This window comes from Rattus norvegicus, chromosome 1 (genome assembly GCF_021556685.1).
Source record: "Rattus norvegicus strain SHRSP/BbbUtx chromosome 1, alternate assembly SHRSP_T2T, whole genome shotgun sequence".
NCBI classification, from domain to species: domain Eukaryota; kingdom Metazoa; phylum Chordata; class Mammalia; order Rodentia; family Muridae; genus Rattus; species Rattus norvegicus.
Window position 1 is genome coordinate 249,625,412 of NC_141534.1, and position 143,640 is coordinate 249,769,051.

A 143,640-nucleotide genomic window follows, 5' to 3' on the forward strand; every position below is an offset into this window, starting at 1 on the left:
CACCAAACCCTGTATTCGCTCAAGCAGTTAAGTGTTGTATTCTAAACTTCTGACATACACTTTAATCCACAGGAAATGTAATTATTAACTAAATTCATGTTTATTTGAAAGTAACAGCCTGAGTCATGAAATGATGAATCAGAGAGCATAGTTGATGTTAGTGAACCCAGTTGAACTGAAGCCTGGAGAGAAGGGTGCATGTTACAGGGGACTTGGGTTCCAGCCTTTCTTTAGTACTCTCAGTCTGTGTGACTCTGTCAGGTCTGGTTTTCTCAGCTCTGAAAAAGAAAGGGTTTTGCCTTAAGCAAAGATAGATGAGGGACCTCAGAGGGATATGTTTGGTGTGAAATTTCAGGAAACTAATCTGTCAAAATTTCTTCAAAGATAATGAGTAGAATATTTCCTAACTCTTCTTCTTCATCTCTGCAGAGATGACACTTGTTCAATTTTTTCCCCTGACCGCATCAGAGTCAAATAAAGACTCTGGGAAGTTGATGTTGAATAAAATCAGGGTGCTATATATTTGGAGTAATTACAGATGGGGGTGGGTCTTGTTTGCCCTCTGGATAGCTTTAGTGAAACAGATCTTATCTCAAAGCTAAATAATTCCTGTATGAGATATAATATATAACATGTATGATGTGTTCCCGGATTTCCTTTACCTATAAAAAATTAGAAACAAAACTTTAAGTGTTTTTAGAGGACATTTAATGGTTAAAATATACATATTTACTTAGCTAATTACTTGATGTACATTGGGTCAGCTAAAATGGGCATATTTTCTAAGTGTAGTCTACATATGAGGCAGAGGCTGTAGGACCCTGAATTTGTGAACAGCCTAAGATACACAAGGGGGAATCATAGATGTATGAGTTGTGGCACCTGTTTTCTCTTTAGGCAACTCTCAGGTTGGTACAGAATTCTGAAATTTGTATGTGATTTTCGGTCTTAAGGAGAGTATCCTAGTTTTTAAGAAGGACCACTGGCTAAATAGTATTTTATAGACAGACATAAAGTAAATGGTTTGGCTTCAACATCCTGAATTCCCAACTAGTCACCAGTATAGAAACCTGAATAATTTTTGCATAAATAATTTACTTCAGCTTCTGGGAAAATAGCTCAGTTGGTAAAATATACACCATGCAAGCATGAAGACCTGAGTTCAGTTTCCCCAATAATCATGTAGTTATGTAAATGCTGGGCTGTGTAGTACACGTCTACAACCTCAGTGATGGGTGGGGTGGGGACAGAAAGAAGAGGATTCCTAATATATTTTGGTTCACTGAGGTATCCTGTCTCAATAAGAGAGAGAGAGAGAGAGAGAGAGAGAGAGAGAGAGAGAGAGAGAGAGACAGACAGAGAGAGACAGACAGAGACAGAGACAGAGAGAGACAGAGACAGAGACAGAGACAGAGAGAGAGAGAGACAGACAGAGACAGAGAGAGAGAGAGAGAGAGGGAGGGAGGGAGGGAGGGAGGGAGGGAGAAAGAGAGAGAGAGAGAGAGGTGGAATTGAGGAAGACACCAGAAGTCAATCTCTAGCCTCCACATACACATGCATATTCACTCACATGCATGCACACCAAGATGCACACACAAACATACATTTATTTCATTGAAACTTAATTCAGTGTTCAAAATGCTGATGGAACTATAAGGGTATTGAAATTTGCTCTATTCCCAATTATAAAAAGCACAACACCACCACCACCACCACCACCAACAACAACAGCAACAAGAAGACTCACAACAACACCTAGGTTAAGTCTAACTCCAGTCTAGCTAATTGTGGTTGGTAAAATCTTCTCTCAGGAGAGCAATTGTAAAGAACAGCTTCCTATCGTGTTTGCCAGCAGGCCAGAGTCCATTCAGAACATTGGTAAAACTGCACATATCTGATTGGTCACTTAGGCCTCAGAAGCTCATGTTGAATTGGCAGCTAGCATTATAAAAGTCCTGAACAGCAAGCTCACAGGAATCTTCTTGAGAAGAGAAGGCTGTCATGGATCCAGTCCTGGTCCTGGTGCTCACTCTCTCCTGTCTGCTTCTTCTCTCACTGTGGAGACAGAGCTCTGGGAGAGGGAAGCTCCCTCCTGGCCCAACTCCTCTCCCAATCATTGGAAACATCCTTCAGATAGATGTGAAGGACATCAGCAAATCCTTCACCAATGTAAGTATCCTTCTTGCTGCATAGTAGCTAGAAAGCAATAATTAATCTCTGCCATTAAATAAATACATTTCTGGGGTTAAAGTAGTATGTTATCATAGGGCAAGTGTGCACCATGGATTTTCATATTTTCTCTTTGTCAGAAATGCTGAAATGAGACAACATATTTGTCCAAGATAAACTATTTTTTTGAATTGTAGGATAAAATCATAGCAGAAAGGACAGCTAACTTTTCATTGTTTCATGATTCTTTTTTTTCACCTTTAATATAAATACTTTATTGTCAATTCTGAAAACTTCCAATATCTCTGAATGAATATATGTGTACATACAGGGATAATTAATAATACTATCCATACATTCCAAGAATCTAGTTTTTTTTACAGTACATCAGAATATATTATTTTTATACTAAGTGGCATCTCCTGGTTTTAGAGTAAAATCTATATTTTACTATTTACCTTCATATTTATAGTTTCAAATTTATATTTTAAATGCCGAAAGTTACTTTAGGTACATGTTACTTTAGGCATATTCTTTAGTGAAATATAGCTGTGTTTCATTAAATAAAATCAACTCATATTCTATACATATTTAATGAGAAGTTTAAACTTTCCTTTACCCTATTCTGTCCAATTAACTAGGCCAAGGGTCACATGCTTTTCATATTTCCAATAATTTTGAGGTATATATGTTAAACAATGAAACTTATAATATTAATTTCTCTGTGGACCAAAATATTTCAAATTCAAGAAAAATGCCTCTTTAATCTCTATCCTAGAGTCTCTCTTTTTTTTTTTATTAACTTGAGTATTTCTTATATACATTTCAAGTGTTATTCCCTTTCCCGGTTTCTGGGCAAACATGCCCCTCCCCCCTCCCCTTCCCTATGGGTGTTCCCCTCCCAACCCTGCCCCCATTGCCGCCCTCCCCCCATAGTCTAGTTCACTGGGAGTTCAGTCTTAGCAGGACCCAGGGCTTCCCCTTCCACTGGTGCTCTTACTAGGATATTCATTGCTACCTATGAGGTCAGAGTCCAGGGTCAGTCCATGTATAGTCTTTAGGTAGTGGCTTAGTCCCTGGAAGCTCTGGTTGCTGGACATTGTTGTACTTTTGGGGTCTCGAGCCCCTTCAAGCTCTTCCAGTTCTTTCTCTGATTCCTTCAACGGGGGTCCTTTTCTCAGTTCAGTGGTTTGCTGCTGGCATTCGCCTCTGTATTTGCTGTATTCTGGCTGTGTCTCTCAGGAGCGATCTACATCCGGCTCCTGTCGGTCTGCACTTCTTTGCTTCATCCATCTTGTCTAATTGGGTGGCTGTATATGTATGGGCCACATGTGGGGCAGGCTCTGAATGGGTGTTCCCCCAGTCTCTGTTTTAATCTTTGCCTCTCCCTTCCCTGCCAAGGGTATTCTTTTTCCTCATTTAAAGAAGGAGTGAAGCATTCACATTTTGATCATCCGTCTTGAGTTTCGTTTGTTCTAGGGATCTAGGGTAATTCAAGCATTTGGGCTAATAGCCACTTAACAATGAGTGCATACCATGTAAGTCTTTCTGTGATTGGGTTAGCTCACTCAGGATGATATTTTCCAGTTCCAACCATTTGCCTACGAATTTCATAAACTCGTTGTTTTTGATAGCTGAGTAATATTCCATTGTGTAGATGTACCCAACAATGGAGGAGTGTTCCTTTTTCTCCACATCCTCGCCAGCATCTGCTGTCACATGAGTTTTTGATCTTAGCCATTCTCACTGGTGTGAGGTGAAATCTCAGGGTTGTTTTGATTTGAATTTCCCTTATGACTAAAGATGTTGAACATTTCTTTAGGTGTTTCTCAGCCATTCGGCATTCCTCAGCTGTGAATTCTTTGTTTTGCTCTGAACCCCATTTTAATAGGGTTATTTGTTTCCCTGCGGTCTAACTTCTTGAGTTCTTTGTATATTTTGGATATAAGGCCTCTATCTGTTGTAGGATTGGTAAAGATCTTTTCCCAATCTGTTGGTTGCCGTTTTGTCCTAACCACAGTGTCCTTTGCCTTACAGAAGCTTTGTAGTTTTATGAGATCCCATTTGTCGATTCTTGATCTTAGAGCATAAGCCATTGGTGTTTTGTTCAGGAATTTTTTTCCAGTGCTCATGTGTCCCAGATGCTGCCCTAGTTTTTCTTCTATTAGTTTGAGTGTGTCTGGTTTGATGTGGAGGTCCTTGATCCACTTGGACTTAAGCTTTGTACAGGGTGATAAGCATGGATCAATCTGCATTCTTCTACATGTTGCCCTCCAGTTGAACCAGCACCATTTGCTGAAAATGCTATCTTTTTTCCATTGGATGGTTTTGGCTCCTTTGTCAAAAATCAAGTGACCATAGGTGTGTGGGTTCATTTCTGGGTCTTCAATTCTATTCCATCGGTCTATCTGTCTGTCTCTGAACCAATACCATGCAGTTTTTATCACTATTGCTCTGTAATACTGCTTGAGTTCAGGGATAGTGATTCCCCCTGAAGTCCTTTTATTGTTGAGGATAGCTTTAGCTATCCTGGGTTTTTTGTTATTGCAGATGAATTTGCAAATTGTTCTGTCTAACTCTTTGAAGAATTGGATTGGTATTTTGATGGGGATTGCATTGAATCTGTAGATTGCTTTTGGTAAAATGGCCATTTTTACTATATTAATCCTGCCAATCCATGAGCATGGGAGATCTTTCCATCTTCTGAGGTCTTCAATTTCTTTCCTCAGTGTCTTGAAGTTCTTATTGTACAGATCTTTTACTTGCTTGGTTAAAGTCACAGCGAGGTACTTTATATTATTTGGGTCTATTATGAAGGGTGTCATTTCCCTAATTTCTTTCTCGGCTTGTTTCTCTTTTGTATAGAGGAAGGCAACTGATTTATTTGAGTTAATTTTATACCCAGCCACTTTGCTGAAGTTGTTTATCAGCTTTAGTAGTTCTCTGGTGGAACTTTTGGGATCACTTAAATATACTATCATAACATCTGCAAATAGTGATATTTTGACCTCTTCTTTTCTGATCTGTATCCCCTTGATCTCCTTTTGTTGTCTGATTGCTCTGGCTAGAACTTCAAGAACTATATTGAATAAGTAGGGAGAGAGTGGGCAGCATTGTCTAGTCCCTGATTTTAGTGGGATTGCTTCAAGTTTCTCTCCATTTAGTTTAATGTTAGCAACTGGTTTGCTGTATATGGCTTTTACTATGTTTAGGTATGGGCCTTGAATTCCTATTCTTTCCAGGACTTTTATCATGAGGGGCTGTTGAATTTTGTCAAATGCTTTCTCAGCATCTAATGAAATGATCATGTGGTTCTGTTCTTTCAGTTTGTTTATATAATGGATCACGTTGATGGTTTTCCGTATACTAAACCATCCCTGCATGCCTGGGATGAAGCCTACTTGATCATGGTGGATGATTGTTTTGATGTGCTCTTGAATTCGGTTTGCCAGAATTTCATTGAGTATTTTTGCGTCGATATTCATAAGGGAAATTGGTCTGAAGTTCTCTTTCTTTGTTGTGTCTTTGTGTGGTTTAGGTATAAGAGTAATTGTGGCTTCGTAGAAGGAATTCGGTAGGGCTCCATCTGTTTCAATTTTGTGGAATAGTTTGGATAATATTGGTATGAGGTCTTCTATGAAGGTTTGGTAGAATTCTGCACTAAACCCGTCTGGACCTGGGCTCTTTTTGGTTGGGAGACCTTTAATGACTGCTTCTATTTCCTTAGGAGTTATGGGGTTGTTTAACTGGTTTATCTGTTCCTGATTTAACTTCGATACCTGGTATCTGTCTAGGAAATTGTCCATTTCCTGAAGATTTTCAAGTTTTGTTGAATATAGGTTTTTATAGTAAGATCTGATGATTTTTTGAATTCCCTCTGAATCTGTAGTTATGGCTCCCTTTTCATTTCTGATTTTGTTAATTTGGACGCACTCTCTGTGTCCTCTCGTTAGTCTGGCTAAGGGTATATCTATCTTGTTGATTTTCTCAAAGAAGCAACTTTTGGTTCTGTTGATTCTTTCTATGGTCTTTTTGTTTCTACTTGGTTGATTTCAGCTCTGAGTTTGATTATTTCCTGCCTTCTACTCCTCCTGGGTGTATTTGCTTCTTTTTGTTCTAGAGCTTTTAGGTGTGCTGTCAAGCTGCTGACATATGCTCTTTCCTGTTTCTTTCTGCAGGCACTCAGTGCTATGAGTTTTCCTCTTAGCACAGCTTTCATTGTGTCCCATAAGTTTGGGTATGTTGTACCTTCATTTTCATTAAATTCTAATAAGTTTTTAATTTCTTTCTTTATTTCTTCCTTGACCAGGTTATCATTGAGTAGAGCATTGTTCAATTTCCACGTATATGTGGGCATTCTTCCCTTATTGTTATTGAAGACCAGTTTTAGGCCGTGGTGGTCCGATAGCACGCATGGGATTATTTCTATCTTTCTGTACCTGTTGAGGCCCGTTTTTTGACCAATTATATGGTCAATTTTGGAGAAAATACCATGAGGAACTGAGAAGAAGGTATATCCTTTTGCTTTAGGATAGACTGTTCTATAAATATCCGTTAAGTCCATTTGGCTCATGACTTCTCTTAGTCTGTCGACATCACTGTTTAATTTCTGTTTCCATGATCTGTCCATTGATGAGAGTGGTGTGTTGAAATCTCCCACTATTATTGTGTGAGATGCAATGTGTGTTTTGAGCTTTAGTAAGGTTTCTTTTACGTATGTAGGTGCCCTTGTATTTGGGGCATAGATATTTAGGATTGAGAGTTCATCTTGGTGGATTTTTCCTTTGATGAATATGAAGTGTCCTTCCTTATCTTTTTTGATGACTTCTAGTTGGAAATTGATTTTATTTGATATTAGAATGGCTACTCCAGCTTGCTTCTTCTGACCATTTGCTTGGAAATTTGTTTTCCAGCCTTTCACTCTGAGGTAGTGTCTGTCTTTGTCTCTGAGGTGTGTTTCCTGTAGGCAGCAGAATGCAGGGCCCTCGTCGCGTATCTAGTTTGTTAATCTACGTCTTTTTATTGGGGAGTTGAGGCCATTGATATTGAGAGATATTAAGGAATAGTGATTATTGCTTCCCGTTATATTCATATTTGGATGTGAGGTTATGTTTGTGTGCTTTCATTCTCTTTGTTTTGTTGCCAAGACGATTAGTTTCTTGCTTCTTCTAGGGTATAGCTTGCCTCCTTATGTTGGGCTTTACCATTTATTATCCTTTGTAGTGCTGGATTTGTAGAAAGATATTGTGTAAATTTGGTTTTGTCATGGAATATCTTGGTTTCTCCATCAATGTTAATTGAGAGTTTTGCTGGATACAGTAACCTGGGCTGGCATTTGTGTTCTCTTAGTGTCTGTATGACATCAGTCCAGGATCTTCTGGCCTTCATAGTTTCTGGCGAGAAGTCTGGTGTGATTCTGATAGGTCTGCCTTTATATGTTACTTGACCTGTTTCCCTTACTGCTTTTAATATTCTTTCTTTATTTTGTGCGTTTGGTGTTTTGACAATTATGTGACGGGAGTTGTTTCTTTTCTGGTCCAATCTATTTGGAGTTCTGTAGGCTTCTTGTATGTCTATGGGTATCTCTCTTTTTTTTTTTATTTTTATTTTTTATTAACTTGAGTATTTCTTATATACATTTCGAGTGTTATTCCCTTTCCCGGTTTCCGGGCAAACATCCCCCTCCCCCCTCCCCTTCCTTATGGGTGTTCCCCTCCCAACCCTCCCCCCATTGCCGCCCTCCCCCCATAGACTAGTTCACTGGGGGTTCAGTCTTAGCAGGACCCAGGGCTTCCCCTTCCACTGGTGCTCTTAATAGGATATTCATTGCTACCTATGGGGTCAGAGTCCAGGGTCAGTCCATGTATAGTCTTTAGGTAGTGGCTTAGTCCCTGGAAGCTCTGGTTGCTTGGCATTGTTGTACATATGGGGTCTCGAGCCCCTTCAAGATCTTCCAGTTCTTTCTCTGATTCCTTCAACGGGGGTCCTTTTCTCAGTTCAGTGGTTTGCTGCTGGCATTCGCCTCTGTATTTGCTGTATTCTGGCTGTGTCCCTCAGGAGCGATCTACATCCGGCTCCTGTCGGTCTGCACTTCTTTGCTTCATCCATCTTGTCTAATTGGGTGGCTGTATATGTATGGGCCACATGTGGGGCAGGCTCTGAATGGGTGTTCCCCCAGTCTCTGTTTTAATCTTTGCCTCTCCCTTCCCTGCCAAGGGTATTCTTTTTCCTCATTTAAAGAAGGAGTGAAGCATTCACATTTTGATCATCCGTCTTGAGTTTCGTTTGTTCTAGGGATCTAGGGTAATTCAAGCATTTGGGCTAATAGCCACTTATCAATGAGTGCATACCATGTATGTCTTTCTGTGATTGGGTTAGCTCACTCAGGATGATATTTTCCAGTTCCAACCATTTGCCTACGAATTTCATAAACTCGTTGTTTTTGATAGCTGAGTAATATTCCATTGTGTAGATGTACCACATTTTCTGTATCCATTCCTCTGTTGAAGGGCATCTGGGTTCTTTCCATTTTCTGGCTATTATAAATAAGGCTGCGATGAACATAGTGGAGCACGTGTCTCTTTTATATGTTGAGGCATCTTTTGGGTATATGCCCAAGAGAGGTATAGCTGGATCCTCAGGCAGTTCAATGTCCAATTTTCTGAGGAACCTCCAGACTGATTTCCAGAATGGTTTTACCAGTCTGCAATCCCACCAACAATGGAGGAGTGTTCCTCTTTCTCCACATCCTCGCCAGCATCTGCTGTCACCTGAGTTTTTGATCTTAGCCAATCGCACTGGTGTGAGGTGAAATCTCAGGGTTGTTTTGATTTGCATTTCCCTTATGACTAAAGATGTTGAACATTTCTTTAGGTGTTTCTCAGCCATTCGGCATTCCTCAGCTGTGAATTCTTTGTTTAGCTCTGAACCCCATTTTTTAATAGGGTTATTTGTTTCCCTGCGGTCTAACTTCTTGAGTTCTTTGTATATTTTGGATATAAGGCCTCTATCTGTTGTAGGATTGGTAAAGATCTTTTCCCAATCTGTTGGTTGCCGTTTTGTCCTAACCACAGTGTCCTTTGCCTTACAGAAGCTTTGCAGTTTTATGAGATCCCATTTGTCGATTTTTGATCTTAGAGCATAAGCCATTGGTGTTTTGTTCAGGAAATTTTTTCCAGTGCCCATGTGTTCCAGATGCTTCCCTAGTTTTTCTTCTATTTGTTTGAGTGTGTCTGGTTTGATGTGGAGGTCCTTGATCCACTTGGACTTAAGCTTTGTACAGGGTGATAAGCATGGATCGATCTGCATTCTTCTACATGTTGCCCTCCAGTTGAACCAGCACCATTTGCTGAAAATGTTATCTTTTTTCCATTGGATGGTTTTGGATCCTTTGTCAAAAATCAAGTGACCAAATGTGTGTGGGTTCATTTCTGGGTCTTCAATTCTATTCCATTGGTCTATCTGTCTGTCTCTGTACCAATACCATGCAGTTTTTATCACTATTGCTCTGTAATACTGCTTGAGTTCAGGGATAGTGATACCCCCTGAAGTCCTTTTATTATTGAGGATAGCTTTAGCTATCCTGGGTTTTTTGTTATTGCAGATGAATTTGCAAATTGTTCTGTCTAACTCTTTGAAGAATTGGATTGGTATTTTGATGGGGATTGCATTGAATCTGTAGATTGCTTTTGGTAAAATGGCCATTTTTACTATATTAATCCTGCCAATCCATGAGCATGGGAGATCTTTACATCTTCTGAGGTCTTCTTCAATTTCTTTCCTCAGTGTCTTGAAGTTCTTATTGTACAGATCTTTTACTTGCTTGGTTAAAGTCACACCGAGGTACTTTATATTATTTGGGTCTATTATGAAGGGTGTCGTTTCACTAATTTCTTTCTCGGCTTGTTTCTTTTTTGTATAGAGGAAGGCAACTGATTTATTTGAGTTAATTTTATACCCAGCCACTTTGCTGAAGTTGTTTATCAGCTTTAGTAGTTCTCTGGTGGAACTTTTGGGATCACTTAAATATACTATCATGTCATCTGCAAATAGTGATATTTTGACCTCTTCTTTTCCGATCTGTATCCCTTTGATCTCCTTTTGTTGTCTGATTGCTCTGGCTAGAACTTCAAGAACTATATTGAATAAGTAGGGAGAGAGTGGGCAGCCTTGTCTAGTCCCTGATTTTAGTGGGATTGCTTCAAGTTTCTCTCCATTTAGTTTAATGTTAGCAACTGGTTTGCTGTATATGGCTTTTACTATGTTTAGGTATGGGCCTTGAATTCCTATTCTTTCCAGGACTTTTATCATGAAGGGGTGTTGAATTTTGTCAAATGCTTTCTCAGCATCTAATGAAATGATCATGTGGTTCTGTTCTTTCAGTTTGTTTATATAATGGATCACGTTGATGGTTTTCTGTATATTAAACCATCCCTGCATGCCTGGGATGAAGCCTACTTGATCATGATGGATGATTGTTTTGATGTGCTCTTGAATTCGGTTTGCCAGAATTTTATTGAGTATTTTTGCGTCGATATTCATAAGGGAAATTGGTCTGAAGTTCTCTTTCTTTGTTGTGTCTTTGTGTGGTTTAGGTATAAGAGTAATTGTGGCTTCATAGAAGGAATTCGGTAGGGCTCCATCTGTTTCAATTTTGTGGAATAGTTTGGATAATATTGGTATGAGGTCTTCTATGAAGGTTTGATAGAATTCTGCACTAAACCCGTCTGGACCTGGGCTCTTTTTGGTTGGGAGACCTTTAATGACTGCTTCTATTTCCTTAGGAGTTATGGGGTTGTTTAACTGGTTTATCTGTTCCTGATTTAACTTCCATACCTGGTATCTGTCTAGGAAATTGTCCATTTCCTGAAGATTTTCAAATTTTGTTGAATATAGGTTTTTATAGTAAGATCTGATGATTTTTTGAATTTCCTCTGAATCTGTAGTTATGTCTCCCTTTTCATTTCTGATTTTGTTAATTTGGACACACTCTCTGTGTCCTCTCGTTAGTCTGGCTAAGGGTTTATCTATCTTGTTGATTTTCTCAAAGAACCAACTTTTGGTTCTGTTGATTCTTTCTATGGTCCTTTTTGTTTCTACTTGGTTGATTTCAGCTCTGAGTTTGATTATTTCCTGCCTTCTACTCCTCCTGGGTGTATTTGCTTCTTTTTGTTCTAGAGCTTTTAGGTGTGCTGTCAAGCTGCTGACATATGCTCTTTCCTGTTTCTTTCTGCAGGCACTCAGCGCTATGAGTTTTCCTCTTAGCACAGCTTTCATTGTGTCCCATAAGTTTGAGTATGTTGTATCTTCATTTTCATTAAATTCTAAAAAGTTTTTAATTTCTTTCTTTATTTCTTCCTTGACCAGGTTATCATTGAGTAGAGCATTGTTCAATTTCCACGTATATGTGGGCATTCTTCCCTTATTGTTATTGAAGACCAGTTTTAGGCCGTGGTGGTCCGATAGCACGCATGGGATTATTTCTATCTTTCTGTACCTGTTGAGGCCCGTTTTTTGACCAATTATATGGTCAATTTTGGAGAAAGTACCATGAGGAGCTGAGAAGAAGGTATATCCTTTTGCTTTAGGATAGAATGTTCTATAAATATCCGTTAAGTCCATTTGGCTCATGACTTCTCTTAGTCTGTCTACATCACTGTTTAATTTCTGTTTCCATGATCTGTCCATTGATGAGAGTGGGGTGTTGAAATCTCCCACTATTATTGTGTGAGGTGCAATGTGTGTTTTGAGCTTTAGTAAGGTTTCTTTTACGTATGTAGGTGCCCTTGTATTTGGGGCATAGATATTTAGGATTGAGAGTTCATCTTGGTTGATTTTTCCTTTGATGAATATGAAGTGTCCTTCCTTATCTTTTTTGATGACTTTTAGTTGGAAATTGATTTTATTTGATATTAGAATGGCTACTCCAGCTTGCTTCTTCTGACCATTTGCTTGGAAAGTTGTTTTCCAGCCTTTCACTCTGAGGTAGTGTCTGTCTTTGTCTCTGCGGTGTGTTTCCTGTAGGCAGCAGAATGCAGGGTCCTCGTTGCGTATCCAGTTTGTTAATCTATGTCTTTTTATTGGGGAGTTGAGGCCATTGATATTGAGAGATATTAAGGAATAGTGATTATTGCTTCCCGTTATATTCATATTTGGATGTGAGGTTATGTTTGTGTGCTTTCATTCTCTTTGTTTTGTTGCCAAGACGATTAGTTTCTTGCTTCTTCTAGGGTATAGCTTGCCTCCTTATGTTGGGCTTTACCATTTATTATCCTTTGTAGTGCTGGATTTGTAGAAAGATATTGTGTAAATTTGGTTTTGTCATGGAATATCTTGGTTTCTCCATCAATGTTAATTGAGAGTTTTGCTGGATACAGTAACCTGGGCTGGCATTTGTGTTCTCTTAGTGTCTGTATGACATCAGTCCAGGATCTTCTGGCCTTCATAGTTTCTGGCGAGAAGTCTGGTGTGATTCTGATAGGTCTCCCTTTATATGTTACTTGACCTTTTTCCCTTACTGCTTTTAATATTCTTTCTTTATTTTGTGCGTTTGGTGTTTTGACAATTATGTGACGGGAGGTGTTTCTTTTCTGGTCCAATCTATTTGGATGTCTGTAGGCTTCTTGTATGTCTATGGGTATCTCTTTTTTTAGGTTAGGGAAGTTTTCTTCTATGATTTTGTTGAAGATATTTACTGGTCCTTTGAGCTGGGAGTCTTCACTCTCTTCTATACCTATTATCCTTAGGTTTGATCTTCTCATTGAGTCCTGGATTTCCTGTATGTTTTGGACCAGTAGCTTTTTCCGCTTTACATTATCTTTGACAGTTGAGTCAATGATTTCTATGGAATCTTCTGCTCCTGAGATTCTCTCTTCCATCTCTTGTATTCTGTTGGTGAAGCTTGTATCTACAGCTCCTTGTCTCTTCTTTTGGTTTTCTATATCCAGGGTTGTTTCCATGTGTTCTTTCTTGATTGCTTCTATTTCCATTTTTAATTCCTTCAACTGTTTGATTGTGTTTTCCTGGAATTCTTTCAGGGATTTTTGCGATTCCTCTCTGTAGGCTTTTACTTGTTTATTAATGTTTTCCTGTGCTTCCCTAAGTGTGTTCATGTCTTTCTTGAAGTCCTCCAGCATCATGATCAAATATGATTTTGAAACTAGATCTTGCTTTTCTGGTGTGTTTGGATATTCCATGTTTGTTTTGGTGGGAGAATTGGGCTCCGATGATGGCATGTAGTCTTGGTTTCTGTTGCTTGGGTTCCTGCGCTTGCCTCTCGCCATCAGATTATCTCTAGTGTTACTTTGTTCTGCTGTTTCTGACAGTGGCTAGACTGTCCTATAAGCCTGTGTGTCAGGAGTGCTGTAGACCTGTTTTCCTCTCTTTCAGTCAGTTATGGGGACAGAGTGTTCTGCTTTCGGGCGTGTAGTTTTTCCTCTCTACAGGTCTTCAGCTGTTCCTGTGGGCCTGTGTCTTGAGGTCACCCGGCAGCTTTCTTGCAGCAGAAAATTTGGTCTTACCTGTGGTCCCGAGGCTCAGGTTTGCTCGTGGGGTGCTGCCCAGGGGCTCTCTGCAGCGGCAGCAACCAGGAAGACCTGTGCCGCCCCTTCCGGGAGCTTCAGTGCACCAGGGTTCCAGATGGTCTTTGGCTTTTTCCTCTGGCGTCCGAGATGTGTGTGCAGGGAGCAGTCTCTTCTGGTTTCCCAGGCTTGTCTGCCTGTCTGAAGGTTTAGCTCTCCCTCCCACGGGATTTGGGTGCAGAGAACTGTTTATCCGGTCTGTTTCCTTCAGGGTCCGGCGGGGTCCTGCCGCTCCTGGGCCCTCCCCCACGGGAGCCCAGAGGCCTTATACAGTTTCCTCTTGGGCCAGGGATGTGGGCAGGGGTGAGCAGTGTTGGTGGTCTCTTCCGCTCTGCAGCCTCAGGAGTGCCCACCTGACCAGGCGGTTGGGTTTCTCTCTCACCGGGTCTGGGAGCAGAGAGCTGTTGCGGGCCGGGATCCGCGGGTGGGGGCGGTATCGCTTTTTTTAGATTAGGGAAGTTTTCTTCTATGATTTTGTTGAAGATATTTACTGGTCCTTTGAGCTGGGAGTCTTCACTCTCTTCTATACCTATTATCCTTAGGTTTGATCTTCTCATTGAGTCCTGGATTTCCTGTATGTTTTGGACCAGTAGCTTTTTCTGCTTTACATTATCTTTGACAGTTGAGTCAATGATTTCTATGGAATCTTCTGCTCCTGAGATTCTCTCTTCCATCTCTTGTATTCTGTTGGTGAAGCTTGTATCTACAGCTCCTTGTCTCTTCTTTTGGTTTTCTATATCCAGGGTTGTTTCCATGTGTTCTTTCTTGATTGCTTCTATTTCCATTTTTAATTCCTTCAACTGTTTGATTGTGTTTTCGTGGAATTCTTTCAGGGATTTTTGCGTCTCCTCTCTATGGGCTTCTACTTGTTTATTTATGTTTTCCTGGAATTCTTTCAGGGATTTTTGTGTCTCCTCTCTATGGGCTCCTACTTGTTTATTTATGTTTTCCTGGAATTCTTTCAGGGATTTTTGTGTTTCCTCTCTATGGGCTTCTACTTGTTTATTTATGTTTTCCTGGAATTCTTTCAGGCATTTTTGCGATTCCTCTCTGTAGGCTTCTACTTGTTCTCTAAGGGAGTTCTTCACGTCTTTCTTGAAGTCCTCCAGCATCATGATCAAAAATGATTTTGAAACTAGATCTTGCTTTTCTGGTGTGTTTGGATATTCCATGTTTGTTTTGATGGGAGAATTGGGCTCCTATGGTGCCATGTAGTCTTGGTTTCTGTTGCTTGGGTTCCTGCGCTTGCCTCTCGCCATCAGATTATCTCTAGTGTTACTTTGTTCTGCTATTTCTGACAGTGTCTAGACTGTCCTATAAGCCTGTGTGTCAGGAGTGCTGTAGACCTGTTTTCCTCTCTTTCAGTCAGTTATGGGGATAGAGTGTTCTGCTTTCAGGCGTGTAGTTTTTCCTCTCTACAGGTCTTCAGCTGTTCCTGTGGGCCTGTGTCTTGAGTTCACCAGGCACGTCACTTGCAGCAGAAAATTTGGTCTTACCTGTTGTCCCGAGGCTCAAGTTTGCTCGTGGGGTGGTGCCCACGGGCTCTCTGCAGTGGCAGCAACCAGGAAGACCTGTGCCGCCCCTTCTGAGAGCTTCCGTGCACCAGGGTTCCAGATGGTCTTTGGCTTTTTCCTCTGGCGTCCGAGATGTGTGTGCAGAGAGCAGTCTCTTCTGGTTTCCCAGGCTTGTCTGCCTCTCTGAAGGTTTAGCTCTCCCTCCCACGGGATTTGGGTGCAGAGAACTTTTTATCCAGTCTGTTTCCTTCAGGTTCCGGCGGTGTCTCAGGCAGGGGTCCTGCCGCTCCTGGGCCCTCCCCCACGGGAGCCTAGAGGCCTTATACAGTTTCCTCTTGGGCCAGGGATGTGGGCAGGGGTGAGCAGTGTTGGTGGTCTCTTCCGCTCTGCAGCCTCAGGAGTGCCCACCTGACCAGGCGGTTGGGTTTCTCTGTCACGGGGCCTGTTTCATGATTCTTAGCTACAACATTTGGCATAAGATAAAAGGTAATGTAATTATTTGAGTATTTACTGGAGGCATCATCTATATTCATGGACATCATCTATATACATGTTGTGTATTATCTTTAGGTTAGCTAACCAAAATAATTAAATTTCTTCAAAGAAACAAGTTGTGTCTGATATTGAGGAGTCTGAGTCAACATTAAACTTATGTGAAGGACATAAAACAATTAAAGTCCATTGGGCCTCAGTGCTTCTGTGCAAAACTGCTGCCAGACTTATAGATTAGCAGCGTGGAAGAGATTGTCCTGTAGGATGCTGTCTGTTTCTTAGTCAGTTGTATCAGGACTGCAGACAGCTGGCATCATACTCATCTAGAGAGATTTATGCCATTTTAGTTATATGAAAACTTTTAATTAATTAACTCCCCAAATGTTGCACTCCTTCTGGTTCCTACTAGCAGGGTTCTGCACCCATTCTCCCTCCCCTTCACCTCTGAAAGCACTCTCTCCTCTGGGTATCCCCTCACTCTGATATATCAAATCTCTGCAGGATTCGATGCATCCTCTCCTATTGAGGCCAGACAAGGCAACTCTCTGCTATATATCTGTGACAGGGCCACAGATTGGTGTATGTTCTTTGATTGATGTCTCAGTTTCTGGGAGCTTTCTGGGGTTCAGGTTAGTTGACACTGTTGGTCTTCCTGTGGTATTGCCATACCCTTCAGGGCCTTCAATTCTTTCCCTAACTCTTCCATAGGGGTTCCTGATCTCAATCCAGTGCTTGGCTGTGAATATCTGCATCTGTCTTAGTCAGTTGCTTGTAGAGCCTCTCAGAGGGCAGTTATGCTAGGCTCCTGTCTGTAAGCACAGCATAGTATTACTAATAGTGTCAGAGATTGATGTCTGCCCATGTGTTGGGTCTCAAGTTGGACTGGTCACTGTTTGGCCATTTCTTCCATCTCTGCTCCATTTTTGTTCCTGCATTTTTTAAAGATAGGACCAATTCTGGGTCAAAATTTTTGAAGGTGGGTTGGTGAATCCATCCCTCCACTGGGTTTCCTGTTTGTCTCCTGGAGGTGGTCACTTCAGGTTCCATATCCCCACTGTTAGGCATTTCAGGTAAGGCCACCCACACTGACTCCTGGGAGCTTTTTAAGGAGAGTTTTCAAATGGTAGATTTCTAGTATTTATCATAGAGTGACTGAGTTACCTTGTGAGAAGAGCTCAGCAGAATCCTGAAGCAGAGTCCTTCATAGTTGAGTATTTGTTTCAGTGTGGACACAGGGCATTAGTTTGTGCTGGTCTACTGACATGAAATCAGACAGCCTCTGAGGGGCTAGTGAGCAAGATTATAGGAAAGGCAGAAAAAAAGATGCAAAGTCAATTTAGAATTGGGATTGCTGCAGTTCAATACCATGATAGCCTTGAGTCGAGTTTATTCATTTTTAGCCTTTTCATAGTTCACAATACCATGGGAAACATAGCCACAAGCTAACAGAAACAATTGCTGAAATCTACACATAAGACATTTATTCCCATCCAAAAGCTTCCCTGTTCCTTCGACTGAGGTCAATAAAACAGAATCTTCAGCACCTCAACTTGAGCCTCAACTATACCTCTTGTTATCGTTCCATGCCTCATCAGACCAGGAAATCGGCCAATAGACCCCCAACCCACCTTGACTCTGCCTGTCAGGCAGAATTTTCTTTCCTTCTTTCTTTTTTTCCCTCTCTGCTTTAGTAAAGCAGCAAAAGGCTCCTGACACTGGATTGTTGCCCAAGCATCAGAAATCCACTGAGAAGGATTTCAGATCTGAGTGTTGGATTTTTACTCGTGGGAAACTAAAATGAATTTGAGATTCTTTTTAACATCAGTCTCTTTATCTGTAAGTTCACAGATAAACTTACTGCAAAGTGCCACAGTTCTGTCAGTTTGCACATTGATTTGCCTGGAAATCTTCTGGTAAGCTGGACACATGCTGTATGTGAAAGCTACAAGAAATAGCTTTTTATGTATTGAATCTGGATTTGAAGTTGTGGTTGGCAAACTACAGATGTGGAGAGTAAGATGCTCACATTATCCTAAATCCTTCTTCTGCTACTCATTTTCTTTCTTATTTCCAGTTCTCAAAAATTTATGGCCCTGTGTTCACTCTGTACTTTGGTCCGAAGCCTACTGTGGTGGTACATGGATATGAAGCAGTAAAGGAAGCCCTGGATGATCTTGGAGAGGAGTTTTCTGGGAGGGGTAGTTTCCCAATTGTTGAAAGAATGAATAATGGCCTTGGTAAGTGTACATATGCACATTTGTGCATGTATGCCCATGCATGTGTATGCATATGCATGCATGTGTATACATGTGTATGCTGAGCAGGGATCATAGGGACTAGAAAGGAAAAGCTCCTTAGGTAGTGTCTTAGGGTTTTACTGCTGTGAACAGACACTATAACCAAGGTTAACTCATAAGAACAACACTTAATTGGGGCTGGTTTACAGGTTCTGAGGTTCAGTCCATTATCAAGGTGGGAGGAGGGCAATGTCCAGGCAGGCATGATACAGGGGCAGCTGAGAATTCTACCTCTTTGTTTAAAGGCCATTAGGAAAAACTGACTTCCAGGCAGCTAGGATGAGGGTCTTAAAGCCCACACCCACAATGACATACTTCCTTCAACAAGGCCACACCTACTCCAACAATGCCATACCTCCAAAGAGTGCCACTCCTGGGCCCAGCATATTCAAACCACCACAGGCAGGGAGTCAAGTGACATTCAGGGTCTTGGTTTCTTCCTTGTGTGGGGTCTCCCTCCTAGCTTCCATTTCCTGTTCTGGTAGGGGTCATTTTCAGCAATGGAACAAAATGGAAGGAGCTTCGGCATTTCTCACTTATGACCTTGAGAAATTTTGGGATGGGGAAGAGGAGCATCGAGGATCGCATTCAAGAGGAAGCCTCCTGTCTTGTGGAAGAGCTAAGAAAAACAAATGGTGGGTACCTGTTTGCCTGGCTCTTCCTCTACATACCCCTTTCAACACTGCAGTGGTAGCCAGCTACTTCTGGGCAGTGGTTGTTAGCTTTCATGCTAGTGCCTGAGGACACAGCTTTGCTTGTCTGTCCTCATGTATGTATATGCTGATTGTGCACACAATGTGGATGTAATAGTCACATAATCCCATTCTGACCCAGGTGATTTCAAAACAGAACATTGTGAAGATTAAAAGTGTTAAGCCTCATTAAAGTTCATACAGGGTAACATTTTCCTGAAGTGTCATTGTGACTTTATCATTTAGAATGTTTCCTTGGACGGTATTTTTCAAGTGTACACAGTATGACTGAGCTCATCACATTTTCATGGAAGATGAGAAAGTGAAGTGTTTTGCCATTGAGGTGTTCTCTATCTGCTTGGTCAGCTTTAGGGACACGGCGACACATATTTGCTTCAAGAAGCATGCCTGCAACTTCTGTCAGTAATGGTTCTTACCATATTTCTATTTTCTTCTGCTTAGGCTTTTGCTACTTCTATCTGTTGTGTTTATCCTGTGAACAAAGGGCTGTTTAAAACATTGTCAGATGGTTACTTGTTGTTCATAATTATTTGCTATGGTTTTTCTTATCTAGAGTAAATATGCACTGTGATGGATTCTGATAACATAGAACATGTATGACATTACTTATTTAACTGTACTTTGACTACTATTAGCTCTACCTTATCTTCTGCTAATTGTGTATTACCTTTCAGTCTATCCTTTGTGATTTGCTTATTAACCATGTTTTAGTTTTCTCCATCTTACTCTTTTTGATTCATAGATGTTTTCCAGATCAGGAAGGGACCTCTACACCCAGGTTTAGCTGTTTCCTAGACATAGAAAGCATGCCTTTGATTTTCAACCAGTCCATTCTCTCAAAGGTTTTCTTTATCAAAGTCACAGATGGCACTCTGGTGTTTTCTTTGATCCAGGTCACATGACAAGCAAGGCCTGGGATCCTTAAGAGCATCCAGATTCCACTGAGGTTACTCTCAATAAAGTTCATTTAGTGTTTCTGCCTTTGTTTCATGACTTCCTCCTGTGCAAGACCTAATGTGGTTTCCTGACCTCTTTTTACTCTTATCTGCAAGCCAGCCCTGATGTTCTCCCTGAATGACCCAATGTGGAATTATGGGTCTTCTCTTGGGTTCTGTAACTGCCAGTCTTTCCCATGATTCTCATCTGATTTGCTGCCCTTTACATATCTAGATAAAAAGGAAGTTCTGGGTGCAACTCAAAACATTAAATTCTTGGCTTGGAACGTTTATTATAATTATTGTCAAAGTGAATTTGATTTTTCAGCTTGGGTTCCAAGTTACCCCAAGATAGATTAGAAATCTAATCAAACCTTTTTTATTTTCAGTTTCACTTTATGTGAATGGGTGTCTTGCCTGCATGCAAGTCTATGTCCTGTAAGCTCCCACTTGCTAGTGTGTGTATATATATACAATTCATATATATATATATATATATATATATATATATGAATTGGTGGTTGTGTTTTGTTACCATTTTTTATTGGAATGTTTTTTTTTTAATTTTATTTTTCTTGGATATTTTATGTATTTATATTTCAAATGTTATCCCCTTTCTCCCCTCTTCCATACCCCTCAAACTGCTTCTATGAGGATGCTTCCTGGCATTCCCCTACACTGGGGAAATGAGCCTTCACAGGACCAAGGACTTTTCCTCCTATTGACGCTGGACAATGCCATCCTCTGCTACATATATGGCTGGAGTCATGGGTCCCTCCATGTGTACTCTTTGGATGGTGGTTTAGTCCCTGGGAGCTCTGGTTGGGTCTGGTTGGTTGATACTGTTGTTGTTCCTGTGGGGTTGTAAACCCCTTCAGCTCCTTCAGTCCTTTCTATAATTCCTCCATTGTGTTCTTTCAAATTTGTTTTGATGAATGCTAATAATGTATAATGTTTAATGCTGGCAGTAATGGCAAACACCTTTAGTCCCAACACTCAGGAGGTAGAGTGAGGTGGATTTCTGTGAGTTCCATATTAGCCAAGTCTACACTGAGCAAACCTGTCTTGAAAAACCAAAACAAAAAGTGATGATGTATTTTCTTAGAACTTAGAACTATGTATATAAAGAGTCATGTTTATACAGGGAGCAGCTGTTAAAGATTTAGCCAATGATTATTAAGCAAGCTAGGACTAAAGAAACAGTGCTGTGCTAATTGGAAGAGTGAGGAAGTTCTTGCCCATATGTTAATTTCTTTGCCAATACTTCCTTTGGGATTCCAAAATAATTAATAAAAATGCATTTTTAGTCTAAAGATAAAGACTTTTACATGCATGTTTGAATGGTACTTTAAACTGCTTTCAATCCTTCAGGCTCACTCTGTGATCCCACATTCATCCTGAGCTGTGCTCCCTCCAACGTGATCTGCTCAGTTGTTTTCCATAATCGTTTTGATTATAAAGATGAGAATTTCCTTAACTTGATGGAGAAACTCAATGAAAACTTTAAAATCTTGAACTCCCCATGGATGCAGGTGAGTCAAAGATATTCTCTTCATAAAAAGTCATTATGATTATTTCTCTAACAGATTAAAGGTTTTAATGTATATTTTTATTTATTAATAATTAAGTAATCTCTGCTACATATGTAGTGGGAGCCATGGAATGGCTCATGTATACTCTTTGGTTGGTGTTTAACCCCTGGGAGCCCTGAGGGGTCAGGTTAATTGATGTTGTTGCTCTTCCTATGGGGTTGCAATCCCCTTCAGCTCCTTTAGCCCTCCCCCTAACTCTTCCATTGGGGTCCCTAGGCTCTGTCCAATGGTTCGCTGTATCTGCATCTGTCTTAGTCACATGCTGGCAGAGCCTCTCAGAGGACAGTCATGCTAAGCTCCTGTCTGTAAGCACATCTTGGCATCAGCAATAGATTTGGGGTTTGGTGTCTGTGGATGGAATGGATCTCAAGGTAGGGCAGTCCCTGGATGGCCTTTCCTTCAGCATCTGCTCCAGTTTTGTCTCTGCATTTCCTTTAGACCGGGCAACTCTGGACCAGGTGTGGGAAGAGACAGAAGAGAAGCCCAGAGGGTCAGGAGAGCGAATAGAAATAAGCTGGGGTTGGGGACTTGGAGAACCACTAGAAAGTCCCAGAAGCCAGAGGCTCCCAGGACCCAGTGGGGATAACATTAGCTGAAATACACAAGAGCAGGGAGGTAAAACCTAGAGAGACCACCTCCAGTAAATAAACATGGCCCCCAGTGGAGGGATGGGGCAACCCACCAGTCTAAAAACTTTTAACACAAGTTAACAATTTTACTTCAGTACAATATGTCTATTTTCTAGACATTTACTTTGAAGCTTGGAATAAAGAACTTTGTTGGAATGCAGAATCAGTCTCTCTTATTCTCCCTCCTTCTCTCCTTCCCATTCCTCCCTCCTTCCTGTACCACTTCCCTCCCCCACTCAGTTACTAAGGAGGGAGTAGGTGAAGGAAAAACGATGGGTCTGGTTGAATATAAATCTTAGTGTGGAGAGTTTGGGTAGTTTACACATGGACCAGGGTTTGATCCCAATTCAACAACAACAAAAGGAACCCACATACTAGTTATAAGGTGTCATTGTCAAGGCCACTGTCAAGCCAAGGAGACAGATGGAATGAGGACAGACTACTACAAAGTCTTTCTATTTTTTCTTTTTACATAGATGTTGCCCTTGCATACTTTTATGTGAACTACATGCTTGCTTTGTGCCCACAGATGCCAAAAGAAGGCATCTAATCCCCTCAAGCTGGTATTATAAACAGTTGTGAGTCACCTTGTGGTGCTAGGAATCCGTGATCATCTGGAAGAGCAACACATCTTCTTCACCTCGGAGCCACCTGTCCACCCCCTTTCCTATCATTTTCAACTCAATTCCTCTGTTTTCTGGACTCTGCTTCCACATGGACAAATGGTGATTATTTTCTGGAGTTGTGACAAGGATAAATCTGATGGTTTTCTTCTCTGTCTCTCCTTTCTCTTTGATTTTTAAATTTTTCATGGCTGAATAAAGAGACAACCAACGAAATGAGTGTTTCCACATCATGGTCCTGTCTAGATCTTGACATGGTGGCATGGATACCTCAAAAACTTTATTGGAGATTTCGGTTTCAGACCATATGGCAGTATTTGAATGCAGCTCAAGCCCACTCATTAGGAGTTTTCTCACTGACTCCCTTTTCTGAATGATATTTTGGTGACAGTCTCTAAGCATGTTCAAGCTCTCAGAGGACATCCACATTTCCATTGAAAAGATTCTGTCATTCAAAGGCTTGTCTGTCAATAAACTCAGAGACACTGTTATCACTTTATATGGCTGAAATTTCTACTTTGAAAATATTAAGTATGGGAACTTAGGAACACCAATGGGAAGATGGACTGGTCTTTGGAAGGTGTCAAAGAATCCTACTCTGCTGGGCTGGCAAGTCCAGAACTCTGCATGGAAGATAACTGTGTGGGTGCATAGACATTTTTATAAATTACTCTTAGGTATAAAATTTATCTAAAATATTACATTGGATTTCATGATATATTTTTTAAAGCACAATGCCCTATTTTCTTATAAAATAGCCTATTTTTTATATTGGATATTTTTATTTATATTTCAAATGTCATTCCTTTTAATGGTTTACCAGCCATGAGCCTCCATCCCTTACCCTCCGCTTCTTCTATACGGGTGTTCCCCTTCTTCAACCACCTTCCATTACTGACTCCCCAGCCTGACATTCCCCTATACTGAGGGGTCCAACCTTTGCAGGACCAAGGGCTTCTCCTCTCATTGGTGCCCAACAAGGCCATCCTCTGCTACATACGCAGATAGAGCCATGGGTCTATCCATGTGTAGTCTTGGTTAGTGGTTTAGTCCCTGGGAGCTCTGGTTGGCCATTTTGATAATATTAATATTGCCAATATATGAGCATGAGAGGTTAGAGTCACACCGAGGTATTTTTGTTATTTGTGACTGTTGTGAATGGTGTCATTTCCCTAATTTCTTTCTCAGCCTGTTTATCCTTTGAGTAGAGAAAGACTAGTGATTTATTTGAGTTAATTTTATACCTAGCTACTTCACTAGTGATTTATTTGAGTTAATTTTATACCTAGCTACTTTGCTGAAGTTGTTTATCAGGCTTAGTAGTTCTCTGGTGGAACTTTTGGGGTCACTTATGTGTTCAACCATATCATCTGCAAATCGTGATATTTTGACTTCTTTTTTTTAAAGGATTTTTATACTATATTAAAAAAACACAAAATAAAAAAGGGATCCATCAACATATATCTTAGAAGTCCATCCAAGAGTTTCAGTGTCCGACTTCTTTCTTTCCAATTTGTATCCCTTTGACCTTTTGTTGTTTGAATGCTCTGGCTAGGACTTCAAGAACTATATTGAATAAGTAGGGAGGGAGTGGGCAGCCTTGTCTAGTCCCTGATGTTAGTAGGATTGCTTCAAGTTTCTCTCCATTTACTTTAATGTTGGCTACTGGTTTGCTGTATATTACTTTTACTATGTTTAGGTATGGGCCTTGAATTCCTGATCTTTCCAGGACTTTTATTATAAAGGGGTGTTGAATTTTGTCAAATGCTTTCTTGGCATCTAATGAAATGATCATGTGTTTTTTTTCCTTTGAGTTTGTTTACATAGTGGATTATGTTGATGGATTTCTGTATATTGAACCAACCCCTAATCCCTGAGATGAAGCCTACTTGATCATGATGGATGATCGTTTTTGATATGTTCTTGGATTTGGTTCGCAAGAATTTTATTGAGTATTTTTGTGTCGATTTTCATAAGAGAAATTGGTCTGAAGTTCTCTTTCTTTGTTGGGTCTTTGTGTGGTTTAAGTATAAGAGTAATTGTGGCTTCATTAGAGGAATTTGGTAGTGCTCCATCTGTTTCTATTTTGTGGAATAGTTTGTAAACTATTGGTATGAGGTTTTCTATGAAGGTTTGAAAGAATTCTGTACTAAACCCATCTGGTCCTGGGCTCTTTTTGGTTGGGAGACTTACAATAACTGCTTCTATTTCTTTAGGAATTATGGGATTGTTCAGAGAGTTTATCTGTTCCTGATTTAACTTTGGTACCTGTTATTAGTCCATTTCTTTCAGATTTTCCAGTTTTGTTGAATATAGGCTTTTGTAGTAGGATCTGATGATTTTTTGAATTCCCTCATATTCTGTTGTTATGTGTACCTTTTCATTTCTGATTTTGTTAATTTTGTTAATGTCTGTGACCTCTGGTTAGTCTGACTAAGGGTTTATCTATTTTGTTGATTTTCTCAAAGAACCAGCTCCTGGTTTTGTTGATTCTTTGCATAGTCCCTTTTGTTTCTACTTGGTTGATTTCATCCCTGAGTTTGATTATTTTCTGTCTTCTATTTCTCTTGGGTATATTTATTACTTTTTGTTCTAGAGCTTTTAGGTGTGCTGTCAAGCTGCTGACATATGCTCTCTCCTGTTTCTTTTTGGAGGCATTCAGAGATATGAGTTTTTTCTCTTAACACTGCTTTCTTTGTGTCCCATAAATTTGGGTATGTTGTGCCTTCATTTTCATTAAATTCTAAAACGTCTTTAATTTCTTTTTCTATTTCTTCCTCAAGCATGTTATCATTGATTTGAGCATTGATTAACTTCCATGTATATGTGGGCTTTCTCTTGTTATCATTGTTCTTGAAGACCAGCCTTAGTTCATTTTGATCTGATAGGATGCATGGGATTATTTCAATCTGCTTGTATCTGTTGAGGCCTGTTTTGTGAACAATTATATGGTCAATTTTGAAGAAGGTACCATGAGGTGCTGAGAAGAAGGTATATTCTTTTGTTTTAGGATGAAATGTTCTGTAAATATCTGTTATGTCTATTTGGTTCATAACTTCTGTTTGTTTCTTTATGTCTCTGTTTAGTGTTTGTTTCCATGATCTGTCCATTAATGAGAGTGGGGTGTTGATATCTCCTACTAGTATGTGTGAGGTGCAATGTGTGCTTTGAGCTTTAGTAAGGTTTCTTTTATGAACATAGGTGCCCTTGCATTTGGAGCATAGATATTTAGAATTGAGAGTTCATCTTGGTAGATTTTTCTTTTTTTCTTTTTTTATTGACTTGAGTATTTCTTATTTACATTTCAAATGTTATTCCCTTTCCTGGTTTATGGGCCAATGTCCCCCTAACCCTTCTCCCTCCCCTTCTATATGGGTGTTCCCGTCCCCATCCTCCCCCCATTACCGCCCTCCCCCCCACAATCACATTCACTGGGGGTTCAACCTTAGCAGGACCCAGGGCTTCCCCTTACACTGGTGCTCTTACTAGGCTGTTCATTGCTACCTATGAGGTTAGAGACCAGGGTCAGTCCATGTATAGTCTTTGGGTAGTGGCTTAGTCTCTGGAAGCTCTGGTTGGTTGGCATTGTTGTTCATATGGGGTCTCGAGCCCCTTCAAGCTCTTCCAGTCCTTTCTCTGATTTCTTCAATGGGGGTCCTATTCTCAGTTCAGTGGTTTGCTGCTGGCATTCGCCTATGTATTTGCTGTATTCTGGCTGTGTCTCTCAGGAGAGATCTACATCCGGTTCCTGTCGGCCTGCATTTCTTTGCTTCATCCATCTTGTCTAATTGGGTGGCTGTATATGTATGGGCCACATGTGGGGCAGGCTCTGAATGGGTGTCCCTTCTGCCTCTGTTTTAATCTTTGCCTCCCTGCCAAGGGTATTCTTGTTCCCCTTTTAAAGAAGGAGTGAAGCATTCACATTTTGATCATCCGTCTTGAGTTTCATGTGTTCTATGCATCCAGGGTAACTCAAGCATTTGGGCTAATAGCCACTTATCAATGAGTGCATACCATGTGTGTTTTTCTGTGATTGGGTTACCTCACTCAGGATGATATTTTCCAGTTCCATTCATTTGCCTATGAATTTCATAAAGTCATTGTTTTTGATAGCTGAGTAATATCCCATTGTGTAGATGTACCACATTTTCTGTATCCATTCCTCTGTTGAAGGGCATCTGGGTTCTTTCCAGCTTCTGGCTATTATAAATAAGGCTGCTATGAACATAGTGGAGCATGTGTCTTTTTATATGTTGGGGCATCTTTTGGGTATATGCCCAAGAAAGGTATAGCTCAGTCCTCAGGTAGTTCAATGTCCAATTTTCTGAGGAACCTCCAGACTGATTTCCAATTGGTGGATTTTTCTTTTGATGAATATGAAGTGTCCTTCCTTATCTTTTTTGATATCTTTTGGTTGAAAGTCAATTTTATTCGTTATTATACCAGCTACTCAAGCTTGGTTTTTTTTGGACCATTTGCTTGGAAAGTTGTTTTCCAGCCTTTCCCTCTGAGGAACTGTCTGTCTTTGTCTCTGAGGTATGTTTCCTGTATGCAACAAAATGCTGGGTCCTGTTTATGTATCCAGTCTGTTAGTCTGTCTTTTTATTGGGAATTGAGTCCATTGATGCTAAGAGATATTAAGGAATAATGTTGTTGTTTCCTGTTATTTTTGTTGTTAGAGGTGGAATTATATTTGTGAGTCTCTCTTCTTTTGGTTTCATTGCAAGGAGATTACTTTCTTGCTTTTTCTAGAGTGTAGTTTCCTTCCTTGTTTTGGAGTTTTCCATTTATTATCCTGTGTAGGGCTGGATTTGTAGGAAGATATTGTGTAAATTTGGTTTTCTCATGGAATATCTTTGTTTCTCCATCTATGTTAATTTAGAGTTTTCCTGGATATAGTAGTCTGGGCTGGCATTTGTGTTCTCTTAGGGTCTGTATGACATCTTCCCAGGATCTTCTGGCTTTCACAGTCTTTGGTGAGAAATGTGGTATAATTCTGATAGCTCTACCTTCATATGTTACTTGACCTTTTTCCCTTACTGCTTTTAATATTCTTTCTTTGTTTTGTGCATTTTGCCTATCATGTGATGGGAGGAATTTGTTTTCTGTTTCCATCTATTTGGAGCTCTGTAGGATTTTTGTATGTTTTTGGGCATCTCTTTCTTTAGTTTAGGGAAGTTTTCTTCTACAATTTTGTTGAAGATATTTATAGGTCCTTTAAGTTGTGAGTGTTTGTTCTCTTCTATACCTATTATTCTTAGGTTTGATCCTCTCATTGTGTCATGGATTTCCTGTATGTTTTGGGCTATGAGTTTATTTCATTTTACATTATGTTTGACAGTTATGTTGATGTTTTCTATGGTATCTTCTGCCCCTGAGATTCTCTCTTCTATCTCTTGTATTCTGTTGGTGATGCTTGTATCTATGACTCCCGATCTCTTCCCTAGGCTTTCTATCTCCAGGGTTGTCTTCCTTTGTGATTTGTTTATTGTTTATCTTTCCAGTTTTAGATCCTGGATGACTTTCTTCAATTTCTTTACCTGTCTGGTTAATTTTTGTGTTTCCTCTTTTTATCCACCCTGTTTCTCTGTATTTGTTTTAGCGAGTTATTTATGTATTGTAACATCATCATGAGTTGTGATTTTAAATCAAAGTCTTACTTTTTTGGTGTGTTTGGGTATCCTGGGCTTGTTGTGTTTGGGAAACTAGGTTCTGATTATGATAAGTGTCCTTGCCTTCTGTTGCTTAGGTTCTTCTCCTTGCCTCTTGCCATCTGCTTATCTCTGGTGTTAGCTGGTCTTGCTGTCTTTGACAGTGGCTTGACCCTTTTATAAGCCTCTTTATCAGCACTACTGAGATCTGGGTACAGAGAGCTGTGGCACACAGTCAGCTCAGCATGCAGACAGAAACCAGAAGGATCTTGCTCCAGACTGCTCCTTGGTTCCTGTGTCCCGAGGGCTCCTGACAGGTTCCTTTTGGGCCAGGAGTGTAAGCAGAAATGGTGGTTTCACATGTGATCTCAGGTGTGTCAGCACTTCTGAGAGACCAGCTCTCTTGGTGTGATTTAGGTATAGAGAACTCTGGCACTGGGTCAGCTTTCAATGTAGACAGAAACTGGGAGGATCCTGCTCAGACTTCTCCTTGGTTGCTTTGTCCTGTTTGCTCTGGGTAGGTCCCTCTGAGCAGAACTAGTAGTCTTACTTCTGCTCTCAAGTGTGTCAACACCTTTAGGAGACTAGCTCTCTCCCAGCAGGATCTGGGTACAGAGAGTTGTGGCACAGGTTCAGCACCAGGTACAGATTGTTCTTTTTAAATCATTCTATTTGTTTACATCTCAAATGATATCCCATTTCCGGATTACCCTTCTACCAACCTGTCCTATGATATCCTACTTCGGGGCAACCCCTCTACTAGCCTCCAATCCCATATCTGTCCTCTCCCCTCCCCTTTGCCTATATGAGAGTTCTCCCCCACATCCCCTCCCTACTCTCTATCCTCACTGCTCTTTTGTATCCCTATTCTGGAGTATCAAACCTCCCTAGGACCAAGGGCCTCAACTTTCATTGCTGTCAGGCAAGGCCATCTTCTGCTACATATGTATCTGGAGCCATCGGTCCCTCCAGGTACACTCCTTGGCTGGTGTTCTAGACTATGGGAGAACTGGGTGGTCAGGCCAATCTATGTTGTACTTCCCATGGGGTTGCAATTTCACTCAGCTCCTCCAATTCTTCTACCAGTCCCCTACCAGGTTCCATGAGTTCCATCTGATGGTTGGCTCCAAGCATCCACATCTGCATTGGTCAGCTGCTGGTTGGACTTTCTCATGAACCTCCAAACTAGGTTCCTCTCAGCAAGCACCTCTTGACCATGGCCATAGTTTTGGGTTTGGTGTTTGCAGACAGGATAGATCCCCAGTAGGTCAGTCCATGTGTGGCTTTTCCTTCAGTCTCTGTTCCATCTTTCTTGAGGAATCCTGTGTCCGTTCTTCTCTTGAGGGGGATCTGTTTTTTTTTTTCCAGCTTCTGGCTATTATAAATAAGGCTGCTGTGAACATAGTGGAGCATGTGTCCTTGTTATATGTTGGAGCATCTTTTGGGTATATGCCCAAGAGTGTGTATAGCTATGTCCTCAGTACTATGTCCAATTTTCTGAGGAACCTTCAGACTGACATCCAGTTTTTAGTCCCAGCAACAATGGAGGAGTATTCTTCTTTCTTCACATTCCCAGCAACATCTACTGTCACCTCATTTTTGTTCTTAGCTATTCTAACTTGTGTGAGGTGGACTCTCAGGGTCATTTTGATTTGCTTTTCTCTGATGACTAAGGATGTTGAACATTTAACGCTTCTCAGCCATTTGAGATTCCTCTGTTTTGAATTCTCTATTTAGCTTTATGCCCCATTTTTTGACTTTTGACCTCTTTTTTTGAGATTTTTTTATTGGATATTTTATGTATTTGCATTTTAAATGTTATCCTCTTTCCTGGTTCCCCCCTCTCCCATCCCTGCTTCTGTGAGAATGCTCCCCCTCCCACCCACCCACTCCCACCTCACCACTCTGGCATTCCCCTACGTTGGGGAAAGGAACCTTTCCTGGACCAAGGACTTCTGATGCCAGACAATGCAGTCGTCTGCTACATATGCATCTGGAGCCATGAGTCCCTCCATGTGTATTCTTTGGTTGGTAGTTTAGTCCCTGGGAGCTCTGGGGTATATGGTTTTTGATATTGTTGTTCTTCCTATGGTGTTATAACCCCCTTTAGCTCCTACAGTCCTTACTCTAACTCCTCTATTGTGTTCCCTGTGCTCAGTCTGTATCAGTATCTTGCAGTGCTTCTCAGGAGACATCCAAATCAGGCTCATTTCAGCTAGCATTTACTAGCATTGGCAATGGTGACTGGGTTTGGTGACTGCATATGGATGGCTGCCCAGGTAGGGCAGTCTTTGAATGGCCTTGCCTTCATTCAGTCTCTTTGTCCCTGTGTTTCGTCCCATATTTTTGTCCCCCCTTTTAAGAAGGACTGAAGTATCCACAATTTGGTCTTCCTTTTTCTTGAGCTTCATATGGTCTGTGAACTTTCTTATCATTTTACTTTGAGGTTATGCTTTTCTTTGACTCTGAGCTATGTTTCCTGTATGTGGCAGAATGCTGCATCTTGTTTATGTATCCAGTTTAGTATACTATGTCTTTTTATTGGAGAATTAAGTCCATTGATGTTGAGAGATATTAGGGACCAAGGATTATTGCTTCCTGTTATTTTTGTTGTTAGAGGTGGAATTATTTTGTGTGTTTCTCTTCTTTTGGGTTTATTGTGAAAAGATCAATTTCTTGCTTTTTCTTGAGTGTAGTTTCCCTCCTTGTATTGGGATTTTCCACATATTATCCTCTGTAGGGCTGGGTTTGTGGAAAGATATTGTTTAAATTTCTTTTTTTCTTGGAATACCTTTGTTTCTCCACCTATGGTAATTGAGAATTTTGCTGGGTATTGTAGCCTAGGCTGGCATTTGTGTTCTTTTAGGGTCTGTATGACAGCTGTCCAAGATCTGGCTTTTAAAGTCTCTATTGAGAAGTCTGGTGTAATTCTGATAGGTCTGTCTTTATATGTTACTTGACTTTTCCCCTTACTACTTTCAGTATTCTTTTTTCTGTGCATTTGCTGTTTTAATTATTATGTACTTAGAGGAATTTTTTTTCTGGTTCTATCTATTTGGTTTTCTATAGGCTTTTTGTATGTTTATGGACATTTCTTTCTCTAAGTTAGGAACATTTTCTTCTATAATTTTGTTGAAGATATTTTCTGGCCATTTGAGTTGGGAATCTTCAATCTCTTCTAAACCTATTAGTCTCAGGTTCAGCCTTTTCATTGTGTCCTGGATTTCTTAAATATTTTGAAATAGCTTTTTGCTTTTTGCATTTTCTTTGACTATTGTGTCCATGTCGTCTATTCTATGTTCTGCCACTGAGATTCTCTCTTGTATCTCTTGTATTTTGTTGGTGATGCTTGCATCTGTGATGCCTGTTCCCTTTCCTTGGTTTTCCATCTCCAGGACTGTCTCCCTTTGTGTTTTCTTTAATGATACTATTTCCATTTTTAATGATTCTATTTCCTAGATGGTTTTGTTCAATTACTTCACCTGTTTGATTGTGTTCTCCTGTATTTCTTTAAGGTGTGTTGGGGGTATCCAGGACATGCTGTGTTGGGAGAACTGGTTTCTGATGTTGGCAAGTCAAATTTGTTTCTCTTCCTTATGTTCTTGCATTTGCCTTTCTCATCTAGTTATCCCTGGTATTATCTGACCTCCCTGTCTTTGACTGGAGCCTGTCCTATGTGTGAGCCTGTTATCCCATGATCCTCTGATTCTGAGGAATGGAGCTACAACTGGGGTGTAGATTATGTGTGTTTGGTTTCTGGTCATGGTTCTGCTCCTGACTGGCAGAGGTGGGAACTGGAAGGCACATGGATCTCTGGCTGGGCAGGGAATTTACTTCCCTGGGTCACAGCCATCCTGCTATGCCAGGTCTTGGGGTGGGGTTTAAGATATTACCTATGAAGCTAGGTGTATCAGAACACCTGGGGAGTGGAGCAGCAACTGGGATGTGGGCTGCATGGAATCCGGTTCAGCATTACGGCTCTTGTCCCAGACACAGGTGGGAACTGGAAGGCGCGCTGGTCCCTTGCATTTAGCATTTTAATTATTATGTGAAAAGAGGAATTTCTTTTCTAGCCCCATCTGTTTGGCGTTTCGTAGGCTTCTTGTATATGGGCATCTCTTTCTTTAGGTTAGGGAAGTTTTCTTCTATATTTTTGTTGAAGATCTATGCTGGCTCTTTGAGTTGGGCATCTCTACTGTCTTCTATACCTATTTTCATTTTTCTACATACAGACTGCCAGGTAGACCACCACTGTTTATTGAAGATGCTTTCTTTTTCCATTGTATATTGTTTGGTGTGTCAAAGATCAAGTGCCCATAAGTGTGGGGTTTTATTTCTTCAATTCTATGGATTAACCTGTCTATGTCTGTACCAATACCATGTAGGTTTTACGGTTTTACCACTATTGCTCTATAGTACAGTTTGAGGTCAGGAATAGTGATTCCCCAAGAAGTTCTTTTATTGCTATACTGTTTGCTTTTGTATTTCCATATAAAATTGAGAATTGCTCTTTTCATGTTTTTGAAGAATTGTGTTGGGATTTTGATGGGGATAGCATTGAATCTGTAGATTGTTTTTGGTAAGGATGGCCATTTGTACTACGTTAATCCTACCAATACATGGGAGATCTCTCCATTTTCTGAGGTCTTCATTTTTTTTTTTAAACTGAAGTTCTTGTCATACAGATCTTTCATTTTTTGTTAGAGTTACCCCAAATATTTTATATTATTTGTGAATATTGTGAAGGTTGCTATTTTCCTATTTTCTGTTTCAGACTATCATTTATATAAAGGAAGGCTACTGATTTGTTTGAGTTAATTTTATATCCAGCCACTTTGCTGAAGTTGTTTATCAGCTGTAGAAGTTCTGTGGTAGAATTTTTGGGGTTGATTATATGTACTATTATATCATCTGCAAATAGTGATACCCTGGCTTCTTTGTCAATTTGTATTACCTTGATCTCCTTTTGTTGTCTTATTCATTTGGCTATAACTTTGAGTATTATATTGAATAGATTCAGGGAGAGTGGACAATCTTATCTTCTCCCTGATTTTATTGGAATTGTTTCATGTATCTCTCCATTTAATTTGGTATTCACTGTTGCTTTGATGTATATTGCTTTTGTTATGTTTATGTATGCGACTTCAATTCCTGATCTCTCTAATACTTTTAACATTAAGGGGTATTATATTCTATCAAATGCTTTTACAGAATCTATTGAGGTGGCCATGTAATTTTTTTCTTTGAGATTTTTTTTTATACTGGTGTATGTTAATGGACTTTCATGTACTGAACCAACCTTACATCCTTAGGATGAAGCCTATTTGAGTGTAGTGAATGATGTTTTTGATGTGTTCTTGGGTTCAGTTTGCTAGTATTTTATTGAGTATTTTTGCATAGATATTCATAAATGAAATTGGTCTGAAGTCCCTTTTTTGTTGGGTCTTTTTTGTGATTTAGGTATCAGTATAGTTGTGGCTTCATAGAGTGAATTAGGTAGTGTTCCTTCTGTTTCTATTTTATGGAGTAGTTTGAGAAGGGTTGGTATTAGCTATTCTTTGAAGGTGTGGTAGAAATCTACACTAAAGCTGTCTGGCCTGGGCTGTTTTTGGTTGAGAGGTTTTTACATTTCAATTGTTATTCCCTTTCCTGGTTTCCCCTTTAAAAGCCACCTATCCCATCTCCCTTCTCCTTCTTGTAAAAGGGTGTTCCCCCTCCCAAACCACGCTTCTTCCTACCTCCCCCCCTAACATTACCCTACACTCAGGCGGGTCCAGCCTTGGCAGTACCAAGGGTTTCTCCTCCCATTGGCCCAACAAGGCCATCCTCTGCTTCATATGCAGCTGGAGCCATGGGTCTATCCATGTGTACTCTTTGGATGGTGGTTTAGTCAGTTGGGAGGCTTTTTTTATTTTTATTTATTTATTTATTTATTTTTATTAACTTGAGTATTTCTTATATACATTTCGAGTGTTATTCCCTTTCCCGGTTTCCGGGCAAACATCCCCCTCCCTCCCTCCCCTTCCTTATGGGTGTTCCCCTCCCAACCCTCCCCCCATTGCCGCCCTACCCCCAACAGTCTAGTTCACTGGGGGTTCAGTCTTAGCAGGACCCAGGGCTTCCCCTTCCACTGGTGCTCTTACTAGGATATTCATTGCTACCTATGAGGTCAGAGTCCAGGGTCAGTCCATGTATAGTCTTTAGGTAGTGGCTTAGTCCCTGGAAGCTCTGGTTGCTTGGCATTGTTGTACATATGGGGTCTCGAGCCCCTTCAAGCTCTTCCAGTTCTTTCTCTGATTCCTTCAACGGGGGTCCTATTCTCAGTTCAGTGGTTTGCTGCTGGCATTCGCCTCTGTATTTGCTGTATTCTGGCTGTGTCTCTCAGGAGAGATCTACATCCGGCTCCTGTCGGTCTGCACTTCTTTGCTTCATCCATCTTGTCTAATTGGGTGGCTGTATATGTATGGGCCACATGTGGGGCAGGCTCTGAATGGGTGTTCCTTCAGTCTCTGTTTTAATCTTTGCCTCTCTCTTCTCTGCCAAGGGTATTCTTGTTCCCCTTTTAAAGAAGGCGTGAAGCATTCACATTTTGATCATCCGTCTTGAGTTTCATTTGTTCTAGGCATCTAGGGTAATTCAAGCATTTGGGCTAATAGCCACTTATCAATGAGTACATACCATGTATGTCTTTCTGTGATTGGGTTAGCTCACTCAGGATGATATTTTCCAGTTATTGGGAGGCTTTTAATGACTTCTATTTCCTTAGGGAATGTGGGCCTGTTTAAATAGTTTACCTGCTCTTGATTTAACTTTGGTATGTGGTATCTGTCTAGAAAAATATCCATTTCATCTAGATTTTCCCATTTTGTTGACTATAGGCTTTTGTAGTAGGATCTGATGATTTTTTAAAAAAATTTCCTCAGTTTTGGTTGTTGTATCTCCTCTTTCCTTTCTAATTTTGTTAATTTGGAAAATGTCTCTGGGACCTTAAGTCAGTTTGTGTAGGGTTTATCTGTCTTGTTGATTTTCTCAAAGAACCAGTTTTTTATTTGTTGATTCTTTGTAGACTTCTCTTTGTTTCTATTTGTTTGATTTTGACCCTGAGTTTGAGTGTTTCCTGCCATCTTGGGTGCTTTCATTTCTTTTTGTTCTAGGACTTTCAGGTGTGCTGTTAAGTTGCTAGTAAAGGGTCTCTCCAATTTCTTTACCAGGGCACTTAGTGTTATGAGTTTTCCTCTTAGCACTGCTTTTATTGTATCCCATAAGTTTGGTTATACTGTGCCTTCATTTTCATAGAATTCCAGGATGTCTTTAATTTCTTTATTTCTTCCCTGACCAAATTATCATTGAGTAGAGAGTTTTTGAGTTTCCATCAGTACATGGTGTGGTTTTTTTTTAATGTTATTGAAGTCTAGCCTTAGCCCTTGGTGATCCGATAGGTTGCATGTGATTATTTCAATCTTCTTGTATCAGTTGAGGCCTGTTTTGTGACTAATTATATGGTCAGTTTGGAGAAGGTACCACGAGGTGCTGAGAAGTTATATTCTTTTTTTTTAGGGTAAAATGTTCTGTAGTTTTCTGTTAAATCCATTTGGTTTATTATTTCTGTTAGTTTTATTGTGTCTCTGTTTAGTTTCTGTTTCCATGATCTGTCCATTGGTGAGAGTGGGATGTTGAAGTCTCCCACTATTACTGCTTGAAGACCAATGTGTGCTTTGAGCTTTAGTAACTTTTGTTTTAATAAAGTGGGTGCCCTGTTCATCTTGTTGGATATCTCCTTTGATGTATATTAAGTGTTTTTCCCCATATAGCTTGATAACTTTGGTTGAAAGTCTATTTTATCAGATATTAGAATGGCAACTCTCACTTGTTTCTTAGGACCATTTGCTTGGAAGACTTTTTCCAAGCTTTTTATTCTGAGGTAGTATATGTCTTTGTCTTTGAGGTGTGTATGTTTTATGCAGCAAAATGCTGTATCCTACTTACGTATCCTGTCTGGTAGCTTTTGTCTTTTTATTGGGGAATTGAAACATATGGTATTGAGAGGTATTAAAGACAGATGACAGTTAGTTCTAGTTCCTGTTATGTTTGTTGTAGGTGACATTGTCTATGTGTGATTCTCTTCTTATGGTTTTGTCATGAGATTATTAATTTCTTGTTTTTTCTTTGGTATAGGTTCCCTCATTTTGTTGGAGTTTTCCTTCTAGAATCCTTTGTAGGGCTGTGTTGGTAGATAGATATTGTTTAAATTTGGTTTTGTCATGGAATATTTTGGTTTCTCCATCTATGATAATTGAACAGGTATAATATTCTGGGCTGGCATTTGTGTTCTCTTATGGTCTGCATGACCTGTGTCATGCTCTTCTGGCTTTTAGGGTTAGGGCTTTTTCCCTTACTGCTTTTAATATTCTTTCTTTGTTCTGTGCTTTTAGTGTTTTTATTATTGTGGGATGAGAGAATTTTCTTTTCTGGTCTAATATATTTGGAGTTCTATAGGCTTCTTGTACATTTTTTCCTATTTCTTTTCTTAGGTTGGGGAAGTTTTATCCTATGATTTTGTTGAAAACATTTTCTGGTCCTGGTTGAGGTAGGAATTTTTGCTCTTGTATATTCCTATTATTCTTAGGTTTGACATTTTTTTTTCCTAATTTTCATGATCATTTTTTATATTTGTTGTGACTTTTTTTTAAATATTTTTTTTATTAACTTGAGTATTTCTTATATACATTTCGAGTGTTATTCCCTTTCCCGGTATCCGGGCAAACATCCCCCTCCCCCCTCCCCTTCCTTATGGGTGTTCCCCTCCCAACCCTCCCCCCATTGCCGCCCTCCCCCCACCAGTCTAGTTCATTGGGGGTTCAGTCTTAGCAGGACCCAGGGCTTCCCCTTCCACTGGTGCTCTTACTAGGATATTCATTGCTACCTATGAGGTCAGAGTCCAGGGTCAGTCCATGTATAGTCTTTAGTTAGTGGCTTAGTCCCTGGAAGCTCTGGTTGCTTGGCATTGTTGTACATATGGGGTCTCGAGCCCCTTCAAGCTCTTCCAGTTCTTTCTCTGATTCCTTCAACGGGGGTTCTATTCTCAATTCAGTGGTATGCTGCTGGTATTCGCCTCTGTATTTGCTGTATTCTGGCTGTGTCCCTCAGGAGCGATCTACATCCGGCTCCTGTCGGTCTGCACTTCTTTGCTTCATCCATCTTGTCTAATTGGGTGGCTGTATATGTATGGGCCACATGTGGGGCAGGCTCTGAATGGGTGGTCCTTCAGTCTCTGTTTTAATCTTTCCCTATCTCTTCTCTGCCAAGGGTATTCTTGTTCCCCTTTTAAAGAAGGAGTGAAGCATTCACGTTTTGATCATCCGTCTTGAGTTTCATTTGTTCTAGGCATCTAGGGTAATTCAAGCATTTGGGCTAATAGCCACTTATCAATGAGTGCATACCATGTATGTCTTTCTGTGATTGGGTTAGCTCACTCAGGATGATGTTTTCCAGTTCCAACCATTTGCCTACGAATTTCATAAACTCGTTGTTTTTGATAGCTGAGTAATATTCCATTGTGTAGATGTACCACATTTTCTGTATCCATTCCTCTGTTGAAGGGCATCTGGGTTCTTTCCAGCTTCTGGCTATTATATAAGGCTGCAATGAACATAGTGGAGCACGTGTCTTTTTTATATGTTGGGGCATCTTTTGGGTATATGCCCAAGAGAGGTATAGCTGGATCCTCAGGCAGTTCAATGTCCAATTTTCTGAGGATCCTCCAGACTGATTTCCAGAATGGTTGTACCAGTTTGCAATCCCACCAACAATGGAGGAGTGTTCCTCTATCTCCACATCCTCGCCAGCATCTGCTGTCCCCTGAGTTTTTGATCTTAGCCATTCTCACTGGTGTGAGGTGAAATCTCAGGGTTGTTTTGACTTGCATTTCCCTTATGACTAAAGATGTTGAACATTTCTTTAGGTGTTTCTCAGCCATTCGGCATTCCTCAGCTGTGAATTCTTTGTTTAGCTCTGAGCCCATTTTTTAATAGGGTTATTTGTTTCCCTGCGGTCTAACTTCTTGAGTTCTTTGTATATTTTGGATATAAGGCCTCTATCTGTTGTAGGATTGGTAAAGATCTTTTCCCAATCTGTTGGTTGCCGTTTTGTCCTAACCACAGTGTCCTTTGCCTTACAGAAGCTTTGCAGTTTTATGAGATCCCATTTGTCGATTCTTTTTTTATTTTTTTTATTTTTATTTTTTTATTAACTTGAGTATTTCTTATATACATTTCAAGTGTTATTCCCTTTCCCGGTTTCCGGGCAAACATCCCCCTCCCCCCTCCCCTTCCTTATGGGTGTCCCCCTCCCAACCCTCCCCCCATTGCCGCCCACCCCCATAGTCTAGTTCACTGGGGGTTCAGTCTTAGCAGGACCAAGGGCTTCCCCTTCCACTGGTGCTCTTACTAGGATATTCATTGCTACCTATGGGGTCAGAGTCCAGGGTCAGTCCATGTATAGTCTTTAGGTAGTGGCTTAGTCCCTGGAAGCTCTGGTTGCTTGACATTGTTGTACTTTTGGGGTCTTGAGCCCCTTCAAGCTCTTCCAGTTCTTTCTCTGATTCCTTCAACAGGGGACCTATTCTCAGTTCAGTGGTTTGCTGCTGGCATTCGCCTCTGTATTTGCTGTATTCTGGCTGTGTCTCTCAGGAGCGATCTACATCCGGCTCCTGTCGGTCTGCACTTCTTTGCTTCATCCATCTTGTCCAATTGGGTGGCTGTATATATATGGGCCACCTGTGGGGCAGGCTCTGAATGGGTGGTCCTTCAGTCTCTGTTTTAATCTTTCCCTCTCTCTTCTCTGCCAAGGGTATTCTTGTTCCCCTTTTAAAGAAGGAGTGAAGCATTCACGTTTTGATCATCCGTCTTGAGTTTCATTTGTTCTAGGCATCTAGGGTAATTCAAGCATTTGGGCTAATAGCCACTTATCAATGAGTGCATACCATGTATGTCTTTCTGTGATTGGGTTAGCTCACTCAGGATGATGTTTTCCAGTTCCAACCATTTGCCTACGAATTTCATAAACTCGTTGTTTTTGATAGCTGAGTAATATTCCATTGTGTAGATGTACCACATTTTCTGTATCCATTCCTCTGTTGAAGGGCATCTGGGTTCTTTCCAGCTTCTGGCTATTATATAAGGCTGCAATGAACATAGTGGAGCACGTGTCTTTTTTATATGTTGGGGCATCTTTTGGGTATATGCCCAAGAGAGGTATAGCTGGATCCTCAGGCAGTTCAATGTCCAATTTTCTGAGGATCCTCCAGACTGATTTCCAGAATGGTTGTACCAGTTTGCAATCCCACCAACAATGGAGGAGTGTTCCTCTATCTCCACATCCTCGCCAGCATCTGCTGTCCCCTGAGTTTTTGATCTTAGCCATTCTCACTGGTGTGAGGTGAAATCTCAGGGTTGTTTTGACTTGCATTTCCCTTATGACTAAAGATGTTGAACATTTCTTTAGGTGTTTCTCAGCCATTCGGCATTCCTCAGCTGTGAATTCTTTGTTTAGCTCTGAGCCCATTTTTTAATAGGGTTATTTGTTTCCCTGCGGTCTAACTTCTTGAGTTCTTTGTATATTTTGGATATAAGGCCTCTATCTGTTGTAGGATTGGTAAAGATCTTTTCCCAATCTGTTGGTTGCCGTTTTGTCCTAACCACAGTGTCCTTTGCCTTACAGAAGCTTTGCAGTTTTATGAGATCCCATTTGTCGATTCTTTTTTTATTTTTTTTATTTTTATTTTTTTATTAACTTGAGTATTTCTTATATACATTTCAAGTGTTATTCCCTTTCCCGGTTTCCGGGCAAACATCCCCCTCCCCCCTCCCCTTCCTTATGGGTGTCCCCCTCCCAACCCTCCCCCCATTGCCGCCCACCCCCATAGTCTAGTTCACTGGGGGTTCAGTCTTAGCAGGACCCAGGGCTTCCCCTTCCACTGGTGCTCTTACTAGGATATTCATTGCTACCTATGGGGTCAGAGTCCAGGGTCAGTCCATGTATAGTCTTTAGGTAGTGGCTTAGTCCCTGGAAGCTCTGGTTGCTTGACATTGTTGTACTTTTGGGGTCTTGAGCCCCTTCAAGCTCTTCCAGTTCTTTCTCTGATTCCTTCAACAGGGGACCTATTCTCAGTTCAGTGGTTTGCTGCTGGCATTCGCCTCTGTATTTGCTGTATTCTGGCTGTGTCTCTCAGGAGCGATCTACATCCGGCTCCTGTCGGTCTGCACTTCTTTGCTTCATCCATCTTGTCCAATTGGGTGGCTGTATATATATGGGCCACCTGTGGGGCAGGCTCTGAATGGGTGTTCCTTCAGTCTCTGTTTTAATCTTTGCCTCTCCCTTCCCAGCCAAGGGTATTCTTTTTCCTCATTTAAAGAAGGAGTGAAGCATTCACATTTTGATCATGCGTCTTGAGTTTCGTTTGTTCTAGGGATCTAGGGTAATTCAAGCATTTGGGCTAATAGCCACTTATCAATGAGTGCATACCATGTATGTCTTTCTGTGATTGGGTTAGCTCACTCAGGATGATATTTTCCAGTTCCAACCATTTGCCTACGAATTTCAAAAACTCGTTGTTTTTGATAGCTGAGTAATATTCCATTGTGTAGATGTACCACATTTTCTGTATCCATTCCTCTGTTGAAGGGCATCTGTGTTCTTTCCATTTTCTGGCTATTATAAATAAGGCTGCGATGAACATAGTGGAGCACGTGTCTCTTTTATATGTTGAGGCATCTTTTGGGTATATGCCCAAGAGAGGTATAGCTGGATCCTCAGGCAGTTCAATGTCCAATTTTCTGAGGAACCTCCAGACTGATTTCCAGAATGGTTTTACCAGTCTGCAATCCCACCAACAATGGAGGAGTGTTCCTCTTTCTCCACATCCTCGCCAGCATCTGCTGTCACCTGAGTTTTTCTTCTTAGCCATTCTCACTGGTGTGAAGTGAAATCTCAGGGTTGTTTTGATTTGCATTTCCCTTATGACTAAAGATGTTGAACATTTCTTTAGGTGTTTCTCAGCCATTCGGCATTCCTCAGCTGTGAATTCTTTGTTTAGTTCTGAACTCCATTTTTTAATAGGGTTATTTGTTTCCCTGCGGTCTAACTTCTTGAGTTCTTTGTATATTTTGGATATAAGGCCTCTATCTGTTGTAGGATTGGTAAAGATCTTTTCCCAATCTGTTGGTTGCCGTTTTGTCCTAACCACAGTGTCCTTTGCCTTACAGAAGCTTTGCAGTTTTATGAGATTCCATTTGTCGATTCTTGATCTTAGAGCATAAGCCATTGGTGGTTTTTTTTTTTTTTTTTGGTTCTTTTTTTTTTTTTCGGAGCTGGGGACCGAACCCAGGGCCTTGCGCTTCCTAGGCAAGCGCTCTACCACTGAGCTAAATCCCCAGCCCACCATTGGTGTTTTGTTCAGGAAATTTTTTCCAGTGCCTATGTGTTCCAGATGCTTCCCTAGTTTTTCTTCTATTAGTTTGAGTGTGTCTGGTTTGATGTGAAGGTCCTTGATCCACTTGGACTTAAGCTTTGTACAGGGTGATAAGCATGGATCGTTCTGCATTCTTCTACATGTTGACCTCCAGTTGAACCAGCACCATTTGCTGAAAATGCTGTCTTTTTTCCATTGGATGGTTTTGGCTCCTTTGTCAAAAATCAAGTGACCATAGGTATGTGGGTTCATTTCTGGGTCTTCAATTCTATTCCATTGGTCTATCTGTCTGTCTCTGTACCAATACCATGCAGTTTTTATCACTATTGCTCTGTAATACTGCTTGAGTTCAGGGATAGTGATTCCCCCTGAAGTCCTTTTATTGTTGAGGATAGCTTTAGCTATCCTGGGTTTTTTGTTATTCCAGATGAATTTGCAAATTGTTCTGTCTAACTCTTTGAAGAATTGGATTGGTGTTTTGATGGGGATTGCATTGAATCTGTAGATTGCTTTTGGTAAAATGGCCATTTTTACTATATTAATCCTGCCAATCCATGAGCATGGGAGATTTTTCCATCTTCTGAGGTCTTCTTCAATTTCCTTCTTCAGTGTCTTGTAGTTCTTATTGTACAGATCTTTTACTTGCTTGGTTAAAGTCACACCGAGGTACCTTATATTATTTGGGTCTATTATGAAGGGTGTCGTTTCCCTAATTTCTTTCTCGGCTTGTTTCTCTTTTGTGTAGAGGAAGGCAATTGATTTATTTGAGTTAATTTTATACCCAGCCACTTTGCTGAAGTTGTTTATCAGCTTTAGTAGTTCTCTGGTGGAACTTTTGGGATCACTTAAATACACTATCATATCATCTGCAAACAGTGATATTTTGACTTCTTCTTTCCGATCTGTATCCCCTTGACCTCCTTTTGTTGTCTGATTGCTCTGGCTACAACTTCAAGAAATACGTTGAATAAGTAGGGAGAGAGTGGGCAGCCTTGTCTAGTCCCTGATTTTAGTGGGATTGCTTCGAGTTTCTCTCCATTTAGTCTAATGTTAGCAACTGGTTTGCTGTATATGGCTTTTACTATGTTCAGGTATGGGCCTTGAATTCCCATTTTCTCCAGGACTTTTATCATGAAGTGGTGTTGAATTTTGTCAAATGCTTTCTCAGCGTCTAATGAAATGATCATGTGGTTTTGTTCTTTCAGTTTGTTTATATAATCAATCACGTTGATGGTTTTCCGTATATTAAACCATCCCTGCATGCCTGGGATGAAGCCTACTTTATCATGGTGGATGATTGTTTTGATGTGCTCTTGAATTCGGTTTGCCAGAATTTTATTGAGTATTATTGCATCGATATTCATAAGGAAAATTGGTCTGAAGTTCTCTTTCTTTGTTGTGTCTTTGTGTTTTAGGTATAAGAGTAATTGTGGCTTCGTAGAAGGAATTCGGTAGTGCTCCATCTGTTTCAATTTTGTGGAATAGTTTGGATAATATTGGTATGAGGTCTTCTGTGAAGGTTTGGTAGAATTCTGCACTAAACCCGTCTGGACCTGGGCTCTTTTTGGTTGGGAGACCTTTAATGACTGCTTCTATTTCCTTAGGAGTTATGGGGTTGTTTAACTGGTTTATCTGTTCCTGATTTAACTTCGATACCTGGTATCTGTCTAGGAAATTGTCCATTTCCTGAAGATTTTCAAGTTTTGTTGAATATAGGTTTTTATAGTAAGATCTGATGATTTTTTCAATATCCTCTCAATGTGTAGTTATGTCTCCCTTTTCATTTCTGATTTTGTTAATTTGGACGCACTCTCTGTGTCCTCTCGTTAGTCTGGCTAAGGGATTATCTATCTTGTTGATTTTCTCAAAGAAGCAACTTTTGGTTCTGTTGATTCTTTCTATGGTCCTTTTTGTTTCTACTTGGTTGATTTCAGCTCTGAGTTTGATTATTTCCTGCCTTCTACTCCTCCTGGGTGTATTTGCTTCTTTTTGTTCTAGAGCTTTTAGGTGTGCTGTCAAGCTGCTGACATATGCTCTTTCCTGTTTCTTTCTGCAGGCACTCAACGCTATGAGTTTTCCTCTTAGCACAGCTTTCATTGTGTCCCATAAGTTTGGGTATGTTGTACCTTCATTTTCATTAAATTCTAAAAAGTTTTTAGTTTCTTTCTTTATTTCTTCCTTGACCAGGTTATCATTGAGTAGAGCATTGTTCAATTTCCAAGTATATGTGGGCATTCTTCCTTGATTGTTATTGAAGACCAGTTTTAGGCCGTGGTGGTCCGATAGCACGCATGGCATTATTTCTATCTTTCTGTACCTGTTGAGGCCCGTTTTTTGACCAATTATATGGTCAATTTTGGAGAAAGTACCATGAGGAGCTGAGAAGAAGGTATATCCTTTTGCTTTAGGATTGAATGTTCTATAAATATTCGTTAAGTCCATTTGGCTCATGACTTTCTTAGTCTGTCTACATCTCTGTTTAATTTCTGTTTACATGATATGTCCATTGATGAGAGTGGGGTGTTGAAATCTACCACTATTATTGTGTGAGGTGCAATGTGTGTTTTGAGCTTTAGTAAGGTTTCTTTTACATATGTAGGTGCCCTTGTATTTGGGGCATAGATATTTAGGATTGAGAGTTCATCTTGGTGGATTTTTCCTTTGATGAATATGAAGTGTCCTTCCTTATCTTTTTTGATGACTTTTAGTTGGAAATTGATTTTATTTGATATTAGAATGGCTACTCCAGCTTGCTTCTTCTGACCATTTGCTTGGAAAGTTGTATTCCAGCCTTTCACTCTAGGTAGTGTCTGTCTTTGTCTCTGAGGTGCGTTTCCTGTAGGCAGCAGAATGCAGGGTCCTCGTTGTGTATCCAGTTTGTTAATCTATGTCTTTTTATTGGGGAGTTGAGGCCATTGATATTGAGAGATATTAAGGAATAGTGATTATTGCTTCCCGTTATATTCATATTTGGATGTGAGTTTATGTTTGTGTGCTTTCATTCTCTTTGTTTTGTTGCCAAGACGATTAGTTTCTTGCTTCTTCTAGGGTATATCTTGCCTCCTTATGTTGGGCTTTACCATTTATTATCCTTTGTAGTGCTGGATTTGTGGAAAGATATTGTGTAAATTTGGTTTTGTCATGGAATATCTTGGTTTCTCCATCAATGTTAATTGAGAGTTTTGCTGGATACAGTAACCTGGGCTGGAATTTGTGTTCTCTTAGGGTCTGTATAACATCAGTCCAGGATCTTTGGCCTTCATAGTTTCTGGTGAGAAGTCTGGTGTGATTCTGATAGGTCTCCCTTTATATGTTACTTGACCTTTTTCCCTTACTGCTTTTAATATTCTTTCTTTATTTTGTGCGTTTGGTGTTTTGACAATTATGTGACAGGAGGTGTTTCTTTTCTGGTCCAGTCTATTTGGAGTTCTGTAGGCTTCTTGTATGTCTATGGGTATCTCTTTTTTTAGGTTAGGGAAGTTTTCTTCTATGATTTTGTTGAAGATATTTACTGGTCCTTTGAGCTGGGAGTCTTCACTCTCTTCTATACCTATTATCCTTAGGTTTGATCTTCTCCTTTTTTCCTGGATTTCTTGTATGTTTTGGACCAGTAGCTTTTTCTGCTTTACATTATCTTTGACAGTTGAGTCAATGATTTCTATGGAATCTTCTGCTCCTGAGATTCTCTCTTCCATCTCTTGTATTCTGTTGGTGAGGCTTGTATCTACAGCTCCTTGTCTCTTCTTTTGGTTTTCTATATCCAGGGTTGTTTCCATGTGTTCTTTCTTGATTGCTTCTATTTCCATTTTTAATTCCTTCAACTGTTTGATTGTGTTTTCCTGGAATTCTTTCAGGGATTTTTGTGTCTCCTCTCTATGGGCTTCTACTTGTTTATTTATGTTTTCCTGGAATTCTTTCAGGGATTTTGGCGATTCTTTCAGGCATTTTTGTGATTCCTCTCTGTAGGCTTCTACTTGTTCTCTAAGCGAGTTCTTCACGTCTTTCTTGAAGTCCTCCAGCATCATCATCAAAAATGATTTTGGAACTAGATCTTGCTTTTCTGGTGTGTTTGGATATTCCATGTTTGTTTTGATGGGAGAATTGGGCTCCGATGGTGCCATGTAGTCTTGGTTTCTGTTGCTTGGGTTCCTGCGCTTGCCTCTCGCCATCAGATTATCTCTAGTGTTACTTTGTCCTGCTATTTCTGACAGTGGCTAGACTGTCCTATAAGCCTGTGTGTCAGGAGTGCTGTAGACCTGTTTTCCTCTCTTTCAGTCAGTTATGGGGACAGAGTGTTCTGCTTTCCGGCGTGTGGTTTTTCCTCTCTACAATTCTTCAGCTGTTCCTGTGGGCCTGCGTCTTGAGTTCACTAGGCAGCTTTCTTGCAGCAGAAAAGTTGGTCTTACCTGTGGTCCCCAGGCTCAAGTTCGCTCGTGGGGTGCTGCCCACGGGCTGTCTGCGGCGGCAGCAACCAGGAATACCTGTGCCGCCCCTTCCGGGTGCTTCAGTGCACCAGGGTTCCAGATGGCCTTTGGTGTTTTCCTCTGGCGTCTGGATGTGCGCAGAGTGCAGTCTCTTCTGGTTTCCCAGGCTTGTCTGCCTCTCTGAAGGTTCAGCTCTCCCTCCCACGGGATTTTGGTGCAGAGAACTGTTTATCCGGTCTGTTTCCTTCTGGTTCTGGTGGTGTCTCAGGCACAGGGGTCCTGCCACTCCTGGGCCCTCCCCCACGGGAGCCCAGAGGCCTTATACAGTTTCCTCTTGGGCCAGGGATGTGGGCAGGGGTGAGCAGTGTTGGTGGTCTCTTCCGCTCTGCAGCCTCAGGAGTGCCCACCTGACCAGGCGGTTGGGTCTCTCTCTCACAGCGTCTGGGGGCAGAGAGCTGCTGCGGGCCGGGCCCATTTGTCGATTCTTGATCTTAGAGCATAAGCCATTGGTGTTTTGTTCAGGAAATTTTTTCCAGTGCCCTATGTGTTCCAGATGGTTCCCTAGTTTTTCTTCTATTAGTTTGAGTGTGTCTGGTTTGATGTGGAGGTCCTTGATCCACTTGGACTTAAGCTTTGTACAGGGTGATAAGCATGGATCGATCTGCATTCTTCTACATGTTGACCTCCAGTTGAACCAGCACCATTTGCTGAAAATGCTATCTTTTTTCCATTGGATGGTTTTGGCTCCTTTGTCAAAAATCAAGTGACCATAGGTATGTGGGTTCATTTCTGGGTCTTCAATTCTATTCCATTGGTCTATCTGTCTGTCTGTACCAATACCATGCAGTTTTTATCACTATTGCTCTGTAATACTGCTTGAGTTCAGGGATAGTGATTCCCCCTGAAGTCCTTTTATTGTTGAGGATAGCTTTAGCTATCCTGGGTTTTTTGTTATTCCAGATGAATTTGCAAATTGTTCTGTCTAACTCTTTGAAGAATTGGATTGGTATTTTAATGGGGATTGCATTGAATCTGTAGATCGCTTTTGGTAAAATGGCCATTTTTAGTATGTTAATCCTGCCAATCCATGAGCATGGGAGATCTTTCCATCTTCTGAGGTCTTCTTCAATTTCCTTCTTCAGTGTCTTGTAGTTCTTATTGTACAGATATTTTACTTGCTTGGTTAAAGTCACACCGAGGTACTTTATATTATTTGGGTCTATTATGAAGTGTGTCGTTTCCCTAATTTCTCTCTCGGCTTGTTTCTCTTTTGTATAGAGGAAGGCAACTGATTTATTTGAGTTAATTTTATACCCAGCCACTTTGCTGAAGTTGTTTATCAGCTTTAGTAGTTCTCTGGTGGAACTTTTGGGATCACTTAAATATACTATCATATCATCTGCAAGTAGTGATATTTTGACCTCTTCTTTTCCGATCTGTATCCCCTTGATCTCCTTTTGTTGTCTGATTGCTCTGGCTAGAACTTCAAGAAGTATATTGAACAAGTAGTGAGAGAGTGGGCAGCCTTGTCTAGTCCCTGATTTTAGTGAGATTGCTTCAAGTTTCTCTCCATTTAGTTTAATGTTAGCAACTGGTTTGCTGTATATGGCTTTTACTATGTTCAGGTATGGGCCCTGAATTCCAATTCTTTCCAGGACTTTTATCATGAAGGGGTGTTGAATTTTGTCAAATGCTTTCTCAGCGTCTAATGAAATGATCATGTGGTTTTGTTCTTTCAGTTTGTTTATATAATGGATCACGTTGATGGTTTTCCGTATATTAAACCATCCCTGCATGCCTGGGATGAAGCCTACCTGGTCATGGTGGATGATTGTTTTGATGTGCTCTTGGATTCGGTTTGCCAGAATTTTATTGAGTATTTTGGCGTCGATATTCATAAGGGAAATTGGTCTGAAGTTCTCTTTCTTTGTTGTGTCTTTGTGTGGTTTAGGTATAAGAGTAATTGTGGCTTCGTAGAAGGTATTCGGTAGTGATCCATCTGTTTCAATTTTGTGGAATAGTTTGGATAATATTGGTATGAGGTCTTCTATGAAGGTTTGATAGAATTCTGCACTAAACCCGTCTGGACCTGGGCTCTTTTTGGTTGGGAGACCTTTAATGACTGCTTCTATTTCCTTAGGAGTTATGGGGTTGTTTAACTGGTTTATCTGTTCCTGATTTAACTTCGGTACCTGGTATCTGTCTAGGAAATTGTCCATTTCCTGAAGATTTTCAAGTTTTGTTGAATATAGGTTTTTATAGTAAGATCTGATGATTTTTTGAATTTCCTCTGAATCTGTTGTTATGTCTTCCTTTTCATTTCTGATTTTGTTAATTTGAACGCACTCTCTGTGTCCTCTCATTAGTCTGGCTAAGGGATTATCTATCTTGTTGATTTTCTCACAGAACCAACTTTTGGTTCTGTTGATTCTTTCTATGGTCCTTTTTGTTTCTACTTGGTTGATTTCAGCTCTGAGTTTGATTATTTCCTGCCTTCTACTCCTCCTGCGTGTATTTGCTTCTTTTTGTTCTAGAGCTTTTAGGTGTGCTGTCAAGCTGCTGACATATGCTCTTTCCTGTTTCTTTCTGCAGGCACTCAGCGCTATGTGTTTTCCTCTTAGCACAGCTTTCATTGTGTCCCATAAGTATGGGTATGTTGTACCTTCATTTTCATTAAATTCTAAAAAGTTTTTAGTTTCTTTCTTTATTTCTTCCTTGACCAGGTTATCATTGAGTAGAGCATTGTTCAATTTCCAAGTATATGTGGGCATTCTTCCTTGATTGTTATTGAAGACCAGTTTTAGGCCATGGTGGTCCGATAGCACGCATGGCATTATTTCTATCTTTCTGTACCTGTTGAGGCCCGTTTTTTGACCAATTATATGGTCAATTTTGGAGAAAGTACCATGAGGAGCTGAGAAGAAGGTATATCCTTTTGCTTTAGGATTGAATGTTCGATGAATATTCGTTAAGTCCATTTGGCTCATGACTTTCTTAGTCTGTCTACATCTCTGTTTAATTTCTGTTTCCATGATATGTCCATTGATGAGAGTGGGGTGTTGAAATCTCCCACTATTATTGTGTGAGGTGCAATGTGTGTTTTGAGCTTTAGTAAGGTTTCTTTTACATATGTAGGTGCCCTTGTATTTGGGGCATAGATATTTAGGATTGAGAGTTCATCTTGGTGGATTTTTCCTTTGATGAATATGAAGTGTCCTTCCTTATCTTTTTTGATGACTTTTAGTTGAAAATTGATTTTATTTGATATTAGAATGGCTACTCCAGCTTGCTTCTTCTGACCATTTGCTTGGAAAATTGTTTTCCAGCCTTTCACTCTGAAGTAATATCTGTCTTTGTCTCTGAGGTTTGTTTCCTGTAGGCAGCAGAATGCAGGGTCCTCGTTGCATATCCAGTTTGTTAATCTATGTCTTTTTATTGGGGAGTTGAGGCCATTGATATTGAGAGATATTAAGGAATAGTGATTATTGCTTCCCGTTATATTCATATTTGGTTGTGAGGTTATGTTTGTGTCCTTTCATTGTCTTTCTTTTGTTGCCAAGATGATTAGTTTCTTGCTTCTTCTAGGGTATATCTTGCCTCCTTAATTTGAGCTTTACCATTTATTATCCTTTGTAGTGCTGGATTTGTAGAAAGATATTGTGTAAATTTGGTTTTGTCATGGAATATCTTGGTTTCTCCATCTATGTTAATTGAGAGGTTTGCAGGATACAGTAACCTGGGCTGGCATTTGTGTTCTCTTAGGGTCTGTATGACATCAGTCCAGGATCTTCTGGCCTTCATAGTTTCTGGCGAGAAGTCTGGTGTGATTCTGATAGGTCTGCCTTTATATGTTACTTGACCTTTTTCCCTTACTGCTTTTAATATTCTTTCTTTATTTTGTGCATTTGGTGTTTTGACAATTATGTGACGGGAGGTGTTTCTTTTCTGGTCCAGTCTATTTGGAGTTCTGTAGGCTTCTTGTATTTCTATGGGTATCTCTTTTTTTATGTTAGGGAAGTTTTCTTCTATGATTTTGTTGAAGATATTTACTGGTCCTTTGAGCTGGGAGTCTTCACTCTCTTCTATACCTATTATCCTTAGGTTTGATCTTTCATTGAATTCTGGATTTCCTGTATGTTTTGGACCAGTAGCTTTTTCTGCTTTACATTATCTTTGACAGTTGAGTCAATGATTTCTATGGAATCTTCTGCTCCTGAGATTCTCTCTTCCATCTCTTGTATTCTGTTGGTGAGGCTTGTATCTACAGCTCCTTGTCTCTTCTTTTGGTTTTCTATATCCAGGGTTGTTTCCATGTGTTCTTTCTTGATTGCTTCTCTTTCCATTTTTAGTTCCTTCAACTGTTTGTGTTTTCCTGGAATTCTTTCAGGGATTTTTGCGATTCTTTCAGGGATTTTTGGGATTCCTCTCTGTAGGCTTCTACTTGTTTATTAATGTTTTCCTGTGTTTCCCTAAGGGAGTTCTTCATGTCTTTCTTGAAGTCCTCCAGCATCATGATCAAATATGATTTTGAAACTAGATATTGCTTTTCTGGTGTGTTTGGATATTCCATGTTTGTTTTGTTGGGAGAATTGGGCTCCGATGATGCCATGTAGTCTTGGTTTCTGTTGCTTGGTTTCCTGCGCTTGCCTCTCGCCATCACATTATCTCTAGTGTTACTTTGTTCTGCTATTTCTGACAGTGGCTAGACTGTCCTATAAGCCTGTGTGTCAGGCTTCCTGTAGACCTGTTTTCCTCTCTTTCAGTCAGTTATGGGGACAGAGTGTTCTGCTTTCGGGCGTGTAGTTTTTCCTCTCTACAGGTCTTCAGCTGTTCCTGTGGGTCTGTGTCTTGAGTTCACTAGGCAGCTTTCTTGCATCAGAATGGTTGGTCTTACCTGTGGTCCTGAGGCTCAAGTTCGCTCGCGTGGTGCTGCCCACGGGCTGTCTGCGGCGGCAGCAACCAGGAAGACCTGTGCCACCCTTTCCGGGATCTTCAGTGCACCAGGGTTCCAGATGGCCTTTGGTGTTTTCCTCTGGCGTCCAAGATGTGTATGCAGAGTGCAGTCTCTTCTGGTTTCCCAGGTGTGTCTGCCTCTCTGAGGGTTTAGCTCTCCCTCCCACGGGATTTGGGTGCAGAGAACTGTTTATCCGGTCTGTTTCCTTCAGGTTCCGGCGGTGTCTCAGGCAGGGGTCCTGCCGCTCCTGGGCCCTCCCCCACGGGAGACCAGAGGCCTTATACAGTTTCCTCTTGCGCCAGGGATGTGGGCAGGGGTGGGCAGTGTTGGTGGTCTCTTCCGCTCTGCAGCCTTAGGAGTGCCCACCTGACCAGGCGGTGAGGTCTCTTTCCCACAGGGTCTGGGAGCAGAGAGCTGCTGCGGGCCGGGAGGTTTGACATTTTTATTGTTTACTGGATTTCCTGGATATTTTGGGTTAGGCATTGTTTTTTTTAATGTTTTGTATTTTCTTGGACTGTTGTATTGTCAATATCTTCTAAGGTTTATTCTACATCTGAAATTCTTTCTTCTATGTCTTATGTTTTGTTGTTGATGATTACATCTGTAGCTTCTGACTTTTTTCTAGGTTTTCTTTTTCTAGGGTTGCCTCTATTTGACTTTCCTTTATTGTTTCTACTTCCATTTCTAGGTCTTTGGCCACTTTGCTCAATTCCCTCACTTTTTTGATTGTGTTTTTCTGTATTACTTTAAGGGATTTATTTGTTTCCTCTAAGGACTTCTATGTGTTCACCTATGTTTTCCTGTATTTCCTTCAGTTAGTTTTTTATATCCTCCTTAAGGGACTCTATTATCTTCATGAAATAGGATTTTAGGTCGGCATCCTGGTTTTCAAGTGTGTTGGTGTATCCAGGGCTTGTTGTGGTGGGAGAACTGGGTTCTGATGGTGTCAAAGTATACTGGCTTCTGTTGCTTATGGTCTTGTGCTTGCCTCTCAGCATATGATTATCTCTGGTGTTAACTTGCCTGGTTGTCTCTGTCTAGAGCCTGCCTCCTTTGTCCCTGGATTGCTGTAGGTATCCTGGGAGACCTGTGGCCCTGGTAGGCCTCCAGACTGTGGGGTTTTCAGAGGGTGATACATACCGATAATCTGTTGTCCAGTGGATTTCCTGGTAGGCCTTCAGATGATTGGGTCTGTTGCCCTGGGTGAAGCAGACCTCCTGATTGGCCTTCAGACTGTAGGGTCTTCAGAGTACAGGCCAGAAGAGAGGTGTAGTTTGAGCAGAGGGGATGTATCTTGAGTCTGCTGGGCTCCTGAGATGTTCCAGCTGCTGCAGTTATTTGGGAAGGCTTCTTACCTGTTGCCCTGGGTACAGGAGATCTCCTGAGAGGCGTTCAGACTGTGGGATCTTCAGAGAAGCAGACATGCCAATGATGTGCCCTGGTGGAAGGCATAGGCCAGAGATAATGTGGAATTTGAAAGGAGGAGATGGGCCCCCAAGCAGTACTCTCTCTCTTTTTTTAAAATGGCATTTGACTATGTTAACCCAGTTATTCTCAAACTCAAAGGCTCTGGCAATTCGCTCACATAGCCCTTTTGTGTAACTAGATTGCAAATGTGAGTGACCACATTCAGCCTAATAAACATATTTTCAAAAATGTTTAAGGTTTGCAATGCTCTCCCTGCCTTCATCGATTATCTCCCAGGAAGCCATAATAGAGTAATTAAAAATTTTGCTGAAATAAAAAGTTATATTTTGAGACGAGTGAAAGAACATCAGGAAACACTGGACATGGACAATCCTCGGGACTTTATTGACTGTTTCCTGATCAAAATGGAACAGGTAAAGTGTTATTTGTCAGCTTGCATTTTGTGTTTCATGAATTGTTTCTATTTTTATTGGGGAAATTCAACCTTGCAGGTAAGAACCACTTGGTATACAATTTAGTTTCCTATTATGGAAATGAATTGGACTAGCATCATTTAAGATTTAAAATTGAATTGTTACAAAATCAGAATTATTTAGTAAGTTATATGAAAAAAGGGAATATAAGCTTCAGGTGAGTTAGACATAAACAACTTAAAATGCAAACTATTAAACATTAACATAAAAAATGGACTTGATCATATAGAAGAATGATAAACATGTTCTTAATGTGTCAGGCTTCCCCAGTGACTTAGGCTTGTTGCTAACCTTTGAGTATTATGAGTAAAGCATCAGCGGTGAGAATTTAAGATATGTACTGTGAAGTGGTGAGAGACTCAAATGTGTGTGGTGATACAGAGGAGGGTAAGAACCTTAGCTGCTCTAACGAGAATCGATCTGAACAGATAGATAATCAGGTAAAAATGTCTTTGAGGTACTCTGAAAATGTAGGCCTGGGCATGAAGAAATTACACTTATTTAAGAATTTGTTTAAAACAAAACAAGAGTGCAATGCTCTTGCTACCCAGGGGGAACCACCAAGTTCAGTAGAGTGATATCTGAGATCAGAATGGAGTTCAAGAACCAGCTACAAGCCCTATCCCTTCTTTAGACTGTCTTTTTTTTTTTAAGAGTAAAGTTAAACTTTACAGTAATTTTTTTCTATATACAAAGAATTACAGTACATGTTTATGGGGACTCCTAGCACAGGATTCCCCTCTTTTTCACTAGGTTCACTTCCAGCTGACAATTGGTTGGGGGGTGAGAGAACACAGTGATGGACCTTTGTTGAACCCCTTTCCCCGCTTAAAAAATATAGCTTTCTAGTCCGTTTTCTTTGCCAAGACCTAGAAAGCTGCTTTTCCACGAGCTCCTAGATGCTGTACTCACCCAACATCCACACTCACCTACATACATACAAGACGGCAGCACCACAACCTGGAGACCGCCTGCTCTGCCCACCCTAGAAACAACACCAACACCTCAGTTTCTGCTCTGCTCCCTGTCTGCCTCTGTCAAGCTGCACTAAGCTCCCAGAAAAAACAACTGGGGTCTCTCATAGACTGATGTTCTAACGTCACAGGAAGGCTGCTATATGGGAAGAACCACAAGAGTTTAATGTGTTTTGCTTCTACTGATCAGGAAACATCTCTTTTGAGGTTGTAGTTGTCTAGTTAAAATAAGCTCTTCCAATGTCCATAAACACTGCCCTTATTCTTCACAAGCAATTGAGACGCTGCCGCAAGAGGGGAAGAGGTAGAGAAGCAGAAGGTAATGGCTATTCCACATCTATAGTTCTTTTCTGACCTTTCCTGGGCAGGATGGACAAAGGCTATGGTCAAGGTGATACTAGCCCTAAGCAACTCAGTGGCCATCATCTTGACACAGGATCTCTTCCTCCTCTGGATTGTACTGAAACACTCTAGGGTAGGGCTGGCAGGCATGACTGACACTGCCTGCTTCCCTCCTCTCAGAGCTGAAAGGAACCTATATGCATTCTCTTCCCAAGCAGGAGCCTGGGTTTCTCAAGTCACAACTCCCTCAACCCTTGGCAGTGCTTACTTATACCATGAGATTAGCACCATCATTACATTGTTTTGTGTACAAAGCAATTATTTTTATTTCAATTTACACTATAGCAACTTCTGTACTGACCTAGGAAGCTCAACTGAGAGTGAACTGGTCACAGCCAATCAAAGCTCCTGCAGTAGCTACCTAGGTCTAAATGACTTGGGATAATTAACATGAATAGTTCAATTTTAACAGCAGTAAATTCCTGCTGCCACTCCTGTCCTGTGGTCTAGGAGGTGAGAACATTGGGCCTCTTCTCATCCAATGGCAAACCCCAAAAGGAGGACAATATCTCAACTCAGAGAGGTGGGTGTGTGCATCAAAGTGAAGGCTCCCCTGATTGCCCTGGATGGACAACCTAGGCATTCTTCCTGTTAGTTCTGGAACAATACTGGGAAACACCTTTTAATTCCAGCATCAGTGAACTTGAAGTGCAGAGCCACAAAGGCTCAGTGCTGTACTTCAAGCCCAGACTGTAGTGTGGGGTAGAGCATAAGTACCAAAGAGGCAGAATTGGTTTAAAAAAAAAAACAAACAAGGCCTGACACAGTGACAGTAATTTTAGGGACGCAGATATCTAAAATACTTTGGGGTGGTAAATAATGGCTACCACCTATTGAAGTGGTCGGCTCTGGCAGGGAGGAAAATTGAGATGTGAATGCAAATTGGAACGATTCCCTTATATTGTCTGCCCTACAACTACACAAGAGATGGATTAGTTACTACCTATGAACATCTCTGCCTTTGGCTTGTCCCTGGACACTACTTCCTGGGAGCTGTCTCACTGGCAGACTCTCTGGCCACCCAAAATGTAAGCTAAATGCTAATGCCAAAATACCACCCATTTCTCTGCTGCCAATTCGCACCCTTGAAGGAAGGGCTATTACAGGAGCCAAAGCAGTCCAGGGGAATTGCAGGGTTCTCCATCCCAGCACGCGTGGTACTGAGGCCCAGAAACCAATGCCCAGTTCTAGCACTGTGCTCTGATGCTCTGAATGAGGTCCACTGTTGTTCACCTACACCCCCACTCCCTCTACTCCACACCCAGTACTCAGCTCAGAAGACGTTCTCCCAGCAGGTCTGGAAGGGAAGGCTCCAACAAATGGTGGTGAATGGAAATCTCAAAACAAAAGACAAGTGGCCAACTGTGCCCCCACCTCGCTCCCTCATGTCCTGGGAGTCACTTCTAGACAGCAGTCAAGCCAATCAGTTACTCAAACTAGTGTAGAGAAGCCATGTGAAGGTTAAACTTCTCCACTTAAAATTTTTACATAGCCTGCACCCCCCACCCCCCATTTCACAGTTTATTTCATGAAACAGAGCTACTGTAATCGAACACACAACATAGTGAAAGGAGACAGTGCAGTGCAGATATCTTTTTCTGATCACAACTACTGATGACAGGAGAGCAAAGGGCACAGGACTGGCACCGAGCAAACCTACTCACACAGCCTAAGAAATGAGGAACGGAAGGAGGGAGGGGCTACTAGCTGCAGTTATATACTTACATTCTCACACATGATAAATATGTAATATAGTGAACTTTAATGTCCTGGGTGAATTTCTTTAAAAATATTTTCTTCATGGTCTAAAATTTTTAAAAAAGAAAATAAGATGTTTTTTCTCTTCCTTTTCACAAAGAGCTTTTTCACTCTGACAATGTAGGAAGAGAGGATGAAGGGGAGAGAACTAGGCAGGGGTATTCAGAGAGGAGATTCTGAGGTTTCAGGGAAGTGCAGGGATCAGGCCCCCAAACTCGGGACAGCCCTGCCCCAGCCTCATCCCTCTGCCTGAGTTCAAGTGTCTCAATTCCAGAGACAGACTTTGGGAAATAAAAGCAGATCCTACTTGCAATTTTTATATAAAGCGCAAATGCCTCTATAACCACTGTTCTTTCCTCGAGAAGAGATGGGAGCTAACCTCAACAGGAACTTAGGGAGGAGGAAACTGGGGGAAATACAGACTCCTGTTGAAGGTATGAAAGTTGTGACTGAGTCAGAAAGGCCAGGAGATGCTAAGTTGGCAAAGCTGACAGGTAAACACATGATCTGAGAACAAAGGGCAGGTGGGTGTGGTACAACTACCCAAACAGCACTTCCTGCTGGAAGTTTGTGAGCTGGGGAAATGGCAGGGCAAGGTAGCACCAACAGATTCCCAGCCCTTGGGCCCCAGCTCAGGGCAGCAGTAACAGATAATCAGCAGTTACGAGGAGTCATCGCTTAGATTGGACATTGCTCCAAACACCACGTCTCTCCAGTCTTGGGGAAGGGTTTTGGCCTGCCACTGAGCTAAGTTACCAGGCATGTGCTCTCTGTAAGCCAGAGTGCAGCCATTTGCAGGGAAGTAGGGGGTGGGAGGGATTCTCTCCCTTCAGGTAGGAGGGCACAAGACCAGGAAAGAACTTCCTTGGAATCTGACACTCTTCTTAAAGGTGGTGTGTCTTGCTCGGAGCTTGCCAGAAATTCCCTATGTCCACGGCTGAGACTGAAATCTGAAAGCACCTGAGTGTTTGAGGAAATGAGGATGGGGGTGGGGGTGGGAGCTTCTTTCCTTTAGACTGTCTTAATGGTAGTTTCCATTATGGGAATATAGATTCTGACAATGTCATTAATCCTGCCTTATTCTCAGCCATCTTTAAAATTTTAAATTATGTATGTATTTATGTTCATTGGTGTTTTGCATATCAGAAGAGGCATCAGATCCCATGGAGCTACAGTTATAGATGGTTATGAGCCACCATAAGGTTGCTGGAAATTGAACTTCAGGACCTCTGGAAGAGCAGCCAGTGCTCTTAACTACTAAGCCATCACTCCAGCCATACCATCTTGCATTTTAATTTATCTCATATTTTAAAATTCTACCAATTTATTGATTGCTCCCAATGGATAATGTTGGATGTAACAGGAGAAGCAGGCATCTCTGTCAATTTTAATTTTATTTTGGATGTATGATGGTGAGTGAAATGGCTGAGTCATGTTCATTTCATTTTTACTTTTCTGAGTAACTGCCTATTTGTTTGCCAAGACTACTGTAGTAATCTACACTAGAATAGGAATATGCAGTGTTCCCTTTGTCTTCTTCCTTACCCGTACTTTCCAATGTTAAAATAGTCTCTCCAGTGACTAGCACTTTCATAATTGCATATAGCAACCATTATCCCCATGGTTTAGAGGACCACATACATGCTTAACCCCCTCTGACCTAGAGTCAGTGAGTTAAGAGTCAACTCACTGGGAACCTTTGAGATAGTGTTTCACTTATGGCCTTGTCCTTCTTTCACTCAGAAAATTTTGTATGTTGAGGCTTTTAAAAAAATTTCTGATAGTGTCTTTGGATTGTCATTATTGGGTCAATATATTTTTAACCTTTACTTTTTATTTTGTGCATGAATATGGGTAAATTCTTAGTTTACAAGTGTGCTAGTCTCTAAACCCATTCTTCCATCAACTTATATAAATCAATATATATTTATATACATGGATAAATAAACACACATATACAAACATATATATATATTATTTACAGTTATTGGTTTATACGTATGTTATTGTATCAGTATATAGAAGGAGAGTCAGAAGTCTCTTATTTAACTTTGTATCACACTTCAGAAACTTCCAACTCTGTCTGGGTACAGTGGTATATGCCTCCCATTTTCCATGTTTACATTTAATAATATATGATTATTAATATTGATGTTAAAGATGTATTGTTATTATTAATTAGTATAAAATTATGCAGAGGTGTTGTGTTTGTGACCCAGAGGTGTCAGGTCCTTTGGTGCTAGAATTATAGTGGTTGTGAGCTGCCAGAAATGGATTCTGGGAGTAGAACTTGGTGCTGTGGAAGAGCAACAGGAGTTTTTAATGGCGGAGTCATCTCTCCAGCCATTGTACAGATATTAAACTACTCATTCTCCAAGCAAGGTATACCATTTCCATTGCCATATGTGATTTGAAAGAAAGGAAGAAAGAAAGAAAGAGAACTGGAGAGATGGCTTAGCAGATAACACTGGCTGTTCTTCCAGAGGTCCTGAGTTTAAATTCTAAGCAACCACGTAGTGGCTCACAACTATCCATAATGAGATCGTGTGTCCCTTTCTGACTTGCAGGCATAAATGCAGGCAGAATACTATATACATAATAAATAAATAAATCTTAAAAAATGAAGGACCGGGGTTGGGGATTTAGCTCAGTGGTAGTGTGCTTGCCTAGCAAGCGCAAGGCCCTGGGTTCGGTCCCCAGCTCTGAAAAAAAAAAAAAAAGAAAAAAAAAGAAAAAAAAAAGAAAAAAAAGAAGGGCCAGTGGGTTTGTTATGTTATTGGTATGACATGCTCTGAGAAATTCAATTTTGATGCAAGGAAGAAATAAGGGCATAGAAATGAAGAATGAGTTAGTTAATTTACATTCTGTGTGATACTGTGCATTTGCTGTAATATTTTTACTATTCACTTCACATTCTAAATTAGTTTATTGTAAACCAACTCGTGTTACTTGAAAATTGTTGAAACTGGTCACTCCCTAATATGTATGGTCACTCTCTAATAATGAAATAAAAATTTCCAGGAAAAACACAATCCCCGTACTGAGTTTACTATTGAAAGCTTGATGGCTACTGTAAGTGATGTATTTGTAGCTGGATCAGAAACCACAAGCACTACCCTGAGATATGGACTCTTGCTCCTACTGAAACACACAGAGGTCACAGGTATGACTCTGAGATTTCTGAGGCAAAGTCAGTCTTCTTCAGATAGCCTGCAGAAATTTTAATATTGGTGTTTTGTGTCACCAGACGTCATTTGTACATATATGGTGAAATATAAATGAGACCTATTTTGATAATAGAGAAAATGAATAAGAGAAATAAAGCTACTGTGCTTGTCAGTAAAACACCAGAGCCCTGAATTCAATGAAAAGATACTCTGGGTAGAGTCTCTCTCTCTCTCTCTCTCTCTCTCTCTCTCTCTCTCTCTCTCTCTCTCTCTCTCTCTCTCTCTCTCTCTCTGTGTGTGTGTGTGTGTGTGTATGTGAGCATGTATTTGTATGTGAGTTTCAATATTTTGTGTTAAGTGGTCATAGAAATGTAATTCTTCTCTATTGTAAACCTTTCCACAAGTAGTACAATCAAACAATAAAAGTAGTTATTATTTATGAATGTGAACAGAAACTACAGACACAACTTCTATAACATCTCAAAATGAATTCCTTTGGGAACTGTAAAGACGAAAAATAGGAAACTAAATTTCACATATGCACAAATACAGACATACAGATATTTACTATTCAATTTATAAAATCTTTATTATCTATGTTATGTGTATGGACATTTTTGCCTACATGTATGTCTGTGGACCATGTGCATGCCTGGTGTTCACAGGGACCAGAAGAAGATATCAATTCTGGGACTGGAGTTACAGACATTTGTGAGCCACCTGTGGGTGCTAGAAATTAAATCTGGATCTTTTGGAGGAGCAACCAGTGAGTGCTCTTAATCACAGAAATATCCTTCCAGCTCCACGATTCAATTTTAAAATATCACTATTATTAGATGTGAAATTAACTCTCAGTTTTGTGTTTTTTTCCAGTAAGACAGTAATGATTAGAATTCACATATGAAAGCATTTACATATTGAAACATTTCATCATTTCTGCATGTTGAATATTGTGTACAATAATGTACCTGTTTGCACACGTCAATCTTAATGCCTAACTGGGGGGGGGATTTGTGTGTTAAAACAATTGTCTAATTCTAAGTGTACATGTGGCCTGGTACTTTTATCATACTTAATACAGACTTGAATTACTATAACAAATGTACCATTTCTTAATTGTGTCCTAATAGCTAAAGTCCAGGAAGAGATTGATCACGTGATTGGCAGACACAGGAGGCCCTGCATGCAGGACAGGACCCGCATGCCCTACACAGATGCGATGGTGCACGAAATCCAGAGATATATTAACCTCATCCCCAACAATGTGCCCCATGCAGCTACCTGTAATGTTAGATTCAGAAATTATGTAATTCCCAAGGTAAGCTTGTCCCTTTAACACCTATAGTGTTCTTTTTTTGTATTTTTCTGCGAATGAAAATTTCTAAGACAATGTTGAAAAGCAGCCATGATAACATCCCATTTCTTTCATTGTTAATTTTTAAGATTACATTTATTGATTGACTGAGAGAGAGAGAGAGAGAGAGAGAGAGAGAGAGAGAGAGAGAGAGAGAGAGAGAGAGAGAGAGTGTCAGAGGACCACTTGCAGGAGTCAGTTCTCTCCTGCCACCTTCTAGGTTTCTGGGTTCTGGGCTCAGACTCAGGTTGTCAGCCTTGCATGCCTTTACCTGCTGAGCCACCTTTGAGCCTTTCCACTCGTTGAACTATTTTTTTAAAATTTATTCATTTTACATCCTTCTCACTGCTCCTTCCTCTCAGTCACTTCCTGCAACAATCCTTCCTGCTGCCCCCCATGCCCTGTTTGTTCCCCCTACCCTGGCACATCAAGTCTCTGTATGGCTAGGCAACCTCTTCCACTGAGGCCTGACAAAGTAGCCCAGCTAGAAGAACATATCCCATGGATGGGTAACAGTTTTTGGGATTTCACCTGTTCCAGTTGTTCTGGACCCACATGAAGACCAAGCTGCATATCTGCACATGTGTGTAGGGGGTGTCTAGCTCCAGCCCATGTATAATCTGGTTAGTGGTTCAGTCTCTGAAAGCCCCAAGGGTCCAGGTTAGTTGAATCTGTTTGTAGAGTTCTTATTTCCTTCTGGGTCTGCAATCCTTGCCTGTCCAGCTCTTCCATAAGAGTCTCCATTCTCCATCCACTATTTGGCTGTGGGTCTCTGCATCCCTCTGAGTCAGCTGCTGTGAGGAGCCTCTCAGAGGACAGCCATGCTAAGCTCCTGTCTGCAAATAAACTGAGTGTCATTAACAGTGTCAGGGACCGGTGCTTGCCCATGGGATGGGTCTCAAGTTGGGCTGGTTATTGGTTGGCCATTCCCTCAGTCTCTGCTCCATTTCCTCTTCCTGCATTTCTCTTAGGGTAATTTTGGGTCAAAAGTTTTATGGGCAGGTACACATATTTCTATCTGTTATTTTCAGGGCACGGACTTAGTAACATCACTGACTTCTGTGCTACATGATGACAAAGAATTTCCCAACCCAGAAGTATTTGACCCAGGCCATTTTCTGGATGAGAATGGGAACTTTAAGAAGAGTGACTACTTTATGCCTTTCTCAACAGGTAAATGAAGTTTGTTTCTATTTTTACTTCAGGTACAACGTAAACTATTTTTGGGCACTGTTGTCTAGGCTGACCCTGGACTCAATATTCTTGCCCCATCTGTCTGAGTATTTGAAATCACAAACATGTGCCACTAGGCCCGATTCTAGAAGATACAATTCTGAGATTAAAATGGATTGTTTACCATGTCCTCAGGGACAGGTGGTTTTGCTCTTTGTGCCACCTCAGGAGCAATTCTTCCAATGCTCATACATGTTCCTTGATTTTGACGCATTCTCATTGTTCCTCCACATTACTAGGGTTTCGAGAATATCCAGCCTATTTTTTGACTTCAGAAAACTAAAATATAGGCCATTTGAATTTTGCTTCTGCATATACCTCTATCTTTCCTAAGTGCTCCTCTTGGAAGTGACCCTCATTTAGACTTTTCTCAGCTGTAAGAAAAAATATCTCAATCCATTCTTAGACAGCTCTGGGATCCCAAGTGATTTAAAGAATATAATAGAGACTAGGCTCTGAAGAGTCTTAATTCTGAGTTAGGGGAGCTGGTGAGTCAACAGGACACTGTAATCCAATTGGAGTAGTGCTGTGAGAGAGGCAAGATTGGGTTTCTGGGGAGGTCAAAGAGACGTTACTCACCTCCTGCTCTTTCAGACTCATAGGACTTCTCTGACAGGGCAGAGAAATAAGACAAGAAGAGGAGCCAGGAAACTGTACTGAGGAACAAAATATAGGAGCAGACATTTTTTGCTGTCAGAACTTGACAAGAGTGAAGGCTGAGAAAGACCTTGGTCATGTGGAAAGGAACTCTGCAGTGATCCCAGAGCCTCTAGAGTTTCCTTTAGTTATGAACACCCACCTTGGATGTTCAGTCTCACTGCTTCACTCTGTGTGCTGAGTCTCTACACACAGAGTCACATTCATTTTTGCCATGTGCTTTTATGACTTTGATGGGGGTCTACATTGTACCTTCTCATATGTGACAGACTGATCCCTTCTTTATTTGGGGAGGGAGGCAAAAGATGATGCAGCACAATGTTTAAGTGGCCTATGTTTCTGTGGAAGCAGAGATAGTGAGGAAGCCTGGGGGTCAAGGTCTCCTATCTGAGGAGATTATGAAGGATCAAAAAGAAATGGTACAGGTTGTAGTCTTTGAGGAAAGTGTAAGAACAGCATTTCTGAGAAAATTGGTGAGATATGAAGCTTTATAGCACTGAGAAATGGGGAATGGAGCTGAGTGGAGCTGAGGAGGGTTGAGCCTGGCACTGAGTATCAAACAGAAAATAAAATGTAAAGGTCCAGGCCACTGCCATTTCAATCTTCCCTCACAGGGCAGATGCAGGGGATGCATTTAAAGTGAAGGAATCAATGATAATAGACAGGTAATTATGTAAAACTCTGAGTGTAAAGGTATATTGTGGCTGTTTATTTTTCATAAGCACAAATGGAATATAGTTTTTGAGTTGCCCTAATACTTCCCCTTCAGCTACAAGCACAGTGAAGTGAATGTGTTTCTAGAAGATTGATGTCAACTTGAAAGGTCGAAGGGTAGTTGTATGAATTGTTAGTAAAGTTGTGATATAAGACTTATAGTAAATATTTAATGAATGAAGGGTGCCTCTTAAAGCAGACATTAAACAGACAACATTTGTGTCCAAGGTTGTATGCATCTCTGTTTAAAAACCCTGGTAGTCATCCAGTATTTGACTCATCCACCATTTAGTATTCAAACTTCACTATCCACCTTTATAACAGTTTGGAACCTAGTGTAAGAAGGTGAAACCTCTGTGTTGCTTTTGTTTTTCAGGAAAGCGAATGTGCGTGGGAGAGGCCCTGGCTCGCATGGAGCTGTTTTTGCTTCTGACCACCATTGTACAGAATTTTAACCTGAAATCTTTTGTTGATACAAAGGACATTGACACTACTCCAATGGCTAATACCTTTGGCCGTGTACCACCTTCATACCAGCTGTGCTTCATTCCTCGTTAAAGCAGAGCACACTGGGCTGTTGCTATGCTGGTGTCTGTGACTAATCAGGGGCAATCCAGTTTCCACTGTTAGGAACATCTCTCTCAATTCTCCTCTCACATCTCTTCATTCTCTCACAATACAGTTATCATCCATCTTTGTTTAAGAGGTTTTCCCAGAGTTATCACGCAAATCTATCCTTTGTCTCCCACAGTCTATAACACTTATATTGACTGTGAACTGTACTAAGACATGTGCTGGGTTACTAATATGTTATGGGTGTAATACAGAATAGTTCAACTGAGAGCCATATCTTCTTTGCTTGATTCAAAATAAAAGGAGTTATTAACTGAAGAGTCATTTTTCAGGCTTTTTCTTTTACACATAATACATATAAGGAGTGAAAAAGTAAGGTTAGTGTTATAATGCATAATGGGATATCATCTTTTACCTATTAGGATGGGGATTTGGAAATTAAAATGAAACTGAAAATAAAAGAATTGGTAATAAATAAGAACTGGAATTTTTTATTTTGTCAACCTTTTCAAAACCTGGGTAGCTGAAGTTGCATAGGCTTATTTCTTGGCGTTCTACTCTAGTCCATTGGTCTACACATCTGATACTGTGACAGTATTATACTGTTTTTTTTGTTACTGTGACTCAGTATAATTTGAAGTAAAATAGTTTGATAACTCCAGGATTAATCATTTTATTCAGTATTGCTTTGTTGTTTCTGGATTTTTTTTGTGCTTTCTTATGTTTTTTAGGAATTTTTTCTATCTCTGTGAAAACACACATTAAAATTCTGATGAAGATTGTATTCATAGATCACTTTCACTAATGTAGCCCTTTCAATGATAACAGTTTTATTGAGCTATGAGTCTAGGAGGTCTTTCCATCTTTACATGCTTTATTAGTCAGGGTTTGGTATCATTGCAGAACTTACAGAATGTCTCTATAGATTAAGGGAAATTATTAGAAGGAATTACAGTCTGCAGTTCAACTAAACCAACAAAGGGAAGCTATGAATGGGAAGAATCTCATAGTTGCTCAGTCCTGTGAGACCAGGCACTTCAGGTGGTCTTCTGTATAAGCTGGAATCCTGAAGAAGTAGGTTCCAACAGATGTGATGGCAAGAAAGTGCAAGCAAAGAAGAACAAACACTTCCTTTTCCCATTGTTCTTATGTATGTAGGCCTCCAGCAAAGGTATGGTCCAGATTAATGATGTGTACCACCATTCCTGAATTTGGAACTTGCTCTGTCCCAGGCTGGTCTTGAACTCAGAGTTCTGCTTGCCTCTGTCTCCTAGGATTAAAGGCATGTACTACCTTGCCTTGGCCTGAACTTTTCATGGCCACTATGCCTCAAGATCTGAATCACAGATGTGCCTATCATTTCTGGATTGTAGTTCATTCCAGATGTAGTCAAGTTGATAACAAGGAATAGTCATCACACATGTCTTATTTAATTTCTTTTGTTTTCTATTTTTATTTTCTCCTTTTTATTGTGAGCAATAAATCTTTAAAATTCTTAGTTTTGTAATTTTGAAACCCAAGAAACAAAAGTATTCACTTGGGAGAATAAGAAACCATTAATGCAGTCATAAGGGAAATGCAGATCAAAACAACCCTGAGATTTCACTTCACACCAGTGAGAATGGCTAAGATAAAAAACTCAGGTGACAGCAAGTGCTGGCAAGGATGTGGAAAAAGAGGAACACTCCTCCATTGTTGGTGGGATTGCAGACTGGTACAACCATTCTGGAAGTCAGTCTGGAGGTTCCACAGAAAATTGGACATTGAACTACTTGAGGACCCAGCTATACCTCTCTTGGGCATATACCCAAAAGATGCCCCAACATATAACAAAGACACGTGCTCCACTATGTTCATTGCAGCCTTATTTATAATAGCCAAAAGCTGGAAAGAACCCAGATGCCCTTCAGAGGAATGGATACAGGAAATGTGGTACAGGAGGTTCCACAGAAAATTGGACATTGAACTACTTGAGGACCCAGCTATACCTCTCTTGGGCATATACCCAAAAGATGCCCCAACATATAACAAAGACACGTGCTCCACTATGTTCATTGCAGCCTTATTTATAATAGCCAAAAGCTGGAAAGAACCCAGATGCCCTTCAACAGAGGAATGGATACAGGAAATGTGGTACATCTACACAATGGAATATTACTCAGCTATCAAAAACAATGACTTATAAAATTCATAGGCAAATGGATGGAACTTGAAAATATCATCCTGAGTGAGGTAACACAATCACAGAAAAACACACATGGTATGCACTCATTGATAAGTGGATATTAGCCCAAATGCTTAAATTACCCTAGACACACAGAACACATGAAACTCAAGAAGGATGACCAAAATGCGAATGCTTCTCTCCTTCTTTAAAAGGGGAACAAGAATACCCTTGGCAGGGAATAGGGAGGCAAAGTTTATAACAGAGGCAGAAGGAACACCCATTCAGAGCCTGCCCCACATGTGGCCCATACATATACAGCCACCCAAGTAGATAAGATGGATGAAGCAAAGAAGTGCAGGCCTACAGGAACCGGATGTAGATCTCTCCTGGGCTTCCCCTTCCACTGGGGCTCTTACTAGGCTATTCATTGCTACCTATGTGGTTGGAGCCCAGGGTCAGTCCATGTATAGTCTTTGGGTATTGTCCCTGGAAGCTCTGGTTGGTTGGCATTGTTGTCATATGGGGTCTCGAGCCCCTTCAAGCTCTTTCAGTCCTTTCTCTCATTCCTTCAATGGGGGTCCCATTCTTAGTTCAGTGGTTTGCTGCTGGCATTCGCCTATGTATTTGATGAATTCTGGCTGTGTCTCTCAGGAGAGATCTACAACCAGTTCCTGATGGGTTTTTGTTATATACCAAATGAATTTGAGAATTGCTCCTTCTAACTCTATGAAGAATTGAGTTGGAAGTTTGATGGGAATTGCATTGAATCTGTAGATTGTTTTTGTCAAGATGGCCACTTTTACTGTATTAATCCTGCAAATCCATGAGCATGGAGATCTTTCCATCTTCTGAGATTTTCTTCAATTTTTTTCTTCAGAAACTTGAAGTTCTTGTTACACAGATCTTTCACTTGCTTGGTTGAAGTCACACCATGGTATTTTATATTATTTGTGATTATTGTGAAGGGTATCATTTCCCTAATTTCTTTTTCATCCTGTTTATCCTTTGAGTAGAGGAAGGCTACTGATTTGTTTGAGTAATTTTAAAACCAACCACTTTGCTGAAAGTTTTTTAAAGTCATGTTTAGTTCTCTGGTGGAATTTTTGGGGTCACTTAAGTGTCCTATCATATCATCTGCAAATAATGGTATTTTGACTTCTTCCTTTCCAATTTGTATTCCTTTAGCCTCTTTTTGTTATCTAATTCCTCTGGCTAGGAATTTGAGTACTATGTTGAATAGGTATGCAGAGATTGGGCAACTTTGTCTAGTCCCTGATTCTAGTGGGATGCTTCAATTTTCTCTCCATTTAGTTTGATGTTGGCTATTAGTTTGCTTTATATTGCTTTTATTATGTTTAGGAATGGGCCTTGAATTCCTGATCTCTCCAATACTTTTACCATGAAGGGGTGTTGAATTTTGTCAAATGCCTTTTCAGTATCTAATAAGATGATCATGTGTTTTTTTTTCCTTTGAGTTTGTTTATATAGTGGATTACATTGATGGATTTCCAAATACTGCTTCCATGGAATGAAGCCTACTTGATCATGATGAATGATTGTTTGATGTGTTTTTGGATTCTGTTTGTGAGAATTTTATTGAGTATTTTTGCATCAGTATTCATAAGGGAAATTAGTCTGAAGTTATCTTTTATTTTTGGGTCTTTGCGGGGTTTAGTTATAAGCATAATTGTGGCTTCATAGAAGGAATTGGATAGAGTTTCTTCTGTTTCTATTTTGTAAAATAGAGTCTTCTTTGAAGGTCTGATAGAATTCTGCAATAAACCCATTTGGTCCTGGGCCTTTTTGGTTGGGAGATATTTAATGACTGCTTCTATTTCTTTAGGGATTATGGGACTGTTTTGATAGTTTATCTCATCTTGATTTAACTTTAGTGCCTGGTATCTGTCTAGAAAATTGTCCATTTTATCCATATTTTCCAGTTTTGTTTAGAGGCTTTTTTTAGTAGGAGTTGATAATTTTTGGAGTTTTCTCAGTTTCTCTTGTTACATTTTTGTTTTCATTTCTGATTTTTTAAATTTGGATACATTCTCTGTGCCCTCTGGTTAGTCTGGGTAAGGTTTCATTTGTCTTGTTGATTTTCCCAAAGAACCAGCTAGTTTTATCCATTTGCTGCAAAAGTCAGGGTGTTTTTTTCTTAGCTTAGTAGTGTTTCGCTGTGTAAATAAACCATGTTTTCTGTATCCGCTCTTCTGTCATGGGGCATCTGTGTTGTTTCCAGCTTCTGGCTATCACAAATAAGGGTGGTATGAACAAAGTGAAATATGCACCCCTGTGGCATGGAAGGGTATCTTTGGGGTATATTCCAAGTATGGTATTGCTGGATCTTTAGGTAGGTCTATTTCCAATTTTCTAAGGAACATCCAAATTGATTTCCAGAGTGATTGTATCAGTTTTCAATACCACCAGCAATGGAGGAGTGTTTCTTTTTTCTCCCCACCTTTGCCAACATGTGTTGTCACCTGAGGTTTTGATCTTAGCCATTCTGACTGGTGTAAGGTAGAATCTCAGGATCTTTTTGACTTGTATTTCCCTGATGACTAAAGGCTTTGAACATTTCTTTAGGTGCTTCTCAGTCATTTGAGAGTATTCTGGTGTGAATTCTTGGTTTAATTCTTTACCCCATTCTTTGGGTTTTTAGGTTTTAGGTGAATAGCTTCTTAAGTTCTTTGTATATTTTGGATATTAGTCCTTTATCAGATGTGGAGTTAGTGAACATTTTTTTCCCAATCTGTAGTTTGCCAATTTGTCTTATTGACTGTGTCCTTTGCCTTATAGAAGCTTCCCAGTTTCATGAGGTCCCATTTATCAATTCTTGAGCTTAGAGCATGAGCCGTTGGAGTCCTGTTTAGGAAATTTCCCCTGTATCAATGAGTTCAAGACTCTTTCCCAATTTCTCTTCTATTATATTGAGTATATCTGGTTTTATGCTGTGGTCCTTCATCCACTTGGGTTGAACTTTGTGCAAGGTGACAAATATAGTTCTATTTTCATTTTTCCATGTACAGACAGCCAGTTATATCAATACCATTTATTGTAGAGGCTTTCTTTTTCATTGTTTATTTTTGGCTTCTTTGTCAAATATCAAGTGTATGTAAGTGTTTGGTTTTATTTCTGGGTCTTCAATTCTATTCCATTGATCAATCCTCTCTTCATATAATAATCAAAACATTAAATGTACAGAACAAAGAGAGAATATTAACAGCTGCAACCAGAAAGGGCTGAGTAACATAAAAGGGTAGACCTATCAGAATTATACCAGACTTCTCAAGAGAGACTAGGAAAGCCAGAAGAACCTGGTCAGAGGTGATGCAGACTCTAAAACAATACAAATGCCAGCCCAGGATACTACCCACAACAAAACTCTCAATCAATATAGACAGCCGTCTGTCCCAGCAGAAAGGAGTGGGTGGAAGGGAAATGGTATTAGACTGGGTTTTTGATGGATGGTGGGTCCCTGTGTCCACTGGGTTCCCAGTGGCAGCTGTGTTACTACAGGAGGGTTCATACCAAATGCTCTGAGTACAGCGGATCCTTTGGTATACCTCAGGATATGGTGTCATATGTCCCAGCAGAAAGGACTGGGTGGAAGGGCTTTCCAAGACTTTAACATGAAGTGGTGTTGAATTTTGTCAAATGCTTTTTCAGCATCTAATGAGATGATCATGTTGTTTTGTTTTTGACTATATTTACATAGTGGATTAGGTTGATGGATTTTCTTTTTTCCCCCATTTTTATTAAATTGCATATTTCTTATTTATATTTCAAATGTTATTTCCTTTCCCAGTTTCCTGTCCATCAGGAAACTCTAAAGGTGTTCCCCTCCCCATCCATCCCCCCTTACGGCCCAACACTCACCCTGACAATCCCCTACACTGAGGGTCCAACCTTGGCATCTCTTTCCATTGGTGCCCAGCAAGGCCATCCTTTGCTACATGTGCAGTTGGAGCCATGAGTCAGTCCATGTGTACTCCTTGGGTGGAGGGTTAGTCCCTGGGAGCACTGGTTGGTTGGCATTGTTGTTCTTTTGGGGTTTCAAGCCCCTTCAGCTCTTTCAATACTTTCTCTAATTCCTCCAACAGGGGTCCTGTTCTCAGTTCAGTGGTTCACTGCTAGCATTCACCTCTGTATTTGACATGTTCTGGCTGTATCTCTCAGGAGAGATCCATATCCAGTTCCTGTCATTATGCACTTCTTAGCTTCATCCATCTTCTCTCCTTTTGGTGGCTGTATATATATGAATCATATGTGGAGCAGGCTCTAAATAGCCGTTTCTTCAATCACTGCTCTAAACTTTGCCCACATATCCCCTCTTATGGATATTTCTGTTCCCCCTTTCAAGAAGGAGTGAAACATCCACATTTTTGTCAACTTTCTTGAGTTTCATGTGGTCTGAGCATTGCATCTTGTGATATTCGAGCATTTGGGCTAATATCCACTTATCGATGAGTGTATACCATGTGTATTTTTCTGTGATTGGGTTACCTCACTCAGGATGATATTTTCTAGTTCCATCCATTTGCCTATGAATTTCATGAAGTCGTTGTTTTTGAAAGCTGAGTACTCCATTGTGAAGATGTACCACATTTTCTGTGTCCATTCCTCTGTTGAAGGCAATTGGGTTCTTTCCAGCTTCTGGCTATTATAAATAAGGCTGCTACGAACATAGTGGAGCATGTGTTGTATGTTGGAGCATCTTTTGGGTATATGCCCAAGAGAGGTATAACTGAGTCTTCAGCTAGTGGAATGTCCAATTTTCTGAGGAACCTCTAGACTGATTTCCAGAGTGATTATACCAGTTTGAAATCCCACCAACAATGGAGGAGTGTTCCTTTTTCTCTACATCCTTGCCAGCATCTGCTGTCACCCGAGTTTTTGATCGTAGCCATTCTGACTGGTGCGAGGTGAAATCTCAGGGTTGTTTTGATTTGCATTTCCCTGATGACTAGGGGTGCTGAACATTTCTTTGGGTGTTTTTTGGTCATTCGATAATCTTCAGCTGAGAATGTTTTGTCTAGCTCTGTACCCCATTTTTTAATAGGGTTCTTTGGCTCTGTGGAGTCTAATGTCTTGAGTTCTTTGTATATTTTTGATATTAGTATTCTATCTGACTAATACGTAGGATTGGTAAAGATGTTTTCCCAATCTGTTGGTTGTCAGCTTGTTCTAAAGACTGTGTCCTTTGCTTTACAGAAGCTTTGCAGTTTTATGAGATCCCATTCTTGTAAATTCTTGATCTTAGAGCATAAGTCATTAGTGTTTTGCTCAGGAAATTTTCCCAAGTGCCCATGTGTTTGAGAGTCTTCCCCACTTTTTCTTCTTTTAGTTTATGTGTATCTGATTTTATGTGGAAGTCCTTGATCCACTTGGACTTAAGCTGTTTACAGGGTGATAAGAATGGATCAATCTGCATTCTTCTACATGCTTACCTCCAGTTGAACCAGCACCACTTGTTGAAAATGCTATCCTTTTTCCATTGGATGGTTTTGGCTCCTTTGTCAAAAATCAAGTGACCATAGGTGTGCGGGTTCATTTCTGGGTCTTCAATTCTATTCCACTGTTCTATCTGCCTGTCTTTGTACCAATACCATACAGTTTTTATCACTATTGCTCTGTAATACTGCTTGAGGTCAAAGATGGTGATTCCCCCAGAAACCCTTCCATTGTTGAGGATAGTTTTATCTATCCTGGGTTTTTTGTTATTCCAAATGAATTTGCAAATTGTCCTTTCTAACTCTCTGAAGAACTGAATTGGAATTTTGATGGGGATTGCATTGAATGTGTGGATTGCTTTTGGTCAAAAGGCCATTTTTATTATATTAATCCTGCCAATGCTTGAGCATGGGAGATCTTTCCATCTTCTGAGATCTTTAATTTCTTTCTTCAGAGGCTTGAAGTTCTTATCATAGAGATCTTTCACTTTCTTGGTTAAATTCACACCAAGGTATTTTATATTATTTGGAAGTATTATGCAGGGTGTCATTTCCCTACTTTCTTTCTTTTTTTTTATTGAGTATTTCTTATTTATATTTTTGGTGTTATTCCCTTTTCCGGTTTCTGGGCAAACATCCCCCTAATCCCTCCCCCTCCCCTTCCTTATGGGTGTTCCCCTCCCCAACCTCCCCCCGTTGCCGCTCTCCCCACAACAATCTAGTTCACTGGGGGTTCAGTCTTAGCAGGACCAAGGGCTTCCCCTTCCACTGGTGATCATACTAGGATTTTCATTGCTACCTATGAGGTCAGAGTCCAGGGTAAGTCCATGCATAGTCTTTAGGCAGTGGCTTAGTCCCTGGAAGCTCTGGTTGGTTGGCATTGTTGTTCATAAGGGGTCTCGAGCCCCTTCAAGCTCTTCCAGTTCTTTCCCTGATTCCTTCAACGGGGGTCCTATTTTCAGTTCAGTGGTTTGCTGCTGGCGTTTGCCTCTGTATTTGCTGAATTCTGGCTGTGTCTCTCAGGAGCGATCTACATCCGGCTCCTGTTGGCCTGCACTTCTTTGCTTCATCCATCTTGTCTAATTGGGTGGCTGTATATGGGCCACATGTGGGGCAGGCTCTGAATGGGTGTTCCTTCTGTGTCTGTTTTAATCTTTGCCTTCCTATTCCCTGCCAAGGGTATTCTTGTTCCCCTTTTAAAGAAGGAGAGAAGCATTCACATTTTGATCATCCGTCTTGAGTTTCATGTGTTCTATGCATCTAGGGTAATTCAAGCATTTGGGCTAATAGCCACTTATCAATGAGTGCATACCATGTGTGTTTTTCTGTGATTGGGTTACCTCACTCAGGATGATATTTTCCAGTTCAAACCATTTTTCTATGAATTACATAAAGGCATTGTTTTTGATAGCTGAGTAATATTCCATTGTGTAGATGTACCACAATTTCTGCATCCATTCCTCTGTTGAAGGGCATCTGGGTTCTTTCCAGCTTCTGGCTATTATAAATAAGGCTGCTATGAACATAGTGGAACATGTGCCTTTTTATATGTTGGGGCATCTTTTGGGTATATGCCCAAGAGAGGTATAGCGGGATCCTCAGGTAGTTCAATGTTCAATTTTCTGAGGAACCTCCAGACTGATTTCTAGAATGTTTTAACAGTCTGCAATCCCACCAACAATGGAGGAGTGTTCCTCTTTCTCCACATCCTCGCCAGCATTTGTTGTCACCTGAGTTTTTGATCTTAGCCATTCTCACTGGTGTGAAGTGAAATCTCAGGGTTGTTTTGATTTGCATTTCCCTTATGACTAAAGATGTTGAACATTTCTTTAGGTGTTTCTCAGCCATTCGGCATTCCTCAGCTGTGAATTCTTTGTTTAGCTCTGAACCCCATTTTTTAATAGGGTTATTTGTCTCCCTGCTTGTCTCTAACTTCTTGAGTTCTTTGTATATTTTGGATATAAGGCCTCTATCTGTTGTAGGATTGGTAAAGATCTTTTCCCAATCTGTTGGTTGCCGTTTTGTCCTAACCACAGTGTCCTTTGCCTTACAGAAGCTTTGCAGTTTTATGAGGTCCCATCTGTCGAGTTTTGATCTTAGAGCATAAGCCATTGGTGTTTTGTTCAGGAAATTTTTTCCAGTGCCCATGTGTTCCAGATGCTTCCCTAGTTTTTCTTCTATTAGTTTGAGTGTATGTGGTTTGATGTGGAGGTCCTTGATCCACTTGGACTTAAGCTTTGTACAGGGTGATAAGCATGGATCGATTTGCATTCTTCTATATGTTGACCTCCAGTTGAACCAGCACCATTTGCTGAAAATGCTATCTTTTTTCCATTGAATGGTTTTGGCTCCTTTGTCAAAAATCAAGTGCCCATAGGTGTGTGGGTTCATTTCTGGGTCTTCAATTCTGTTCCATTGGTCTATCTGTCTGTCTCTGTACCAATACCATGCAGTTTTTATCACTATTGCTCTGTAATATTGCTTGAGTTCAGGGATAGTGATTGCCCCTGAAGTCCTTTTATTGTTGAGAATAGTTTTAGCTATCCTGGGTTTTTTGTTTTTCCAGATGAATTTGCAAATTGTTCTGTCTAACTCTTTGAAGAATTGAATTGGTATTTTGATGGGGGTTGCATTGAATCTGTAGATCGCTTTTGGTTCAATGGCCATTTTTACTATATTAATCCTGCCAATCCATGAGCATGGGAGATTTTTCCATCCTCTGAGGTCTTCTTCAATTTCTTTCTTCAGAGTCTTGAAGTTCTTATTGTACAGATCTTTTACTTGCTTGGTTAAAGTCACACCGAGGTACTTTATATTATTTGGGTCTATTATGAAGGGTGTCGTTTCCCTAATTTCTTTGTCGGCTAGTTTCTCTTTTGTGTAGAGGAAGGCTACTGATTTATTTGAATTAATTTTATACCCAGCCACTTTGCTGAAGTTGTTTATCAGCTTTAGTAGTTCTCTGGTGGAACTTTTGGGATCACTTAAATATACTATCATATCAACTGCAGATAGTAATATTTTGACTTCTTCTTTTCCAATCTCTATCTCCTTGATTTCCTTTTGTTTTCTGGTTGCTCTGGCTAGAACTTTGAGAACTATACTGAATAAGTGGGGACAGAGTGGGCAGCCTTGTTTAGTCCCTGATTTTAGTGGGGTTGCTTCAAGTTTCTTTCCATGTAGTTTAATGTTAGCAATGGTTTTGCTGTCTATGGCTTTTACTATGTTTAGGAATGGGCCTTGAATTCCAATTCTTTCCAGGACTTTTATCATGAAGGGGTGTTGAATTTTGTCAAATGCTTCCTCAGCATCTAATGAAATGATCATGTGGTTTTGTTTTTTCAGTTTGTTTATATAATGGATCACGTTGATGGTTTTCCGTATATTAAACCATCCCTGCATGCCTGGGATGAAGCCTACTTGATCATGGTGGATGATTGCTTTGATGTGCTCTTGGATTCGGTTTGCCAGAATTTTATTGAGTATTTTTGTGTCAATATTCATAAGGGAAATTGGTCTGAAGTTCTCTTTCTTTGTTGTGTCTTTGTGTGGTTTAGGTATAAGAGTAATTGTGACTTCCTAGAAGGAATTCGGTAGTGCTCCATCTGTTTCAGTTTTATGGAATAATTTGGATAGTATTGGTATGAGGTCCTCTATGAAGGTCTGATAGAATTCTGCACTAAACCCGTCTGGACCCGGGCTCCTTTTGGTTGGGAGACCTTTAATGACAGCTTCTATTTCCTTAGGAGTTATGGGGTTGTTTAACTGGTTTATCTGTTCCTGATTTAACTTTGGTACCTGGTATCTGTCTAGGAAATTGTCTACTTCCTGTAGAGTTTCAAGTTTTGTTGAATATAGGCTTTTGTAGTAAGATCTGATGATTTTTTTAATTTCCTCTGAATCTGTAGTTATGTCTCCCTTTTCCTTTCTGATTTTGTTAATTTGGACACTCTCTCTGTGTCCTCTCATTAGTCTGGCTAAGGGTTTATCTATCTTGTTGATTTTCTCAAAGAAGCAACTTTTGGTTCTGTTGATACTTTCTATGGTCCTTTTTGTTTCTACTTGGCTGATTTCAACTCTGAGTTTGATTATTTCCTGCCTTCTACTCCTCCTGGGTGTATTTGCTTCTTTTTGTTCTAGAGCTTTTAGGTGTGTTGTCAAGTTGCTGACATATGCTCTCTCCTGTTTCTTTCTGCAGGCACTCAGAGCTATGAGTTTTCTTCTTAGCAGAGCTTTCATTGTGTCCCATAAGTTTGGGTATGTTTTATCTTCATTTTCATTAAATTCTAAGAAGTCTTTAATTTCTTTCTTCATTTCTTCTTTGACCAGATTATCATTGAGTAGAGCATTGTTCAACTTCCACGTGTATGTGGGCGCTCTTTCTTCCCTTCTTGTTATTGAAGACCAGCTTTAGGCCATGGTGGTCTGATAGCACGCATGGGATTATTACCATCTTTCTGTACTTGTTGAGGCTTGTTTTTTGACCAATTATATGGTCTTTTTGGAGAAAGTACTATGAGGAGCTGAGAAGAAGGTATATCCTTTTGCTTTAGGATAGAATGTTCTATATATATCTGTTAAGTCCATTTGGTTTATGACTTCTCTTAGTCTGTCTACGTCTCTGTTTAATTTCTGTTTCCATGATCTGTCCATTGATGAGAGTGGGGTGTTGAAATCTCCTACTATTATTGTGTGAGGTGCAATGTGTGTTTTGAACTTTAGTAAGGTTTCTTTTACGTGTGTCGGTGCCCTTGTGTTTGGGGAATAAATATTTAGGATTGAGAGTTCATCTTGGTGGATTTTTCTTTTGATGAATATGAAGTGTCCTTCCTTATCTTTTTTGATGACTTTTAGTTGAAAATTGATTTTATTTGATATTAGAATGGCTACTCCAGCTTGCTTCTTCTGACCATTTGCTTGGAAAGTTGATTTCCAGCCTTTCACTCTTAGGTAGTGTCTGTCTTTGTCTCTGAGGTGTGTTTCCTGTAGGCAGCAGAATGCAGGGTCCTCGTTGCATATCCAGTTTGTTAATCTATTTCTTTTTATTAGGGAGTTGAGACCATTGATGTTGAGAGATATTAAAGAATAGTGATTATTGCTTCCTGTTATATTCATATTTGGATATGAGGTTATGTTTGTGTGCTTTTCTTCTCTTTGTTTTGTTGCCAAGACTATTAGTTTCTAGCTTTTTCTAGGGTGTAGCTTGCCTCCTTATTTTGGGCTTCACCATTTATTATCCTTTGTAGTGCTGGATTTGTAGAAAGATATTGTGTAAATTTGTTTTTGTCATGGAATATCTTGGTTTGTCCCACTATGTTAATTGAGAGTTTTGCAGGATACAGTAACGTGGGCTGGCATTTGTGTTTTCTTAGGGTCTGCATGACATCTTTCCAGGATCTTCTGGCTTTCATAATCTCTGGCGAGAATCTGGTGTGATTCTGATAGGTCTGCCTTTATATGTTACTTGACCTTTTTCCCTTACTGCTTTTAAAATTCTTTCTTTCTTTTGTGCATTTGGTGTTTTGACTATTATTCATCGGGAGGTGTTTCTTTTCTGGTCCAATCTATTTGGAATTCTGTAGGCTTCTTGTATGTCTATGGGTATCTCTTTCTTTAGGTTAGTGAAGTTTTTTTCTATGATTTTGTTGAAGATATTTACTGGTCGTTTGAGCTGGGTGTCTTCACTCTCTTCTATACCTATCATCCTTAGGTTTGATCTTTTTTTTTTTTTTTATTAACTTGAGTATTTCTTATATACATTTCAAGTGTTATTCCCTTTCCCGGTTTCCGGACAAACATCCCCCTCCCCCCTCCCCTTCCTTATGGGTGTTCCCCTCCCAACCCTCCCCCCATTGCCGCCCTCCCCCCACCAGTCTAGTTCATTGGGGGTTCAGTCTTAGCAGGACCCAGGGCTTCCCCTTCCACTGGTGCTCTTACTAGGATATTCATTGCTACCTATGGGGTCAGAGTCCAGGGTCAGTCCATGTATAGTCTTTAGGTAGTGGCTTAGTCCCTGGAAGCTCTGGTTGCTTGACATTGTTGTACTTTTGGGGTCTCGAATACCTTCAAGCTCTTCCAGTTCTTTCTCTGATTCCTTCAACGGGGGACCTATTCTCAGTTCAGTGGTTTGCTGCTGGCATTCGCCTCTGTATTTGCTGTATTCTGGCTGTGTCTCTCAGGAGCGATCTACATCCGGCTCCTGTGGGTCTGCACTTCTTTGCTTCATCCATCTTGTCTAATTGGGTGGCTGTATATGTATGGGCCACATATGGGGCAGGCTCTGAATGGGTGTTACTTCAGTCTCTGTTTTAATCTTTGCCTCTCTCTTCCCTGCCAAGGGTATTCTTGTTCCCCTTTTAAAGAAGGAGTGAAGCATTCACATTTTGATCATACGTCTTGAGTTTCATTTGTTCTAGGCATCTAGGGTAATTCAAGCATTTGGGCTAATAGCCACTTATCAATGAGTGCATACCATGTATGTCTTTCTGTGACTGGGTTAGCTCACTCAGGATGATGTTTTCCAGTTCCAACCATTTGCCTACGAATTTCATAAAGTCGTTGTTTTTGATAGCTGAGTAATATTCCATTGTGTAGATGTACCACATTTTCTGTATCCATTCCTCTGTTGAAGGAGATCTGGGTTCTTTCCAGTTTCTGGCTATTATAAATAAGGCTGCGATGAACATAGTGGAGCACGTGTCTCTTTTATATGTTGAGGCATCTTTTGGGTATATTCCCAAGAGAGGTATAGCTGGATCCTCAGGCAGTTCAATGTCCAATTTTCTGAGGATCCTCCAGACTGATTTCCAGAATGGTTTTACCAGTCTGCAATCCCACCAACAATGGAGGAGTGTTCCTCTTTCTCCACATCCTCGCCAGCATCTGTTGTCACCTGAGTTTTTGATCTTAGCCATTCTCACTGGTGTGAGGTGAAATCTCAGGGTTGTTTTGATTTGCATTTCCCTTATGACTAAAGATGTTGAACATTTCTTTAGGTGTTTCTCAGCCATTCGGCATTCCTCAGCTGTGAATTCTTTGTTTTGCTCTGAACCCCATTTTTTAGTATGGTTATTTGTTTCCCTGCGGTCTAACTTCTTGAGTTCTTTGTATATTTTGGATATAAGGCTTCTATCTGTTGTAGGATTGGCAAAGATCTTTTCCCAATCTGTTGGTTGCCGTTTTGTCCTAACCACAGTGTCCTTTTCCTTACAGAATCTTTGCAGTTTTATGAGATCCCATTTGTCGATTCTTGATCTTAGAGCATAAGCCATTGGTGTTTTGTTCAGGAAATTTTTTCCAGTGCCCATGTGTTCCAGATGCTTCCCTAGTTTTTCTTCTAGTAGTTTGAGTGTGTCTGGTTTGATGTGGAGGTCCTTGATCCACTTGGACTTAAGCTTTTACAGGGTGATAAGGATGGATCAATCTGCATTCTTCTACATGTTGCCGTCCAGTTGAACCAGCACCATTTGCTGAAAATGCTATCTTTTTTCCATTGGATGGTTTTGGCTCCTTTGTCAAAATCAAGTGACCATAGGTGTGTGGGTTCATTTCTGGGTCTTCAATTCTATTCCATTGGTCTATCTGTCTGTCTCTGTACCAGTACCATGCAGTTTTTATCACTATTGCTCTGTAATACTGCTTGAGTTCAGGGATAGTGATTCCCCCTGAAGTCCTTTTATTGTTGAGGATAGCTTTAGCTATCCTGGGTTTTTTGTTATTCCAGATGAATTTGCAAATTGTTCTGTCTAACTCTTTGAAGAATTGGATTGGTATTTTGATGGGGATTGCATTGAATCTGTAGATTGCTTTTGGTAAAATGGCCATTTTTACTATATTAATCCTGCCAATCCATGAGCATGGGAGATCTTTCCATCTTCTGAGGTCTTCTTCAATTTCTTTCCTCAGTGTCTTGAAGTTCTTATTGTACAGATATTTTACTTGCTTGGTTAAAGTCACACCGAGGTACTTTATATTATTTGGGTCTATTATGAAGGGTGTCGTTTCCCTAATTTCTTTCTCGGCTTGTTTCTCTTTTGTATAGAGGAAGGCAACTGATTTATTTGAGTTAATTTTATACCCAGCCACTTTGCTGAAGTTGTTTATCAGCTTTAGTAGTTCTCTGGTGGAACTTTTGGGATCACTTAAATATACTATCATAACATCTGCAAATAGTGATATTTTGACCTCTTCTTTTCCGATCTGTATCCCCTTGATCTCCTTTTGTTGTCTGATTGCTCTGGCTAGAACTTCAAGAAGTATATTGAATAAGTAGGGAGAGAGTGGGCAGCCTTGTCTAGTCCCTGATTTTAGTGGGATTGCTTCAAGTTTCTCTCCATTTAGTTTAATGTTAGCAACTGGCTTGCTGTATATGGCTTTTACTATGTTCAGGTATGGGCCTTGAATTCCTATTCTTTCCAGGACTTTTATCATGAAGGGGTGTTGAATTTTGTCAAATGCTTTCTCAGCATCTAATGAAATGATCATGTGGTTCTGTTCTTTCAGTTTGTTTATGTGATGGATCACGTTGATGGTTTTCCGTATATTAAACCATTCCTGCATGCCTGGGATGAAGCCTACTTGATCATGGTGGATGGTTGTTTTGATGTGCTCTTGAATTCGGTTTGCCAGAATTTTATTGAGTATTTTTGCGTCGATATTCATAAGGGAAATTGGTCTGAAGTTCTCTTTCTTTGTTGGGTCTTTGTGTGGTTTAGGTATAAGAGTAATTGTGGCTTCGTAGAAGGAATTCGGTAGGGCTCCATCTGTTTCAATTTTGTGGAATAGTTTGGATAATATTGGTATGAGGTCTTCTATGAAGGTTTGATAGAATTCTGCACTAAACCCGTCTGGACCTGGGCTCTTTTTGGTTGGGAGACCTTTAATGACTGCTTCTATTTCCTTAGGAGTTATGGGTTGTTTAACTGGTTTATCTGTTCCTGATTTAACTTCGATACCTGGTATCTGTCTAGGAAATTGTCCATTTCCTGAAGATTTTCAAGTTTTGTTGAATATAGGTTTTTATAGTAAGATCTGATGATTTTTTCAATTTCCTCTGAATCTGTAGTTATGTCTCCCTTTTCATTTCTAATTTTGTTAATTTGGATGCACTCTCTGTGTCCTCTCATTAGTCTGGCTAAGGGTTTATCTATCTTGTTGATTTTCTCAAAGAACCAACTTTTGGTTCTGTTGATTCTTTCTATGGTCCTTTTTGTTTCTACTTGGTTGATTTCAGCTCTGAGTTTGATTATTTCCTGCCTTCTACTCCTCCTGGGTGTATTTGCTTCTTTTTGTTCTAGAGCTTTTAGGTGTGCTGTCAAGCTGCTGACATATGCTCTTTCCTGTTTCTTTCTGCAGGCACTCAGCGCTATGAGTTTTCCTCTTAGCACAGCTTTCATTGTGTCCCATAAGTTTGGGTATGTTGTACCTTCATTTTCATTAAATTCTAAAAAGTTTTTAATTTCTTTCTTTATTTCTTCCTTGACCACATTATCATTGAGTAGAGCATTGTTCAATTTCCACCTATATGTGGGCATTCTTCCCTTATTGTTATTGAAGACCAATTTTAGGCCGTGGTGGTCCGATAGCACGCATGGCATTATTTCTATCTTTCTGTACCTGTTGAGGCCCGTTTTTTGACCAATTATATGGTCAATTTTGGAGAAAGTACCATGAGGAGCTGAGAAGAAGGTATATCCTTTTGCTTTAGGATAGAATGTTCTATAAATATCTGTTAGGTCCATTTGGCTCATGACTTCTCTTAGTCTGTCTACATCTCTGTTTAATTTCTGTTTCCATGATATGTCCATTGATGAGAGTGGGGTGTTGAAATCTCCCACTATTATTGTGTGAGGTGCAATGTGTGTTTTGAGCTTTAGTAAGGTTTCTTTTATGTATGTAGGTGCTCTTGTATTTGGGGCATAGATATTTAGGATTGAGACTTCATCTTGGTGGATTTTTCCTTTGATGAATATGAAGTCTCCTTCCTTATCTTTTTTGATGACTTTTAGTTGAAAATTGATTTTATTTGATATTAGAATGGCTACTCCAGCTTGCTTCTTCTGACCATTTGCTTGGAAAGTTGTTTTCCAGCCTTTCACTCTGAGGTAATGTCTGTCTTTGTCTCTGAGGTGTGTTTCCTGTAGGCAGCAGAATGCAGGGTCCTCGTTACGTATCCAGTTTGTTAATCTATGTCTTTTTATTGGGCAGTTGAGGCCATTGATAATGAGAGATATTAAGTAATAGTGATTATTGCTTCCCGTTATATTCATATTTGGAAGTGAGGTTATGTTTCTGTGCTTTCATTCTCTTTGTTTTGTTGCCAAGACGATTAGTTTCTTGCTTCTTCTAGGGTATAGCTTGCCTCCTTATGTTGGGCTTTACCATTTATTATCCTTTGTAGTGCTGGATTTGTAGAAAGATATTGTATAAATTTGGTTTTGTCATGGAATATCTTGGTTTCTCCATCAATGTTAATTGAGAGTTTTCTGTATACAGTAACCTGGGCTGGCATTTGTCTTCTCTTAGGGTCTGTATGACATCAGTCCAGGATCTTCTGGCCTTCATAGTTTCTGGCAAGAAGTTTGGTGTGATTCTGATAGGTCTGCCTTTATATGTTACTTGACCTTTTTCCCTTACTGCTTTTAATATTCTTTCTTTATTTTGTGCGTTTGGTGTTTTGACAATTATGTGACAGAAGGTGTTTCTTTTCTGGTCCAATCTATTTGGAGTTCTGTAGGCTTCTTGTATGTCTATGGGTATCTCTTTTTTTAGGTTAGGGAAGTTTTCTTCTATGATTTTGTTGAAGATATTTACTGGTCCTTTGAGCTGGGAGTCTTCACTCTCTTCTATACCTATTATCCTTAGGTTTGATCTTCTCATTGAGTCCTGGATTTCCTGTATGTTTTGGACCAGTAGCTTTTTCCGCTTTACATTATCTTTGACAGTTGAGTCAATGATTTCTATGGAATCTTCTGCTCCTGAGATTCTCTCTTCCATCTCTTGTATTCTGTTGGTGAAGCTTGTATCTACAGCTCCTTGTCTCTTCTTTTGGTTTTCTCTATCCAGGGTTGTTTCCATGTGTTTTTCTTGATTGCTTCTATTTCCATTTTTAATTCCTTCAACTGTTTGTTTGTGTTTTCCTGGAATTCTTTCAGGGATTTTTGTGATTCCTCTCTGTATGCTTCTACTTGTTCTCTAAGGGAGTTCTTCACGTCTTTCTTGAAGTCCTCCAGCATCATGATCAAAAATGATTTTGAAACTAGATCTTGCTTTTCTGGTGTGATTGGATATTCCATGTTTGTTTTGATGGGAGAATTGGGCTCCGATGGTGCCATGTAGTCTTGGTTTCTGTTGCTTGGATTCCTGCGCTTGCCTCTCGCCATCAGATTATCTCTATTGTTACTTTGTTCTGCTATTTCTGACAGTGGGTAGACTGTCCTATAAGCCTGTGTGTCAGGAGTGCTGTAGACCTGTTTTCCTCCCTTTCAGTCAGTTATGGGGACAGAGTGTTCTGCTTTCGGGCGTGAAGTTTTTCCTCTCTACAAGTCTTCAGCTGTTCCTGTGGGCCTGTGTCTTGAGTTCACCAGGCAGCTTTCTTGCAGCAGAAAATTTGGTCTTACCTGTGGTCCCGAGGCTCAAGTTCGCTCGTGGGGTGCTGCCCACGGGCTCTCTGCAGCGGCAGCTACCAGGAAGACCTGTGCTGCCCCTTCCGGGAGCTTCAGTGCACCAGGGTTCCAGATGGTCTTTGGCTTTTTCCTCTGGCGTCCGAGATGTGTGTGCAGAGAGCAGTCTCTTCTGGTTTCCCAGGCTTGTCTGCCTCTCTGAAGGTTTAGCTCTCCCTCCCATGGGATTTGGGTGCAGAGAACTGTTTATCCGGTCTGTTTCCTTCAGGTTCCGGCGGTGTCTCAGGCAGGGGTCCTGCCGCTCCTGGGCCCTCCCCCACGGGAGCCTAGAGGCCTTATACAGTTTTCTCTTGGGCCAGGGATGTTGGCAGGGGTGAGTAGTGTTGGTGGTCTCTTCCGCTCTGCAGCCTCAGGAGTGCCCACCTGACCAGGCGGTTGGGTCTCTCTCTCTCATGGGGTCTGGGCGCAGAGAGCTGCTGCGGGCCGGGATCCGTGGGTGTGGGACTTCCCCTTAGGTTTGATCTTCTCATTGAGTCTTGGATTTCCTGTATGTTTTGGACCAGTAGCTTTTTCCGCTTTACATTATCTTTGACAGTTGAGTCTATATTTCTATGGAATCTTCTGCTCTGATATTCTCTCTTCTATCTCTTGTATTCTCTTGGTGATGCTTGTATCTACAGCTCCTTGTCTCTTCCTTTGGTTTTCTATATCCCTGGTTGTTTCCATGTGTCCTTTCTTGATTGCTTCTATTTCCATTTTTAATTACTTCAACTGTTTGATTGTGTTTTACTGGAATTCTTTCAGGGATTTTTGTGATTCCTCTCTATACGCTTCTACTTGTTTATTTATGTTTTTCTGGAATTCTTTCAGGGATTTTTGTGATTCCTCTCTGTAGGCTTCTACTTGTTTATTTATGTTTTCCTGTGTTTCTCTAAGGGAGATCTTCATGTCTTTCTTGCAGTCCTCCAGCATCATGTTCAAATATGATTTTAAATCTAGATCTTGCTTTTCTGGTGTGTTTGGATATTCTGTGTTTGCTTTGGTGGGAGATTTGGGCTCCGATGATGCCATGTAGTCTTGGTTTCTTTTGCTTGGGTTCCTGTGCTTGCCTCTCGCCATCAGATTATCTCTGGTGTTACTTTGTTCTGCTATTTCTGACAGTGGCTAGACTGTCTTATAAGCCTGTGTTTCGGGAGTGCTGTAGACCTTTTTTTTCTGTTTTCTTTCAGCCAGTTATGGGGACAGAGTGTTCTGCGTTCGGGCATGTAGTTTTTCCTATCTACAGGTCTTCAGCTGTTCCTATGGGCCTGTGTCTTGAGTTCACCAGGCAGGTCGCTTGGAGCAGGAAGGGTTGTCTTACTTGTGGTCCCGAGGCTCAAGTTTGCTCGTGGGCTGTTTCTTATGAGCTCTCCGTGGGGGCAGCAACCAGGAAGATCTGAGCCGCCCTTTCTGGGAGCTTCAGTGCACCAGGGTTCCAGGTGGCATTTGGTGTTTTCCTCTGGAGTCAGAGATGTGGGCAGAGTGTAGTCTCTTCTCGTTTCCCAGGTGTGTCTGCCTCTCTGAAGGTTTAGCTCTCCCTTCCATGGGTTTGGGTGCAGAGAACTGTTTATCTGGTCGGTCCCTTCAGGTTCTGGTGGTGTCTCAGACGCAGCAGATTTGCTGCTCCTGTGCCCTTATCCAAGGGAACCCAGAGGCCGTATAGTTTCCTCTTGGGCCAGGGATGTGGGCAGGGGTGGGCAGTGTTGGTGGTTCTTCTGCTCTGCAGTCTCAGGAATGCCCATCTGTCTCAGTGGTGAGCTCTCTCTCCCACGGGGGGTTTGAGGGCAGTCAGCTGGAGGCAGGGAGCGTGAGATTGGGACTCCTGCTAAAAACCAGAAGTGTCCGGTCCTAGAGGAATTTTGTCTCTGTGTGTCCCAAGGCCACCAATCAGGTTGCTTGCAGCAGAATCGTTGGTCTTACCTGTGGTCCCAAGGCTCCTGATTGGGAGACTTTTAATGATTGCTTCTATTTCTTTAGGAGTTATGGGGTTGTTTAGATGGTTCATCTGTTCCTGATTTAAGTTTGGTACCTGGTATTTGTCTAGAAAATTGCCTATTTCCTCCGATTTTCAAGTTTCGTTGAATATAGGCTTTTGTTTTAGGATCTGATGATTTTTTAAATTTCCTCAGATTCTGTTGTTATGTCTCCCATTTCAATTCTGATTTTGTTAATTTGGACATACTCTATATGCCCTGTGGTTAGTCTGGCTAAGGGTTTAATCTGTCTTGTTGATTTTCCCAAAGAACCAGCCTTTGGTTCTTTGATTTTTTTATATAGTCCTTTTTGTTTCTTCTTAGTTGATTTCAGCTCTGAGTTTGATCCTGCCTTCTACTCCTCTTGGATGCATTTGCTTGTTTTTGTTCTAGAGCTTTTAGGTTTGCTTTCAAACTACTGATGTATGCTCTTTCCTGCAGTCACTCAAAGCTATGAGTTTTCCTTTTAACACAGCTTTCATCATGTCACATAAATTTGGGTATGTTGTACATTCAATTTCATTAAGTTCTAAGAAGTCTTCAATTTCTTTATTTCTTTCTTGACCAAGTTATCATTGAGAAGAGCATTGTTCAACTTCCATGTGGGCATTCTTTCCTTATTTTTGTTATTGAAGAGCAGCCTTAGCCTGTGGTGAGTGGAGAGAATGCATGGGATTATTTCTATCTTTCTGTATCTGTTGTGGCCTGTTTTGTGATATGGTCAGTTTTGGAGAAGGTACCATGAGGTGATGAGAAGAAGGTATATCCTTTTGTTTTTAGATGGAATGTTCTAAAAATAACCTTTAAGTCCTTTTGGTTCATAAGTTCTGTTATTCTCTCTATCTCTCTTTTTAATTTCTGTTTCCATGATCTGTACATTGATGAGAATGAGGTGTTGAAATCTCCTACTATTATCGTGTGAGGTGTGAGGTAAGCTTTAGTAAGGTTTCTTTTTCATTTTCTTTTTTTTATTAACTTGAGAATTTCTTATTTACATTTCGAATGTTACTCCCTTTACTGGTTTCCGGGCCAACATCCCCCTAGCCCCTTCCCCTCCCCTTCTATACGGGTATTCCCCTCCCCATTCTCCCCCCATTACTGCCCTTACCCCAACAATCACACTCACTGGGGGTTCAGTCTTAGCAGGACCAAAGGCTTCCCCTTCCACTGGTGCTCTTAGTAGGCTATTCATTGCTACCTATGAGGTTAGAGTCCAGGGTCAGTCCATGTATAGTCTTTGGGTAGTGGCTTAGTCCCTGGAAGCTCTGGTTGGTTGGCATTGTTGTTCATATGGGGTCTCGATCCCCTTCAAGCTCTTCCAGTCCTTTCTCTGATTGTAAGGTTTCTTTTATGGATGTCGGTGCCCTTGTATTTGGAGCATAAATATTTGGGATTGAGAGTTCATCTTGGTGGATTTTTCCTTTGATGTATGTGAAGTGTCCTTCCTTATCTTTTTCTTTTTGATGACTTTTGGTTGAACGTTGATTTTATTCGATATTAGAATGGCAACTCCAGCTTGCTTCTTTGGACCGTTTGATTGGAAAGTGGTTTTCTAGTCTTTTCCTCTGAGGTAGTGTATGTCTTTGTCTCTGAGGTGTGTTTCCTGCAGGCAGAAAAATGCTGGGTCCTCTTTACATACCCAGTCTGTTAGTCTATGTCTTTTTATTGGGGAATTGAATCTGTTGATATTGAGAGGTATTAAGGAATAGTGATTGTGGCTTCCTGTAATTTCATATTTAGAGTTGGGATTATGTTTGTGTGCTTCTCTTCTTTTGGTTTAGTTGCAAGGAGATTGCTTTCTTGCTTTTTCTAGGATGTAGTTTACCTCCTTGTGTTGGACTTTTCAATTTATTATTCTTTGTAGAGCTGTATTTGTAGAAAGGTGTTAATTTGATTTTGTCATGGAATATCTTGGTTTCTCCCTCAATGTTAATTTATAGTTTTGCTGGATATAGTAGCCTGGGCTGGCATTTGTCTTCTCTTAGGTTCTGTATGACATCTGTCGAGGATCTTCTGGCTTTAATAATTTCTGATGAGAAGTCTGGTGGAATTCTGATTGGTCTGCCTTTACATGTTACTTGACCTTTTCTCCTTACTGCTTTTAATATTCTTTCTTTGTTTTGTGCATTTGGTGTTTTGACTATTAAGTGACTGGAGGAGTTTCTTATCTGGTCCAATCTACTTGGAGTTCTGTAGGCTTCTATTATGTTTATGGGCATCTCTTACTTTAGGTTAGGGAAGTTTTCTTTTATGATTTTGTTCAAAGATATTTACTGGCCCTTAAAGTTGGGAGTCTTCACTCTCTTCTATACCTCCTATCCTTAGGTTTGATCTTTTAATTAATTGTGTCCTGGATTTCCTGTATGTTTTGGACCGGTAGCTTTTTATGTTTCACATTATCTTTGACAGTTGTGTCGATGTTTTCTATGGTATCTTCTGCTCCTGAGAGTCCGTCTTCTATCTCTTATATTCTGTTGGTGATGCTTGCATCTATGACTCCTGATCTCTTCCCTAGGTTTTCTATATCCAGGCTTGTCTTTCTTCGTGCTGTCTTTATTGTTTCTATTTGCATTTTTAACTCCTGAATGGTTTTGTTCATTTCCTTCTCATGTTTGCTTATGTTTTCCTGTAGTACATTTTTTCCCCTTCATCTTTATTAACTTGGGTGTTTCTTATTCACATTTCAATTGTTATTCCCTTTCCCGGTTTCCAGGCAAATATCCCCCTAGCCCCTCCCCTCCCCTTCGATATGGGTGTTCCCCTCCCCATCCTTTCCACATTACTGCCCTCCACCCAACAATCAAGTTCACAGGGGGTTCAGCCTTGGCAGGACCAACGGCTTCCCCTTCCACTGGTGCTCTTACTAGGCTATTCATTGCTACCTATGTGGTTGGAGCCCAGGGTCAGTCCATGTATAGTCTTTGGGTAGTGGCTTAGTCCCTGGAAGCTCTGGTTGCTTGGCATTGTTATTCATATTTGGTCTCAAGCCCCTTTAAGCTCTTTCAGTCCTTTCTCTGATTCCTTCAACGAGGGTCCTGTTCTCAGTTCAGTGGTTTGCTGCTGGCATTTGCCTATGTATTTGCTGTATTCTGGCTGTGTCTCTCAGGAGAAATGTACATCTGGTTCCTTTCAACCTGCACTTCTTTGCTTCATCCATCTTATCTAGTTTGGTGGCTGTATATGTATGGGCCACATGTGGAGCAGGCTCTGAATGGGTGTTCCTTCTGCCTCTATTCTAAACTTTGCCTCCCTATTTCTTCCCAAGGGTATTCTTGTTCCATTTTTAAAGAAGGAATGAAGCATTTGCATTTTGGTCATTCTTCTTGAGTTTCATGTGTTCTGTGCATTTAGGGTAATTCGAGCATTTGGGCGAATATGCATTTATCAATGAGTGCACACAATGTGTGGTTTTCTGTGACTGGGTTACCTCTCTCAGAATGATATTTTCCAGTTCCATCCATTTGCCTATGAATTTCAAAAAGTCATTGTTTTTGATAGCAGAGTAGTATTCCATTGTGTAGGTATACCCCATTTTCTGTATCCATTCCTCTGTGGAAGGACATCTGGGTTCTTTCCAGCTTCTGGCCATTATAAATAAGGCTGCTGTGAACATAGTGGAGCACGGGTCTTTTTACATGTTGGGGCATCTTTTGGGTATATGCCCAAGAGAGGTATAGCTGAATACTCAGGTAGTTCAATGTCCAATTTTCCGAGGAACGTCCAGACTGGCTTCCAGAATGGTTGTACCAGTCTGCAACCCCACCAACAATGGAGGAGTGTTCCTCTTTCTCCACATCCTGTCCAGCATTTGCTGTCACCTGAGTTTTTGATTTTAGCCATTCTGACTTGTGTAAGGTTGGAATCTCAGGGTTGTTTTGATTTGCATTTCCCTTATGACTAAAGATGTTTAACATTTTTTAGGTGCTTCTCAGCCATATGGCATACCTCAGCTGTGAATTCTTTGTTTAGCTCTGAACCCCTTTTTTATCTTTATTAAATTGAGTATTTCCTATTGACATTTCTATTGTCATTCCCCTTCCTGGTTTCCGGGCCAACACCCCCCTAAGCCCTCCCCCTCCCCTTCTATACAGGCTTCCCCTCCCCATCCTACTCCAGTTACCACCCTCCCCCCAACAATCACTTTCACTGGGGTGAACCCCTTTTTTAATAGGGTTATTTGTCTCCCTGCTGTCTAACTTCATGAGTTCTTTGTATATTTTAGATATGAGCCCTCTATCAGTTGTAGGGTTGGTAAAGATCTTTTCCCAATCTGTTTGTTGCCATTTTTTCCTAACAACAGTGTCCTTTTCCTTACAGAAACTTTGCAGTTTTATGAGATCCCATTTGTCGATTCTTGATCTTAGAGCATAAGCCATTGGTGTTTTGTTCAGGAAATTTTTTCCAGTGCCCATGTGTTCGAGATTCTTCAGTTCAGATTTGGGCATAGATTTGGACCTTGGGTCTCCTGTAGCTGACTGCTCCTATATTCTTGTGTCCAGAGGCACTATGCAGTTTCCTCTTGGGCCAGGGATTTGGGCAAAGGTGGGCAGAAGTGGAAGTCTGTCCTGCCCTGCAGTCTCAGGATTGCCCACACTTCTGGGTGTTCAGCTCTTTCTCCCACGGGATTTGAGAGCAGAGAACTGTGGGCCAGGATCAGAGGTTGTTGGATTTTCATATAATGAACTCTTCTTGCATCCCTGAGTTCAAGCCAACTTGATCATGGTGAGTTGTGAATGATCAGTTTGATGTTTTCTTCAATTCTGTGTGCTAAAATTTCATTATTTTTGCATCGATATTCACAAGGGAAATTGGTCTCAAATTCTTTTTGTTTGCTGAGTCTTTGTGTTTCAGATTTCAGCATAACTGTGGCTTCACAGAACAAATTAGGTAATGTTCCTTCTGTTTCTGTTTTATGGATTACTTTGAAAACTATTGTTATTATGGTTTGAAGGTCCTATAGAATTCTGCACTAAAACCACCCTGTCCTGGGCTTCTTTTGGTTAGGAGACTTTTAATAACTGCTTCTATTCCTTTAAGGTTTATGTGACTGTTTAGATGATTCATCTGATCCTGATTTAACTTTGGTCCCTAGTATCTGTCTAGAAAATTGTCCAAGCTGAAAGTGCTTGAAGGGGCTTGAGACCCCATATGAACAACAATGCCAACCAACCGGAGCTTCTAGGGACTAAGCCACTACCTAAAGACTATACGTGGACTAACCCTGGGCTCCAACCTCATAGGTAGCAATGAATGGCCTAGTAAGATCACCAGTGGAAGGGGAAGCCCTTGGTCCTGCCAAGACTGAACCCCCAATGAACATGATTGTTGTGGGGAGGGAGGCAATGGCGGGAGGATGTGGAGGGGAACACCTATATAGAAGGTGAGTGGGAGGGGTTGGGGGACGTTGGCCTGGAAACTGGGAAAGGGAGTAACAATTGAAATGTAAAGAAGAAATACTCAAGTTAAAAAAAAGAAAATTGTCCAAGGAAAGCAAGCCAAGAAAGAAACTGTACAGGTTATAGGTCTCTTTGTTTCTCCTTGGTTATTTTACCCTGAATTTAAATATTTCCTGCTGTCTACTCCTCTTGGCTGTATTTGTTTCTTTTTGTTGTAGAGCTTTCAGATGTGGTATGAAGCTGCTAGTGTTTGCTCTGCCAGTTTCTTTAAGGACGCACTCAGAGCTTTCAGTTTTTCTTTGAGTACTTCTTTCACAGTATCCTGTAAGTTTGGGTATGTTGTGCATTCATTTTCACTAGATTCTAGAAAATCTTTTCTTTATTTCTTTATTTGTCCTCTGAACAAGTTGTCATTGAGTAGAGAGTTATGCAGCTTGCATGCCTATGTTGACTTTCTATTTTTTTTTTGTTGTTGTTATTGCTCTTGTTGTTCTTGAAGACCAGCCTTAATCCGTTGTGATCTGACAGGATGAATGGGATTATTTCAGTCTTCTTGTATCTGTTGAGGCCTGTTTTGTGACCCATTATATGTTGAATTTGGAGAGGGTACCATGAGTTGCTGAGTAGAAGGTATATTCTTTTTATTTTTTTTAGGATGAAATGTTCTATAGATATCTGTTAAATACATTTGGTTCATAACTTCTGTTAGTTTCACTTTGTCTCTCTGTTGTTTCTATTTTCACGATATGTCCATTGCTGAGAGTGGGGTTTGAAGTTGTTTTTATGAATGTAGATGCCCTTACATTTGGAGTATAGATGTTCAGAATTTAGAGTTCATCTTGATAGATTTCTCCTTTGATGAGAATTAAGTGTCCTTCCTTACTTTTTGATAACTTTTGGTTGAAAGTCATTTTTATTCAATATTAGGATGGCTACTCCTGCTTGTTTATTGGGGATAGTTGTGTGAATTTTATTGAGTATTTTTGCATCAATAATCATGATGAAAATTCGTCTGAAATTCTCTTTCTTTGTAGTGTCTTTGTGTGGTTTAAGTATAAGTGTAATTGTGGATTCAAAGAATGAATTGAGTAGTGTTTCTTCTGTTTCTATTTTGTGGAATAGTTTGAAGAGTATTGGTACTAGGTCTTCTTTGAAGGTCTGGTAGAATTCTTCCCTAAACCCATCTGGTCCTGGGCCTTTTTTGGTTGAGACTTTTACTGACTACTTCTATTTCTCTAGGGATTATGGGACTGTTTAGCTAATTTATCTCATCCTGATTTAACTTTGGTACCTGGTATTTGTCTAGAAAATTGCCAATTTCCTCCAGATTTTCCCATTTTGTTGAGTATAGGCTTTTTTAGTAGGATCTGATAATTTTTTGAATTTCCTCAGTTTCTGTTCTCATGTTTCCATTTTCATTTATGATTTTTTAAATTTGGATACTGTCTGTCTGCCCTCTGGTTAGGCTGGGCTAAGCAGTTATCTATCTTGTTGATTTTCCCAAAGAATCAGCTTCTGGTTTTGTTGATTCTTTGTATAGTTCTTTTTGTTTTGTCTTGGTTGATTTTAGTTTTGAGTTTGATTATTTCTTGCCATCTATTCCTCTTGGGTGAATTTGCTTGTTTTTGTTTTAGTGCTTTCAGATGTGCTGTCAAGCTCTTAGTGTATACTTCCTCCAATCTCTTTTCGGAGGCACGGTAGTGTCTGTCCTTTCCATTGAGGTGTGTTTCCTGTATGCAGCAACATTTTGGGCCCTGTTTATGTATCCAGTCTGTTAGTCTGTGTTTTTATTGGGGAACTAAGTCCATTGATTTTTAAGAGATAATAAGAAATAGTTATTCTATTCAAAAAAAGATTAGCTCATATCCACAAGTTACACATTTTCTAGAGATAGTCACCACAAAACATTTAAAAACAGATTAAAATTGTTGGACTAGAGGCAATTACAACAGGATTGTTGATTACATATTTCTTCTATGAAACATATAACTAAACAATTCTCATCTTTATTATTTTTGTTGTAAGAGGTAGAATTACGTTTAAAATATGGAATCCTTCCTGAATTTGCATGTCATCCTTGCCTAGTGGCCATGCTAATTATCTGTGTCTTTCAAATTTTATTGTATGAGCTAGTGAAGCAAGCAGTGAACACATCTCTTATTACTGCTTTTATTGTCTTCCATAAGTATGAGCATGCTGTGACTTCATTTTCATTGAATTCTTTAGTTTCTTTATTTCTTCCCTGATCAAGTAAATATTAAGAGTTGTTCAGTTTCCATGAGTATATCAGCTTTCTTTCTGCAAGCTCATTGTAACCACAAAACAATAATTTTTTAGTCACTGATCAACAATGTTTAAACAAGCCACGTTTTCCCCTATGCCTGGCTGACAACAATCTGTACTGATTAATTATCTGTTCTCTGTTCTTATACTCAGAACTGTTTGCTCTTTATTATAACCTTATTATTTCCTGATGCACATAGAAATCCTATTACCTCATCCCTAGATCACAAGATCAGGAAACTCAGGCTAAACCTAGAATGTATGCTTTCTTTGATCATTAACTAGTCCCAAGTCTATTCTTCAGGCTTCTACTATTATCTGCATGTAATGCATGGATGTTCACTGTACTCATTTCTCTAACTCAAGCAGCTTTTGCCATTGTATGAAGAAGGGGCACATTTTATTCTTGATTCTTAACTTTAAACTTTCTATCAACTACTCTTACTTCCCGAAATTATTTAAATCAAGCTAACCTCCTAAAACTACTTAAATCAGGTCAGAAGTTCCACAAAATCAGTAATTTATCTAAATAAATGAGGATTATGGCAATGACAACATGAGCAAGCACATCAGTAGCAAGAAGCAACGCAGGGATGAAGTCTCTGTGGTCATGCCACACCAGAGCTCACCCATCACAGCTGATAAGGCCAGGGGGTCATCTCCAGGGAGTTCACTTGTCCATTGTATTCATCTTATTTTTATGTTTTAACTATGTTAGGTAATCTAACTATCTGAGTTTTCAGTGCTTATCAGTATTTAAAGGCTCTTTCCAGCCAGCTCTGAGCAATGGGCATCTCTACAGACAGCTGGCATAAGCTCTGCCAAATGGGGTAAGAGAAAGCCCTCCCTCAAGAAGTGAAGTGTGAGTTGGGACAGCTGGCTGCCAACATTAAGATTGGCCATCATAGTGTGCACATAGTCCGCGTTCGAGGCAGCAATAGCAAGTACCATGTTCTGAGATTGGATGTGGGAAATGTTTCCTGACTGTTGTGGTTGCAAAACCAGGATCTCCAAGGTTGTCTACGATGCAGCCAATAATGAGCTTGTCCGCACCAAGGCCCTGGTGAAGAACTGCATTGTTCTTTCTGACAGCATATCATATCTGCAGTGGTACAAGAACCAGTATGCTCTGCCCATGGGTTGCAAGAAGGAGGCCAAGCTGACTCCTGAGGAGGAAGAGACTTTAAATAAAAACAATCAAAGAAAACTCAAAAGAAATATGATGAAAGGAAAACGACTGCCAAAACCAGCAGTTTTCTGGAGGAGCTGTTCCAGCAGGGCAACCTCCTCATCTGTATTACCTCAACACCAGACTAATGTGTCAGAGTAGATGGCTATGTGTGAGAAGGCAAGGAGCTGGAGTTCTGTCTGTGGAAGACCAAACCCCAGGAAGGCAAATAAACCATCATTCATAGATCGTGTAATAAAGGTGTTTACTGTTCTATATTTAGAAAGAGTATTTAAAGATGTTATTTTCTCCATTTCTTTAGATATTTCATGAAACTTTGCTGGTCATATTTTCATGGATACTTAATTATTTATTTTCTAAATTTTCATGTTAACCCAAGGATTTCTTAGGTATTTATATTGAAGGTGTATTGCTTTAAAAATCAACTCTTTTTTAAAGATTGTTTTATTTATTTACATTCCAAATGTTGTCTCCCTTTCCAGTCCCCCGTCCAAGAGTTTGTCACCCCCCTACCCCTCCTTTTTGCTTCCAACAGGGTGCTTCCCCACCTCTCTACCTTCTTTACCCAACCTTCCCAGTTCACCTCACCCCAGCACCATTCCCTGGGTTATCAAGTCTCTACAGGCTCAGACACATCCTTTCCCACTGAGGCCAGACAAGGCAGTCCTCTGCTACATATGTGCTGGGGGATACGATTGATTGGTGGCTTAGTCTTTGGGAGCTCCCTGGTGTCCAGGTTAGTTGATACTGTTTTTCTTCCTGTGGGAATTCAATCTCCTTCAGCTCCTTCAGTCCTTTCCATAACTCCTCTATAGGAGTCCCTGATCTCAGTCCAATGGTTGGTTGCAAGTATCTGCACCTGATATCAGCTTCTGGTAGGGCCTTTCAGAGGACAACCATGCTAGGCTCCTATCTACAATCACAACATGGCATTAGTGATAATGCCAGCGTTTCCTGTCAGTCTATGGGATGTATCTCGAATTAGGCCAGTCACTTGTCAGTCTTCATTGTGTCCCTGCATTTCTTTTAGACAGGAACAATTCTGGATCAAAAATTTTGAAGGTAGTTTGATGATCCAACCCCTCCACTGGAGCTCTGTCTATCTACTGGAGGTAGTCTCTTGATGATCTATCTCCCAATGATGGGTATTTCAGCTAAGGTAATCTCCATTGAGTCCTGGGAGGCTCTCACATCCCAGGTCTTTGGGACTTTCTAGAGGTTCCCCCCAACTCCCACAGGTGCATATTTTCATTGATTCTCACAAACCTTTGGGCTTTCTCCTGTCTCCCCCATACTTGATCCTGCTTCCTTCCCTTTTCCCCCTTCCCTCTCCCACCCAGATCACCCCTCCGTCTGTTTCACATGGTTAATTTTTTGTTGGCTTTCACTTACATTGCATTATTTATGTGATGCTCACTGTCATTGTATTGCTTGCTTGTTTTTTGCTTTTGTGACAGGGTGTTCTGGTATGGCTTCATGCTTTTTTTTATATCCAGGGATGAACTACTGACCCTACTGCCTCTACTCATCTAGTGCAGGCATTGCAGGTTTGCTCTACCACACATGTATGATGTTAACTTTTAGGTGCTACACTTTCTTTTTGGCTCAAACATATTTAATTTTGTGAATATTAGAAAAGAATACATATTTTCTTTTCTGGTCCAGTCTACTTATAGTTCTGTAGGCTTCTTGCATGTTCATGGGCATCTCTTTCTTTAGGTTAGGTATGTTTTCTTCTATAATTTTGTTGAAGATATTTACTGGCCCTACAAATTGGGAATCTTTGCTTTCTTCTATACCTATTATCTTTAGGTTTGCTCTTCTCATTGTGTCCTGGATGTCCTGGATGTTTTGGGTTAAGAGCGTTTCACATTTTGCATTTTCTTTGACTGTTGTGTCAATGTTTTCTATGGCATCTTCTGCCCCTGAGATTATCTCTTCTATCTCTTGTATTCTGTTGGTGATGCTTGCATCTATGATTCCTGATCTCCTTCTTAGGTTTTCTATCTCCAGGGTTGTCTCCCTTTGTGCTTTCTTTATTGTTTCTGCCTTTCATTTTTAAACCCTGGATGGTTTTGTTCAATTACGTCACCCTGTAACTCTTTAAGGGATTTTTGTGTTTCCTCTTTAAGGACTTCTACTTGTTTTCTTGTGTTGTCCTGTATTTCAGTAAGGGATTTATTTATGTCCTTCTTAAAGCCCTCCATCATCATCATCATAAACTGTGATTCTAAATCTAAATCTTGCTTTTCCAGGGTGTTTGGATATCCAGTATTTGCTTTGGTGGGAGAACTGGGCTCTGATGATGGCAAGTAGTGGTTTCTACTGTTTAGGTCCCCGTGCTTGCCTCTAGCCATCAGGTTGTCTCTGGTCTTAGCTTGTCTTGCTGTTTCTAGCAGTGGCCGAACCCTCCTGTAGGCCTGTATGTCAGCACTCCTGTAGATCTGTTTTCTTTCAGCCTGATCTGGGAACAGAAAGCTCTGCTCTTAGGTGTGTAGGTGCTCCTGGCGACTGACTTTTGCTCTTGGCACAGGCACAAACCTGAGGGGTCCTGCTCCTGACTGCTCCTAGGTCCTCTTGGGTCAGGAATGTGGGCATAAAATAGTTGTCTCCTCTGAGTTCTCAGGAGTGTTTGCCCTTGTGAGGGTCCAGCTCTCTTCCCAATGGAATTTGGGGGCCATGAGCTATGAGATTGGTTCAGTTCAGTCAGTCTATATCTTTTTATTGGGAAATTGAGTCCATTGATGTTAAGAGATATTAAGGAATGGTGATTGTTGTTTCCTGTTTTTGGATTCGTTGCAAGGAGATTACTTTCTTGCTTTTTCTAGGGTGTAGTTTCCTTCCTTGTGCTGGAGTTTTCCATCTATTTCCCTTTGTAGAGCTGGAATTCTAGAAAGCTATTCTGTAAATTTGGTTTTGTCATGGAATATTTTGGTTTCTCCATTTATGCTAAGTGAGAGTTTTTCTGTATATAGTAGTCTAGGCTGGCATTTGTGTTCTCTTATGGTCTGTATGAGATCTGCCCAGGATCTTCTGGCCTTCATAGTCTCTGGTGAGAAGTCTGGTGTAATTCTGACAGGTTTACCTTTATATGTTACTTGACTTTTTTCCATTACTGCTTTTAATATTCTTTCTTTGTTTTGGGCATTTGATGTTTTGACTGTTGTGTGATGGGAGGAATTTCTTTTCTGGTCCAATCTACTTGGAGTTCTGTAGGCTTCTTGTATGTTTATGGGCATCTCTTTCTTTAGGTTAGGGAAGTTTTCTTCTATAATTTTGTTGAAGATATTTACTGGCCCTTTAAGTTGGGAGTCTTCACTCTCATCTATACCTATTTTCCTTAGGTTTGGTCTTCTCATTGTGTCCTAGATTTCCTGGATGTTTTGGGCTAGGACCTTTCTGTGGTTTACATTGTTTTTGAAGGTTGTGTTGATGTATTCTATGGTATCTTTTGCTCCTGAGATTCTCTCTTCTATCTCTTGTATTCGTTGGTGATGCTTGCATCTATGACTCTTGATCTTCCCTAGGTTTTCTATCTCCAGGTTGTCTCCCTTTGTGCTTTCTTTTTCTTTTTCTTTTTCTTTTTTTTATTAACTTGAGTATTTCTTATATACATTTCGAGTGTTATTCCCTTTCCCGGTTTCTGGGCAAACATCCCGCTCCCCCATCCCCTTCCTTATGGGTGTTCCCCTCCCGACCCTCCCCCCATTGCCGCCCTCCCCCCACCAGTCAAGTTCACTGGGGGTTCAGTCTTAGCAGGACCCAGGGCTTCCCATTCCACTGGTGCTCTTTCTAGGATATTCATTGCTACCTATGAGGTCAGAGTCCAGGGTCAGTCCATGTATAGTCTTTAGGTAGTGGCTTAGTCCCTGGAAGCTCTGGTTGCTTAGTATTGTTGTACATATGGGGTCTCGAGCCCCTTCAAGCTCTTCCAGTCCTTTCTCTGATTTCTTCAATGGGGGTCCCATTATCAGTTCAGTGGTTTGCTGCTGGCATTCGCCTATGTATTTGCTGTATTCTGGCTGTGTCTCTCAGGAGAGATCTACATCCGGTTCCTGTCGGCCTGCATTTCTTTGCTTCATCCATCTTGTCTAATTGGGTGGCTGTATATGTATGGGCCACATGTGGGGCAGGCTCTGAATGGGTGTTCCTTCAGTCTCTGTTTTAATCTTTGCCTCTCTCTTCCCTGCCAAGGGTATTCTTGTTCCCCTTTTAGAGAAGGAGTGAAGCATTCACATTTTGATCATCCGTCTTGAGTTTCATGTGTTCTATGCATCTAGGGTAATTCAAGCATTTGGGCTAATAGCCACTTATCAATGAGTGCATACCATGTATGTCTTTCTGTGATTGGGTTAGCTCACTCAGGATGATGTTTTCCAGTTCCAACCATTTGCCTACGAATTTCATAAACTCGTTGTTTTTGATAGCTGAGTAATATTCCATTGTGTAGATGTACCACATTTTCTGTATCCATTCCTCTGTTGAAGGGCATCTGGGTTCTTTCCAGATTCTGGCTATTATAAATAAGGCTGCAATGAACATAGTGGAGCACGTGTCTTTTTTATATGTTGGGGCATCTTTTGGGTATATGCCCAAGAGAGGTATAGCTGGATCCTCAGGCAGTTCAATGTCCAATTTTCTGAGGATCCTCCAGACTGATTTCCAGAATGGTTGTACCAGTTTGCAATCCCACCAACAATGGAGGAGTGTTCCTCTTTCTCCACATCCTTGCCAGCATCTGTTGTCCCCTGAGTTTTTGGTCATAGCCATTCTCACTGGTGTGAGGTGAAATCTCAGGGTTGTTTTGATTTGCATTTCCCTTATGACTAAAGATGTTGAACATTTCTTTAGGTGTTTCTCAGCCATTTGGCATTTCTCAGCTGTGAATTCTTTGTTTAGCTCTGAACCCCATTTTTTAATAGGGTTATTTGTTTCCCTGCGGTCTAACTTCTTGAGTTCTTTGTATATTTTGGATATAAGGCCTCTATCTGTTGTAGGATTGGTAAAGATCTTTTCCCAATCTGTTGGTTGCCGTTTTGTCCTAACCACAGTGTCCTTTGCCTTACAGAAGCTTTGCAGTTTTATGAGATCCCATTTGTCGATTCTTGATCTTAGAGCATAAGCCATTGGTGTTTTGTTCAAGAAATTTTTTCCTGTGCCCATGTGTTTGAGATGCTTCCCTAGTTTTTCTTCTGGTTTGAGTGTGTCTGGTTTGAGGTGGAGGTCCTTGATCCACTTGGACTTAAGCTTTGTACAGGGTGATAAGCATGGATCGATCTGCATTCTTCTACATGTTGACCTCCAGTTGAACCAGCACCATTTGCTGAAAATGCTATCTTTTTTCCATTGGATGGTTTTGGCTCCTTTGTCAAAAATCAAGTGACCATAGGTGTGTGGGTTCATTTCTGGGTCTTCAATTCTATTCCATTGGTCTATCTGTCTGTCTCTGTACCAATACCATGCAGTTTTTATCACTATTGCTCTGTAATACTGCTTGAGTTCAGGGATAGTGATTCCCCCTGAAGTCCTTTTATTGTTGAGGATAGCTTTAGCTATCCTGGGTTTTTTGTTATTCCAGATGAATTTGCAAATTGTTCTGTCTAACTCTTTGAAGAATTGGATTGGTATTTTGATGGGGATTGCATTGAATCTGTAGATTGCTTTTGGTAAAATGGCCATTTTTCCTATATTAATCCTGCCAATCCATGAGCATGGGAGATCTTTCCATCTTCTGAGGTCTTCTTCAATTTCCTTCTTCAGTGTCTTGAAGTTCTTATTGTACAGATCTTTTACTTGCCTTGTTAAAGTCACACCAAGGTACTTTATATTATTTGGGTCTATTATGAAGGGTGTCGTTTCCCTAATTTCTTTCTCGGCTTGTTTCTCTCTCTCTTTTTTTTTTTAATCAGCAAGAGGGTTTATTGGAAAACACAGGTATCTTCGGGCACACAGTCTCTCCGGAGGACTTGCTCGCCCAGCAGCTCCAGCATGGGGCTTTTATAGGGATTGGGGAAGCAGAAGCGGGTGTACAGAAGCAGATGCATAGTTATGGGGATTGGTGGATTCAAACGAGGCACATAGACATGTTCACATATGATTGGCTATTTCACATGATGAGGTAATAAGGTATAGCTTCACACGTTGGCAGGTTTGGGGCCTCCTGGATGTCGGGGGCTAAGGGCTTATCTCTTCCTGCCAGGTGGCCTGTGAGTCAGGTCCGGTACTCCTGGTCTGTTCTGCATTCCTTTCCTTTTATGGTCTGTTAGTTCTAGCGGCAGGGCGGGGCTGCCTGGACTTGCTTTTCACAGTGTTTAGTCCTGAGTTGAAACATACTCTTTTAACTTCATATTTTTAAACCTTAAATCTGTATAATTTTCCTTTCATTCCCCTCTTCTTCTACTAAGTAATTCTAATCTTAGAATTTTGATATCAAGTCTCGTATTTGGTCTCACCAGTTGTCCTAACTGACTGGTACTGTTGTCTCAGAACCATCAACCGCACAGCACTCACTCGATTTGTAACAAAAGCAATTAACCTGTTTGTCACGCAGGGTCCAAAAACTAAAACCAAGAAAATTATTAGTAATGGGCCAGCCATATAGCAGAGAGTAGGGTAGTCATCCAGGGAGACCGAGTGAACCAAGACTCAAACCAACCTTGTTGAGCGTCTCTATCTTTTTGTAGGAGTCAAACCTATTAACCAGTTTCTCTAACACACATGGACCTATAATCAGAAGCAGAAGCAAAACTAAGAAGGGTCCCATAAGGGAAAATACCAGAGTAGTCATCCAAGGAGATCTACTAAACCAGCTCTCAAACCATCCCTGATGTGCTTCTCTGTCTACCTTTTGTCTAACCTTTCTCTAAGTTTATTCATGGAGTCTTTAATTACTCCTGAATGGCAGTTCTGAATTCTCTATAAGCCTTGCATTGCAACAGCAGATGTCCTTGTGCTGCCCTTGCAGCACCTAGATAGCCTTAGCCCTAAGTAATTCTCAACTCCTTTTTTTGTGTCTTACTAAGTCTTTAGCATCAGGATTCCAGTCTGGACACTATCTAAACCTACACACCAAGGTCATGACCAGCTTTTAGAACTTCTAAACTTATACAGATTGTGATCCCTGAGGCACAGTCCCAAGAAGTGTTAGGAGTACTAACATATGCAATGTTACATCATTTGTAATAGAAATCAAGCCTATCCCCACACCTATCTTGATAAAACCCGGGGCAAACATGAAATTAAGTCTAGGGAGCTTTTTGAAGATCTTAGTTTCCCTCTAGGTCCCAGCTCTCAGCCCCAACAGCTAGTACACGGCTGGTGAGGGCTGAGAGTTGATGGCTGTCAGGGTGGTCAGCAGCACCAGGTACGGTCCTTTCCAGTGAGTATCTGGGTTCGGTGCCATCGTATGTAGCCGAGTCTCCGACCTAGAACTGGTGAGATGTCTCAGGGGTCCCCAGGGCATAGGCTGCTGCCAGCTCTGAGCAGATTTCTTTCTGTATCACCTGTAGGTCTTTTAGCCTGGCACACAAATCATTATTACTATGGCACTATGACATGTTGGTTCAGTAACATCATCTAATACAGTCAGGGGGGCTGAGGCCCCATTTAAGATCTCAAAGGGGGTAAGGCTGAATCTGGAAGGGGTATTTCTTGCTCTGAAGAGAGCAAGAGGGAAGGAGTGTCACCCAGTCTGCCCCAGTCTCCATGGTTAATTTGGTCACGTCTCTTTTAGAGTTCTATTTATTTACTCTACCTGTCCTGAACTTTGAGGTCTGTAAATACAATGTAATTTCCAATCGACCTCTAAATACTTGGCCACACCCTGGCTTACCTTGGCAACGAAAGTAGGGCCGTTGTCTGACCAGATTACCTTGGGCATTCCAAATCGGGGGAAGATTTCTTCCAGTATCTTCTTGATGATTGCAGAGGCCGTCTCTCATTTGGTGAGGAAAGCTTCTATCTATTCCTGAAAAAGTATCTACAAGCACTAGGAGATACTTGTGATTATATTTTTCTGGTTTTATCTCAGTGAAGTTCACTTCAACTTTTCACCAAACTCTCTAGGTCTCTTTGCCCTGTTTGCTTGCTAAGCATTCACTTATTGACATACCTTATACTTTCTACTGCCTCTCTGGCTAAAATCTTAAAGTCTATTACATACACTTAACTACTTGGACAAACTTTTTATCTCCTAAATGAGTCCATTTCTGTATTTGGCAAAGTGAGTCTTTTCTTTGTTCTCTGGGGGAGTGTAGCTTTCCCCTCAAGTGTGCCATTGTCCTTTATCTTTTAAGCAATTTGGGCCTTTTCTAAGTGAGGCCATCCCTTAGTCCGATCCTAGTTCTCAGTGGCTGTCTCTTGCAGGCCTGCAACCAGGATAGGCTCCTGCATAGCCATTTCCTGAGCCACTTTATCTGCTTTGTTACTGCCCAATGCCACTGAATCTCTTCCCTCCTGATATCCTGAGCAATGAATAGTACTCACAGTTGTTGGCTTCACCAGGGCATCCAAGAGATGGCAAAGGCATCTGCGGCACTGATGTACTGGGGGGTTGAGGTTCAGCTATCCTAGATGACATTGTGTTGTCCACCATGGCAGCACCCACTTATCTCTGACCTTCATGAAGAGAACTGTTCCCGTCTGTGGACAAGGTAGCCTCGGCTTTCAGCAGGGGTCAATCAGCCAGTCGCAGAGGTCTTTCCTCCACCCATGGGCTTCTGCCAGTGCTTGACACTCGTGCTGTGGTGGCTCCAGGTTGGATTGGGCAGCAAGGTGACCAGATTGCCCCCAACAGGTGGAGAATCTAGTCCATGGCAGCTGACCAGTGGTCCCATCTTTTGGGACACTCTATTCAAAGGCAAACATCAGCCACTCTATCACAGTTTAAGTCCTGGATTGGGTGATAATTGTTAGTGCCCGGCTGGCAGGAGTGATATGTTCCAAGTAGAACAGCACTAAGCCATTCATCTCCCAGCATCAGGTACTGGTGCACTGAGACAGGTCTTAAGCTCCGCATACACAGTCTGTAGATATGCATACACATGGCCTCACCCAGCCATTTCAGCCCACGCAAGCCATTTTGGGGAGCAATTTTCTCATGAGCAAGGGATGGGGGCAGTCAGGGATGACTATGAACTAGTGGGTTACCCGGCCCACGCCAAGGTCCACTGTTCTTCGGGCAGTCCATAAGTATTGTTTGTTGCCAGTAGGCCCCTGTACCCAAGGTCTTTGGACACTGGCCCACTGGAGCATAGGAGCACAGAGCATTGGGTCCCTGTATCCATAAAACAACTGGGCAGGCTTCCCTCCTATCTCTGCACATAGCCAGCACTCCAGGACCGAGAGGCTCTCCAGTGTCCCCTCTTGTTCTATCTGGGGCAGTCTCTGACCTAGTGTCTTTTTTTTCTTTGCATTAGGCACACTAATCTTTAGCCAGGAATTCTCTTCTGTTGCCAGGTACTATCTTCCTAGGTTCCCTAACTACTGTGGCCAGTATATGTTCCTCTCTTGTCTTTTATCTCTCTTTAGCTCTCTAGCTTCCTCTTCTTTTTGTCTCTTTTCTTCCCTAGCTTTCTGCTCTTTTTACCTTCTTTTCTCTTTCTCTTTGTTTAACCTTACTTTCTCTGTAACTTATACTAACTCTCAGCAACTTAGCTTAACCCTTCAAATTTCTGTAACTTTCTCTTCATACCCTTTCCTTATCTTAGCCAGATTGGTGGGGCATTTTCCAGCCCCTAGGAGACCCACCCTTGGAGCCTGGGGGCAGACCTGGAGCACTCCCTACCTTCAGGCGTATTGAAGTCAACAGTCAGGAGCCTTCCATCCATGTCTGGAACATTCTTTCTGGCCTCTAGCAGGATTCTGTCTTTCCTCGGTGGTAAAGAAGATCTGTAACAGTTACTAACAAGCATCTCACGTGGGATGGTGAGAAAACAAGAAGGGAATCTAGAGGAGAGAGGTCCACTGAAGAGGACAAATAGCATTTAGTCACACAGCTAAACCAGGAGGCCTTTTTTTTGGACAAAAAGGCCACTGTAAATATAAGCACAAGCTTTGTCTATGAAACAGAAAGGCGAGCAGAGAGGCAGCCTAGCTGTTACCGGCTGTCTCTCTGGGCTTAGATTTTCCCTTAAGGAGTACCACCTCCCTTCAGTGTCAGCTTGGTGGCTTTGCCTCTCAAGAGAACTAGCCTCCAAATGACACTAGGCTTCTAGTAACAACTAATAACAAAAGGATGGAAAGATGGTTAGAACCTGGGTGCTAGATACTAAGCAGCTGACAAAAGAATTGTAACCAGTTCACCTGGGGCTTTCAGGACTTTAGTAACAGCCCTTTACCAAACTGTCTCAGTGGGCTATAGGCCCATGGAAAAGAAAACATTAATCCTGACTGGCAAAACAAAGTTCTTCACAGTTGTAGATTCTTTGAAACTATTTTAGGGGCTCCTTTTGTCCCCCAACCTGGGGCATTTTAACCATAGGGGCAGGAACTGGCTGCTGTGGGGATAGGACCAAAGGCACTCTCCATGTTAATGATGATCACCGAGAAAAGTAATTTAATGTTGGAGACTGACTCCTCCCTTGGAATAAGGACAGCAGATAAGGCAGGCTTCCTTAAAGAACTTCTCTTAATGAGCGCTCTCCTTCTGTGAGCAAATGTCAGAAATTCCTTTCTTGTTTTCCTTATAGTCCTCTCCCACCTCGCTCTCAGCCTTTTTAGATAGTTCTTCCCTTAGCATTTCTAACACCGCCTGTCCCTTTTTTTATAGCCTGTTGACAGCATTTCTGATCTTTTAGGCAGCTACACACTAAGTGCCATACGGGCTGAAACTCCGCCTTTAAGATTCCTTACTCCCAAGGAAAATTTAAATCTTTCCCAGTTCATCACAGCTGGCTGCGAGCACAAGCACAGATAAAACACTATGTTTTTGTTTTGTTTTTCTTTCCTTTTTTCAGAGCTGGGGACCGAACCCAGGGCCTTTCGCTTGCTAGGCAAGAGCTCTACCACTGAGCTAAATCCCCAACCCCCAAAACACTATGTTTTAAAAATTAACTTTGGCTATCAACCAACACACCGCCACTAGAGCGGGGTCCACAAAATTAAGTTTCTTACTCACTAAGCGTTAAGGGGACCAAGTAAAACTCTTCGACGAACAAAGCAAACAGTTTCATGATTTCAAACACAGTCGTCGGTCCAAGATTTTAAACACAGTCGTCAGTCCAAATTCAAACACGAAACAAAAGTCAAAAAGACACTAACAGACACAACACGTCCAGAAAACCACAGTCAGGTCACAAAGAAGACAAACAATTCCACAGTCAAACAAGTAACAAGCAGACGCGCCGCGAGGCTTCGGTACCAAACTGAAACCAAAAATTCAGACTGAGTCAGCGAGGGTCTTGGATCCTCTACTCCAATAAAATTTAGACGGAGTCATCAAGGGTGCGGATCCCTCCGAAAACGGACGGAGGTGCCACGGATCCGGATCTCCCTCTCCTCCAACCACCCTTGGAACGTCTTCCAGGGCTGCAGGGGAGAAGTCCGAGCTCATCAGCTCCTTCTCTGGCCCACCCAGATAGTCCCCAGATCTGAGCCTATTGATCGATCGTTCACAGGACAAGACACAACACACAAGACAAACGCCGGCCGGCTTACCTCCCGGTGGGTGGTCGGTGATTTCTGGGCGGAGGGTCTCCAAATCCCGGGGTGAGCCCCCATAATGAAAGACCCCCGGAGAGGACCTTTCCCTCAGGAGGAGTCCCAAGCGCCCAATGACCAAGCCGAGTCCACTCGGATGCAATCAGCAAGAGGGTTTATTTGAAAACACAGGTACCTGCGGGCACACAGTCTCTTCAGAGGACTTGCGCCTTGTTCCTCTTTTGTATAGAGGAAGGCAACTGATTTATTTGAGTTAATTTTATACCCAGCCACTTTGCTGAAGTTGTCTATCAGCTTTAGTAGTTCTCTGGTGGAACTTTTGGGATCACTTAAGTATACTATCATATCATCTGCAAATAGTGATATTTTGACTTCTTCTTTTCCGATCTGTATCTCCTTGACCTCCTTTTGTTGTCTGATTGCTCTGGCTAGAACTTCAAGAACTATATTGAATAAGTAGGGAGAGAGTGGGCAGCCTTGTCTAGTCCCTGATTTTAGTGGGATTGCTTCAAGTTTCTCTCCATTTAGTTTAATGTTAGCAACTGGTTTGCTGTATATGGCTTTTACTATGTTCAGGTATGGGCCTTGAATTCCTATTCTTTCCAGGACTTTTATCATGAAGGGGTGTTGAATTTTGTCAAATGCTTTCTCAGCATCTAATAAAATGATCATGTGGTTTTGTTCTTTCAGTTTGTTTATATAATGGATCACGTTGATGGTTTTCCGTATATTAAACCATCCCTGCATGCCTGGGATGAAGCCTACTTGATCATGGTGGATGATTGTTTTGATGTGCTCTTGGATTCGGTTTGCCAGAATTTTGTTGAGTATTTTTGTGTCGATATTCATAAGGGAAATTGGTCTGAAGTTCTCTTTCTTTGTTGTGTCTTTGTGTGGTTTAGGTATAAGAGTAATTGTGGCTTCGTAGAAGGTATTCGGTAGTGATCCATCTGTTTCAATTTTGTGGAATAGTTTGGATAATATTGGTATGAGGTCTTCTATGAAGGTTTGATAGAATTCTGCACTAAACCCGTCTGGACCTGGGCTCTTTTTGGTTGGGAGACCTTTAATGACTGCTTCTATTTCCTTAGGAGTTATGGGGTTGTTTAACTGGTTTATCTGTTCCTGATTTAACTTCGGTACCTGGTATCTGTCTAGGAAATTGTCCATTTCCTGAAGATTTTCAAGTTTTGTTGAATATAGGTTTTTATAGTAAGATCTGATGATTTTTTGAATTTCCTCTGAATCTGTTGTTATGTCTCCCTTTTCATTTCTGATTTTGTTAATTTGGACGCACTCTCTGTGTCCTCTCGTTAGTCTGGCTAAGGGTTTATCTATCTTGTTGATTTTCTCAAAGAACCAACTTTTGGTTCTGTTGATTCTTTCTATGGTCTTTTTTGTTTCTACTTGGTTGATTTCCGCTCTGAGTTTGATTATTTCCTGCCTTCTACTCCTCCTGGGTGTATTTGCTTCTTTTTGTTCTAGAGCTTTTAGGTGTGCTGTCAAGCTGCTGACATATGCTCTTTCCTGCTTCTTTCTGCAGGCACTCAGCGCTCTGAGTTTTCTTCTTAGCACAGCTTTCATTGTGTCCCATAAGTTTGGGTATGTTGTACCTTTATTTTCATCAAATTCTAAAAAGTTTTTAATTTCTTTCTTTATTTCTTCCTTGACCAGGTTATCATTGAGTAGAGCATTGTTCAATTTCCAAGTATATGTGGGCATTCTTCCTTGATTGTTATTGAAGACCAGTTTTAGGCCGTGGTGGTCCAATAGCACGCATGGGATTATTTCTATCTTTCTGTACCTCTTGAGGCCCGTTTTTTGACCAATTATATGGTCAATTTTGGAGAAAGTACCATGAGGAGCTGAGAAGAAGGTATATCCTTTTGCTTTAGGATAGAATGTTCTATAAATATCCGTTAAGTCCATTTGGCTCATGACTTCTCTTAGTCTGTCTACATCTCTGTTTAATTTCTGTTTCCATGATCTGTCCATAGATGAGAGTGGGGTGTTGAAATCTCCCACTATTATTGTGTGAGGTGCAATGTGCGTTTTGAACTTTAGTAAGGTTTCTTTTACATATGTAGGTGCCCTTGTATTTGGGGCATAGATATTTAGGATTGAGAGTTCATCTTGATGGATTTTTCCTTTGATGAATATGATGTGTCCTTCCTTATCTTTTTTGATGACTTTTAGTTGAAAGTTGATTTTATTTGATATTAGAATGGCTACTCCAGCTTGCTTCTTCTGACTATTTACTTGGAAAATTGTTTTCCAGCCTTTCACTCTGAGGTAATGTCTGTCTTTGTCTCTGAGGTGTGTTTCCTGTAGGCAGCAGAATGCAGGGTCCTCGTTGCATATCCAGTTTGTTAATCTATGTCTTTTTATTGGGGAGTTGAGGCCATTGATGTTGAGAGATATTAAGGAATAGTGATTATTGCTTCCCGTTATATTCATATTTGGAAGTGAGGTTATGTTTGTGTGCTTTCATTCTCTTTGTTTTGTTGCCAAGACGATTAGTTTCTTGCTTCTTCTAGGGTATAGCTTGCCTCCTTATGTTGGGCTTTACCATTTATTATCCTTTGTAGTGCTGGATTTGTAGAAAGATATTGTGTAAATTTGGTTTTGTCATGGAATATCTTGGTTTCACCATCTATGTTAATTGAGAGTTTTGCAGGTTACAGTAACCTGGGCTGGCATTTGTGTTCTCTTAGGGTCTGTATGACATCAGTCCAGGATCTTCTGGCCTTCATAGTTTCTGGCGAGAAGTCTGGTGTGATTCTGATAGGTCTGCCTTTATATGTTACTTGACCTGTTTCCCTTACTGCTTTTAATATTCTTTCTTTATTTTGTGCGTTTGGTGTTTTGACAATTATGTGACGGGAGGTGTTTCTTTTCTGGTCCAATCTATTTGGAGTTCTGCAGGCTTCTTGTATGCCTATGGGTATCTCTTTTTTTAGGTTAGGGAAGTTTTCTTCTATGATTTTGTTGAAGATATTTACTGGTCCTTTGAGCTGGGAGTCTTCACTCTCTTCTGTACCTATTATCCTTAGGTTTGATCTTCTCATTGAGTCCTGGATTTCCTGTATGTTTTGGACTAGTAGCTTTTTCCGCTTTACATTATCTTTGACAGTTGAGTCAATGATTTCTATGGAATCTTCTGCTCCTGAGATTCCCTCTTCCATCTCTTGTATTCTGTTGGTGAAGCTTGTATCTACAGCTCCTTGTCTCTTCTTTTGGTTTTCTATATCCAGGGTTGTTTCCCTGTGTTCTTTCTTGATTGCTTCTATTTCCATTTTAATTCCTTCAACTGTTTGATTGTGTTTTCCTGGAATTCTTTCAGGGATTTTTGCGATTCCTCTCTGTAGGCTTCTACTTGTTCTCTAAGGGAGTTCTTCACGTCTTTCTTGAAGTCCTCCAGCATCATGATCAAATATGATTTTGAAACTAGATCTTGCTTTTCTGGTGAGTTTGGATATTCCATGTTTGTTTTGGTGGGAGAATTGGGCTCCGATGATGCCATGTAGTCTTGGTTTCTGTTGCTTGGGTTCCTGCGCTTGCCTCTCGCCATCAGATTATCTCTAGTGTTATTTTGTTCTGCTATTTCTGACAGTGGCTAGACTGTCCTATAAGCCTGTGTGTCAGGAGTGCTGTAGACCTGTTTTCCTCTCTTTCAGTCAGTTATGGGGACAGAGTGTTCTGCTTTCGGGCGTGTAGTTTTTCCTCTCTACAGCTGTTCCTGTGGGCCTGTGTCTTGAGTTCACCAGGCAGCTTTTTTGCAGCAGAAAAGTTGGTCATACCTGTGGTCCCAAGGCTCAAGTTCTCTCGTGGGGTGCTGCCCACGGGCTCTCTGCAGCGGCAGCAACCAGGAAGACCTGTGCCACCCCTTCCGGGAGCTTCAGTGCACCAGGGTTCCAGATGGCCTTTGGTGTTTTTCTCTGGCGTCCGAGATGTGTGCACAGAGAGCAGTCTCTTCTGGTTTCCCAGGCTTGTCTGCCTCTCTGAAGGTTCAGCTCTCCCTCCCACGGGATTTGGGTGCAGAGAACTGTTTATCCGGTCTGTTTCCCTCAGGTTCCTGCAGTGTCTCAGGTAGGGGTCCTGCCGCTCCTGGGCCCTCCCCCACGGGAGCCCAGAGGCCTTATACAGTTTCCTCTTGGTCCAGGGATGTGGGCAGGGGTGGACAGTGTTGGTGGTCTCTTCCGCTCTGCAGCCTCAGGAGTGCCCACCTGACCAGGCGGTGAGGCCTCTTTCCCAAGGGGTCTGGGATCAGAGAGCTGCTGCGGGCTGGGATCCGCGGGCGTGGCACCTCCGGCAAACACAGGACGTGCCCGGTCCTAGATGAACTCTGCCTCTGTGTGTCCCGATCTCACCAGGCAGCTCTCTTGCAGTAGACAAGTTGGTCTTACCTGTGGTCCCGAGGCTCAAGTTTGCTCGCGGGGTGCTGCCCACGGGCTCTCTGCGGAGGCAGCAACCAGGAAGACCTGTGCCGCCCCTTCCGGGAGCTTCAGTGCACCAGGGTTCCAGATGGCCTTTGGTGTTTTCCTCTGGCGTCCGAGATGTGTGCACAGAGAGCAGTCTCTTCTGGTTTCCCAGGCTTGTCTGCCTCTCTGAAGGTTCAGCTCTCCCTCCCACGGGATTTGGGTGCAGAGAACTGTTTATCTGGCCTGTTTCCCTCAGGTTCCTGCGGTGTCTCAGGCAGGGGTCCTGCCGCTCCTGGGCCCTCCCCCACGGGAGCCCAGAGGCCTTATACAGTTTCCTCTTGGTCCAGGGATGTGGGCAGGGGTGGACAGTGTTGGTGGTCTCTTCCGCTCTGCAGCCTCAGGAGTGCCCACCTGACCAGGCGGTGAGGCCTCTTTCCCAAGGGGTCTGGGATCAGAGAGCTGCTGCGGGCCGGGATCCACGGGCGTGGGACCTCCGGCAAACACAGGACGTGCCCGGTCCTAGATGAACTCTCCCTCTGTGTGTCCCGATCTCACCAGGCAGCTCTCTTGCAGCAGACAAGTTGGTCTTACCTGTGGTCCCGAGGCTCAAGTTTGCTAGCGGGGTGCTGCCAATGGGCTCTCTGAGGCGGCAGCAACCAGGAAGCGCTTTCTTTTTCTTAATTGGATATTTCTTTATTTACATTTCAAATGTTATTCCCTTTCCAGGTTTCCTGTCCATAAACCGCCTATCCCCTTTCCCTTCTTCTATAAGGGCGTTCCCCTCCCCATCCACTCCCCCCTTACAGCACCTCCCACTGACCTTCCCTGTCACTGGGGAGTACAACCTTGGCAGGACCAAGGGCTTCTCCTTCCACTGGTGCCCAAGAAGGCCATCCTCTGCTACATAAGTAGTTGGAGTCATGGGTCAGTCCATGTATTGTCTTTGGGTGGTGGTTTAGTCCCTGGGAATTCTGGTTGTTGGCATTGTTGGTCTTATGGGGTTGCAAGCCCCATCGGTTCTTTCAATCCTTTCTCTAATTCCTCCAACATGGGTTCTGTTCTCAGTTCAGTCTTTTGCTGCTAGCATTTGCCTCTGTATTTGACATGCTCCGGCTGTGTTTCTCAGGAGAGATCTATATTGAGTTCCTGTCAACATGCACTTCTTAGCTTCATCAATCTTATCTAGTTTTGGGGGCTGTATATATATATATATATATATATATATATATATATATATATATATATATATATATATATATATGCGCCACACATGGGGCTGGCTCTGAATGGCCATTCCTTCATTCTCTGCTCTAAACTTTGCCTTCATATCCCCTCCTATGGATATTTTTGTCCCCACTTCTAAGAAGGAGTGAAGCATCCACATTTTGGTCATCCTTCTTCTTGTGCTTTCTTTATTGTTTCTATTTCCATTTTTAAATCCTGAATTTTCAATTCCTTTTCCTGTTTGGTTGTATTTTCCTGTAATTCTTCAAGGGACTTTTGTGTTTCCTCTTCAAGGGCTTCTACTTGTTTATTTGTGTTGTCCTGTATTTCTTTAAGGGATTTATTTATGTCCTTTTAAAAGTCCTCTATCATTGTAAGATGTGATTTTAAATCCAAATCTTGCTTTTCTGGTGTGTTTGGATATCCAGTATTTGCTTTGGTGGGAGAACTGGGCCCGATTGGTGCCAAATAGTCTTGGTTTCTGTCTCTTAGTTTCCTAATCTTGCCTTTTGCCATCACATTGTGTCTGGTGTTAGCTTGTCTTGCTGTTGCTGACAGTGGCTTGACCCTCCTGTAGGCCTGTGTGTCAGCAGTCCTGTAGACCTGTTTACTTTCAGCTGGTTCTGGGAACAGAGTGTTCCTGGGGTTGTGTGACCTGGAGCCTCCAGTCGGGTCGTTTGGCACAGAAGAATTGGTCTTACCTCCGCTTTCTGGTGTGTAGGCACTCTTAACAACTGGCTTTCCCCTCTTGGCACAGGCAGAAACCTGAAGGGTCCTGCCCTTTACTGCTCCAAGGTCCCTGTGCCCAGAGGGCACAGATGGCACTATCCAGTTTCCTCTTGGGTCAGGCATGTGGGCAGAAAGTAGTTGTCACCTCTGAGTTCTCAGGATTGTCTGCACTTATGAGGGTCTAGCTCTCTTTCCCAGGAAAGGAAAGCTGTCTTTGGGTTCAGTTAAGTTCTGGGAGCAGGCAAAACCCAGCAGGTTCCTGCTGCTGACTGCTCCTTTATTCCTGTATCTATTGGCCACTATTCAGGTTCCTCTTGGGCCAGGAATGTGAGTATAAGTGGGCAGCAGTGTCAATCTCCTGTGAGGTCTCAGGATTGTCTGCACTTCCTGGAATTCAGTTCTCTCTCCCAGGGGTTTTGGGTACAGGCAGCTGTGGGATGGGTTCATTTCAGTTCTGGGCATGGCCAGAAACCGGAAGAGTCTTGTCCCAGATGACTTTTGCCTTTGTGTGTCCTGAGACCACTAGGCAGGTCTTTTGGAGCAGAAAAGTTGATCTTACCTCTGCTCTCAGGTGTGTAGGCGCTCCTGGCAACTGGCTTTCAGCTGTTGGCATAGGTCTTTTTTATTCTTTCTCATTCCTTTCTGTTTTGCGCACCACATATGTACAATAAAATCAAGACATACTCCTGTTAGTACTTCCTGATTCTTTGTTGTGCAAGCCATGTCTTTATGTCTTCTCAAGGCTCTAGACCAGTTATTACATCTATAAATCATCAAAGATCTTCTCGTGATAAAGTCCTATTTTCTCATGCTGTGTACTATTATTGCAATACTAGCTGATTTTTATTTGTCTTTTTTCATAGACTTAGAGCTTTATATGCAGCTACACATAATGTTTTGCGGCATGAAATAACTTCTTATAAGCTTGGCATGACTACCAAACCATCCTTACAATGGGATGGAATAATCTAGGGCTCTCCAGCAGACTTCAGCTCTGCTGAAATAGCAGTTGGCCTGCTATTAAAATGCCATTCTTTTCTTCAATGTCTTGGAAGTGCCAGAAAAGAAAATTACTCACCAATTACTTAGCTATCTTGGAAGCACCTTAGCATTAGTCTGTGAATAGCAATGATAACAGCTATTGCCAGCATTGTGACAGCAATAGTGGTTTGTGTCACATTGTTGCCTACCATTCCTTAGCAATGGATGACTTGGCCATTAAATCTCCCATGTTTGTACTTAATACAACACTGTTATTGCCTAAGAATTGCCCCTTTAGGCAAAAGAATATATTCTTAACCTGATATTCTCTCTCTCTCTCTCTCTCTCTCTCTCTCTCTCTCTCTCTCTCTCCCCTCTCATACAATTTCTTACTGCAGTCCTGGCTGGCCTGGAACTATACAGGTTTTGAGATATCCCACCTGCCCCTGCTTTCTGAGTGCTGCAGTTAAAGGCATATATCACCTTGTCTGCTATCTCTTGTATTCTAGAGATCCAAAACATAAATAAAAGTCAATTGTATATATGTAGAGTAAGGAAACAATGTCCAGTCTTATCAAGATACTCATATTTATAGTAGTAGTTAGAATCACTTGTGCATTTCATTTCTCAAAATATATAACAATAGACTGTTGAAGAAATAGGAATGATTATACATGGAGGGACCCATGACTCCAGTCACATATGTAGCAGAGGATGGCATTGTCTAGCATCAATAAAAGGAAAAGCCCTTGGTCCTGTGAAGGCTTGTTTCCCCGATGTAGGGTAATGCCAGGGCACTGAGATTGTAGTGGGTGGGTGGGAATAAGAGCATCCTCATAAAAGCAGGGGAAGGGGGGTATGGAAGAGGGGAGAAAGGGGGTAACATTTGAACTGTAAATACATAAAATATCCAAGAAAAATATAATAAAGAAAAAATATACATTTCTTATACACAAATGTCCCTGATGGACAGTTTATCTAGAAAACAGAATGATCTCATCAATTTTGTCTAGCAATAGATCCACAAATGGACTTTTATTTTGCCCCAGGATAATCTTTTAAAATTTATGGCCTATGACTGACCTACATCAGTTTAAAAACCATTCTTCATTTTCTTTTCTAAAAGCAAATTGTTTTTGTATTTATATGTATGTGTTTGTGAATCTGCATGTGTTTATTATGAACACATGCATGTGTGTGTGTGTGTCCTTGGAGGCTAGAAGAGCATTTTGAATTCACTGGCACTGGAGTTACAGGCAGTTTTAAGCTATCTTATGTAGTTCTAGGAATAGAACTGTGATACTATGCAAGAGCCACAAGCATTCTGAAGCACACTTTTTTCTTCTTAAGTTAATTTTCTTAAGTGAGCTCTTAAGGTACACACACACACACACACACACACACACACACACACACTATCATAGCCATTGTTGGTATAATTGAAATTTGTTTTAGTACCTTCATTGTTTTACAATCAAGTCCTAACACTTAAAAAAAGTATGTCAACCTCAACGGTAGATGCTAAGAGACACATCACCCACTATAGTGAGGACACACTTAGCATACTCTAGGTTCATATTCCAGATCATCTCATCCTGATCTAGGAGCTCACTACTGAAGATGATATCCCAGACAAAATTAACCTTTGGACCTAACCTCATTCCATTAGAGATGACTTCATCCTTTAATCAGAAATGACCTTATTTGCACAGTCCTCTTGTTACCGTCCAAAGAAAGAAGAAAAAGAGATGACTTCATCTTAGACGTTGAACCTTCTACTTAAGCCAAACCCATGGACTATGTCTGATAAAGTACACAGGGCAATAGGTTAAATGGCATTTTATTCCTTTATCTCTGCATCTAATAGTAGAGATTTTGTTGTAGTTTTGATCCTGCTGTGTACTTAGCAGTTGATGATGGTTGACTTAATGCACTCCAATTATAAATACATCCCTAAAATACTATGCCTAAGAAATGATTTTCTATTGAATGAATATGTATCCCCCAACTCATATATTGAAACCTAATCTCTAATGAAGTAATGGAAATGCAGTATTTGGGAGGACACATTTGTTTCTCATATATAAGTCCTTCAAATGCAGTATTGGTGGGACATATTTGCCTCTTTTTTTGTGTGAGGATACAAAAATTGTTTAAAAATTCAAAATATAAATAGATTGTCATTTGCCTGATACCTTAATCTGTAAGCTCTCAACCCTCCAGAGCAGCACCAAATGAATTTCTGGCCTTTATAAGCTATCCATAAATTTTAAATCATTTTTTATTGAATAGTTTATGTATTCGCCTTTTAAATGTTATCTCCTTTCCTGGTTCCCCTTTCTCCCTCCCTCCCTCCCTCCCTCCCTCCCTCCCTCCCTCCCTCCCTCCCTCCCTCCCTCCCTCCCTGTGCTCCTATGAGGATGCTACCTCTGGCACCCACCCATTACCACCTCACCACCCTGGCATTCCCCTACACTGGGGAAAAGAACCTTCACAGGACCAAGGGCTTCTCCTCCTATTGATGCCAGACAATGCCATCCTCTACATATGTGGTTGGAGCCATGGGTCCTTCCATGTGTACTCTTTGGTTGGTAGTCCAGTCCATAGGAGCTCTGGGGGGGTTTGCTTGGTTGATATTCTTGTTCTTCATATGGCGTTGCAAACCCCTTCAGCTCCTTCAGTTTTTTTCTCTGAAATCCTCCATTGGGGTCCCCATGCACAACTGGATGGTTAGCTGCAAGCATCTTAATCTGTATCAGTAAGGATCTGGCAGAGCCTCTCAGTTGAAATCTATATCAGGCTCCTGTAAGCAAGCACTTCTTGGCATCAGCAATAGTGACTGGTTTTGGTGGCTGCATATGGGATGGATCCCCAGGTAGGGTAGTCTCTGGATGGCCTTTCCTTCAGTCTCTGTTCCACTCTGTTCCTGTATTTCCTCCTGTGAGTATTTTGTTCCCCTTCTAAGAAGGACTGATGCATCCACATTTTCGTCTCCCTTCTTGAGCTTCATACGGTCTATGGGTATCTTGGGTATTCCAAGCCTTAATATTCATTTATCAGTGACTGTATGCCATGTGTTCTTTTGTGACTGGGTTACTTCACTCAGGATGATATTTTTTTCTTTTTTTCCATTATTGGATATTTTTATTTACATTTTTTAAATTTTATTTTTCTTGATATTTTATGTATTTGCATTTCAAATTTTATCCTCTTTCCCCCCTCTCCTTTACCCCCTCATCCTTCCCCCTGCTTCTATGAGGATGCTCCCACTCCTACACATGTACTCCCACCTCAAAGCCCCAATATTCCTCTACATTGTGGAAACGAGCCTTTAGAAGGCCAAGGACTTTTCCTCCTACTGATGCTGGACAATGCTATCCTCTGCTATATATGTGGGTGGAGTCATCGATTCCCTCCATGTGTACTCCACCTGAATGGTTGATACTGTTTTTGTTGTTGTTTTATTTTTCTGAAAAAGTTTTATTGGATATTTTTATTTACATTTCAAATGTTATCCCATTTCCTCATTTCCCATTCATAAGCCCCTATCCCATCACCCCTCCCCCTACTTCGATGAGGGTATTCCTTTTCCCCAACTGCCTACCCCTTTCTGCTTCCCCACCCTGGCATTTCCCTACAATGGGGGGGGGGTCCAGTCATGGTAGGACCAAGTGTTTCTCCTCCCATTGGTTCCCAACAAGTCCATCCGCTGCTAATGAATGCTCTCTCTGGTTTCTTTTTGGAGGTACTCAGAGCTATGAGTTTTCCTCTTAGCACTGCTTTCATTGTGTCCCATAAGTTTGGGTATATTGTGTCTTCATTTTTATTAATTTCAAAAAAGTCTTTAATTTCTTTCTTGACCAATTTATTACTGAGTAGACCATTGTTCAACTTCCATGTGTATGTGGTCATTTTGTTGTTTTTATTTTTATTGAAGACCAGACTTAGTACATGGTGATCTGATAGGATGCATGGGATTATTTCAATCTTCTTGTTTCTGTTGATACCTGCTTTGTGACTGATTATATGGTCCATTTTGGAGAAGTACTTTGAGGTGCTGAGAAGAAAGTATATTCTTTTGTTTTAGGATGAAGTGTTCTATAACTATCTGTTATATTCATTTGGTTCATAACTTCTGTTAATTTCTTTATGTTTATGTTTAGTTCCTGTTTCCACGATCTATCCCTTGATGAGAGTGGGGTATTTAAGTCTCCCACTATTATTGTGTGAGGTACAATGTATGCTTTGAGGTTTAGTAAATATTCTTTTATGAATGTGGGTGCCCTTGCAGTTTGGAGCATAGATGTTCAGAATTGAGAGTGAATTCATCTTTGTAGATTTTTTCTTTAATGGGTATGAAGTTTTTTTCTTTCTTTTATTTACATTTTATGTTATTCTCTTTCCTGGTTTCCCAGACATAAACACCCTATCCCATCCCCTTCTCCTTCTCAAAGGGTGTTCCCCTCCCTAACCACCCCCTCTTCTACCCCATAACATTTCCTTACATTGAGGGGGTGTCCAGCCTTGGCAGGACCAAGGGCTTCTTCTTCCATTGGTGCTCAAAAAGGCTAACCTGTACTATATATGCAGCTGGAGCCATGGGTCTGTCCATGTGTAGTCTTTGGGTAGTGGTTTAGTCCCTGAAAGCTCTGGTTGATTGGTGTTGTTGTTCTTATGGAGTTTCAAGCACCTTCATTTTTTTTTCAATCCTTTCTCTAATTCCTCCAATGGGGATCCCATTCTAGTTCAATAGTTTGCTGCTAGCATTCACCTCTGTATTTGTCATGTTCTGGCTCCTGTCATCATGCACTTCTTAGCTTCATCAATCTTATCTAGTTTTGGTGTGAGGCAGGCTCTGAATGACCATTCCTTCAGTCTCTGCCCCAAACTTTGCCTCCATATCCCCTCCTATGAATATATTTTTGTTTCCCCTTTTAAGAAGGAGTGAAGCGTCCACACTTTGGTCATCCTTCTTGAGTTTCATGTAGTCTGTGGATTATATCTTGGGTAATTCAAGCTTTTGGGCTGATATCCACTTATCAGTGAATGCATACCATGTGTGTTTTTCTGTGATTCAGTTACCTCACTCAGGATGATATTTTCTAGTTTAATTCATTTGCCTATGAATTTCATGAAGTCACTGTTTTTAATCGCTGACTAGCACCCCATTGTGTAGATATACCACATTCTCTGTATCCATTCCTCTGTTGAGTGACATCTGGTTCTTTCCAGCTTCTCACTATTATAAATAATGCTGCTATGAACATAGTGGAGCATGTGTTTTTGTTGTATGTTGGGTCATCTTTTGGGTATGTGCCCAGGAGTAGTTTAGCAGGGGCCTCAGGAAGTGCAATGTCCAATTTTCTGCGGAACCTCCAGCTCTCTTCTGTACCTATTATCCTTTGGTTTGATAATCTGTTTCCTGGATTTCCTGGATGTTTTGGGTTAGGAACTTTTTTCATTTTTGCATTTCTTTGAGTATTGTGTTAATGTTTTCTCTAGTATCTCCTGCCCCTGAGATTCTCTCTTGTTTCTCTTGTATTCTGTTCGTGATGTTTGCATCTATGACTCCTGATCTCTTTCCTAGATTTTTTTTATCTCTAGTGTTGTCTCTCTTTGTGATTTCTTTATTATTTCTTTTTCCATTTTTAGGTCCTAGATTATTTCATTCAATTCCTTCACCTGTTTGGTTATGTTTTCCTGTAATTCTTTAAGGGATTTTTGTGTTTTCTTTTAAAAGCTTCTACTTATTTACCCGTCTTCTCCTGTATTTCTTTAAGGGAGTTATTTTTGTTCTTACAGCCCTCTCTCATCATCATTAGATGTTATTTTAAATACAATATTGCCTTTCCTGTGTGTTGGGATGTTCAGATCTTTCTGTAGGGGAGAACTGGGTTCTGATGATGCCAAGTTGTCTTGGTTTCTTTGCTTAGCTCCTTGCCCTGTCTCTCGCTATCTGATTATCCTTGATGTCAGTTGGTCTTGCTATCTTTGAGTGGAGCTTGTCCCTCCTGTGGGCCTATTAACTTATGATCTCTGATCATGCTTTGGGTCCTGAGTGCTGTTGGACATCCCGAGCTCTGGGCACAAATGGAGACTGAAAAGATGCTATCCCAGGCTTCTCTGCAGTTTCTGGTGGTCCATCTTTGGACAGTTAGTGGAGCAAAAATGTGGACTAACCTGTGGGCTTAGGAATGAGAACACTCCTGGTAGATCAGCTCTCTCCAGATAGGCTTCGGGTCTGGAGGGCTGTGGGACAGCCTTAACTCTGGCTGTAGATAGAGACCAGGAGGACACTATCTGTCCACATTTTTTTCTGCTATTGTAAGAGCCCAAATAAACTGAAAAACACAAATGTTGTTGTGTCATTTTAAAAATCAGTATTTATTATTTCTTTTCCTAGGGAACTTGTGATTCCTGTCAACTCTTTCATCCTCTAAAGGCAGGATAATCCATTCCTTTTCTTACTACCATCCTCTATCACATTTTGCTACAACTTCCTACCTTGAATTTCTAACTATATCTTTTTCCTCTTAGTTATACAAAAGAAACTGTGTGTGTGTGTGTGTGTGTGTGTGTGTGTGCGCGCGCGCGTGCGTGCGCGTGTGCACAATTATGTATTTTACTAAGGAGTTCATTACCCCTTTCAATAATCTAACAATTTAACTGTGTTGTACTTGGCACTGTGACTTACAAAATACACCGAGGGGCTCTAGAGATGTCTCAGTTTTTAAAAGTGCTGAGTGCTCTTTCAAATCACCTGAATTTGATTTTCAGTACCTATGTCAGGTGCCTCACAACTGCCTGTATGCCAGTTCTACAGAATCTGATACCTCTCCTCCCACAGGCACATGCATCTAGATGCGTATGCACACATATAGGTATACACACCTAACCATGCAAACTAAGGAGAAACTGCTCTATATTATCTGTGTTAACTGATTTCTAGGTAGTTAATGACTTATACCTACAGTTATAGGCCAATGCATAATTAAAAATAAAATCTTTTTATAAAGAAAATGTACTGAGATCTTATTGTCAAATTTCTATTTTTAGTTCATAACCCTGCCACGATGTTGCTATTCATGCCCAGAAACTTCAAGTCCATTTTATTTATTGGGCCATGCAAATAAGAAATGTTGTGGGAAAGCCTAAGTAGATTCCTTATATTTTGTTGTATTCCCGCATTTTTCTCATAATGTTTTCTATATTGTTGAAAGCAACCTATATTCTACTCTATAAAATTATACTCTACTCCATTATTATTACCCCTAATTGCTTCCTTTATAAAATGACAAACCATCAGAAGACACATTCATTTTTTTCTATACATTTTATGGTATCTTGACACACCAGGCCTTGATGAGTAAGGAGAAACGGCTCGTCTTTATCTGTGTTACTGATACCTAGGTAGTAAATGACTTACACCTACAGCTGTAGACCAACCAGGCTTGAGTCCATGAGCATACTGGCATCTTACATCACACAAGATAGTGTTCTGATCTCTGTACTCTAGACTCTAAAGCCAGGTAGCAAGAAAATGAAGGTCAATTTTATATCCCATGTCCTATAGAAGTTATTTGCATTAGTTAATTGTAACTTTACTCAATGAGTTTACCTCCATCAACATCACTACCATGGTTATTTTTTCTATTGCTGCAGGAACCACAGCAAGGTGTTTGCTGTTTTCACTTCATTGCTTCAGTCCTTGTGAGACCCAAATTGTGTATTATGCCTCCTGATTGCTGGAAACTCTTAGTAAAATGTACTTCCTCCATGGTAGTCATTTCTTTTTCAATGTATTTTTGAAGACTTATTTTCATTTTTATATATATGCATGTTTCTGTGTGTGTATGTCACCTGTGTGTGGTTGTGTGTGGTTGTGTGTGTGTGTGTGTGTGTGTGTGTCCACAGAAGCCAGAAGAGGATGCCAGATCCCCTGAAACTGAAGTTAGAGGCAGTTACAATCCACCCTATGTCAATGTGTGTAAGTGAACTCAGGGTCTTAAGAAGAGCAGTCACATGTTAACCACACAGCCATATCTCTAGCCAATAATAGTAAATTTTGTGTCTGCATATGTGACCATAAATGACTAAAATAATTTCTGTATATACTGTAATATAAGTGCTTTAAAATAGATTGGTTAATTGCTTAGATATTTTATGAAGCACTTTTAAGATGCCCCAACATATAACATATAACATATAACATGCTCCACTATGCTCATAGCAGCCTTATTTATAATAGCCAGAAGCTGGAAAGAACCCAGATGCCCTTCAACAGCAGAATGGATACAAAAAATGTGGTACATCTACACAATGGAATATTACTCAGCTATCAAAAACAATGCCTTTATGAAATTCATAGTCAAATGGATGGAACTGGAAAATATCATCCCGACTGAGGTAACCCAATCACAGAAAAACACACATGGTATGCACTCAATGATAAGTGGCTATTACCCCAAATGCTTGAATTACCCTAGATGCACAGAACACATGAAACTCAAGAAGGATGACCAAAATGCAAATGCTTCACTCCTTCTTTAAAAGGGGAACAAGAATACCCTTGGCAGGGAATAGGGAGGCAAAGTCTAGAACAGAGGCAGAAGGAACACCCATTCAGATCCTGCCCCACATGTGGCCCATATATATACAGCCACCAAACTAGATAAAATGGATGAAGCAAAGAAGTGCAGGCTGACGGGAGCCGGATGTAGATCGCTACTGAGAGACACACCCAAAATACAGCAAATACATAGGCGAATGCCAGCAGCAAACCGCTGAACTGAGAAGGGGATCCCTGTTGAAGGAATCAGAGAAAGGACTGAAAGAACTTGAAGGGGCTTGAGACCCCATATGAACAACAATGCCAAGCAACCAGAGCTTCCAGGGACTAAGTCACTACCCAAAGACTATACATGGTCTGACCCTGGGCTCCAACCTCATAGTTAGCAATGAATAACCCAGTAAGAGTACCAGTGGAAGGGGGAGACCTTGCTCCTGCCAAGATTGAACCCCCAGTGAACGTGATTGTTGGGGAGAAGGTGGTAATGGGGGAGGATGGGGAGGGGAACACCCTTAGAGAAGGGGAGAGGGAGGGGTTAGGGGGATGTTGGCCAGGAAACCAGGAAGGGGAATAACAATCGAAATTCAAATAAGAAATATCCAAGTTAATAAAGATGAAAGAAAAAAATTGTGTTTTTTTGAGACAAGGCCTTGCTTTTTTAACCTCGTTTTGCCTGGAACTCATTGTGTAAATCAAGCTGGTCTTGAAATTATTACAATCCTCTTGCCTCTGCTTCTGGGATATATAAGTGTATGTATATATGCAAACAGGCCTGGTAAGTGGCCACATCTGGCTTTTTCTTTACACTATTTATATCTTTCTCTCTGTGTTCTGTCATGCTGAATAAAAGTGAAAAAACATTTGATTTGTTCTAGTTTTATGGGGATTTTTAAAAAATGTTTTTACTAAAACTATATTTTTATTCTTTTCCTATTTCCCTATTTCTTTCAGATTTTTTCTCCATAATCAATGGGGATTGTCTTTCCAATGGTTTCTCTCTACATATTAAGGTGAATTTATGTGTTGACTCCTTCGTTTAGTAAACAAGGTGAAGTTGTAATTTGGATTTTATGCACATAGAAGTAATGTAAATGGATTCACCAAATAATAGGGAATAGAATGCTCAATTAGACATCCTATGCCATCAAGTAAAACCTCCAGCACAAGGAATGGGCTATATCTTGTTTAGTTGTTGGCCAAAGGGATTCGCTGGAATCCTGCTAAACATCACAGGCTGTTGCCAAATCTGTTGGTTCATCTCCACAACCTGATGGTATAGCCCTATTGCTGAAGACAACCTTTATGTAGAAGAAGTCATGTTGGTGTTTAATTTGAATTTTACCTCTTACTGGCTAGCATTCATAGCGTTGGATAGTATGGAGGCTACCAGAGTCGAAAAGTATTAATGTCACCCAACTACAAACCTTGTACCTTACGACATTTTCCTACCCACAAAATATGTTACTATAATAGAGGCACAACATTTTAAGTATAACCACTACCCACCTTTTGGGTCGGTTTTCAAGCCAGGGTTTCTCTGTCTATTCCTGGCTGTCCTGAAACTTACTTTGTAGATCAGCTTGGCTTCCAACTCAGATATACAACTGCCAGGTTTAAAGGCACATATCACCATTGCTTGGGTAACAACCCCTTTTGCCTGGATTTGAAACCTACTTCATAAGATCGATGAGATGGGGTCTATAACTGACATTGCCAAAAACCTGAGGCTAGATAAGTCAAGGGCCTAGGGGAAAACTTAGTACTATTATTCTACTAAGGGACATAGCAACAAAATGACCCCTAATGTCATACTGCTATACATGTAGATCAGCACACTGTTCAGTTATCCTTCAAGAATCTTCTGGCAGAAGATGGGAATTAACATGGAGACCCACAACTGGACAATGTGCAGAGTGAGAAACTTTGGAGCGCTCAATCCTAAATGGGATCCATCCATCAAACCCGTCTCCTCATGACTCAGAGATCTATACAGAAGAGGAGGATGAAGGATTGTAAGTCAGAGGCAATGGTGGACTCCAGGGAAACAGTGTCTTCCAGAAACAGCAGGACAATTGCATGAACTCACATAGACTGTGGCAGCATGCATAGTGGTGCTCAAGTTCAGGCAAGGTGAGATCTCAGAACTGAGATGGGGAGGTGGATTCAGTGCCCCAGCCCTAGCCAAGAAGTTGTTTGGTGTTGATACCTGCTAACAAAGAGATCTAGTTTTCTCCACTGCAGTGTCACTGGATCTATCAAGCACATTCATGTGTGGGTCACATGGCAAAGCAAATGCCATGGTTTTCTTTGTCGACTTTTTGTATTGTTTTGGCAGTTTTTGTCATATTGATCTTTTGCTTGTTTTGAATTTTTTTTTTTGGTTCTTTTTTTCGGAGCTGGGGACCGAACCCAGGGCCTTGCGCTGTTTTGAATTTTTAAAAGAAGAATTATTTATTTACTATGTAAACAGTATTCTGCCTGTGTATATACCTGTAAACTAGAAGAGAGCACTAGCTTTCATTATAGATGATTATGAGTCACCGTCACCATTGCAGTTGCTGGGAATTGAATTCAGGACTTTTGGAAGAACACCTGGTGCTTTTAACCTCTGAGCCATCTCTCCAGTCCTTGTTTTGAATTTTTGATAATTTTTGCCTTTTTATTGTTCTTTTAAAAGGACAGAGAGAGAGAGAGAGAGAGAGAGAGAGAGAGAGAGAGAGAGAGAGAGAGAGAAGAGAGAGAGGGAGGGAGGGAGGGAGGGAGAGAGAGAGAGAGAGAGAGAGAGAGAGAGAGAGAGAGAGAGAGGAAAGAGAGTTGGAAGGGTATGGAAATAGGGAGATAGAGGGGATCTGCAAGTGATTGGGGAGGGGAAAGGAACATGATTAAAGTTTATTATATGAAAACATTTTAATTAAAAACATCTTTAAAAGAGAAGTTTGAATTAAAAATGTTAACTTATATTTCCACTGACAAGCATCACTTTATGGTATATATTTTGTCATATATTTCTTGATTAATGAACACATTTGAAGTGTTTGTATGACTGCATAAATGAACATATTGGCAAACAGTTCTATTTCACTATGATGTCTTTGCTGTGTTTGGTGTCACAGTAATCCTGATGTTTGGCATTGAAGAAGAAGGTATTCTACTTTCTGAAAGAAGTGGTTTTTGCTTTTGTCACAAGTCTAGCATTGCTCTTTCCATTTGACAGAATTCACAAGGAAAGCTATATGAGCCAGGGGGGCAATTTTGATTATACAACCTACTTATTTTATTGTAACTGCTTGTATTCTCATGCTAATTATATTCTCCAAGATACTATTTGCAGTATCCTGCACATAAAACTGAAGGACCCTGGCCCCAGTTGGTTCTGATTGGTAAATAAACATGCCAACAGCCAATGGTTGGGAAGGGCAGACAGAGGCAGGACTTTTAGGATTCTTGGGAAGGGAACAAGAAAGAAGAAAGATGAAGAGATCTATCATGTTGGGAGAAGGTTGAGGAGAAGAGAAACCATGCCTTAGAAGGTACTAGAGAGAGAACTGCCATGTAGAAGCTGGGGAAGAGTGGTTCCAAGCCTTGTCCCCCATCTGGGTCAAGGGCAGCAAAGATGGAATATAGATTTTAGTAAGTAATGATGGGGATATTGGAGAGAGGTAGATTAGGCACATGCAGTTTAGGAAGTGGCCTAGCCTTTGAGATGTTTAAGGCATAGCAAAATATAAAGGCTGTGCATATATGTCGTTCATTGGGGGAACCCAGAACATTGGAACAGACTGTAAGGAACATGCCAGCCCTCCCAAGATCAATTGAGCAGATTAATTGGTTACTGTTACATCTGATTACTATGACTTTGAAGATATTTTATTTGGTACTATTTCATTTGTATGATATTTTGTGCTTAATGTATTTTGTGTTCTATCCTAGGTTGAAAAATTGAGGTCTTAGGGATCTGGTTCTTTAAGGTTCCTGTTCTTCTTCTGTAATCTCCTTCTAAATCTGCTTGATTTGATTGGTTCTTGAGTATGGACTATGAACTATCTCTTTGTGAATGAATGATTCAGGTGAGATTTATATTCAGTGAGAACGCGTGTTTGGATTAGCTATTTCATCACTATCAAGCATCCTTTGATCGCAATACAACAATTGCTCTAAATGAGTCACTGGGAACAGGGCTGTGCAGCTTCAGTATTTGTCTTCCTGATTCCCATGACTCAGCTCATTCTGAAGCTTCCTGGGGCCACTGCTTTGCAGTTCCTAATGTCATATGCAAGGGCGGGAGGGAAAGCTGAAATTTAGTGCAGTGTTTCCAGCTCATCATCAACTGTCATCTGTCTGACACCAAGGCTCTGCCACAGTTCCCTTAAAGTCTGAAAGCTCTAGTTTGTGGTCCTGGGGCAGACTCAGGATTGGCACACTCTGGTCTGTTGTTTGTATTATGGTCTTAGGCTAAAAGCAGCTGGAGACTTTCTCAGACTGGACATCCTTATGGTTCCCTGTCTGGTGCACCTTCCCCCTTCATTTTCAGCATATTGGTAAAGAATGCACCCCCTCCATGAAGAAAAATCACAGTGACTTCAGGCTTTCTTTATGTTCCTGGGTTCTTTCATTGTTATCCATTTCTGCTCCCATTGCCTGAATCCATGTTATCAACCAGGTTCTCTTTCCTTGGCCTTTGTCTTTGCAGAGCTAGTGCTCTGCAGAGAAGTTTGCAAACTTACACAGACACTAGTGATCACAGTATTTGACTCCATGCTTTGGTTCCTATTATATCTCCCACACTACCTATTGTTGTTTTTCATGCTCATTCTTTTTATTGACCCTTGAAAATTATACATAGTAATAGGTTTTATGGTGATATTTTCTTTTAAAAATGTTTTCATTATTGTGTGTTTGTGTACATGCATGGTGTATGTGTTAGTACATGTGCTTCCATATAAATGTGCAGGTCAGTGGAAAACTGCGGAGTCCTTTCTCTCTTTCCATTTTTCCATTGGATTCTGGGAATCAATCTCAAGTTTCCAGGTTGTCCAAGTGCTATACTCCTTGAGCCATCTTGTCAGCTCTGACATTTCATACTTGTATTTTGGTCATAGTCATCCAATGGCCTTTTCTTGTTCCCCTTTCTTCACTGTGAATCAAATAATCAAAATGATCCCTGTGGTAGGACTTACTTAATTTATCATCTGATAGAATGCAATGAGAATTCAAAGTATTTTCTGTTATATTCCTGCCCAGACTGCATAACTAGATGGCTTAGTTAGGGTTTTATTCCTATGAAGAGCCACCATGAAATGACTGTGACAACTATTATAAAGTAAACCATTTAATTGGGGTTAGCTTACAGTTTCAGACTTTTAGTCCACTATCATCATGGATAGAAGCATGGCAGCATGCAGGCAGACTTGGTGATGAGGAGCTAAGAGTTGTACATCTTACCTTGATCTACAGGCAGAAGAAGGAAATTGTGTGTCACATTGGGTATACCTTGAATATAGGAGACCGCAAACCTCACCCACACGTTGACAGACTTCCTTCAACAAGGTCATACCAACTCCAAAAAAAGACCACACCGCCTAACAGGGTCAATTCCTATGGACCGTTCATTCAAATACATGAGTCTATGGGGACTATACCTATTCAAACCACTACACCAGAATCTAAATATAAAGAAATTGGGTAATCTCAAATCTTTAAACATTTTGTTAACTTCAAGGCTCTGCTCTGCCAAAGTGTCTAGGTCCCAGAAAGACAGAAAACTATAGTAGGCTTCAGTAGACTAAGAAGGAATAAAAATTAGTTGTGAAGAGCATATTAAAATTTACTACTGACATAATAATGGGAATGGGAGCTAGATGGCCCAATGTATTAATTTTAATTTCTTTTTTTTTTTTTCGGAGCCAAGGACCGAACCCAGGGCCTTGCTCTTGCTAGGCAAGTGCTCTACCACTGAGCTAAATCCCCAACCCCTTAATTGTAATTTCTTGATTCTGAGTGTTATATTAGGTTAACTTACAAAAGGAAACATGGAGACAAAGTGTGGAGCAGAGACTGAAGGAAAGGCCCCACCTGGGGATTCATCCCATATACAGACACCAAACCCAGATGGCATATTTCAGATGCCAAGAAGTGCTTGATGACAGGAGCTTGATATAGCTGTCTCCTGAGAGGCTCTGCCAGAGCTTGACAAAACAGAGGAAGATGCTCACAGCCAACCATTGGACTGAGCATGGGAAGGCTTGATACCACAGTATAGGGAAATGTTAGGGTGGAGAGGAGGAATTAGGTGGTTGGGTGGGGGAGCACCCTCCCAGAAGCAGGGGGAGTGGGACACCAGGTTTCCAGAGGGGAAATGATGAAAGGGGTTAACACTTGAAATGTAAATAAAAAAATCCAAAAAAGAAAAGAAAAAAAGAAAAAACCAAAATAGGAAATATATGCTAATATATTTCTGGTTGGGCAATGTAGACCACTAATTTATTCTTTTCCTTTTTTTCTCCATCTTTATTAACTTGGGTATTTCTTATTGGCATTTCGATTGTTATTCCCTTTCCTGGTTTTCAGGCCAACATCCCCCTAACCCCTTCCCTTCTCTAAGGGTGTTCCCCTCCCCATCCTCCCCGCATTATCGCCCTCCCCCACGACAATCATGTTCACTGGGGGTTCAATCTTGGCAGAATCAAAGGCTTCCTCTTCCACTGGTGCTCTTACTAGGCTATTAATTGCTATCTATGTAGTTGGAGCCCAGGGTCAGTCCATGTATAGTCTTTGGGTAGTGACTTAGTCCCTGGAAGCTCTGGTTGCTTGGCATTGTTGTTCATATGGGGTCTCGAGCCCCTTCAAGTTCTTTCAGTCCTTTCTCTGATTCCTTCAACAGGGGTCCAGTTCTCAGTTCAGTGGTTTGCTGCTGGCATTCGCCTCTGTATTTGCTGTATTTTGGGTGTGTCTCTCAGGAGAGATCTACATCTGGTTCCTGTCAGCCTGCACTTCTTTGCTTCATCCATTTTATCTAGTTTGGTGGCTGTATATATATGGGCCTCATGTGGGGCAGGCTCTGAATGGGTGTTCCTTCTGCCTCTGTTCTAGACTTTGCCTCCCTATTCCCTGCCAAGGGTATTCTTGTTCCCCTTTTAAAGAAGGAGTGAAGCATTTGCATTTTGGTCATCCTTCTTGAGTTTCATGTGTTCTGTGCATCTAGGGTAATTCAAGCATTTGGGGTAATAGCCACTTATCATTGAGTGCATACCATGTGTGTTTTTCTGTGACTGGGTTACCTCACTCAGGATGATATCTTCCAGTTTCATCCATTTGCCTATGAATTTCATAAAGTCATTGTTTTTGATAGCTGAGTAATATTCCATTGTGTAGATGTACCACATTTTCTGTATCCATTCCTCTGTTGAAGGGCATCTGGGTTCTTTCCAGCTTCTGGCTATTATAAATAAGGCTGCTATGAACATAGTGGAGCACGTGTCTTTTTTTTATGTTGGGGCATCTTGTGGGTATATGCCCAAGAGAGGTATAGCTGGATCCTCAGGCAGTTCAATGTCCAATTTTCTGAGGAACCTCCAGACTGATTTCCAGAATGGTTGTACCAGTTTGCAATCCCACCAACAATGGAGTGTTCCTCTTTCTCCACATCCTCGCCAGCATTTGCTGGCACCTGAGTTTTTGATCTTAGCCATTATCACTGGTATGAGGTGAAATCTCAGGATTGTTCTGATTTGCATTTCCCTTATGACTAAAGATGTTGAACATTTCTTTAGGTGTTTCTCAGCCATTTGGCATTCCTCAGCTGTGAATTCTTTGTTTAGCTCTGAACCCCATTTTTTAATAGGCTTATTTGTCTCCTTGCAGTCTAACTTCTTGAGTTCTTTGTATATTTTGGATATAAGCACTCTATCAGTTTTAGGATTGGTAAAGATCTTTTCCCAATCTGTTGGTTGCCATTTTGTCCTAACCACAGTGTCCTTTGCCTTACAGAAGCTTTGCAGTTTTATGAGATCCCATTTGTCGATTCTTGATCTTAGAGCATAAGCCATTGGTGTTTTGTTTAGGAAATTTTCTTCAGTGCCCATGTGTTCGAGATTCTTCCCCACTTTTTCTTCTATTAGTTGGAGTATATCTGGTTTGATGTGGAGGTCCTTGATCCACTTCGACTGAAGCTTTGCACAGGGTGATCAACCTGCATTTTTCTACATGCTGACCTCCAGTTGAACCAGCAACCTTTGCTGAAAATGCTATCTTTTTTCCATTGGATGGTTTTGGCTCCTTTGTCAAAAATCAAGTGACGATAGGTGTGTGGGTTCATTTCTGGGTCTTCAATTCTATTCCACTGGTCTATCTGCCTGCCTCTTTACCAATACCATATAGTTTTTATCACTACTGCTCTGTGATACTGCTTTAGTTCAGGAATAGTGATTCTCCTGGAAGTCTTTTTATTGTTGAGGATAGTTTTAGGTATCCTGGGTTTTTGGTTATTACAAATAAATTTGTGAATTGTTCTCTCTAACTCTATGAAGAATTGCGTTGGAATTTTAATGGGGATTGCATTGAATAGGTAGATCCATTTTCGTAAAATGGCCATTTTTGCTCTATTATTCTTCCGTGAGCATGGGGGATCTTTCCATCTTCTGAGATCTTCTTCAATTTCTGAGGCTTGTAGTTCTTATCATACAGATTTTTCACTTGCGTGGTTAAAGTCACACTGAGGTATTTTATATTATTTGGGAGTATTATGAAGGGTGTCGTTTCTCTAATTTCTTTCTGAGCTTGTTTCTCTTTTGTGTAGAGGAAGGCTACTGATTTATTTGAGTTAATTTTATACCCAGCCACTTTGCTGAAGTTGTTCATCAGGTTTAGTAGTTCTCTGGTGGAACTTTTGGGATCACTTAAATGTACTATCATATCATCTGCAAATAGTGATATTTTGACTTCTTCTTTTCCGATCTGTATCCCCTTGACCTCCTTTTGTTGTCTGAATGCTCTGGCTAGAACTTCAAGAACTATATTGAATAAGTAGGGAGAGAGTGGGCAACCTTGTCTAGTCCCTGATTTTATTGGGATTGCTTCAGGTTTCTCTCCATTTAGTTTAATATTAGCTAATTGTTTGCTGTCTATGGCTTTTACTATGTTTAGGTATGGGCCTTTAATTCCTGGTCTTTCCAGGACTTTTATCATACAAGGGTGTTGAATTTTGTCAAATGTTTTCTCAGCATCTAATGAAATGATCATGTGGTTTTTATCTTTCAGTTTGCTTATATAGTGGATTATTTTGATGGTTTTCTGTATATTAAGCCATCCCTCCATGCCTGGGATGAAGCCTATTTGATCATGATGGAATTGTTTTGATGTACTCTCGGATTCTGTTTGCAAGAATTTTATTGAGTATTTTTGAGTCAATATTCATAAGGAAAATTGGTCTGAATTTCTTTTTCTTTGTTGGGTCTTTGTGTAGTTTAGGTATAAGAGTATTTGTGGCTTCATAGAATTAATTCGGTAGCGCTCCATCAGTTTCAGTTTTGTGGAATAGTTTGGATAGTATTGGTGTGAGTTCTCCTACGAAGTTCTGATAGAATTCTGCACTGAACCCATCTGGATGTGGGCTCTTTTTTGTTGTGAGACTTTTAATGACTGCTTCTATTTCTTTAGGAGTTATGGACTTGTTAAAATGGTTTATTTTTTCCTGATTTAACTTCGGTACCTTGTATCTGTCTAGGAAATTGTCCATTTCCTCCAGATTTTCAAGTTTTGTTGAATATAGGCTCTTGTAGTAGGATCTGATAATTTTTTGAATTTCCTCTGACTCAGTTGTTATGTCTTCCTTTTCATATCTGATTTTGGTAATTTGGATACACTCTCTGTGTACTCTGGTTATTCTGGCTAAGGGTTTTTCTATCCTTTTGATTTTCTCAAAGGACTAGCTTTTGGTTCTGTTGATTGTTTGTATAGTCCTTTTTGTTTCTACTTGGTTGATTTCAGCTCTGAGTTTGATTATTACCTGCCTTCTACTGCTCCTGGGTGTATTTGCTTCTTTTTGTTCTAGAGCCTTTAGGTGTGCTGTCAAACTGCTGATATATGCTCTCTCCTGTTTCTTTCTAGAGACACTCGGAGCTATGAGTTTTCCTCTTAGCCCAGCTTTCATTGTGTCCCATAAGTTTGGGTATACTGTACCTTCATTTTTATTAAATTCTAAAAAGTCTTTAATTTCTTTCTTTATTTCTTCCTTGACCAGGTTATCATTGAGTAGAGCATTGTTCACCTTCTGTGTATATGGTGGTATTCTTTCCTTATTGTTATTGAAGACCAGCTAAAGCCCGTGGTGGTCTGATTGGACACTTGGGATTATTTCTATCTTTCTGTATCTGTTGAGACCCGTTTTATGACCGATTATATGGTCAATTTTGGAAAAAGTACCATGAGGTGGTAAGAAGAAGTTACATCCTTTTGTTCTAGGATAAAGTGTTCTATAAACATCTGTTAAGTCCATTTGGTTCATGACTTCTCTTAGTCTGTCTACATCTCTGTTTAATTTATGTTTCCATGATCTGTCCATTGATGAAAGTGTGATATTGAAATCTCCTAGTATTATTGTGTGAGGTGCAATGTGTGCTTTGAGCTTTAATAAGGTTTCATTTATTTATGTAGGTGCCCTAGTTTTTGGAGCACAGATATTCAGGATTGAGAGTTCATCTTGGTGGATTTTTCCTTTGATGAATATGAAGTGTCCTTCTTTATCTTTTTTGATGACTTTTGGTTGAAAATCGATTTTATTCGATATTATAATGGCTACTCCAGCTTGCTCCTTCAGACCATTTTCTTGGAAAATTGTTTCTAGCCTTTTACTCTGAGGTAGTGTGTGTCTTTGTTTCTGAGGTGTGTTTCCTCTAGGCAGCAGAATGTTGGGTCCTCATTGCTTATCCAGTTTGTTAATCTGTGTCTTTTTATTGGGGAATTGAGTCAATTGATGTTGAGAGATATTACATAATAGTGATTGTTGTTTCCTGTTATATTTGGATGTGAGGTTATGTTTGTGTGCTTTTCTTCTCTGTTTTGTTGCAAGACAATTAGTTTCTTGCTTTTTCTATGGTGTGGCTTGCCTCCTTGTGTTGGGCTTTGCCATTTATTATCCTTTGTAGGGCTGGATTTGTAGAAAGATATTGTGTAAATTTGGTTTTGTCATGGAATATCTTGGTTTCTCCACCGATGTTAATTGAGAGCTTTGCTGGATACAGTAACCTGGGCTGGCATTTGTGTTTTCTTAGGTTCTGTATGACATCTGTCCAGGATCTTCTGACTTTCATGTACTCTGGTGTGATGTCTGGTGTAATTCTAATAGGTCTGCCTTCATATGTTACTTGACCTTTTTCCCTTATTGCTTTTAATATTTTTTCTTTGTTTTGTGCATTTGGTGTTTTGACAATTATGTGATGGGAGGAGTTTCTTTTCTGGTCCAATCTATTTGGAGTTCTTTAGGCTTCTTGTATGTTTATGGGCATCCCTTTCTTTAGGTTAGGGAAGTTTTCTTCTATGATTTTGTTGAAGATATTTACCGGTCCTTTGAGTTCAAGTCTTCACTCTCTTCTATGCCTATTATTCTTAGGTTTGATCTTCTCATTCTGTCCTGAATTTCCTGTATGTTTTTGGCCAGTAGCTTTTTCCATCTTACATTATCTTTAACAGTTGTGTCGATAATTTCTATGGAATCTTCTGCTCCTGCAATTCTCTCTTCTATCTCTTGTATTCTGTTTGTGATTCTGTTATCTGTGGCTCCTTGTCTCTTCCTTTGGTTTTCTGTATCCAGGTTTCTCTCCTTTTATGCTTTCTTTATTACTTCTATTTCCATTTTAATTCCTTCACCTGTTTAACTGTGTTGTCCTGTAATTCTTTCAGGGATTTTCGTGATTCTTCTCTATAGGCTTCTACTTGTTTATTTATGTTTTCCTGTGTTTCTCTAAAGAAGTTCTTTATGTCTTTCTTGAAGTCCTCCATCACCATGATCAAATGTGATTCAAAATCTAGATCTTGCTTTTCTGGTGTGTTTGGATATTCTGTGTTTGCTTTGGTGGGAGAATAGTGCTCTTATGATGCCATGTTGTCTTGGTTTCTGTTGCTTGGGTTCCTGCGCTTGCCTTTTGCCATCAGGTTGTCTCTGGTGTTACCTTATTTTGCTATTTCTGACGTGGTTAGACCATGCTATAGGCCTATGTGTCAGGAGGGCTGTAGACCTGTTTTCCTGTTCTCTTTCAGTCAGTTATGGGAACAGAGCATTTTCCTTTCCGGCGTGTAGTATTTCTTGTCTACTGGTCTTCAGCTGTGCCTGTGGGCATGTGTCACGAGTCCACCAGGCAGGCCACTTGGAGCAGAAAAGTTGGTCTTACCTCTCATCTCAGACCTGTAGTCCCTCCTCGGGGTCTCTGTTACAGCTCTCTATGAGGGCAGCAACCAGAAGGGCCTGGCCTGCTATTTCTTGGGTCCCTTTGCACAGGAGTCCCAGATAGTGCTAGGCATTTTCCTCTGGAGTCAGAAATGTGGGCAGAGCGTAGTCTCTTCTGGTTTCCCAGGCATGTCTGCCCCTCTGAAGATTTAGCTGTCCCTCCTATAGGATTTGGGTGCAGGGAGCTGTTTGACTGGGTCGCTACAGATCCGGGTGGTGTCTGGGCCTCAGGCAACCTGCAGCTCGCGTGCCCCTATCTTCCTGTTCCAGAGGCCCTATACAGTTTCCTCTTGGGCCAGGGATGTGGGAAAGGGTGGACAGTACTGGTGGTCTCTCTTGCCCTGCAGTCTCTGGAGTGCCCACCTGTCTGGGTGATGAGTTCTCTCTTCCACGGGGTTTGGGAGCAGGGAGCTGTTGGCCAGGATCAGCGAGATTTGGACTGTAGCTAGAAACTGGAAGTGTCCAGTCCCAGAGGAATTTTGCCTCTATGTGTCCTGAGTCTACCAGGCAGGACTCTTGGAGCAGAAAAGTTGGTCTTACCTCTGGTCCGGGGCCTTAAGTCACTCTTTGAGGGCTGTTTCAGCTCTCTGTGAGGGCAGCAACCAGAAGGGCCTGCCCAGCCTTTTCTTGGGTCCCTGAGCACAGGGATCCCAGATGTCGCTAGACGTTTTCCCATAGTGTCAGAAATGTGGGCAGAGTGTAGTCTCCTCTGGCTTCCTAGGTTTGTCTGCCCCTCAGAAGGTTTAGCTCTCTCTCCCACTGGATTTGGGTGAGGGAGCTGTTTGACCGGGTTGCTTCAGATCCAGGTGGTGTCTGGACCATAGGGGACCTGCAGCTTGAGTGCCCCTATCTTCCTGTTCGCAGAGGCCCTATACAGTCAGTTTCCTCTTGGGCCAGGGATATGGGCAAGGGTGGGCAGTACTGGAGGTCTCTCCTGCCTTGCAGTCTCAGGAGTGCCCATCTGTCTGAGCGATGAGCTCTCTCTCTCCCAAGGGGTTTGGTAGCACTCACTCTTTCTTTAAAAGGGGAACAATAAGACCCTTGGGAAGGGATAAGGAGGCAAAGTTTAGATCAGAGATTGAAGGAACGCCCATTCAGAGCCTGCCCCACATGTGGCCCATACATATACAGCCACCAAACTAGATAAGAAAGATGAAGCAAAGAAGTGCAGGGTGACAGGACCCGTATGTAGATCTTTCCTGAGAGACACAGCCAGAATATTGCAAATACACAGGCAGATGCCAGCAGCAAACCACTGAACTGAGAACAGTACCCCTGTTGAAGGAATTAGAGAAAGGACTGAAAGAGCTTGAAGGGTCTTGAGTCCCCATATGAACAACAATGCCAACCAACCAGAGCTTACAGAGACTAAGCCACTCCCCAAAGCCTATTCATGGACTGACCTTGGCCTCCAACTGCATAGGTAGCAATAAATAGCCTAGTTAGGGCAGCAGTGGTAGGGGAAACCCTTGGTCCTGCCAAGGCTGGACCCCCAGCGAATGGAATTCTTGGGGGGAGGGTCATAATTAGGGGGAGGTTGGGAAGGGGAACACCCATAAGAATGGGAGGGGGAGTGGTTATGGGGATGTTGGCATGGAAACCTGGAAAGGAAACAACATTTGAAATGTAAATAAGAAATACCCAATTTAATAAAGATTGAAATAGAAGAATGCAAAGAAGAAATTGAAAAAAAAAGAACATTAAACAGACATTGATATAATATTATGACTATAAAAATAAATTTTGAAACAAACAAACACAAATAAACAAAAAACAAAGAGGTTATGAAATTTGCAGGCCAATGAATGGAACTTGAACTGAGTGAGGTAACCCAGATCCAGAAAGACACACATGGTATGAACTCAGGTATAAGTGGACATTACCTGTAAAGTACAGGATAACTATGCAGACCCCAAGAAAAACTAAATAATGAGTTCCCTCGGGAGCATATATGAATCTCACTCAGAGGGAAACAAAATATTCATTAGCGGTGGATGGAAAGAGGGATCTGCCTGGAATGGAGGGTGAATATAGATATGGGGATGGGGATCAGGTGTGTTTAGAGTGGGGAGGTTGCTGGAGAGGGCTGGAAATGAGAATGAGGGTCTGTGTGTTTATGGTCTCTGGAACTAGGTAGAGACAATGGGTGGGGAATGTTCCTGGAGTCTATCGGGGTGACCCTAGATGAGACACCTTCATGTAGGGGGTATGGAGTGGCCACCTCTTGTAGCCAGGCAGGATATCCAGTGGAAGAAGAGGGATATCAAGCCACCCACAAAACCTTCAACCCAAAATTTTTCTTGCCAAAAGATGTTCAAAGATAAAGATGGAACAGAGTTTGAGGCAACAGCTAACCAATGACTGATTGTCATTGTCATTGTCCACACTGATTGTGCTTTTAAGACCCACACCGTGCTCAGAAATGGTATCCTAGCAAACTTTCCTGGAGCATGGATCTTGGAAGAGAACCCACAACCATCACACCATCACTTTTCTAATACAGCACAATTTCTTACTGCATTCTACATATTTATGTGTACACACACACACACACACACACACACACACACACAGAGAGAGAGAGAGAGAGAGAGAGAGAGAGAGAGAGAGAGAGAGAGAGAGAGAGAGAGAGATGAGGGCATGAATTTGAGAGGAAGCATGGGAGCATGGGAAGGGTCAGAAGGAGGAAAAGAAGAGGAACTTTATCATTACATTTAATTTAAAGAGATATTAATGTTTTATGTTACTATTTGACATTCCCAAAACTGCTTAGCCTTCTGCAGCTTCACAGAAATGTGAATTTAAACTGGTAAGGTATTACATACTCATCAGAGTGGTTAAAATGAAAAAGGAACAATGTGCAATGTATATATGCATGAAAATGAAGTGTTGCCAGGAAACAAATTACTTCTTATGTTAACTAAGAGAATTAATGAAAGGTATCTGTGAGTGGCACTGCTGTTATTCTGTTACCTTGCACTCTCAGAGGGGTGAAAAGTAACCTTTACCCCAAAAGGCTTTGAAGGATATTTAATGGCAAAGGTGTGTTTATGAACTGAGCTAAGTACATGCCTTACCTGGTGATTAATCAACTCTAATGTTACTATAGCACACTAAAGTAATTATCCTAGTCACTGGGAAGCTTTATTGAATAAACTTTATTTCATATACAGGTATATGATTTGCCGTCCATGCCAGAAATTCCCAGTGATCATAAGACTAATGTGCAGGAGTTTGAACAATCTTTGAATCAAACGATTTGATTCTTAAACCCTCTGTTTAGATTGCATGTTGAAACTACTTGAGGTTTTTTTTTTTGTACATTGATCCCACCCTGGGCTAGTTACAACAGGTTTTCAGGGTGAGGCAGTTGAGAGTAAAAGTGAAGTAAGAGCTTCCATTTGTGTATTTTAACAGGTCAGAGTCCACAAAGAAGAAAGATTAAACCACAGCTAGCTGATTGGTCACATACATACCAGCACGTGTTGAGTTAGCAGCTAGCATTATAAAAGCTTTGGGCTGCAAGCTCAGAGGAGTCTCCCTGAGAAGAGAAGGCTGCCATGGATGCAGTCCTGGTTCTGGTGCTCATTCTCTCTAGTCTGCTTCTCCTCTCATTCTGGAGACAGAACTCTGAGAGAAGGAAGCTCCCTCCTGGTCCCACTCCTCTCCCAATCATTGGAAACATCCTTCAGATAGATGTGAAGGACATCAGCAAATCTATTAAAAAAGTAAGTGCTTTTAAAACTTCTTCATTATGTTAAAAAAGATAACTAATCACTTCTATTATTTAACTGTATAATTGTAATGTAAATATTCCCATAGGTTTTTATACTTAGAGTGGCATCGTCAGAAACAGTGGAATTCTATAGTGTATGTAAATTCTTTCTCTGAGCATGTGTGTGTGTGTGTGTGTGTGTGTGTGTGTATGTGTGTGTGTGTGTGTGTATGTGTGTGTGAGTGTGTGTGTGTATGTGTGTGTGTGTGTGTGTGTGTGTGTGTGTGTGTAGGTGTTTGCATGTGTGGGTGAAGATGTCCAATATTGAATTTGAGTGTCTGTTTTAATTGGTTTTCTACATTTCCCTATATCTTCCAGAGAAAGCAATTTTTTGACACATACTTGCAAGGTAATATGTTGTGTATGTCTACACATGTATTCCATACATGGCCTCAGTTTTCATTAAAGGAGTTCCTTTTTTCAGTGGATAGTGATTATGGCAGAAATTCACAACTGGTCAAAATGCAGAGAGTAAGAGACTGTAGGGTACTCTGCCACAAATGTGACATCTATATCACCTGTGACTATTCACTGGGACATACCCTTAAAGAAAATTAACTCTCCAAAAGATGCTCCACCATATAACAAGGACACATGCTCCACTATGTTCATAGCAGCCTTATTTATAATAGCTAGAAGCTGGAAACAACCCAAATGTCCCTCAACAGAGGAATGGATACAGAAAATGTGGTACATCTACACAATGGAATACTACTCAGCTATTAAAAAATGACTTTATGAAATTCATAGGCAAATGGATGAAACTAGAAAATATCCTGAGTGAGGTAACCCAATCACAAAAAAACCACAAACGGTATGCACTCACTAATAAGTGGATATTAGCCCAAAAGCTCGGAATACTCAAGGTACAATACACAGACCACATGAAACTCAGGAAGAAGGAAGACCAAAGTGCGGATGCTTCAGTCCTTCTTAGAAGGGGGAACAAAAATATTAATAGGAGGAGATATGGAGACAAAATTTAGAGCAGAGACTGAAGGAATGGCCATTCAAAGTCTGCCCCACCTGGGGATCCAGTGCATATACATACAGCCACCAAACCCAGTCATTATTGGGGATGCCAAGAGGTGCATGCTAACAGGAGCCTCGTATAGTTGTCTGCTGAGAGGCTCTGCCTGAGTATGACAAATTCAGAGGCAGATGCTCGCAGACAACCATTGAACTGAGAACAGAGTCCCCAATGGAGGAGTTAAAGAAAGGATTGAAGGAGATGAAGGAGCTTGCAATCCCATAAGAACAACGATATCAACCAACCAGAGCTCCCAGGGCCTAAACAACCATCCAAAGATTATACATGGACAGACCCATGGCTCCAGCTGCCTATGTAGCAGAGGATGGCCTTGTGGGGCATCAGTGGGAGGAGAATCCCTTGGTCCTGCCAAGGCTTGATGCAGCAGTGTAAGGGAATGTCAGGTCAGGGAGGTGGGAAGGGGGTGAGTGTGTATGGGGGTACACCCTCATAGAAGAAGGGGGAGGGGGAATGAGTTGGTGGGTTTATGGACAGGAAACAGAGAAAGGGGATAACATTTGAAATGTAAATAAATAAAAATCCAATAAAAAAGACATCAAAAGAGAAAGAGAGAAAGAAAGAAAGAAAGAAAGAAAGAAAGAAAGAAAGAAAGAAAATTAACTCTTTTTCCCAGCAGTTAACAGTTGCCAATAGCTCCTAGGCTAGGTGTGGGACTTTAGGACCAACTCTACACTTGGAATTTGTCTGGCTAGAGATTGCACATGTCTTGTGCATGCTGCCACAACTGCTCTCATTTAATATGTACAACTGCTCTACTGTGTTGAAAAGCACCATTTCCCTGTTACCATTTATAGTGTTTGGGTTTTAGAATCTTTCTATGAGGGTCCCTGAACTTTGGGAGGAAGGAAGTGTCATACAGGTGTCCAATTTAGAGATGATCACTCCATACTGTCTTATCCTCTTCACTTTAACCAGCTGTGGGTCTATGTCTTAATCATTTTCTATTGAAAAAAGAAATGTCTCGGTTCTGGATCCAAGCAGAAAGCGGTTGGTTACTCACGATGTTTGTGCCACTATTGCTCCATTTGGTGTGTCTTATAAGACTGATTGCTAATATTTCTTGTAGAGTCCCAGTTGAGTGAGATTGATGATTTCTTTTCTCCTTCAAAATGGTACATAGCACCTTCCAACACTATAGAAGCTATTATTTATAATGAAATAGGTCAATATTGTTTGTCACCTAGAAAAGCAAAGAACTCAGAGTTCTGTGATCTATCTGTCAGAGGTACTTAAGATCAGTTTGATTACTTAGAAACATCGAATAAGCTCAAGTCAATGGGTATGTTTTATAAACATTGGGGTATTCTTTTAGGGAATGTCAAAGTCATAGAATTATGGAAAGATTAGTATGACTGAGGTTATATGACAAATTTTGTAACACGATGATGGATTATGAACCTAGTATCAGTGGAGCATGATAAATATCTTTAGGGTTTAGAACAGCATTGAGAATGAGGAATTACCAATATTATTTCTTTTCCATGTTGACTTGAGAAACGTTACACAGGAATGTAACTGTGAATGTGATGTGACTAGGAGTTTGAATTTCCTTCCTTCATATATCCACTAGGATGAACTGTAAGCTGGGCTATAAACTGAAATAAATATCCTCTCTCCTAAGAATGTTTTGGTCAGGGTATGTATGTATATATGTATATATATATATATGTATATATATAATCATAGCAGTAGAACTGAAAATAAAGTAGCTAATGAGTTTTTTTATTCATAACTTTACGGCCTAGTAAAAGCTATAGGTTTGGATCAAAATTCATGGGACATTCTTTTATTCGGTCCAGAAAGTTAGATATAGAAATTGAAGAGATGTTTTCAGCATGATGAGAAGCACCTTTAAGTCTATATTTAGAAGACAGATAAAAGGGAATTTAAAATTTTGAGCTTTTGACTTAATTGTAAGCAGCCAGTCCTCCATTAGCTTTTCAAAACTCCATTTAGCAATGTTAAAATTACGCTCTTTGAGATCTTAGTATATCACTAGCATGCTGATGGGTTGTGGAGGGGGGCGAAATTTGAAGCCTTTTCATTTCTTTCTTCCTTTTCATGTCTGAAAACTTTTTCTTATCCCTCTATAACTTGCATTTATATACTTTAAATATCTTCTTAGATCCTTCAATCTTAAACATCATTTTAGAATCTCCAACATTTATAACCTGTATATATTAACTTTAAACATGTTTTCCTCTGTGTGGAACAGTGAACCATGAGAGAAAGCCTGGTCCTCAGTTCAGCTAAAAGCTTGAAACCCCAGAGACCCTGAAGAGATGGTAGGAGCTTCGTCTGATCCAAGTACCAAGTCCCTGTCATATAGACACAACCCCTCATAGATTTGTAAGGGCAATACCCTAAAATTCCTTCCACATGTAGATGAGGCATCCCTAACATTTCAGACCAAGACGATAGGAAAAGAGATGTGACCTGTGGTTACATAGGCTCAAGACAGAGATCTCCACGCTAATGAGGTAACTAGAGGACCAGAGGGTGTTGTCAATATGATTCATTTCCAGACATTCCTCCCTGCAAAAGGTATTTAATCTCAGGCCAACTCTGAGAAGTAGGGTCCGGTTTTACACATCTACTGTCTGCCATGGCAATTACTGATTGGAATCACAGATTGTCTCTTTTTATTGGGATCGGTCATGGGGAGACATGAAGAAGGCCTTTGCTTAGAGACCCGCAGCCTCGTCTCCCTTGGAAGGTCTCTCTGTACTTCCGACCGCAACTGTCACCAAGTTTGCTACTGGCCAAGCCAAGGACTCTCCCAGTGGGACTGACTAGTCAGAGCTCCCTTTCCCCCCAACCCCCAAGCCCCGGGTTAGACACAACCCTTGGGCCTCCAACTCTGTTTTCAGATTTTCCTTGACTCCCGAGTGGTGCCTAGATGACCAAGAGCCTGAGAACTCCACAGCCCTGGTGTTGTCAAATGCTCAAGGACCCCCGAAGCAGCTCTGGCTTTCCCACATCTCAGACTGCCTTCCCACCCTCAGAGATATGCCTCAGCGCTCCATTAGAGCCCAGCATACCCTGCCCTGTCCCTGCTCCCCATGGAGGCATGGGATAAGCATAGTCAAACTCTTGTGTTCTGTCTCCCCAGTAGCCATGCACTATGGCAGAGCAGATACGAGACCACAACCCTATACCTCTGAAGCATTTTTATTTATATTCCTAAATTATTTTCCTCTTAACATCCAAGTTTTATTTTTAACATACTCTAACTTGCATACTTTATCACTTGCATTTGTCAATCTCAAACATTTTCCTAACCCTACAAACATATTTTAGATCATCAGACCTTAAGTTAATTTTACATTTTTATTTATTTATTGTGAGATTTGGGTAGGTGATTATTGAGAGCATTCATGTAAATGAAGGAATTGTAAAAGTTCCATCCTTTAACATGAAGTCTGTGAGCAAGGCAAACCTCTTTGACTTTCTTAAAAAGAGACCTAGTAGCTTTAACTAATGAATTGACTAATGAACTAACACAACAGAGGATTATCTTGAGGTAAGAGCTAGTTGCCTGTTGTTTATTAGCTGTCAATCTACAATTAGCTCAGCTGTCAGTATGATCAGAGACCTGATGAGGATAAATTGTTACCGAAATGACTATGTATCAGTTAAAATGAGAGTACAGAGAGTAGTCCATATATTATTACCTAGAATTAGGGAAGGCTAGAGGAATCTGATGAGTAGGGTGACCCCATAGGAAAACCAGTGTTCTCAACAAACCCGAACCCCTGAGATCTCTCAGACACTTATCTCCCAACCAGGCAATATACACTGGCTGGTCCAAGGCCCCTGACACATACACAGCAGAGGACTGACTGTTCTGCTCTCAATGAGAGAAGATGCACCTAATCCTGGAGAGACTTGAGGTCCCAGTGAATGGGGAGACCTGGCAGGGATAGGGTTTGGAGTTGGGGATGGGGGTGGGGGGATGGGGACTTCCTAATGAAGATGGTGGAGGAGGAATGGGGTGAGGAACTGTTGAAGGGCAGAATGGGAGGCGCATAATGACTGGACTCTAAGAAAGATTAAAGATAATTTAAAAAGATTTAAAAATTAAATAAATATAAATATAAAGCCTTATTTTCTGTGCCTGACGGCCAGAGACTACCTTTGCCCTCAGTGCCACAGAGACACTGAAGGTAGTCTTTGGACATCAGGCCTAGAAAATAATGCCCTGCTCCTTATCTTCTTCCAGCCTTCCCTAATTCAACTTCAGGGGTCCCCGACTTCAGACCATTGGCTGGGTATAAGTATCTACTTCTGTCTCAGCCAGGTGCTTGTTGGGCCTCTCAGAGGGAAGCCATGCTAGGTTCCAGTCTATGAGTACATCATAGCATCAGTAATGATATCAGGCCTTGGATTCTCCCCTTTAGATATGTCCCAATTTGGACTAGTCACTGTACCTCCTTTCCCTCAGTCTCATCTCCATTTTTGTTCCTGTAATTCTTTTAGACAGGAAAAATTCTGGGTCAGAGTTTTTTGGCTGTGGGATGGCAATTCCATCCCTCCATTTGATGTCCTGTCTTTTTAGTCCTGTCTTTCTACCAGAGGTGCAGTCTACAAGTTCCCTCTCCCCACTGTTGGACATTACATCTAATGGCCTTCCCTTTGAATCTTGAAATTCTCTGGCTTCACTTCTGGCCCCATCCCCAATACCTGATCATGTTTCCCTTTTCCCTGCTTCTCCTCCTCCCCTATCCCACCCAGGTCCCTCTCTCCTTCTGTCCTCTGGTTTCCTTTCCCTCCCAAGTAAGACTGAAACATCCTCACTTGGGCCCTACTGCTTGTTAACCAGTTTTGAGTTCTGTGGACTGTATCCTGGGTATCTTTGGGCTAATATCCACTTATTAGTGAGTACATACCATGCATGTCCTT

General features: G+C 40.9%; 2 protein-coding genes, 1 non-coding gene and 1 pseudogene across 11 annotated transcripts in view; 3 read left to right on the forward strand and 1 right to left on the reverse strand.

Annotated features, from left to right (window-relative positions):
- Nucleotides 1–1,858: 1,858 nt before the first annotated feature.
- On the forward strand, nt 1,859–64,247 carry Cyp2c24 (cytochrome P450, family 2, subfamily c, polypeptide 24). Of its 2 annotated transcripts, NM_001271354.1 has the most exons (9): nt 1,975–2,169; nt 17,829–17,991; nt 18,537–18,686; nt 21,071–21,231; nt 52,705–52,881; nt 59,097–59,238; nt 60,373–60,560; nt 61,628–61,769; nt 63,577–64,247. In NM_001271354.1, exons 1-9 carry the CDS (start codon nt 2,002–2,004, stop codon nt 63,756–63,758), a joined length of 1,473 nt encoding a protein of 490 aa, NP_001258283.1. In that variant the 5' UTR covers nt 1,975–2,001; the 3' UTR covers nt 63,759–64,247. The 2 variants fall into 2 exon arrangements, with proteins under 2 accessions (XP_087440247.1, NP_001258283.1); XM_087584121.1 differs by lacking the exons at nt 17,829–17,991; nt 18,537–18,686; nt 21,071–21,231 and having other exon boundaries at nt 1,859–2,169; nt 63,577–64,091.
- Nucleotides 64,248–92,459: 28,212 nt separating this feature from the next.
- Nucleotides 92,460–92,564, reverse strand: Rnu6-571 (RNA, U6 small nuclear 571). Its single transcript, XR_015656053.1, has one exon. It is a non-coding gene; the product is annotated as a U6 spliceosomal RNA (small nuclear RNA).
- A 924-nt stretch (nt 92,565–93,488) lies between these two features.
- LOC108349104 (40S ribosomal protein S8 pseudogene) lies at nt 93,489–94,103 on the forward strand (annotated as a pseudogene).
- A 15,073-nt stretch (nt 94,104–109,176) lies between these two features.
- Cyp2c55 (cytochrome P450, family 2, subfamily c, polypeptide 55) overlaps nt 109,177–143,640 on the forward strand; it is a 73,425-nt gene continuing 38,961 nt past the window's right edge. The window contains exons 1-4 of one of the 8 annotated variants that reach the window (XM_087641612.1): nt 109,177–109,638; nt 122,425–122,483; nt 123,300–123,485; nt 137,330–137,640. In XM_087641612.1, coding sequence (XP_087497738.1) covers nt 137,473–137,640 — 168 coding nt within the window. In that variant the 5' untranslated portion in view covers nt 109,177–109,638; nt 122,425–122,483; nt 123,300–123,485; nt 137,330–137,472. Of the gene's footprint in view, nt 109,639–121,152; nt 121,311–122,424; nt 122,484–123,299; nt 123,604–125,403; nt 125,541–137,329; nt 137,641–143,640 lie in introns of those variants that run through there. The other 7 variants (XM_087641771.1, XM_087641951.1, XM_087641332.1 and 4 more) reach the window with 7 other exon arrangements.

Bases quoted from the DNA above. Each gene is read 5' to 3' on its own strand.
- Cyp2c24 (NM_001271354.1), top strand. From the start codon at position 2,002: ATGGATCCAGTCCTGGTCCTGGTGCTCACTCTCTCCTGTCTGCTTCTT. The intron at 21,232-52,704 runs GTGAGTCAAAGA...AAAATGTTTAAG, and splicing joins TGAACTCCCCATGGATGCAG to GTTTGCAATGCTCTCCCTGC. The intron at 52,882-59,096 runs GTAAAGTGTTAT...AAAAATTTCCAG, and splicing joins TCCTGATCAAAATGGAACAG to GAAAAACACAATCCCCGTAC.